The sequence below is a fragment of the Heptranchias perlo genome, unplaced genomic scaffold (assembly GCF_035084215.1).
Source record: "Heptranchias perlo isolate sHepPer1 unplaced genomic scaffold, sHepPer1.hap1 HAP1_SCAFFOLD_154, whole genome shotgun sequence".
NCBI classification, from domain to species: domain Eukaryota; kingdom Metazoa; phylum Chordata; class Chondrichthyes; order Hexanchiformes; family Hexanchidae; genus Heptranchias; species Heptranchias perlo.
The window spans coordinates 87,208-230,359 of NW_027138796.1; the positions used below are offsets into that span (position 1 = coordinate 87,208).

A 143,152-nucleotide genomic window follows, 5' to 3' on the forward strand; every position below is an offset into this window, starting at 1 on the left:
TTGGTTGATGGGGTCTGATTGATGGGGTCTGATTGATGAGGGGCTGATTGATGGGAGTCTGATTGATGGGGTCTGATTGATGGGAGTCTGATTGATGGGGTCTGATTGATGAGGTTCTGATTGATGGAAGTCTGATTGATGGGGTCTGATTGATGAGGGTCTGATTGATTGGGGTCTGATTGATGAGGGTCGGATTGATGGGGTCAGATTGATGGGCTCAGATTGATTGGCGTCTGATTGATGGGGGTCAGATTGATGAGGGTCTGATTGTGAGGGTCTGGTTGATTGGGGTCGGATTAATGAGGGTCTGATTGATGGGGGTCTGATTGATTGGGGTCTGATTGATTGGGGTCGGATTAATGAGGGTCTGATTGATGGGGGTCTGATTGATTGGGGTCTGATTGATGAGGGTCTGATTGATTGGGGTCGGATTGATGGGAGTCGGATTGATGGGGGTCAGATTGATGGCGGTCTGATGGATGGTGGTCTGATTGATGGGGTCTGATGGATGGGGGTCTGATTGATGGGGTCTGATTGATGGGGTCAGATTGATGGGGTCTGATTGATGAGGGACTGATTGATTGGGGTCGGATTGATGGGGTCTGATTGATGGGGTCTGATTGATGAGGGTCTGATTGATGAGGGTCTGATTGATTGGGGTCAGATTGATTGGGGTCGGATTGATGGGGTCTGATTGATGGGGTCGGATTAATGAGGGTCTGATTGATGGGGTCAGATTGATTGGGGTCGGATTGATGGGGTCTGATTAATGTGGGTTTGGTTGATGGGGTCTGATAGATGGGGTCTGATTGATGAGGGGCTGATTGATGGGGTATGATTGATGAGAGTCTGATTGATGGGGTCTGATAGATGGGGTCTGATTGATGAGGGGCTGATAGATGGGGGTCTGATTCATGGGGGTCTGATTGATTGGGTTCGGATTGATGGCGGTCTGATTGATGGCGGTCTGATTGATGGGGGTCTGATTGATTGGGGTCGGATTGATGGCGGTCTGATTGATGGGGGTCTGATTGTGAGGGTCTGATTGATTGGGTTCGGATTGATGAGGGTCTGATTGATGGGGGTCTGATTGTGAGGGTCTGATTGATTGGGGTCTGATTGATGAGGGTCTGATTGATGGGGGTCTGATTGATGGGGGTCAGATTGATGAGGGTCTGATTGATTGGGGTCTGATTGATGGGGTCTGATGGATGGTGGTGTGATTGATGGGGTCTGACGGATGAGGGTCTGATTGATGGGGTCTGATTGATGGGGTCTGATTGATGGGGTTAGATTGATTGGCGTCTGATTGATGGGGTCGGATTCATGAGGGTCTGATTGATGGGGTCAGATTGATTGGCGTCTGATTGATGGGGTCTGATTGATGGGGATCTGATTGATTGGGGTCTGATTGATGAGGGTCTGATTGATGCGGGTCTGATTGATGAGGGTCTGATTGATGGGGGTCTGATTGATGAGGGTCTGATTGATGAGGGTCTGATTGATTGGGGTCGGATTGATTGGGGTCGGATTGATGGGGTCTGATTAATGTGGGTTTGGTTGATGGGGTCTGATTGATGAAGGTCTGATTGATGGGAGGCTGATTAATGTGGGTTTGGTTGATGGGGTCAGATCGATGGGGTCTGATCGATGAGGGGCTGATTGATGGGGTATGATTGATGAGAGTCTGATTGATGGGGTCTGATAGATGGGGTCTGATTGATGAGGGGCTGATAGATGCGGTCTGACTGATGAGGGGCTGATTGATGGGGGTCTGATTGATTGGGGTCGGATTGATGGGGGTCTGATTGATGGGGGTCTGATTGATGGGGTCTGATTGATGGGGGTCTGATTGATGGGGGTCTGATTGATGGGGGTCTGATTGATGGGGGTCTGATTGATGGGGGTCTGATTGATGGGGGTCTGATTGATGGCGGTCTGATTGATGGGGGTCTGATTGATTGGGTTCGGATTGATGAGGGTCTGATTGATTGGGGTCGGATTGATGGGGGTCTGATTGATGGGGGTCTGATTGTGAGGGTCTGGTTGATTGGGGGCTGATTGATGGGGTATGATTGACGGGGTCTGATTGATGGGGGTCTGATTGACGGGGTCTGATTGATGGGGGTCTGATTGATGGGGTTCTGATGGATGGGGGTCTGATTGATGGGGTCTGATTGTTGGGGTCTGATTATTGGGGGTCTAATTGATGGGGGTCTGATTGTTGGGGTCTGATTGACGGGGTCTGATTGATGGGGGTTTGATTGATGGGGTCTGATTGTTGGGGTCTGATTATTGGGGGTCTAATTGATGGGGGTCTGATTGTTGGGGTCTGATTGACGGGGTCTGATTGATGGGGGTCTGATTGACGGGGTCTGATTGATGGGGGTCTGATTGATGGGGTTCTGATGGATGGGGGTCTGATTGATGGGGTCTGATTGTTGGGGTCTGATTAATGGGGGTCTAATTGATGGGGGTCTGATTGTTGGGGTCTGATTGACGGGGTCTGATTGATGGGGGTTTGATTGATGGGGGTCTGATTGATGGGGGTCTGATTGACGGGGTATGATTGATGGGGTCTGATTGATGGGGGTCTGATTGATGGGGGTCTGATTGACGGCGTCTGATTGATGGGGGTCTGATTGATGGGGGTCTGATTGATGGGGGTCTGATTGATGGGGGTCTGATTGACGGTGTCTGATTGATGGGGATCTGATTGACGGGGTCTGATTGATGGGGTCTGATTGATGGGGTCTGATTGATGAGGTTAGATTGATTGGCGTCTGATTGATGGGGTCGGATTGATGAGGGTCTGATTGAGGGGGTTAGATTGATTGGCGTCTGATTGATGGGGTCTGATTGATTGGGGTCTGATTGATTGGGGTCGTATTGATGAGGGTCTGATTGATGAGGGTCTGATTGATTGGGGTCTGATTGATGAGGGTCTGATTGATGAGGGTCTGATTGATTGGGGTCTGATTGATGAGGGTCTGATTGATGGGAGTCTGATTAATGTGGGTTTGGTTGATGGCGTCTGATAGATGGGGTCTGATTGATGAGGGGCTGATAGATGGGGTCTGATTGATGAAGGGCTGATAGATGGGGTCTGATTGATGGGGGTCTGATTGTGAGGGTCTGATGGATGGGGGTCTGGTTGATTGGGGTCGGATTGATGGCGGTCTGATTGATGGGGTTCTGATTGATGGGGGTCTGATTGATGAGGGTCGGATTGATGAGGGTCTGATTAATGTGGGTTTGGTTGATGGGGTCTGATTGATGAGGGGCTGATTGATGAGAGTCTGATTGATGGGGTCTGATTGATGGGAGTCTGATTGATGGGGGTCTGATTGATGGGAGTCTGATTGATGGGGGTCTGATTGACGAGGGTCTGATTGATTGGGGTCTGATTGATGGGGTATGATTAATGTGGGTTTGGTTGATGGGGTCTGATTGATGGGGTCTGATTGATGGGGGGCTGATTGATGGGAGTCTGATTGATGGGGTCTGATTGATGGGAGTCTGATTGATGGGGTCTGATTGATGAGGTTCTGATTGATGGGAGTCTGATTGATGGGGTCTGATTGATGAGGGTCTGATTGATTGGGGTCTGATTGATGAGGGTCGGATTGATGGGGTCAGATTGATGGGCTCAGATTGATTGGCGTCTGATTGATGGGGGTCAGATTGATGAGGGTCTGATTGTGAGGGTCTGGTTGATTGGGGTCGGATTGATGAGGGTCTGATTGATGGGGGTCTGATTGATTGGGGTCTGATTGATGAGGGTCTGATTGATTGGGGTCGGATTGATTGGGGTCGGATTGATGGGGGTCGGATTGATGGGGGTCAGATTGATGGCGGTCTGATGGATGGTGGTCTGATTGATGGGGTCTGATGGATGGGGGTCTGATTGATGGGGTCTGATTGATGGGGTTAGATTGATTGGCGTCTGATTGATGGGGTGGGATTGATGAGGGTCTGATTGATGGGGTCAGATTGATGGGGTCTGATTGATGAGGGTCTGATTGATTGGGGTCGGATTGATGGGGTCTGATTGATGGGGTCTGATTGATGAGGGTCTGATTGATTGGGGTCAGATTGATTGGGGTCGGATTGATGGGGTCTGATTGATGGGGTCGGATTAATGAGGGTCTGATTGATGGGGTCAGATTGATTGGGGTCGGATTGATGGGGTCTGATTAATGTGGGTTTGGTTGATGGGGTCTGATAGATGGGGTCTGATTGATGAGGGGCTGATTGATGGGGTATGATTGATGAGAGTCTGATTGATGGGGTCTGATAGATGGGGTCTGATTGATGAGGGGCTGATAGATGGGGGTCTGATTGATGGGGGTCTGATTGATTGGGGTCGGATTGATGGCGGTCTGATTGATGGCGGTCTGATTGATGGGGGTCTGATTGATTGGGGTCGGATTGATGGCGGTCTGATTGATGGGGGTCTGATTGTGAGGGTCTGATTGATTGGGTTCGGATTGATGAGGGTCTGATTGATGGGGGTCTGATTGTGAGGGTCTGATTGATTGGGGTCTGATTGATGAGGGTCTGATTGATTGGGGTCGGATTGATTGGGGTCGGATTGATTGGGGTCGGATTGATGGGGGTCAGATTGATGAGGGTCTGATTGATTGGGGTCTGATTGATGGGGGTCTGATTGATGGGGGTCTGATTGATGGCGGTCTGATGGATGGTGGTCTGATTGATGGGGTCTGTCGGATGAGGGTCTGATTGATGGGGTCTGATTGATGGGGTCTGATTGATGGGGTTAGATTGATTGGCGTCTGATTGATGGGGTCGGATTCATGAGGGTCTGATTGATGGGGTCAGATTGATTGGCGTCTGATTGATGGGGTCTGATTGATGGGGATCTGATTGATGAGGGTCTGATTGATGCGGGTCTGATTGATGAGGGTCTGATTGATGGGGGTCTGATTGATGAGGGTCTGATTGATGAGGGTCTGATTGATTGGGGTCGGATTGATTGGGGTCGGATTGATGGGGTCTGATTAATGTGGGTTTGGTTGATGGGGTCTGATTGATGAAGGTCTGATTGATGGGAGTCTGATTAATGTGGGTTTGGTTGATGGGGTCAGATGGATGGGGTCTGATTGATGAGGGGCTGATAGATGCGGTCTGACTGATGAGGGGCTGATTGATGGGGGTCTGATTGATTGGGGTCTGATTGATGGGGGTCTGATTGATGGGGTCTGATTGATGAGGGGCTGATAGATGCGGTCTGACTGATGAGGGGCTGATTGATGGGGGTCTGATTGATTGGGGTCTGATTGATGGGGGTCTGATTGATGGGGTCTGATTGATGGGGGTCTGATTGATGGGGGTCTGATTGATGGGGGTCTGATTGAAGGCGGTCTGATTGATGGGGGTCTGATTGATGGCGGTCTGATTGATGGGGGTCTGATTGATTGGGTTCGGATTGATGAGGGTCTGATTGATTGGGGTCGGATTGATGGGGGTCTGATTGATGGGGGTCTGATTGTGAGGGTCTGGTTGATTGGGGGCTGATTGATGGGGTATGATTGATGAGAGTCTGATTGATGGCGGTCTGATTGATGGGGGTCTGATTGATTGGGTTCGGATTGATGAGGGTCTGATTGATTGGGGTCGGATTGATGAGGGTCTGATTGATTGGGGTCGGATTGATGGGGGTCTGATTGATGGGGGTCTGATTGTGAGGGTCTGATTGATTGGGGTCGGATTGATGAGGGTCTGATTGATTGGGGTCGGATTGATGAGGGTCGGATTGATGAGGGTCTGATTGATTAGGGTCTGATTGATGGGGGTCTGATTGATGGCGGTCTGATGGATGGTGGTCTGATTGATGGGGTCTGATGGATGGAGGTCTGATTGATGGGGTCTGATTGATGGGGTCTGATTGATGGGGTTAGATTGATTGACGTCTGATTGATGGGGTCGGATTGATGAGGGTCTGATTGATGGGGTCAGATTTATTGGCGTCTGATTGGGGTCTGATTGATGGGGATCTGATTGATTGGGGTCTGATTGATGAGGGTCTGATTGATGAGGGTCTGATTGATGAGGGTCTGATTGATGAGGGTCTGATTGATGAGGGTCGGATTGATTGGGGTCGGATTGATGGGGTCTGATTAATGTGGGTTTGGTTGATGGGGTCTGATTGATGAAGGTCTGATTGATGGGAGTCTGATTAATGTGGGTTTGGTTGATGGGGTCTGATAGATGGGGTTTGATAGATGAGGGGCTGATAGATGCGGTCTGATTGATGAGGGTCTGATTGATGAGGGTCTGATTGATGGGAGTCTGATTGATGGGGTCTGATTGATGAGGGTCTGATTGATTGGGGTCTGATTGATGAGGGTCGGATGATGGGGTCAGATTGATGGGCTCAGATTGATTGGCGTCTGATTGATGGGGGTCAGATTGATGAGGGTCTGATTGTGAGGGTCTGGTTGATTGGGGTCGGATTGATGAGGGTCTGATTGATGGGGGTCTGATTGATTGGGGTCGAATTGATTGGGGTCGGATTGATGGGGGTCGGATTGATGGGGGTCTGATTGATGGCGGTCTGATGGATGGTGGTCTGATTGATGGGGTCTGATGGATGGGGGTCTGATTGATGGGGTCTGATTGATGGGGTTAGATTGATTGGCGTCTGATTGATTGGGGTCGGATTGATGAGGGTCTGATTGATGGGGTCAGATTGATTGGCGTCTGATTGATGGGGTCTGATTGATGGCGGTCTGATTGATGGTGGTCTGATTGATGAGGGTCTGATTGATTGGGGTCGGATTGATTGGGGTCGGATTGATGGGGGTCAGATTGATGAGGGTCTGATTGATGGGGGTCTGATTGATGGGGGTCTGATTGATGGCGGTCTGATGGATGGTGTTCTGATTGATGGGGTCTGATGGATGCGGGTCTGATTGATGGGGTCTGATTGATGGGGTCTGATTGATGGGGTTAGATTGATGGGGTTAGATTGATTGGCGTCTGATTGATGGGGTCGGATTGATGAGGGTCTGATTGATGGGGTCAGATTGATTGGCGTCTGATTGATGGGGTCTGATTGATGGCGGTCTGATTGATGAGGGTCTGATTGATTGGGGTCGGATTGATTGGGGTCTGATTGATGGGGTCAGATTGATTGGCGTCTGATTGATGGGGATCTGATTGATTGGGGTCTGATTGTGAGGGTCTGATTGTGAGGGTCTGATTGATGAGGGTCTGATTGATGAGGGTCTGATTGATGGGGATCTGATTGATTGGGGTATGATTGTGAGGGTCTGATTGTGAGGGTCTGATTGATGAGGGTCTGATTGATGAGGGTCTGATTGATGAGGGTCTGATTGATTGGGGTCGGATTGATTGGGGTCGGATTGCTGGGGTCTGATTAATGTGGGTTTGGTTGATGGGGTCTGATTGATGAAGGTCTGATTGATGGGAGTCTGATTAATGTGGGTTTGGTTGATGGGGTCTGATTGATGAAGGTCTGATTGATGGGAGTCTGATTAATGGGGTCGGATTGATGAGGGTCTGATTGATTGGGGTCTGATTGTGAGGGTCTGATTGATGAGGGTCTGATTGATGAGGGTCTGATTGATTGGGGTCGGATTGACTGGGGTCGGATTGATGGGGTCTGATTAATGTGGGTTTGGTTGATGGGGTCTGATTGATGAAGGTCTGATTGATGGGAGTCTGATTAATGTGGGTTTGGTTGATGGGGTCTGATTGATGTGGGTTTGGTTGATGGGGTCTGATAGATGGGGTCTGATTGATGGGGGTCTGATTGATGGGGTGTGATTGATGAGAGTCTGATTGATGGGGTCTGATAGATGGGGTCTGATAGATGAGGGGCTGATAGATGCGGTCTGATTGATGAGGGGCTGATTGATGAGAGTCTGATTGATGGGGTCTGATTGATGGGAGTCTGATTGATGGGGGTCTGATTGATGGCGGTCTGATGGATGGTGGTCTGATTGATGGGGTCTGATGGATGGGGTTAGATTGATTGGCGTCTGATTGATTGGGGTCGGATTGATGAGGGTCTGATTGATGGGGTCAGATTGATTGGCGTCTGATTGATGGGGTCTGATTGATGGCGGTCTGATTGATGAGGGTCTGATTGATTGGGGTCGGATTGATTGGGGTCGGATTGATGGGGGTCAGATTGATGAGGGTCTGATTGATGGGGGTCTGATTGATGGGGGTCTGATTGATGGCGGTCTGATGGATGGTGTTCTGATTGATGGGGTCTGATGGATGCGGGTCTGATTGATGGGGTCTGATTGATGGGGTTAGATTGATTGGCGTCTGATTGGGGTCTGATTGATGGGGATCTGATTGATTGGGGTCTGATTGTGAGGGTCTGATTGTGAGGGTCTGATTGATGAGGGTCTGATTGATGAGGGTCTGATTGATGGGGATCTGATTGATTGGGGTATGATTGTGAGGGTCTGATTGTGAGGGTCTGATTGATGAGGGTCTGATTGATGAGGGTCTGATTGATGAGGGTCTGATTGATTGGGGTCGGATTGATTGGGGTCGGATTGATGGGGTCTGATTAATGTGGGTTTGGTTGATGGGGTCTGATTGATGAAGGTCTGATTGATGGGAGTCTGATTAATGTGGGTTTGGTTGATGGGGTCAGATAGATGGGGTCTGATTGATGAGGGGCTGATTGATGGGGTATGATTGATGAGAGTCTGATTGATGGGGTCTGATAGATGGGGTCTGATTGATGAGGGGCTGATAGATGCGGTCTGACTGATGAGGGGCTGATTGATGGGGGTCTGATTGATTGGGGTCGGATTGATGGGGGTCTGATTGATGGGGGTCTGATTGATGGGGTCTGATTGATGGGGGTCTGATTGTGAGGGTCTGATTGATGGGGGTCTGATTGATGGGGGTCTGATTGATGGGGGTCTAATTGATGGCGGTCTGATTGATGGGGGTCTGATTGATGGCGGTCTGATTGATGGGGGTCTGATTGATTGGGTTCGGATTGATGAGGGTCTGATTGATTGGGGTCGGATTGATGAGGGTCGGATTGATGAGGGTCTGATTGATGTGGGTTTGGTTGATGGGGTCTTATTAATGTGGGTCTGGTTGATGGGGTCTGATTGATGGGGTCTGATTGATGAGGGGCTGATTGATGAGAGTCTGATTGATGGGGTCTGATTGATGGGGGTCTGATTGATGGGGGTCTGATTGATGGGGGTCTGATTGATGGGGGTCTGATTGATGGGGGTCTGATTGATTGGGGTCTGATTGATGAGGGTCGGATTGATGAGGGTCTGATTGATGTGGGTTTGGTTGATGGGGTCTGATTAATGTGGGTTTGGTTGATGGGGTCTGATTGATGGGGTCTGATTGATGAGGGGCTGATTGATGAGAGTCTGATTGATGGGGTCTGATTGATGGGAGTCTGATTGATGGGGGTCTGATTGATGGGAGTCTGATTGATGGGGGTCTGATTGATGAGGGTCTGATTGATTGGGGTCTGATTGATTGGGGTCTGATTGATGAGGGTCGGATTGATGGGGTCAGATTGATGGGGTCTGATAGATGAGGGGCTGATAGATGCGGTCTGATTGATGAGGGGCTGATTGATGGGGGTCTGATTGTGAGGGTCTGATTGATGGGGGTCTGATTGATGGGGGTCTGATTGATGGGGGTCTGATTGATGGCGGTCGGATTGATGGGGGTCTGATTGATGAGGGTCTGATTGATGGGGGTCGGATTGATGGCGGTCTGATTGATGGGGGTCTGATTGATGGGGGTCTGATTGATTGGGGTCTGATTGATGAGGGTCGGATTGATGAGGGTCTGATTGATGTGGGTTTGGTTGATGGGGTCTGATTGATGGGGTCTGATTGATGAGGGGCTGATTGATGAGAGTCTGATTGATGGGGTCTGATTGATGGGAGTCTGATTGATGGGGGTCTGATTGATGGGAGTCTGATTGATGGGGGTCTGATTGATTGGGGTCTGATTGATTGGGGTCGGATTGATGAGGGTCGGATTGATGGGGTCAGATTGATGGGGTCAGATTGATGTGGTCAGATTGATTGGCGTCTGATTGATGGGGGTCAGATTGATGAGGGTCTGATTGTGAGGGTCTGGTTGATTGGGGTCGGATTGATGAGGGTCTGATTGATGGGGGTCTGATTGATTGGAGTCTGATTGATGGTGGTCTGATTGATGGCGGTCTGATGGATGGTGGTCTGATTGATGGAGTCTGATTGATGGGGTTCTGATTGATGGCGGTCTGATGGATGGTGGTCTGATTGATGGAGTCTGATTGATGGGGTTCTGATGGATGGGGTTCTGATGGATGGGCGTCTGATTGATGGGGTCTGATTGTTGGGGTCTGATTATTGGGGGTCTAATTGATGGGGGTCTGATTGATGGGGGTCTGATTGACGGGGTCTGATTGATGGGAGTCTGATTGATGGTGGTCTGATTGATGGCGGTCTGATGGATGGTGGTCTGATTGATGGGAGTCTGATTGATGGTGGTCTGATTGATGGCGGTCTGATGGATGGTGGTCTGATTGATGGAGTCTGATTGATGGGGTTCTGATGGATGGGGTTCTGATGGATGGGCGTCTGATTGATGGGGTCTGATTGTTGGGGTCTGATTATTGGGGGTCTAATTGATGGGGGTCTGATTGATGGGGGTCTGATTGACGGGGTCTGATTGATGGGGGTTTGATTGATGGGGGTCTGATTGATGGGGGTTTGATTGATGGGGGTCTGATTGATGGGGGTCTGATTGATGGGGTCTGATTGATGGGGGTCTGATTGATGGGGGTCTGATTGATGGGGGTCTGATTGATGGGGGTCTGATTGACGGGGTCTGATTGATGGGGGTCTGATTGATGGGGGTCTGATTGACGGTGTCTGATTGATGGGGATCTGATTGACGGGGTCTCATTGATGGGGGTCTGATTGATGGGGGTCTGATTGACGGTGTCTGATTGATGGGGATCTGATTGACGGGGTCTGATTGATGGGATCTGATTGATGGGGTCTGATTGATGGGGTCAGATTGATTGGCGTCTGATTGATGGGGTCTGATTGATTGGGGTCTGATTGATTAGGGTCTGATTGATGAGGGTCTGATTGATGAGGGTCTGATTGATTGGGGTCGGATTGATGGGGTCTGATTGATGGGGGTCTGATTGATGGGGGTCTGAATGATGGGGGTCTGATTGATGGGGGTCTGATTGATGGGGGTCTGATTGACTGGGTCTGATTGATGGGGGTCTGATTGATGGGGGTCTGATTGACGGGGTCTGATTGATGGGGGTTTGATTGATGGGGGTCTGATTGATGGGGGTTTGATTGATGGGGGTCTGATTGATGGGGGTCTGATTGATGGGGTCTGATTGATGGGGGTCTGATTGATGGGGGTCTGATTGATGGGGGTCTGATTGATGGGGGTCTGATTGATGGGGGTTTGATTGATGGGGGTCTGATTGATGGGGGTCTGATTGATGGGGTCTGATTGATGGGGGTCTGATTGATGGGGGTCTGATTGACGGGGTCTGATTGATGGGGGTCTGATTGATGGGGGTCTGATTGACGGGGTCTGATTGATGGGGGTCTGATTGATGGGGGTCTGATTGACGGTGTCTGATTGATGGGGATCTGATTGACGGGGTCTGATTGATGGGGGTCTGATTGATGGGGGTCTGATTGATGGGGATCTGATTGACAGGGTCTGATTGATGGGATCTGATTGATGGTGTCTGATTGATGGGGTCAGATTGATTGGCGTCTGATTGATGGGGTCTGATTGATTGGGGTCTGATTGATTGGGGTCTGATTGATGAGGGTCTGATTGATGGGGGTCTGATTGATGGGGGTCTGATTGACGGTGTCTGATTGATGGGGATCTGATTGACGGGGTCTGATTGATGGGGTCTGATTGATGGGGTCTGATTGATGGGGTTAGATTGATTGGCGTCTGATTGATGGGGTCGGATTCATGAGGGTCTGATTGATGGGGTCAGATTGATTGGCGTCTGATTGATTGGGGTCGGATTGATGAGGGTCTGATTGATGAGGGTCTGATTGATGAGGGTCTTATTGATTGGGGTCTGATTGATTGGGGTCTGATTGATGAGGGTCTGATTGATGAGGGTCTGATTGATTGGGGTCGGATTGATGGGGTCTGATTAATGTGGGTTTGGTTGATGGGGTCTGATTGATGAAGGTCTGATTGATGGGAGTCTGATTAATGTGGGTTTGGTTGATGGGGTCTGATTGATGAAGGTCTGATTGATGGGAGTCTGATTAATGTGGGTTTGGTTGATGGGGTCTGATAGATGGGGTCTGATTGATGAGGGGCTGATAGATTGGGTCTGATTGATGAAGGGCTGATAGATGGGGTCTGATTGATGAGGGTCTGATTGATTGGGGTCGGATTGATGGGGGTCTGATTGATGGCGGTCTGATTGTGAGGGTCTGATTGATGAGGGTCGGATTGATGAGGGTCTGATTAATGTGGGTTTGGTTGATGGGGTCTGATTGATGGGGTCTGATTGATGGGAGTCTGATTGATGGGGGTCTGATTGATGGGAGTCTGATTGATGGGGGTCTGATTGATGAGGGTCTGATTGATTGGGGTCTGATTGATGGGGTATGATTAATGTGGGTTTGGTTGATGGGGTCTGATTGATGGGGTCTGATTGATGAGGGGCTGATTGATGGGAGTCTGATTGATGGGGTCTGATTGATGGGAGTCTGATTGATGGGGTCTGATTGATGAGGGTCTGATTGATGGGAGTCTGATTGATGGGGTCTGATTGATGAGGGTCTGATTGATTGGGGTCTGATTGATGAGGGTCGGATTGATGGGGTCAGATTGATGGGCTCAGATTGATTGGCGTCTGATTGATGGGGGTCAGATTGATGAGGGTCTGATTGTGAGGGTCTGGTTGATTGGGGTCGGATTGATGAGGGTCTGATTGATGGGGGTCTGATTGATTGGGGTCGGATTGATTGGGGTCGGATTGATGGGGGTCGGATTGATGAGGGTCTGATTGATGGGGGTCTGATTGATGGCGGTCTGATGGATGGTGGTCCGATTGATGGGGTCTGATGGATGGGGGTCTGATTGATGGGGTCTGATTGATGGGGTTAGATTGATTGGCGTCTGATTGATGGGGTCGGATTGATGAGGGTCTGATTGATGGGGTTAGATTGATTGGCGTCTGATTGATGGGGTCGGATTGATGAGGGTCTGATTGATGGGGTCAGATTGATTGGCGTCTGATTGATGGGGTCTGATTGATGGCGGTCTGATTGATGAGGGTCTGATTGATTGGGGTCGGATTGATTGGGGTCGGATTGATGGGGGTCAGATTGATGAGGGTCTGATTGATTGGGGTCTGATTGATGGGGGTATGATTGATGGCGGTCTGATGGATGGTGTTCTGATTGATGGGGTCTGATGGATGGGGGTCTGATTGATGGGGTCTGATTGATGGGGTCTGATTGATGGGGTTAGATTGATTGGCGTCTGATTGATGGGGTCGGATTGATGAGGGTCTGATTGATGGGGTCAGATTGATTGGCGTCTGATTGATGGGGATCTGATTGATTGGGGTCTGATTGTGAGGGTCTGATTGATGAGGGTCTGATTGATGAGGGTCTGATTGATTGGGGTCGGATTGATTGGGGTCGGATTGATGGGGTCTGATTAATGTGGGTTTGGTTGATGGGGTCTGATTGATGAAGGTCTGATTGATGGGAGTCTGATTAATGTGGGTTTGGTTGATGGGGTCAGATGGATGGGGTCTGATTGATGGGAGTCTGATTGATGGGAGTCTGATTAATGGGGTCGGATTGATGAGGGTCTGATTGATGGGGTCAGATTGATTGGCGTCTGATTGGGGTCTGATTGATGGGGATCTGATTGATTGGGGTCTGATTGTGAGGGTCTGATTGATGAGGGTCTGATTGATGAGGGTCTGATTGATTGGGGTCGGATTGATTGGGGTCGGATTGATGGGGTCTGATTAATGTGGGTTTGGTTGATGGGGTCTGATTGATGAAGGTCTGATTGATGGGAGTCTGATTAATGTGGGTTTGGTTGATGGGGTCTGATAGATGGGGTCTGATTGATGAGGGGCTGATTGATGGGGTATGATTGATGAGAGTCTGATTGATGGGGTCTGATAGATGGGGTCTGATTGATGAGGGTCTGATTGATGGGGTCTGATTGATGAGAGTCTGAATGATTGGGGTCGGATTGATGGGGGTCTGATTGTGAGGGTCTGATTGATGGGGGTCTGATTGTGAGGGTCTGATTGATGGGGGTCTGATTGATGGCGGTCTGATTGATGGGGGTCTGATTGATGAGGGTCTGATTGATGGGGGTCGGATTGATGGCGGTCTGATTGATGGGGGTCTGATTGATTGGGTTTGGATTGATGAGGGTCTGATTGATTGGGGTCGGATTGATGGGGGTCTGATTGATTGGGTTCGGATTGATGTGGGTCTGATTGATTGGGGTCGGATTGATGGGGGTCTGATCGATGGGGGTCTGATTGATGGGGGTCTGATTGATGGGGGTCTGATTGATGGGGGTCTGATTGATTGGGTTCGGATTGATGAGGGTCTGATTGATTGGGGTCGGATTGATGGCGGTCTGATTGATGAGGGTCTGATTGATTGGGGTCGGATTGATTGGGGTCGGATTGATGGGGGTCAGATTGATGAGGGTCTGATTGATTGGGGTCTGATTGATGGGGGTCTGATTGATGGCGGTCTGATGGATGGTGGTCTGATTGATGGGGTCTGATGGATGGGGGTCTGATTGATGGGGTCGGATTGATGAGGGTCTGATTGATGGGGTCAGATTGATTGGCGTCTGATTGGGGTCTGATTGATGGGGATCTGATTGATTAGGGTCTGATTGTGAGGGTCTGATTGATGAGGGTCTGATTGATGAGGGTCTGATTGATTGGGGTCGGATTGATTGGGGTCGGATTGATGGGGGTCTGATTGATGTGGGTTTGGTTGATGGGGTCTGATAGATGGGGTCTGATTGATGAGGGTCTGATTGATGAGGGTCTGATTGATGAGGGTCTGATTGATGAAGGTCTGATTGATGGGGTCTGATAGATGGGGTCTGATAGATGAGGGGCTGATTGATGGGGTATGATTGATGAGAGTCTGAATGATTGGGGTCGGATTGATGGGGGTCTGATTGTGAGGGTCTGATTGATGGGGGTCTGATTGTGAGGGTCTGATTGATGGGGGTCTGATTGATGGCGGTCTGATTGATGGCGGTCTGATTGATGGGGGTCAGATTGATGGGGGTCTGATTGATGGGGGTCGGATTGATGGCGGTCTGATTGATGGGGGTCTGATTGATTGGGTTCGGATTGATGAGGGTCTGATTGATTGGGGTCGGATTGATGGGGGTCTGATTGATTGGGTTCGGATTGATGTGGGTCTGATTGATTGGGGTCGGATTGATGGGGGTCTGATTGATGGGGGTCTGATTGATGGGGGTCGGATTGATGGCGGTCTGATTGATGGGGTCAGATTGATTGGCGTCTGATTGGGGTCTGATTGATGGGGATCTGATTGATTAGGGTCTGATTGTGAGGGTCTGATTGATGAGGGTCTGATTGATTGGGGTCGGATTGATTGGCGTCTGATTGGGGTCTGATTGATGGGGATCTGATTGATTAGGGTCTGATTGTGAGGGTCTGATTGATGAGGGTCTGATTGATTGGGGTCGGATTGATTGGGGTCGGATTGATGGGGGTCTGATTGATGTGGGTTTGGTTGATGGGGTCTGATAGATGGGGTCTGATTGATGAGGGTCTGATTGATGAGGTTCGGATTGATTGGGGTCGGATTGATGGGGGTGTGATTGATGTGGGTTTGGTTGATGGGGTCTGATTGATGAAGGTCTGATTGATGGGAGTCTGATTAATGTGGGTTTGGTTGATGGGGTCTGATAGATGGGGTCTGATTGATGAGGGGCTGATAGATGCGGTCTGATTGATGAGGGGCTGATTGATGGGGTATGATTGATGAGAGTCTGAATGATTGGGGTCGGATTGATGGGGGTCTGATTGTGAGGGTCTGATTGATGGGGGTCTGATTGTGAGGGTCTGATTGATGGTGGTCTGATTGATGGCGGTCGGATTGATGGCGGTCTGATTGATGGGGGTCTGATTGATGAGGGTCTGATTGATGGGGGTCGGATTGATGAGGGTCTGATTAATGTGGGTTTGGTTGATGGGGTCTGATTGATGGGGTCTGATTGATGGGAGTCTGATTGATGGGGGTCTGATTGATGGGAGTCTGATTGATGGGGGTCTGATTGATGAGGGTCTGATTGATTGGGGTCTGATTGATGGGGTATGATTAATGTGGGTTTGGTTGATGGGGTCTGATTGATGGGGTCTGATTGATGAGGGGCTGATTGATGGGAGTCTGATTGATGGGGTCTGATTGATGGGAGTCTGATTGATGGGAGTCTGATTGATGGGGTCTGATTGATGAGGGTCTGATTGATTGGGGTCTGATTGATGAGGGTCGGATTGATGGGGTCAGATTGATGGGCTCAGATTGATTGGCGTCTGATTGATGGGGGTCAGATTGATGAGGGTCTGATTGTGAGGGTCTGATTGATTGGGGTCGGATTGATGAGGGTCTGATTGATGGGGGTCTGATTGATTGGGGTCGGATTGATTGGGGTCGGATTGATGAGGGTCTGATTGATGGGGGTCTGATTGATTGGGGTCGGATTGATGGGGGTCGGATTGATGAGGGTCTGATTGATGGGGGTCTGATTGATGGGGGTCTGATTGATGGGGGTCTGATTGATGGGGGTCTGATTGATGGGGGTCTGATTGATGGCGGTCTGATGGATGGTGGTCCGATTGATGGGGTCTGATGGATGGGGGTCTGATTGATGGGGTCTGATTGATGGGGTTAGATTGATTGGCGTCTGATTGATGGGGTCGGATTGATGAGGGTCTGATTGATGGGGTCAGATTGATTGGCGTCTGATTGATGGGGATCTGATTGATGGGGTTAGATTGATTGGCGTCTGATTGATGGGGTCGGATTGATGAGGGTCTGATTGATGGGGTCAGATTGATTGGCGTCTGATTGATGAGGGTCTGATTGATGGGGTCGGATTGATGAGGGTCTGATTGATGGGGTCAGATTGATTGGCGTCTGATTGATGGGGTCTGATTGATGGGGGTCTGATTGATGAGGGTCTGATTGATTGGGGTCGGATTGATTGGGGTCGGATTGATGGGGGTCAGATTGATGAGGGTCTGATTGATTGGGGTCTGATTGATTGGGGTCGGATTGATGGGGGTCAGATTGATGAGGGTCTGATTGATGGCGGTCTGATGGATGGTGTTCTGATTGATGGGGTCTGATGGATGGGGGTCTGATTGATGGGGTCTGATTGATGGGGTTAGATTGATTGGCGTCTGATTGATGGGGTCGGATTGATGAGGGTCTGATTGATGGGGTCAGATTGATTGGCGTCTGATTGATGGGGATCTGATTGATTGGGGTCTGATTGTGAGGGTCTGATTGATGAGGGTCTGATTGATGAGGGTCTGATTGATTGGGGTCGGATTGATTGGGGTCGGATTGATGGGGTCTGATTAATGTGGGTTTGGTTGATGGGGTCTGATTGATGAAGGTCTGATTGATGGGAGTCTGATTAATGTGGGTTTGGTTGATGGGGTCTGATTGATGAAGGTCTGATTGATGGGAGTCTGATTAATGGGGGTTTGATTGATGGGGGTCTGATTGACGGGGTCTGATTGATGAGGGTCTGATTGATGGGGGTCGGATTGATGAGGGTCTGATTGATGGGGGTCTGATTGATGAGGGTCTGATTGATGGGGGTCGGATTGATGGGGGTCTGATCGATGGGGGTCTGATTGATGGGGGTCGGATTGATGGGGGTCTGATTGATGGGGGTCAGATTGATTGGGTTCGGATTGATGAGGGTCTGATTGATTGGGGTCGGATTGATGAGGGTCTGATTGATGGGGGTCGGATTGATGGGGGTCTGATCGATGGGGGTCTGATTGATGGGGGTCTGATTGATGGGGGTCAGATTGATGGGCTCAGATTGATTGGCGTCTGATTGATGGGGGTCAGATTGATGAGGGTCTGATTGTGAGGGTCTGGTTGATTGGGGTCGGATTGATGAGGGTCTGATTGATTGGGGTCTGATTGATGGGGGTCTGATTGATGGCGGTCTGATGGATGGTGGTCTGATTGATGGGGTCTGATGGATGGGGGTCTGATTGATGGGGTCTGATTGATGGGGTCTGATTGATGGGGTTAGATTGATTGGCGTCTGATTGATGGGGTCGGATTGATGAGGGTCTGATTGATGGGGTCAGATTGATTGGCGTCTGATTGGGGTCTGATTGATGGGGATCTGATTGATTAGGGTCTGATTGTGAGGGTCTGATTGATGAGGGTCTGATTGATTGGGGTCGGATTGATTGGGGTCGGATTGATGGGGGTCTGATTGATGTGGGTTTGGTTGATGGGGTCTGATAGATGGGGTCTGATTGATGAGGGTCTGATTGATGAGGGTCTGATTGATGAAGGTCTGATTGATGGGGTCTGATAGATGGGGTCTGATAGATGAGGGGCTGATTGATGGGGTATGATTGATGAGAGTCTGAATGATTGGGGTCGGATTGATGGGGGTCTGATTGTGAGGGTCTGATTGATGGGGGTCTGATTGTGAGGGTCTGATTGATGGGGGCCTGATTGATGGCGGTCTGATTGATGGGGGTCAGATTGATGAGGGTCTGATTGATGGGGGTCGGATTGATGGCGGTCTGATTGATGGGGGTCTGATTGATTGGGTTCGGATTGATGAGGGTCTGATTGATTGGGGTCGGATTGATGGGGGTCTGATTGATGAGGGTCTGATTGATTGGGGTCTGTTTGATGGCGGTCTGATGGATGGTGGTCTGATTGATGGGGTCTGATGGATGGGGGTCTGATTGATGGGGTCTGATTGATGGGGTTAGATTTATTGGCGTCTGATTGATGGGGTCGGATTGATGAGGGTCTGATTGATGGGGTCAGATTGATTGGCGTCTGATTGGGGTCTGATTGATGGGGATCTGATTGATTAGGGTCTGATTGTGAGGGTCTGATTGATGAGGGTCTGATTGATGAGGGTCTGATTGATGAGGGTCTGATTGATTGGGGTCGGATTGATTGGGGTCTGATTGATGTGGGTTTGGTTGATGGGGTCTGATTGATGAGGGTCTGATTGATGAGGGTCTGATTGATTGGGGTCGGATTGATTGGGGTCTGATAGATGGGGTCTGATTGATGAGGGTCTGATTGATGAGGTTCGGATTGATTGGGGTCGGATTGATGGGGGTGTGATTGATGTGGGTTTGGTTGATGGGGTCTGATTGATGAAGGTCTGATTGATGGGAGTCTGATTAATGTGGGTTTGGTTGATGGGGTCTGATAGATGGGGTCTGATTGATGAGGGGCTGATAGATGAGGGTCTGATAGATGGGGTCTGATTGATGGGGTCTGATTGATGAGGGTCTGATTGATGGGGGTCGGATTGATGGGGTCTGATCGATGGGGTTTGATAGATGAGGGGCTGATAGATGCGGTCTGATTGATGAGGGGCTGATTGATGGGGTATGATTGATGAGAGTCTGAATGATTGGGGTCGGATTGATGGGGGTCTGATTGTGAGGGTCTGATTGATGGGGTTCTGATTGTGAGGGTCTGATTGATGGTGGTCTGATTGATGGCGGTCGGATTGATGGCGGTCTGATTGATGGGGGTCTGATTGATGAGGGTCTGATTGATGGGGTCTGATTGTGAGGGTCTGGTTGATTGGGTTCGGATTGATGGGATTCTGATTGATGGGATTCTGATTGATGGGGGTCTGATTGATGGGGTCTGATTGATGAGGGTCTGATTGATGGGGGTCTGATTGATGAGGGTCGGATTGATGAGGGTCTGATTGATGTGGGTTTGGTTGATGGGGTCTGATTAATGTGGTTTGGTTGATGGGGTCTGATTGATGAGAGTCTGATTGATGAGAGTCTGATTGATGGGAGTCTGATTGATGGGGGTCTGATTGATGGTGGTCTGATTGATGGCGGTCGGATTGATGGCGGTCTGATTGATGGGGGTCTGATTGATGAGGGTCTGATTGATGAGGGTCTGATTGATTGGGGTCAGATTGATTGGGGTCGGATTGATGGGGTCTGATTAATGTGGGTTTGGTTGATGGGGTCTGATTGATGAAGGTCTGATTGATGGGGTCTGATTGATGAGAGTCTGATTGATGGGGTCTGATAGATGGGGTCTGATTGATGAGGGGCTGATCGATGGGGTCTGATTGATGAGGGTCTGATTGATGGGGTATGATTGATGAGTGTCTGATTGATTGGGGTCGGATTGATGGGGGTCTGATTGATTGGGGTCGGATTGATGGCGGTCTGATTGATTGGGGTCGGATTGATGGCGGTCTGATTGATGGGGGTCTGATTGATTGGGGTCGGATTGATGGCGGTCTGATTGATGGGGGTCTGATTGATTGGGTTCGGATTGATGAGGGTCTGATTGATTGGGGTCGGATTGATGGGGTTTGGTTGATGGGGTCTGATTAATGTGGGTTTGGTTGATGGGGTCTGATTGATGAGGGGCTGATTGATGAGAGTCTGAGTGATGGGGTCTGATTGATGTGAGTCTGATTGATGAGGGTCTGATTGATGGGGTCAGATTGATTGGCGTCTGATTGATGGGGGTCAGATTGATGGCGGTCTGATCGATGGGGTCTGATTGATGGGGTTCTGATGGATGGGCTTCTGATGGATGGGGGTCTGATTGTTGGGGTCTGATTATTGGGGGTCTAATTGATGCGGGTCTGATTGTTGGGATCTGATTGACGGGGTCTGATTGATGGGGGTTTGATTGACGGGGTCTGATTGATGGGGGTCTGATTGATGGGGTTCTGATGGATGGGGGTCTGATTGATAGGGTGTGATTGTTGGGGTCTGATTGATGGGGTCTGATTGATGGGGGTCTGATTGACGGGGGTCTGATTGATGGGGTTCTGATTGATGGGGTTCTGATTGATGGGGGTCTGATTGACGGGGTCTGATTGATGGAGGTCTGATTGATGGGGTCTGATTGTTGGGGTCTGATTATTGGGGGTCTAATTGTTGGGGTCTGATTGATGGGGGTCTGATTGATGAGGGTCTGATTGATTGGGTCAGATTGATTGGCGTCTGATTGATGGGGTCTGATTGATTGGGGTCTGATTGATTGGGGTCGGATTGATGAGGGTCTGATTGATGAGGGTCTGATTGATTGGGGTCTGATTGATGAGGGTCTGATTGATTGGGGTCGGATTGATGGGGTCTGATTAATGTGGGTTCGGTTGATGGGGTCTGATTGATGGGAGTCTGATTGATTGGGGTCGGATTGATGGGGTCTGATTAATGTGGGTTCGGTTGATGGGGTCTGATAGATGGGGTCTGATTGATGAGGGGCTGATTGATGGGGTCTGATTGATGAGAGTCTGATTGATGGGGTCTGATAGATGGGGTTTGATAGATGAGGGGCTGATAGATGCGGTCTGATTGATGAGAGTCTGAATGATTGGGGTCTGATTGATGGGGGTCTGATTGTGAGGGTCTGATTGATGGTGGTCTGATTGTGAGGGTCTGATTGATGGTGGTCTGATTGATGGCGGTCGGATTGATGGGGGTCGGATTGATGGCGGTCTGATTGATGGGGGTCTGATTGACGGGGGTCTGATTGATTGGGTTCGGATTGATGGGGGTCTGATTGATTGGGTTCGGATTGATGTGGGTCTGATTGATTGGGGTCGGATTGATGGGGGTCTGATTGTGAGGGTCTGATTGATGGGGGTCTGATTGATGGGGTCTGATTGATGGGAGTCTGATTGATGGGGGTCTGATTGATGAGGGTCTGATTGATTGGGGTCTGATTGATGGGGTCTGATTAATGTGGGTTCGGTTGATGGGGTCTGATTGATGGGAGTCTGATTAATGTGGGTTTGGTTGATGGGGTCTGATTGATGGGGTCTGATTGATGGGGTCTGATTGATGGGAGTCTGATTGATGGGGGTCTGATTGATGAGGGTCTGATTGATTGGGGTCAGATTGATGGGGTCTGATTAATGTGGGTTCGGTTGATGGGGTCTGATTGATGGGGTCTGATTAATGTGGGTTCGGTTGATGGGGTCTGATTGATGAGAGTCTGATTGATGGGGTCTGATAGATGGTGTCTGATTGATGAGGGGCTGATCGATGGGGTCTGATTGATGAGGGTCGGATTGATTGGGTTCGGATTGATGGCGGTCTGATTGATGGGGGTCTGATTGATTGGGTTCGGATTGATGGCGGTCTGATTGATGGGGGTCTGATTGATTGGGTTCGGATTGATGAGGGTCTGATTGATTGGGGTCGGATTGATGGGGGTCTGATTGTGAGGGTCTGGTTGATGTGGGTTTGGTTGATGGGGTCTGATTAATGTGGGTTTGGTTGATGGGGTCTGATTGATGAGGGGCTGATTGATGAGAGTCTGAGTGATGGGGTCTGATTGATGGGAGTCTGATTGATGGGGGTCTGATTGATGGGGTCAGATTGATTGGCGTCTGATTGATGGGGGTCAGATTGATGGCGGTCTGATGGATGGTGGTCTGATCGATGGGGTCTGATTGATGGGGTTCTGATGGATGGGGGTCTGATTGTTGGGGTCTGATTATCGGGGGTCTAATTGATGGGGGTCTGATTGATGGGGGTTTGATTGACGGGGTCTGATTGATGGGGGTCTGATGGATGGGGGTCTGATTGATGGGGGTCTGATTGATGGGGGTCTGATTGACGGGGTCTGATTGATGGGGGTCTGATTGACGGGGTCTGATTGATGGGGTTCTGATGGATGGGGTTCTGATGGATGGGGTTCTGATGGATGGGGTCTGATTGTTGGGGTCTGATTATTGGGGGTCTAATTGATGGGGGTCTGATTGTTGGGGTCTGATTGATGTGGGTTTGATTGATGGGGGTCTGATTGATGGGGGTCTGATTGATGGGGGTCTGATTGATGGGGGTTTGATTGATGGGGTCTGATTGATGGGGGTTTGATTGATGGGGGTCTGATTGATGGGGGTTTGATTGATGGGGGTCTGATTGATGGGGGTCTTTAGACAAAGGCTCTCCCTTGTTGCCTGGGGCTCCTCCCATAACCAATTGTTGCGAACACTTGGTCCCGCCTTTTATGCAAAGCAACCAATCAGCGCCGAGCGCCGTCGAGATTGTTTGTTAAAGTTCTCTGAGCAACAATAGGCCATTGTTCTCACAGACCAATCAGAGCCCGATTTGCTGAATAGGAGGGTTCTATCGGGCGGGGTATAAATAGCGGGAGCGGCAGCACGAGGCACATTCTCAAGAGCTGCGAGAATAGGAGGAGATTATGGTGAGAGCTCACTGGGCAATGCACAGAGCGAGGGTGTTCCACCGAGACAGAGGGATCCACAGGGAGAGGGGGATCCACTGGGAGAGAGGGATTCACAGGGAGAGTGGGATCTACTGGGAGAGAGGGATCCACAGGGAGAGTGGGATCTACTGGGAGAGAGGGATCCACAGGGAGAGGGGGATCCACTGGGAGAGAGGGAGTTACAGGGAGAGAGGGATCTACTGGGAGAGAGGGATTCACAGGGAGAGAGGGATTCACAGGGAGAGGGGGATCCACTGGGAGAGAGGGATTCACAGGGAGAGTGGGATCGACTGGGAGAGAGGGATTCACAGGGAGAGTGGGATCGACTGGGAGAGAGGGATTCACAGGGAGAGTGGGATCGACTGGGAGAGAGGGATTCACAGGGAGAGTGGGATCCACTGGGAGAGGGATTCACGGAGAGTGAGATCCACTGGGAGAGAGGGATTCACAGGGAGAGTGGGATCTACTGGGAGAGAGGAATCCACAAGGGGTGGGGCAATCCATTGGGAAAGGGGCAGGGTCCACAGGGAGAGGGAAATCCACATGGAGAGGAGGAATCCACAGGGGATTGGGTAATCCATCGGGAAATGGGCAGGAACCACCGGGTCGAGATTGGGAATCCTAGGGAGCGAGAACAGGAATCCATGGGATTTGAGGGATCCACAGGAAGAGAGAGAAGGGATCCCAGGGAGAGTGGGATTCCATTAGGGCATCCACACAGTGATGGATCCACGGGCAGAGTGGTATCCAGATGGAGAAGGGATTTGCCTTCACAAGGAGCAGGAAGATCCTCAAGGAGAGGGGGAAGCTGACGGGGTAGTGTGGGACGCTCAAGAAATAGGTGGAGTTCCTCAGGTAGTGAGCGACCCATAATAAGCAATGGAACCACAGGATGGGGGGAAAACCACTGGGAGAGGGGAATCCACCTGGAGATGGGAATCCACAGGGAGCACAGGGTCCACCGGGAGTGGGAAACCCACAGGAAATGGGGATCCACAGGGAGCGGGAAACCCACAGGGAGAGGGTAATCCACAGGGAGTTGGATACAGGGATCCACAGGGAGAACAGGGTCCACAGCGAGTGGGAAACAGGGATCCACAGGGAGTGGGAAACCCACAGGAAATGGGGATCCACAGGGAGTGGGAAACCCACAGGGAGAGGGAAACAGGGATCCACAGGGAGAATAGGGTCCACAGCGAGTGGGAAATCCACAGGAAATGGGGATCCTCAGGGAGAGGGTAATCCACAGGGAGAGGGAAACGGATCCACAGGGAGCATCGGGTCCACCGGGACTGGGAAACCCACAGGAAATGGGGATCCACAGGGAGAGGGGAATACACAGGGAAAAGGAATTCCATATGAGGTGGGGAATCCAAAGGGGGTGTTGACATCCACAGTGAGTGTACAGGAATCACAGTTGGGGGGGGGGGGAAGAGGTAGGGGGTTACAGGGTCCAGCGGTCTACAGAGGTTTTGGGATTCATACAGCACTGGGAGATCCGCAGAGATGGGAAATTCAGAGAGACTGGGGAGGGGGATCTGCAGGGAGAGGGGTTGTCCAGGTGGAATGGAGGATCCACAGGTTACTGTAATGGAACGTGTTGCTGCCCACACACCCTTCCCCTTCCCTCTCCACTAACTGTATAAAGCATTACCGTCCTACTTGTGTAAATAATCCTGTGTTCTCCACTCTTTAGCGTGAGTGTCTTTCAATCCACGTTGGCCAGGCCGGAGTGCAGATCGGCAATGCTTGCTGGGAACTGTATTGCCTGGAGCATGGGATCCAACCAAATGGGCAGATGCCCAGTGACAAGAGCATTGGAGGTGGGGACGACTCCTTCAACACCTTCTTCAGTGAGACGGGGGCGGGAAAGCACGTCCCCCGAGCCGTGTTTGTAGATCTGGAGCCCACTGTGATCGGTAAGGGGCGAGATTGTTGATGGTTTAGTCAGTCAGTGCTCTCACTACACACTATGTTTCAAAGTAGCTGGAATGGTTTGTGTTCAGGTTTTTAACTCTCCGTTCCCTGCCCCCAGATGAGGTCCGCACCGGCACCTACCGACAGCTCTTTCACCCCGAGCAACTCATCACCGGCAAGGAGGATGCGGCCAATAACTACGCACGGGGCCACTGCTCTGTTGGCAAGGAGATTGTGGATCTGGTCTTGGATCGCATACGGAAGCTGGTAGGTTCTGTTCCTTTGGTCTGCCAGGATTTCCTGCCTCACATTCCCCAGTAAAATCATTTGGGTGATTCCGTGGATCCTGTGCTTCAGAAGGAGCCGCACCCGCTGGGGTCACAGGTTGGAGACCTGGTCCTGTTATGTATGTATCTCCGCCCTGATGGCTCCCGCTGTCCTGTCTCACCACCTCCCGCTGCCCCTTCTCCCCATCTCCCTTCTCCCCATCTCCCACCTCCCCATCTCCCACTGTCCCTTCTCCCCAGCTCCCACTGCCCTTCTCACCATCTCCCACTCCCAAAGGGACGGTCAGTATCTTTGCTCCTGTCCTGTGTTCACTGTCCTTTGATGATAGATTCCATTTCCTACTCCCTTTTAATGTTTTGTACCTTCTTTGCCCACAGGCTGACCAATGCACGGGACTCCAGGGTTTCCTCATTTTCCACAGTTTCGGGGGTGGGACCGGCTCGGGTTTTACATCCCTCTTGATGGAGAAACTATCTGTAGACTACGGCAAGAAATCCAAACTGGAGTTTTCCGTTTACCCTGCGCCGCAGATTTCCACTGCGGTGGTCGAGCCGTACAACTCCGTGCTCGTCACCCACTGCACCCTCGAGCACTCTGACTGCGCCTTCATGGTCGACAACGAGGCCATTTATGACGTATGTCGGCGTAACCTTGACATTGAGCGTCCAACGTACACCAATCTCAACCGTCTTGTTGGACAGATAGTGTCGTCCATCACGGCGTCACTACGGTTCGACGGTGCCCTCAATGTGGACCTGACTGAGTTCCAAACCAACCTGGTCCCCTATCCCCGCATTCATTTCCCACTGGCGACCTATGCCCCCCTTATTTCGGCCGAGAAGGCTTACCACGAGCAAATAACTGTGGCAGAGATCACCAACGCCTGCTTTGAGCCAGCCAACCAGATGGTGAAGTGTGACCCCCGCCAGGGCAAGTACATGGCGTGTTGCATGCTGTACCGAGGAGACGTAGTGCCAAAGGATGTCAACGCTGCCATCGCCACCATCAAGAGCAAGCGCTCGATCCAGTTTGTTGATTGGTGCCCGACTGGGTTCAAGGTAAGTGTGGGTTTTGTGTTCAATCCATGGGGCTCTGGGGAACATGGATTCTGACAATCTGATATCCCACGTGAACAATACGTCTGTTCAGTCTGGGTCAAAAGCTGTCCCTCCTTTCAGGGTCAGTAATGGAACAGACCCTCCCCATTCCTGGCCCAAAGAGGAGCTCTCTCTGAGGCTGTAGGTGGAATTGTCTCAGCTCTAATCCTGGATTGCAGCCCTGAATGTCCCAGGAAAAGTCCTGCCCTGAAACAAGGAAAAGGCATCCTGAAAAATGAAGGGGTTCGTTGGAAAAGATGAACTGAAGAAAAGAATTGGCCCCTGAATCCAGCCTCATTTACAAAGCGACCTTTCTTCAGAACTTGAAACTGTAAAACTGGGTGAAGAGCCCAGTGAATAACCAGAGTCGGGTTTTTGTACGGTAAAAGACACAAATTGGTTCATAAAATTATCTTTCTGATAATTAACTGAGTCAATGACTGATTTTGAACCTCCTATTTTGTACAACTGAAATCTAAAGAATTTTCTTTTCCCACAGGTTGGCATCAACTACCAGCCACCGACAGTGGTGCCAGGGGGCGATCTGGCAAAGGTGCAACGTGCCCTCTGTATGCTCAGCAACACCACCGCCATTGCCTTGGCTTGGACCCGCCTCAACCTCAAATTCGATAAGATGTACGCCAAGCGGGCCTTTGTCCACTGGTACGTGGGGGAGGGGCTGGAGGAAGGGGAGTTCCAGGACGCACGGGAGGACCTGGCCTCACTCGAGAAGGATTACGAAGAGGTGGCTGTGGATTCGTCCTCGCTGGACAGAAAGGCGGAGGAGGAAGAATAAGATTTATTCATTTAGAAAGTATTAACGTTAATTAATATTTGTTATAAAATGACTTATTCATTTAGAAAGTTAAAAAATGGTTTGTTAATGACATGTTACTAATTATAATTAAGAAAATAAATGTATTTGAAATGATTCAGCAGTGTTGATTTGAAATACATGAACACATTTGGTACCAGTGGAAATCATCTTTCATTATTTATCCCCTCAAACCCTCACTTAATTTTGAACATTTTGATTAGGTTCTCCTTAACTTCCTGGCCTCCAGCCCTACTTCTGAAAATCTCTTTATTGCGACCATCCCAATGAATAAACATTGCACTTTTTCCATGGCTGCAATTTCTTTTCTATACTGGGCGTCCAAAACTATATGTAGCGGTCCAAATAAAGCCTAAACAATGTCTGGTACAGATTCCTCATCACCTGCTTGCCTTTATTTTCAGTGGCCCTCTATCAAATGGCTGCCGTCCATCTCCACAGACCATGGTGTAAGCGCTAAAGCAATCCAGTTACTTTGCTATGCTGCAACATGGTGAGTGACTGAAGAGTCCAGTTCTCGAGCCATAGATGGTGCAGGCGTCAATCACAGGGATGGGGTTTGAACAGTGGTCCCCGTCACTGTCTGCCGAATTCCAAAGATGCTTGGAACTTTTGTCCAGCAGGTCAGCCCCTTTAATGGTTGTAACAAACACAGGCAACCAAATGCATCTACTAGCAGAGTGACATGTTTGCCTATTGCCATTTGAGGAACCTGAGGAACTAATGGCTGTCTCCAGACAATGTTTGTGCATTGTCTCACATCCCTCACCACCACACACGTTCTACCGCAATCATTTTGCAGCTAACAGGACCCCAGTTTAAATTCACTGGAACATGGAAGCAAGAGGAGGCCCTTCAGCGCTTTGAGCCTGTTCCACCATTCATCCACCAGGTGAGGTGAGAGTGACTGCCCTTGACATCAAGGCAGCATTTGACAGAGCGTGGAATCAAGGAGCCCTAATAAAATTGAAGTCAATGGGAATCAAGGGGAAAACTCTCCAGTGGCTGGAGTCATACATTGCACAAAGGAAGATGGTAGTGGTTGTTGGAGGCCAATCATCTCAGCCCCAGGTTATCGCTGCAGGTGTTCCTCAGGGCAGTGTCCTAGGCCCAACCATCTTCAGCTGCTTCATCAATGACCTTCCCTCCATCAAAAGGTAAGAAGTGGGGACGTTCACTGATGATTGCACAGTGTTCAGTTCCATTCGCAACCCCTCAGATAATGAAGTAGTCCGTGCCCACATGCAGCAAGACTTGGACAACATCCAGGCAAGTAACATTCACGCCAGACAAGTGCAGGCAATGACCATCTCCAACAAGAGAGAGTCTAACCACCTCCCCATGACATTCAACGGCATTACCATCACCGAATCCCCCACCATCAACATCCTGGGGGTCACCATTGACCAGAAACTTAACTGGACCAGCCAGAAAAATACCGTGACTAGAAAAGGTCAGAGGCTGGGTATTCTGTGGCGAATGACTCACCTCCTGACTCCCCAAAGACTTTCCACCATCTACAAGGCACAAGTCAGGAGTGTGATGGAATACTCTCCACTTGCCTGGATGAGTGCAGGTCCAATAACACTCAAGAAGCGCGACACCATCCAGGACAAAGCAGCCCGCTTGATTGGCACCCCGTCCACCACCCTAAACATTCACTCCCTTCACCACCGGCGCACAGTGGCTGCAGTGTGTACCATCCACAGGATGCATTGCAGCAACTCATCAGCTTCTTCGACAGCACCTCCCAAACCTGCGGCCTCTACCACCTAGAAGGACAAGGGCAGCAGGCACACGGGAACAACACCACCTGCACGTTCCCCTCCGAGTCACACACCATCCCGACTTGGAAATATATCGGCCGTTCCTTCATCGTCGCTGGGTCAAAAACCTGGAACTCCCTTCCTAACAGCACTGTGGGAGAACCTTCACCACACGGACTGCAGCGGTTCAAGAAGGCGGCTCACCACCACCTTCTCAAGGGCAATTAGGGATGGGCAATAAATGCCGGCCTTACCAGCGATGCCCACGTCCCGTGAATGAATTTTTAAAAATTCAGATCATGGATAATCTGTGCCTCAAATCTTATTACCCACCTTTGATCCATAGTCCGTGATAGCCTTACCTAACAAAAATCTATTGATCTCAGACTTGAGAGCTCCAATTATCCCCCAGCATCCACAGCCTTTTGGGGGGGAAAAAAAAATCCAGATTTTTACTGTCCTTTATGTGAAAAACAGCTTCCTAATTTTCCTCCTAAATGGACTAGCTTTAATTTTAAGATTATGTTCCCTCGTCCTTGCTTCCCCTACCAGAGGAAATCATTTCTCTGTATCTACCCTATTGAATCCTTTTAAGATGATAAACATTCACATTCTCATGAAGATATAATAAATATTTTATGTGAGGCAGCTGTGCTTGAATCACAATAACCATTTCTCAGTAGGATCTGTGTAAGAAACCTGGCTGCAATCTATGGAGGAATCTACTTGTTCTGATTTGCACTCAGAAGCTATAAGAATTGATCTGACAGTGGGCATGTAGAGGTGGGTCATTGCCTCACGCTCATCACCCTGGAAAGGATGGGAACTTCCAATCCTCTCCCAAGAATCGCTCGACACCTCAGAGGGAGGCGCTCATGGTGAATAAGGCACCGATAGAGACCATTTCCATGCATCTAGTCTTAGATTCCCCTTCCCCCAGGGTGGGGAACAGGTACAAAGCCAAGAGCTTAGAGTTAGCAGCCTCTTGTGCTGCAAGGCAGCAGGACACTACATTTGGTTTCACATCGTATTTGTGTACCTCCATAACAGTGGGCCCCAAAGGGGGCCAGGTACCAATTGGACCTCAGGGATACCTCATTGGGTGTGACTGGAATCCTTTTATTGAGTGATCTCCGACTGACCTGACAAACACCTTTTACTGGGTGGGAGAGATTGGTTATGCCTTTCCAAAGGCTTGTTAAGACACTCACACCAACTGACACCAGAGACTCCTCAGTGATCAAATACCATCAGATTATCAATTCCTGCTGGAGGCTGGCCATCTCACCCAAATGGGAGTGGACAGGGACCCTCAGATCATCAACTCCCACCCAGGGTTGGTCACTTTATCTAACTGAGAATGGACAGGGACCCTCAGATTATCAACTCCCACCTAGAGTTGGTCACTTTATCTAACTGGGAGTGGACAGGGACCCTCAGATTATCAACTCCCACCCAGGGTTGGTCACTTTATCGAACTGGGAATGGACAGGGACCCTCAGATCATCAACTCCCACCCAGGGTTGGTCACTTTATCTAACTGGGAATGGACAGGGACCCTCAGATCATCAACTCCCACTCAGGGTTGGTCACTTTACCGAACGGTGAATGGACAGGGACCATCCAATTATTAACTGCTGCCCAGGATTGGTTGCAAGTTGAAATCCTGAGGCAAATGCATCAAATGGCAGTTCCCAGTTTATTCTGCACAGTATTTGAAAGCTGACAAGCAATGCTTGACACTCTGCCCCAACTGTGGGAGCACCTGTTCGTTTTGACTTAGACAGGTTGTTACAGGGGTCAGTGCTTACTGATGCAGCCAGCAAAAAATGGCAGCGCCCTGAGTGTTAAAATTCCAACTCGGCCCCTCCTATCAGTATGGTTGCATTTCCTATGGCTGCCTCGACAACATGTGATTGATCAACGGTTGGTTGAAAACCGTGGGGGAGTGGAGACAAAAACTCTGGAGTCATTCAAGAGGCAGGTAGATGCTGTGGTGAAAGGATCTGTGGAAGGATGGGCAACTCCCACCACTGCCAGCTGGGCCATCGTGAAGGACAAACAGGTGCACCGTCACCTCCAGGCTATACACCATCCTGCCATGGGCGTATACCGCCATTCCTTCCGGGTCCCAATCCTGATATTCCTACCAAACACCATCGTGGGATCACCATCACCACAAAGACTGCAGCAGGTCAAAGCAGCAACCCAACCCAGCTTCTCAGCAATAAATGTGGGCTCGCCAGCGACACCCACACCCCGTAAACAAAATGAATACTGTGTGTATGGGCTCCGGAAGGAGAGAGGATCAGGCTCAGCTGTGATGCTTTCCCCCATTGTCGAACAGGCAATATCTTAGTTCACAAAGAACAGCTGCTTGGGTGAGGTACCAGAGAGTGTCTGACACCCCTGGAACCTACACTCCAGCACAAGCTAGCACCTTCAGGAGTGGGCCGAGAACTCGGAAGGTTCAATGTGATCCTCCCAGGCTGCAGTGTTCATTATTGGCCACTTGCTTTGAGAGTCTGTCATGGGGCACAGTGCAGGCTGTCAAACAGGGAGTGGGCTGCTGGAGATATTTACAACACCCTCGTCTCACCCGCTTCCGGACGTTGTCACAGCCTGCATAGACTGGCTCAAAGTCTGTGGCTCAAACACTCCAGCACTGCTTGGAGCTCACCTCAGCAACTCACCCTAATGTTGTGTTCAGGGACTGGGAATCGCACTGAAGTACAGGGAGCTTCTGGTCGGCTCACATTTCATCCTCCATCAGTCGCAGGAACACTTTGGCTGCACTGCTGTGCAACACATTTTAATTCTGCAGCTCTGCAGTGACATTTTACTCCCCATCGACCTCTTGACTAGTCAGCCCGCCATCAACAGGCTGTGAAATCCACTGGTCTGATTGATTGATTGATTGATTCAGTGACTGGTCCAGATTACCTGGTTTATAATCAGTGACTGGTCCTGATTACCTGGTGTATAAACAGTGACTGGTCCTGGTTATCTGGTTTATTTGAAATTCCCAGGAAAGCTCTTCTGGTAAATAAAGAGTTTTGTAAATAATTGGACAAATCCTGATTGTCAAATCGAATCGTAGCCACAACAGTCCGAGAGTCAGAGTCTACTGTCCTGGGCTGTACACCCTCAAACATTAAATTCTCCCCTCCCCAGTGCTAACACAGGGGATGTGAGCTCAGCTCACTCTGTGCTCAGGTATCTCTTCTTCTTGGCGGTGTGCGTGTATGGATGCCAGCGCCATTCTGTGTCGGAGGTGGTCTCATTCTCCAGGGTCCCCAGTTTAATCTGGTACACTGCCAGAGGGATAGGAAAGAGAGAAAGAGAGAGTTCAGTTATTGGACTTACACAGTTCAAGTCAGAGGGACTGAGGCACGGATTGTGTGAAGAGCCACCAACCGCAGAAAAAAGGACAAGGAAACAATCACCGAATGTTCCACAGCACAAAAACAGGCCCATCAAATCTGCCCCGATGTTTTCTCCACGAGCCACTCTAATCCCGATCTACGCTCACTCTCCATACCCTTGATATCCCACCTAGTCTAATCCCATTCTCCTACTCACTCCCTGTAACCTTTAATATCCCATGTAGTCTAATTCCCACGTGGATACTACTTCAACAAGGGTTTATGGCAGAGAATTCCAATTAAATAATCCCCAAATGCACTGACCAGATCTGGTCAGCTCCCAAGTGCGAACATTAGGAAGATAGACTCCGCGTAACTGGAGAGGCACAGACAGACTTCGAGGAGATCTGATCCAGGTCTTCAAATTATTAAAGGCAGGGCCATTTTGGAAGTGGCTTGTGTGTCTATGGTGGTGGGGTCGGGTATAACCAGGGGCCTCAAATTTAAACTGAGAAAGGAGGGAGGAGCAAGGTTGGACGTTTGATTTTTCTCAAAGAGTGATTGAGCTGCACACCAGCAGAGGTAGTAAGGACCAACTCCTTCAAGGTGGTGTTAGAAAAACAAGGCAAAAAGGAGGCTGAGAGGAATTATTACAGGAAATAACCAAATGGTTTTGGGGCCAGCGAGAGCCTATCTGACTGCCTTTGAAGGGTCCGAGGGGAATTTTTCACAGAGGATTCCTAATGTATTCCCAACAGTATTTTGCCTTTCCTTGGGAGGATGATAGATGGGGATGAGATCCATTGAAATAGGGAGCAAGCGTGACGGCCTTTTCTCCTTCTGGGTACATGACATATTGTAGTGCATCATGTAAATTATTGATTCTGTTTAGATAACCCACATTTCATTATTGTAAAGCTGGCCTTTTTTTTAAAAAAAAAAGTTTCCCTTTCAATGATTCCCCCCACCGGGGGGAATGGCCCATTTCTTCATGTGCGATCCTAGGTGACGTGTGCCAGCGGATAATTTGAGTGCGAGGGACCTCACAACAGAGTATGGTTTTCCTGGAAAGAGGCAGGCCAAGTTAGACACAGCTCCGCCTTACCAGATGAACACAACTGTGTTCCAGACAATCAGCGAGCAATGCCATGGGATAGGCCACTTGTAGCTCTAAATGCTCAAACACCCTATCGGTGTAGACGATAATTCTACTCGTGGGGAGTATGCCAAGCGGTGGAGGTCAGTCTCGATGCCTGTTGAAAATCTTGTGCATGCATGCGTGCATGCACTTCCTGCCCAGCCTTCAGGGGAAGAGGCACTTATATTTTGGTACGTTTACCCGTCAACACTTAACATTGAAACTGCCTACGTAAACATTTAGACTGGAGACCCTGTATGTAAACAATTGTCTGTAACAATGTAGTTGCAAGTTCTGGCCAGTAGGTGTTGCTGCAGAGAGAGTTTCTAAAATCTCTCCCTCCTTCCCTCCCCCATTTTGTAGATAAAAGTAACCTCACCGATTGTGCGTGGGCAGTGCCACAGGCTGTTTACTGATCCCAGGGAAATTATGGACTCCTGTGGTTTTTGAAACACTGTTTTGGTTAGAGAGGGCCATGTGGAGGAGGCACTTACGTTTCATTTCAAACCTGGGCCCCACTTCAGACAGTTCGAGGTTCTTGTGATCCACCTTTTTGTACACGTGATGCCTGGGAAGCAACAGACAATGGGAAATGTTACAATCTATAGAGGTTCACCCCTCACCCCCTCCCCTGAAAGTGTCGACTCTCTGTTGGGGCAATCTCACAAGCACACTCTGCTACCGCTCCAACTGGCCACCCTTTATACGTGAGCATAGAAAGGTAATGTTGACAACCAGTGAGTGCCATTCGACCATGGGGGGAAATCACTGCCGAGGCCAAATCTGTCCTCAGCCGACAGACAGGTGAGCATTTCACACAGGAGGTGCTGCAGCAAAAATCCTGGCTGATTCTCTCCTCCCTAACCCGACGGCACGGAGGTCAAATGTGTCTTTACCGTCACTGTGGCTGAGAGCTAACTCTTGCCTACAAAGCAACAGTGATTAGATTTCAAAACAAGAAGCAATTCAATGGCCATGAAGTGCATTGGGATGTCCTGAGACCATGACAGGTGCTATGTAAATGCAAGTTCTTTCTTCTTCTTTCCAAAAATCCTAAAACTGGACAATCCTACACCCCCAAACTAGATACAGCAGGTTGATGAAAGGTGGAACAACATTTGAGGAGGGCCCCTTAATGGAAAAAGTGTTCTGCTAGGAGGGCTGGAGAAATCAGAGGAGGCAGGTCAGAAATTGCACAATGAGTTGAACAAAATATTTAAGTGGGCAGAATACAGGCAGGCAAAATTTAATTCCGACAAATGTAAAGTACTGCACACAGGAAAGAAAAACAGAAGACTCTCACTTCGTGAATGGTGTTGAAATAACCAAGGGTGAAGCTGAAAGAGGCTCAGGAGTCTCAGTAGACTCAACGCTCAACATGTCCAATCAGTGCAGAGAACCAAAGACAATCAAATGTTGAACGTTAGAGTCAGTAGCGAACAAGTCAGAGGAAGCGGTGCCCAAACTGTACAGGGCTCTGGTCAGACCACATCTGGAGCACTGTGTTCAATTCTGGTCACCGAGACACAAGAGACATATTCCAGAGCTCAAGGTAGTCCAGAGAGGAGTAACGAGATGAGGCGGATCCGAGTTATGAGGAAAGACTGGAGACATTTGGGCTGTTCAACCCGAAAAGGAGATGCCCAAGAGTTGACCTAATAGAGATAGTTCAGGGAATGAGAAGGTGAATCCAGATTATCACTCCAAGTTAAACAACGAGAGTAGGACAAGGAGACACAGGTTCAAACTAGTACAAGGTCAATTTAGGACAAAGATCAGGAAGTTCTTCACACATAGGGACTGGATTCCACAATAGAACAAGGGAGGGAAAACATGGCATCATTTAAGAACCAATCGGATGCTGCAATGGGAGCAGGGGGACTGTAGGCTCTCTCTGGGTCGATGGATGAATTAAGATGGGCTGAAGCACAGAGCTCATTGTGAAGAGAGTGGATCATGATTTTGATAAGGTCCCACACAAGAGGTTAGTGTGCAAAATTGAAGCACATGGGATTGGGGGGGAATATACTGGCATGGATTGAGAATTGGTTGACAGACAGGAAACAGAGAGTAGGAATCAACGGGTCTTTTTCGGGATGGCAGGCAGTGACTAGTGGGGTACCGCAGGGATCAGTGCTTGGGCCCCAGCTATTCACAATATATATCAATGATTTGGATGAGGGAACTAAACGTAACATTTCCAAGTTTGCAGACGACACAAAGCTGGGGTGGAATGTGAGCTGTGAGGAGGATGCAAAGAGGCTCCAATGTGATTTAGACAAGTTGGGTGAGTGGGCAAGAACATGGCAGATGCAGTATAACGTGGATAAATGTGAGCTTATCCACTTTGGTTGTAAAAACAGAAAGGCAGATTATTATCTGAATGGTGATAGATTGGGAAAAGGGGAGGTGCAACGAGACCTGGGTGTCCTTGTACACCAGTTGCTGAAAGTGAACATTCAGATGCAGCAAGCAGTTAGGAAGGCGAATGGTATGTTGGCCTTCATTGCAAGAGGATGTGAGTACAGGAGCAAGGATGTCTTACTGCAGTTATACAGGGCCTTGGTGAGACCACATCTGGCGTATTGTGTGCAGTTTTGTTCTCCTTATCTTTTTTTTTATTATTCGTTCATGGGATGTGGGCGTCGCTGGCGAGGCCGGCATTTATTGCCCACCCCTAATTGCCCTTGAGAAGGTGGTGGTGAGCCACCTTCTTGAACCGCTGCAGTCCATGTGGTGACGGTTCTCCCACAGTGCTGTTAGGAAGGGAGTTCCAGGATTTTGACCCAGCGACGATGAAGGAACGGCGATATATTTCCAAGTCGGGATGGTGTGTGACTTGGAGGGGAACGTGCAGGTGGTGTTGTTCCCATGTGCCTGCTGCTCTTGTCCTTCTAGGTGATAGAGGTCGCGGGTGTGGGAGGTGCTGTTAAAGAAGCCTTGGCAAGTTGATGCAGTGCATCCTGTGGATGGTACACACTGCAGCCACTGTGCACCGGTGGTGAAGGGAGTGAATGTTTAGGGTGGTATCTGAGGAAGGATGTCCTTGCCATGGAGGGAGTGCAACAAAGGTTTACCAGACTGATTCCTGGGATGGTAGGACTGACGTATGAGGAGAGATTGGGTCGACTAGGCCTATATTCACTAGAGTTTAGAAGAATGAGAGGTGATCTCATCGAAACACATAAAATTCTAACAGGACTAGACAGACTAGGTGCAGGGAGGATGTTCCCGATGGCTGGGGAGTCCAGAACCAGGGGTCACAGTCTCAGGATACGGGGTATGCCATTTAGAACCAAGATGAGGAGAAATTTCTTCACTCAGAGGGTGGTGAACCTGTGGAATTCTCTACCATAGAAGGCCAAGTCATTAAATATATTCAAGAAGGAGATAGATATATTTCTTTTTGCTAAAGGGATCAAGGGATATAGGGAAAAAGCAGGAACAGGGTACGGAGTTAGACGATCAGGCCCGAAGGACCAAATGGCCTACTCCTGCTCCTATTTTCTATGTTTCTATGAACAGAGTGGGAACTTGAGAATTTGGAGAGAGTGGGAATTAGCTGTAGAGGGGGAAGGAGATGCAATATTTTTTTAAAAAAGCAAAAATCCCAATACAGACTAAAAAGAAATTATCTATAAATAAATAGATAATTTAGTCGAGAGACGTGGCACTGAGCACCAGGGGAGGAGCCCCAGGTATCAGTACAAGAGCAGGAGCAGAGTTGAGAGACGTAGCACTGAGCACCAGGGGAGGAGCCCAGGAATCAGTACAAGAGCGGGAGCAGAGTCGAGAGAAGAGGTGCTGAGCACCAGGGGAAGAGCCCCAGGTATCAGTACAAGAGCAGGAGCAGAGTCGAGAGACGTAGCGCTGAGCACCAGGGGAGGAGCCCAGGTATCAGTACAAGAGCGGGAGCAGAGTCGAGAGAAGAGGTGCTGAGCACCAGGGGAAGAGCCCCAGGTATCAGTACAAGAGCGGGAGCCGAGTCGAGAGAAGAGGTGCTGAGCACCAGGGGAGGACCCCAGGTATCAGTACAAGAGCGGGAGCGGAGTCGAGAGAAGAGGTGCTGAGCACCAGGGGAGAAGCCCCAGGTATCAGTGCAAGAGTGGGAGCGGAGTAGAGAGATGTGGCACTGAGCACCAGGGGAGGAGCCCCAGGTATCAGTACAGGAGCGGGAGCGGAGTCGAGGCACTGAGCACCAGGGGAGGAGCCCCAGGTATCAGTACAGGAGCGGGAGCGGAGTCGAGGCACTGAGCACCAGGGGAGGAGCCCCAGGTATCAGTACAGGAGCGGGAGCGGAGTCGAGGCACTGAGCACCAGGGGAGGAGCCCCAGGTATCAGTACAGGAGCGGGAGCGGAGTCGAGGTGCTGAGCACCAGGGGAGGAGCCCCGGGTATCAGTACAGGAGCGGGAGCCGAGTCGAGGTGCTGAGCACCAGGGGAGGAGCCCCAGGTATCAGTACAGGAGCGGGAGCGGAGTCGAGGTGCTGAGCACCAGGGGAGGAGCCCCAGGTATCAGTACAGGAGCGGGAGCGGATTCGAGGCACTGAGCACCAGGGGAGGAGCCCCAGGTATCAGTACAGGAGCGGGAGTGGAGTCGAGGCACTGAGCACCAGGGGAGGAGCCCCAGGTATCAGTACAGGAGCAGGAGTGGAGTCGAGGCACTGAGCACCAGGGGAGGAGCCCCAGGTATCAGTACAGGAGCGGGAGCGGAGTCGAGGCACTGAGCACCAGGGGAGGAGCCCCAGGTATCAGTACAGGAGCAGGAGCGGAGTCGAGGCACTGAGCACCAGGGGAGGAGCCCCAGGTATCAGTACAGGAGCGGGAGCAGAGTCGAGAGAAGAGGTGCTGAGCACCAGGGGAGGAGCCCCAGGTATCAGTACAGGAGCGGGAGCAGAGTCGAGAGAAGAGGTGCTGAGCACCAGGGGAAGAGCCCCAGGTATCAGTACAAGAGCGGGAGCGGAGTCGAGAGAAGAGGTGCTGAGCACCAGGGGAGGAGCCCCGGGTATCAGTACAGGAACGGGAGCGGAGTCGAGGTGCTGAGCACCAGGGGAGGAGCCCCAGGTATCAGTACAGGAGCGGGAGCGGAGTCGAGGCACTGAGCACCAGGGGAGGAGCCCCGGGTATCAGTACAGGAGCGGGAGCGGAGTCGAGAGATGTGGCGCTGAGCACCAGGGGAGGAGCCCCAGGTATCAGTACAGGAGCGGGAGTGGAGTCGAGGCACTGAGCACCAGGGGAGGAGCCCCAGGTATCAGTACAGGAGCGGGAGCCGAGTCGAGGCACTGAGCACCAGGGGAGGAGCCCCGGGTATCAGTACAGGAGCGGGAGCGGAGTCGAGAGATGTGGCGCTGAGCACCAGGGGAGGAGCCCCAGGTATCAGTACAGGAGCGGGAGCCGAGTCGAGGCACTGAGCACTAGGGGAGGAGCCCCAGGTATCAGTACAGGAGCAGGAGCCGAGTCGAGGCACTGAGCACCAGGGGAGGAGCCCCAGGTATCAGTACAGGAGCGGGAGCGGAGTCGAGAGATGTGGTGCTGAGCACCAGGGGAGGAGCCCCAGGTATCAGTACAGGAGCAGGAGCCGAGTCGAGGTGCTGAGCACCAGGGGAGGAGCCCCAGGTATCAGTACAGGAGCGGGAGTGGAATCGAGGCACTGAGCACCAGGGGAGGAGCCCCAGGTATCAGTACAGGAGCAGGAGCCGAGTCGAGGCACTGAGCACCAGGGAGGAGCCCCAGGTATCAGTACAGGAGCGGGAGCCGAGTCGAGGCACTGAGCACCAGGGGAGGAGCCCCAGGTATCAGTACAGGAGCGGGAGTGGAGTCGAGAGATGTGGTGCTGAGCACCAGGGGTGAAGCCCCATTCACTAAGTACAGAGAGCGACATCGCGGTGAAGAGAGGAGGAGCTCTGAGAGAACTGAAATAAAAGGGTAGGTTAATCAGGGTAAGTGAACAGTAAATAAATTAATAGAGTATCCAAAAGGGAGTTTAGGAAAAAAAAGGTTTCTAAACATAATGGATGGGCGCTGAGGCCCATTGCCTACGCCATGTGGGAACTTCATGTGTCCTGGAGGGCCTCCAGTTGCTCGAGCTCAAGCTGAGGGTTTCTGAGCTTGAGGGGCGGCTGGAGTCATTGCAGAGCATAAGGGAGGCTAAAGGTTTCCTGGATCGTACGTTCCAGGAGGTGGTCACCCCACAGCCAAAAAAGGGCAGGATTGGGTACTAAAAATTCCTGGATACAAGATGGTCAGGAAAGATAGGGGAAGGAAAAAAAAAGGAAGTGGGGTGGGGGGGTATTGATTAAGGAGAGTATTGCAGTGCTGGAGAGAGAGGATGTCCTGGAAGGGTCAAGGACAGAATCTATTTGATTTGAGTTAAGAAACAATCGAGGTGCCATTACACTACTGGGTGTATTCTATAGACCACCAACTAGTGGGAAGGAAATAGAGGAACAAATTTGCAAGGAAATAATGGGGGACTCAACTATCCTAATATAGACTGGGATAGTAATAGTGTAACGGGCAGAGAGGGGGTGGAATTTCTGAAGTGTGTTCAGGAGAACTTTCTTAATCAGTATGTTTCTGGCCCAATGAGGAAGGAGGCATTGCTGGATCTGGTTCTGGGGAATGAGGCCGTCCAAGTGGAGCAAGTGTCAGTGGGGGAACAGCGATCATAGTGTCGTAAAGTTTAGATTAATTGTGGAAAAGGACCAGGAACAATCTAGAGTAAAAACTGGAGGAGGGCCAATTTCAGTGGGTTGAGAACGGATCTGGCCCGGGTAAATTGGAATCAGAGATTGGCAGGCAAAACTGTAATCGAACAGAGGGCGGCCTTTAAAGAGGAGATGGTTCGGATACAGTCTGGGTACATTCCCACGAGGGGGAAAGGGAGGGCAACTAAAGCCAGAGCTCCCTGGATGACAAAAGAAATAGTTAGATGAAGCAGTAAAAGGGGGCGAATGACAGATGTCAGGTTGATAACACAAGTGAGAATCAGGCAGAATATAGAAAGTTCAGAGGAGAAGTGAAAAAGGAAATAAGAGGGGCAAAGAGAGAGTATGAGAATAGACTGGCAGCCAACATAAAAGGGAATCCAAAAGTCTTCTATAGGCTTATAAATAGTAAACGGGTAGTAAGAGGAGGGGTGGGGCCGATTAGGGACCATAAAGAAGATATACGCATAGAGGCAGAGGACATGGATGAGGTACTGAATGAGTACTTTGCATCTGTCTTTACTAAGGAGATGCTGCCAAAATCACAGTAAAAGGAGGTAGTTGAGATATTGGATGGACTAAAAATTGATAAAGAGGAGGCACTAGAAAGGCTGGCTGTACTTAAAGTATATAAGTCACCCGGGATGCATCCTAGATGACTGAGGGAAGTAAGGGCGGAAATTGCAGAGGTGCTGGCTATAATCTGCCAATCATCCTTAGATACAGGGGTGGTGCCAGAGGACTGGAGAATTGCAAATGTTACACCCTTTTTCAAAAAAGGCTGTAAGGATAAACCCGGCAACTACAGGCCAGTTAGTTTAACCTCAGTGATTGGGAAGCTTTTAGAAATGATAATCCGGGACAAAATTAATAGTCACTTGGACAAGTGTGGATTAATAAAGGAAAGCCAGCATGGATTTGTTAAAGGCAAATCGTGTTTAACCAACTTGATTGAGTTTTTTGATGAGGTAACAGAGGGGGTCAATGAGGGCAATGTGGTTGATGTGGTGAATATGGACTTTCAAAAGGAGTTTGATAAAGTGATACATAATAGGCTTGTCAGCAAAATTGAAGCCCATGGAATTAAAGGGGCAGTGGCAGCATGGATACAAAATTGGCTAAGTGACAGGAAACAGAGAGTAGTGATGAACAGGCTGGTGGAATGGGCAGATACATGGCTGATGAAATTTAACACTGGTAAGTGTGAAGTGATATATTTTGGCAGGTAGAACGAGGAGAGGCAATATAAACTAAATGGTACAATTCTAAAAGGGGTAGAGGAACAGAGAGACCTGGGGGTATATGTGCACAAATCTTTAAAGGTGGCAGGACAGGTTGAGAAAGTGGTTAAAAAAGCCTACAGGATCCTGGGCTTTATAAATAGAGGCATAGAGTACAAAAGCAAGGAAGTTATGCTGAACCTTTATAAAACACTGGTTCGGCCACAACTGGAGTATTGTGTTCAATTCTGGCACTGCACTTTAGGAAGGATGTGAGGCCTTAGAGAGGGTGCAGAAGAGATTTACTAGAATGGTTCCAGGGATGAGGGACGGACTGGAGAAGCTGGAGTTGTTCTCCTTAGAGCAGAGAAGGTTAAGAGGAGATTTGATAGAAGTGTTCGAAATCATGAAGGGTTTAAATAAGGTAAATAAAGAGAAACTGTTCCCATTGGCAGAAGGGTCGAGAACCAGAGGCCACAGATTTAAGGTGATTGGCAAAAGAACCAAACGAGACATGAGGAAACACTTCTTTACGCAGCAAGTAATCGTAGCTCTCAAAAAGGAATTGGATAAATAGTTGAAGGGAAAAAATTTGCACGGCTACGGGGAAAGAGCGGGGGGGGGGGGGGGGGCGGTTAGAGGGAGTGTGGGATTAACTGGATTGCTCTTTCAAAGAGCTCAATGGGCCAAATGGCCTCCTTCAGTGCTGTAACCATTCTATGATTTTATGAATGGCCTTCCTCGTCTGTAACTATCCTGCGAGGTCCCACTATCGACAATGACAGAAGATAAAAAAGGATGGATCTGGGTGGGTTTTCTAGGATACCTCTCCGCACAGGAAGACAAGACCATGGATAACATATGGCAACATTCTTCACAAGCACAGATCACAGGCACAAACTGCGAAGATTGGAAAAGAAAGGCTGCAAGTGCATCAGAAGACAGTTAGGGCCTGAAACACTTTCTCCCTCGCTCCTCTCCTGAGGGTGCTAACTCGTGCTGAGATCTGTACCAGTATATCAGTTTCCAGCCCCCCCCGACAAGTGGCTATTTCTCCACCCCATCAGTCTTTACAGCTCAGGACATTGCCATTCGGCCCATCGCCCATCTGCCAGTTCCAGCTTTCCCATTGGAGCTCTGTGCTCTACTCTGCAATAGCAGCATGGTTTCAGAGACAGACATTTCAGTGCCACCCTCAGCAGGACACGCACTAAGCGAGGCATAAGAGGCAGAGAACGAAACACCACCATAGCCACAGCTTTTGCCAGATGCTGACAATGTCCGTGTCATAGTTTGGTAAAACTCCCGAGTGCAGCACTCACATGGCAGGCAGCCGTGGCACCAGCCAGCGGAGGAGCATGGCACAAAATATACCAAGCTAGCGGTTTATTTGAGCAGTGAGCAAGGTGTATCCAAGGGTAAGGCAGCAGAGGGGGTACAAAAGGGGTGTGGAAAACCTTCAGACACAACACAAACTCAAAGTCGCAGCTGAGGATCTGAAGATTCAAGGAGACTCCCTGTGATCACCGCACGCAGCCAGACCCTCACGTACCTGAAGGAGATGTAGTCATCCTGGTTTGCAAACGTGATCACCCTCCTGCTGTCATCTTTAGGGACTGGAAATAAATACTTTAGGATGCTGGATATCTGCGGGATGACAAGACAGCACTCAGGCAGGAGGTAAACGAGCAAGTGATGAGCAGCTGGAAACCGACAACCAGCATGGGATCGAAGATCTTCAACAATATAACTCAATACACAATGACTGCGTCCCATCAAACACTCCCAGGGCAGGTACAACACGGGTTAGATACAGAGTAAAGCTCCCTCGACACTGTCCCATCAAACACTCCCAGGGCAGGTACAGGGTTAGATACAGAGTAAAGCTCCCTCGACACTGTCCCATCAAACACTCCCAGGGCAGGTACAGGGTTAGATACAGAGTAAAGCTCCCTCGACACTGTCCCATCAAACACTCCCAGGGCAGGTACAGGGTTAGATACAGAGTAAAGCTCCCTCTGCACTGTCCCATCAAACACTCCCAGGGCAGGTACAGGGTTAGATACAGAGTAAAGCTCCCTCTACACTGTCCCATCAAACACTCCCAGGGCAGGTACAGGGTTAGATACAGAGTAAAGCTCCCTCGACACTGTCCCATCAAACACTCCCAGGGCAGGTACAGGGTTAGATACAGAGTAAAGCTCCCTTTACACTGTCCCATCAAACACTCCCAGGGCAGGTACAGGGTTAGATACAGAGTAAAGCTCCCTCGACACTGTCCCATCAAACACTCCCAGGGCAGGTACAGGGTTAGATACAGAGTAAAGCTCCCTCCACACTGTCCCATCAAACACTCCCAGGGCAGGTACAGGGTTCGATACAGAGTAAAGCTCCCTCTACACTGTCCCATCAAACACTCCCAGGGCAGGTACAGGGTTCGATACAGAGTAAAGCTCCCTCTACACTGTCCCATCAAACATTCCCAGGGGCAGGTACAGAGTAAGACTTCCTTCTACTTTACTGCAAAAATGTTACTCAACATCCAACCCGATAAGGCCGCACCCCCCACACTGCACCAGTGTAACAGAACCAGCTGTTCTGTGGCCCTTCTAAATGAGGCTAAAAAATTTATTTCAACTGGTCTGAAAGAAAAGGCGGTTCCCCCCCCCCACCAAAATTAGGAACTGACTGCGGAAGCCCTCACACTTTTGATGCAGGACCCTGACCAGCCAGCAGAGAGTTTCATCCCATCAATCTGAGCTGGTCCAGAGGTGAAAGGTTCTGTTAACTCACAACTTAAAAAATGCACAATCTGGACAGCGCTAAGAACTATTTAAATACATGTCTCCCGGATCTCCAAACACCTCCCAGGTCAATGTAGCAGATAAAGAAGGGAAGAAACTTGCGTTTCTATCCTGTCAGTCACGTCTTAAGGACGTCCCAAAACGCTTTGCAGACAATGAATCACTTTTGAAGTGCTGTCACTATTATGTAGGCAAATGTAACAGTCACATTGTACACAGCAAGATCCCACCAAATGTAACGTGATAAATGACCAGATAATCTGTTTTTTTGGTGATGTTGATTGAGGGAGGAATATTGGCCCAGGACTTTGGGAGAACTCCCCCTACTCTTCTTCCAATTGTGCCCCCACCTGAATAAGCCGAGTCATTTGCCCAATGTCTCATCCAAAAGATGGCACATCCGACAATGCAGCTCTCCCTCAGTACTGCACCGCGAGTGTCAGCCTGGATTATGGGGCTCAAGTCCTGAAGCAGGGCGCAAATCCACGACCTTCTGACTTAAGGGACGAGAGCGAGACCGACTGAGCCAAACTGACACCAAGCAGATATGGTAAATGAAGTGGTTTAAGTGACAGCGAGTGTGGGTTTTTAAATGTGTGCAGACTGTAGGAACGAGGAAAGATTGAGAGGGTGGCGAGGCGGCCCAGACCTCCTGCGCATCATACCTACCCTCTGGCCGAGCCGCGAGGTGAGGTTGTGGAAGATGAGGTGCGGGTATGCCTCCGACATGGTGCCAATGTCCGGAATGTCGTGTCGCATCACCACGTTGGACAGCGTGAAGTACGCAGTTGGGCCAAAGGGCAGGTGGCACACGATGAGCCCGTCTGGAAGAAGCCGGGGTTCGGGGGGTGAAAAGAGAGCGAAAAGAACGTTTAGCAGAGACTCAAGGACACAGCACCCGACGCTTTATCAACGTATGAGATTCTCAGGCACCCGAGACCCATAGAAGTATCCCCACAGGATTCCAATCTCTCTCTCACACACAGCACTGTATAACAATTGGCACTTAGATGGCAGCTTCAACGTAGCAAGACAACCCAAGGCAGTTGATGGAGGATTGGCCACAAACTAAGAGCTACAACACAGCGGAGGGGGTTGACGGTGACTGAAGATGTAGCCCTAGAGCCAAGGTTCGAGGGGTCTTCTAAAGATGGAGATCGACGCGGAGGGGACTGGAGCTTGGGGCTGTTATGGTGGAATTCTCCGATGGTGGGGGAAGAGAGAACGCACGAGAGCACGGTTGGAGGAGCAGAGGGTGTCAGCTGGGAAGGGGGGCTGGAGCAGGTTGCAGAGGTAGGGTGCACAACGCCGTGTGGCGATTGGTAGGCAAGGAAGAGGATTGTGAGATGAACGCCCTGGGATGATGGGAGGTGGTGCAGGAAGGAGAAAGTGGGTGGTGGGGTTGGCAAGGAGAAGAGTAGGGTGAGAACTGTCTATTTTTGGACTGGTCAGGGTTTGCACAGTGCAGAGTCAGGGAGAGTGTGGGAGGATCGGCCCACCTTCCCCTGTTCTGTGCAGCCCTGGGTGGGGGCGCACTGGCCCTGATCTCTTGGGGATGGGGTGCGCGCACGCTCATCCATGTCTCCAGGCGCGCACGTGCGTGTGAGATTTGCAAACAGAGACCCTCATCCCAGCACTCTTCGATGCAACAGGGTGCCTGGTTAACACTGTCTATACAGTTATAGCATCCTTCTGGGAGCAAAGGGGCCCACCACAGTAATTCACCAGCCTGAAGTGCACCTGAAATCCTCAGGGGATGCAGCTGCACAGATACAGACAGAGAGACAAAACCACTCAGGGACTCTCTCACATTGTCATGTCCATTCCCTCTCCCGAGCCTTGTGTTCCCTCATTCCAGCCACCGCATTCCCCCAGTGAACCCCACCTCTCCCACCGCATTCCCCCAGTGAATCCCACCTCTCCCACCGCATTCCCCCAGTGAACACCACCTCTCCCACCGCATTCCCCCAGTGAACCCCACCTCTCCCACCGCATTCCCCCAGTGAACCCCACCTCTCCCATCGCAGTCCCCCAGTGAACCCCACCTCTCCCACCGCAGTCCCCCAGTGAACCCCACCTCTCCCACCGCATTCCCCCAGTGAACCCGACCTCTCCCACCGCAGTCCCCCAGTGAACCCCACCTCTCCCACCGCAGTCGCCCAGTGAACCCCACCTCTCCCACCGCAGTCCCCCAGTGAACCCCACCTCTCCCACCGCAGTCCCCCAGTGAACCCCACCTCTCCCACCGCAGTCGCCCAGTGAACCCCACCTCTCCCACCGCAGTCCCCCAGTGAACCCCACCTCTCCCACCGCAGTCCCCCAGTGAACCCCACCTCTCCCACCGCAGTCCCCCAGTGAACCCCACCTCTCCCACCGCAGTCCCCCAGTGAACACCACCTCTCCCACCGCAGTCCCCCAGTGAACCCCAACCATCCCACCACATTCCCCCGTGAACCCCATCTATTCCACCACATTCCCCCAGTGAACCCCATCTACTCCACCGCTTTCCCCCAGTGAACCCCACCTCTCCCACCGCATTCCCCCAGTGAACCCCACCTCTCCCACCGCATTCCCCCAGTGAACCCCACCTCTCCCACCGCATTCCCCCAGTGAACCCCACCTCATTCCCCCAGTGAACCCCACCTCTCCCACCGCAGTCCCCCAGTGAACCCAACCTCTCCCACCGCAGTCCCCCAGTGAACCCCACCTCTCCCACCGCATTCCCCCAGTGAACCCCACCTCTCCCACCGTATTCCCCCAGTGAACCCCACCTCTCCCACCGCAGTCCCCCAGTGAACCCCACCTCTCCCACCGTATTCCCCCAGTGAACCCCACCTCTCCCACCGTATTCCCCCAGTGAACCCCACCTCTCCCACCTCATTCCCCCAGTGAACCCCACCTCATTCCCCCAGTGATCCCCATCCATCCCACCGCATTCCCCCAGTGAACCCCATCTACTCCACCGCTTTCCCCCAGTGAACCCCACCTCTCCCACTGCATTCCCCCAGTGAACCCCACCTCTCCCACCGCATTCCCCCAGTGAACCCCACCTCTCCCACCACATTCCCCCAGTGAACCCCACCTCATTCCCCCAGTGAACCCCACCTCATTCCCCCAGTGAACCCCACCTCATTCCCCCAGTGATCCCCATCCATCCCACCTCATTCCCCCAGTGAACCCCATCTACTCCACCTCATTCTCCCAGTGAACCCCACCTCTCCCACCGCATTCCCCCAGTGAACCCCACCTGTCCCACCGCATTCCCCCAGTGAACGCCATCTACTCCATCGCATTCCCCCAGTGAAACCCACCTCTCCCACCGCAGTCCCCCAGTGAACCCCACCTATCCCACCGCAGTCCCCGTGAACCCCACCTATCCCACCGCAGTCCCCCAGTGAACCCCACCTCTCCCACCGCAGTCCCCCAGTGAACCCCACCTCTCCCATCGCATTCCCCCAGTGAAACCCACCTCTCCCACCGCAGTCCCCCAGTGAACCCCACCTATCCCACCGCAGTCCCCGTGAACCCCACCTATCCCACCGCAGTCCCCCAGTGAACCCCACCTCTCCCACCGCAGTCCCCCAGTGAACCCCACCTCTCCCACCGCATTCCCCCAGTGAACCCCACCTCTCCCACCGCAGTCCCCCAGTGAACCCCACCTCTCCCACCGCATTCCCCCAGTGAACCCCACCTCTCCCACCGTATTCCCCCAGTGAACCCCACCTCTCCCACCGCAGTCCCCCAGTGAACCCCATCCATCCCACCACATTCCCCCATCTATTCCACCTCATTCCCCCAGTGAGCCCCACCTCTCCCACCACATTCCCCCAGTGAACCCCATCTACTCCACCGCATTCCCCCAGTGAACCCCACCTCTCCCACCGCATTCCACCAGTGAACCCCATCTACTCCATCGCATTCCCCCAGTGAACCCCACCTCTCCCACCGCAGTCCCCCAGTGAACCCCATCCATCCCACCACATTCCCCCAGTGAACCTCACCTCATTCCCCCAGTGAACCCCATCTATCCCACCGCATTCCCCCAGTGAACCCCACCTCTCCCACCGCATTCCCCCAGTGAACCCCACCTCTCCCACCGCATTCCCCCAGTGAACCCCATCTATCCCACCACATTCCCCCAGTGAACCCCATCTATCCCACCGCATTCCCCCAGTGAACCCCATCTATCCCACCGCATTCCCCCAGTGAACCCCATCTATCCCACCGCATTCCCCCAGTGAACCCCACCTATCCCACCGCATTCCCCCAGTGAACCCCACCTCTCCCACCGCATTCCCCCAGTGAACCCCACCTATCCCACCGCATTCCCCCAGTGAACCCCATCTGTCCCACAGCATTCCCCCAGTGAACCCCACCTATCCCACCGCATTCCCCCAGTGAACCCCATCTATCCCACCGCATTCCCCCAGTGAACCCCACCTATCCCACCGCATTCCCCCAGTGAACCCCATCTATCCCACCGCATTCCCCCAGTGAACCCCACCTCTCCCACCGCATTCCCCCAGTGAACCCCATCTATCCCACCGCATTCCCCCAGTGAACCCCATCTATCCCACCGCATTCCCCCAGTGAACCCCATCTATCCCACCGCATTCCCCCAGTGAACCCCACCTATCCCACCGCATTCCCCCAGTGAACCCCATCTATCCCACCGCATTCCCCCAGTGAACCCCATCTATCCCACCGCATTCCCCCAGTGAACCCCATCTATCCCACCGCATTCCCCCAGTGAACCCCATCTATCCCACCGCATTCCCCCAGTGAACCCCACCTATCCCACCGCATTCCCCCAGTGAACCCCATCTATCCCACCTCATTCCCCCAGTGAACCGCACCTATCCCACCGCATTCCCCCAGTGAACCCCATCTATCCCACCGCAGTCCCCCAGTGAACCCCACCTATCCCACCGCATTCCCCCAGTGAACCCCACCTCTCCCATCGCAGTCCCCCAGTGAACCCCACCTCTCCCACCGCATTCCCCCAGTGAACCCCATCTATCCCACCGCATTCCCCCAGTGAACCCCATCTATCCCACCGCATTCCCCCAGTGAACCCCATCTATCCCACCGCATTCCTCCAGTGAACCCCATCTATCCCACCGCATTCCCCCAGTGAACCCCATCTATCCCACCGCATTCCCCCAGTGAACCCCATCTGTCCCACAGCATTCCCCCAGTGAACCCCACCTATCCCACCGCATTCCCCCAGTGAACCCCATCTATCCCACCGCATTCCCCCAGTGAACCCCATCTATCCCACCGCATTCCTCCAGTGAACCCCATCTATCCCACCGCATTCCCCCAGTGAACCCCATCTATCCCACCGCATTCCCCCAGTGAACCCCATCTATCCCACCGCATTCCCCCAGTGAACCCCATCTATCCCACCGCATTCCCCCAGTGAACCCCATCTATCCCACCGCATTCCCCCAGTGAACCCCATCTATCCCACCGCATTCCCCCAGTGAACCCCATCTATCCCACCGCATTCCCCCAGTGAACCCCATCTATCCCACAGCATTCCCCCAGTGAACCCCATCTATCCCACAGCATTCCCCCAGTGAACCCCATCTATCCCACCACATTCCCTCTGCTATGTACTCTGCCATATCCCATCACATTTCCTCCCACCTCCTCACCCCGTGTACACTGCCGCCACCACCCGCACTCTCCCCTAACCCATCACACCACGTTATCTGTCCCGCCCCCTCCCAGTATATCCTGCTACGTCTCTCAAGGTTTCACACATTAACTGGCACTGGGCCCGGTGATATCTGACCTGGCACGCCCCGGTGCTCGTGCACAATGAGGAGGTCAGTCACGCTGTTTGCTTTGCATGCCTGAACGAGTGCACCCATCTCGTGCTTTCCTCGGTTCATGCGCTGAGCGTTCGGGAAAACCAACTTCACCTCCTGAAACAAAAACGGGAAATCCGGACATTCAGACCCACTAGGAGCCAGCAACTCAGAGCGAAAACAAACTGAAAATCACCTCTCATGAGATTGTTGGGATACCCAGCACACTCTGAACTGGGCACCGAAATCCAGACCGGGCACTGAACCCCAGGCCTTGCTGCCTTAGACAGCTCACTATCACAGTGATAAATCATTACTGCATTTACTACTGAGCCATTGGGGAAAAGAGTTAAATCATTATTTAAGACGTTAACAATTGTCACATGGTGCTGCAGATATATGAAACTTCAAGTCATTTAAAATCAGCTGATCAGGCCTCATCCCTGCCACCACCCCCTGCATCCCCTCACCCAAAGCTCCTGATGAGTGACGGCCATTAAGCCTCCTCCGGAGCTACAACTCTCACCTTGGCGAATTGCTTGAGCTTGGAGCTGGGGTCTCTGGAGGTCGTGATCATGATTTTCGGATCTTCCACCCCGGCCCACTTGTACTCATCGTCCATCTGACTTCTCACTCCTGCAAAGAACACGTTAGTGAACGAGAGAACGTCTGACCCATCACACCGTAAACTATCTCCCCGACACACTGAGATATCACACCGTAAACTATCCCCCCGACACACTGACCCATCACACCGTAAACTATCCCCCCGACACACTGACCCATCACACCGTAAACTATCCCCCCGACACACTGACCCATCACACCGTAAACTATCCGCCGACACACTGACCCATCACACCGTAAACTACCCCCCGACACACTGACCCATCACACCGTAAACTATCCCCCCGACACACTGACACATCACACCGTAAACTATCCCCCCGACACACTGACCCATCACACCGTAAACTATCCCCCGACACACTGACCCATCACACCGTAAACTATCCCCCGACACACTGACCCATCACACCGTAAACTACCCCCCGACACACTGACCCATCACACCGTAAACTATCCCCCCGACACACTGACCCATCACACCGTAAACTATCCCCCCGACACACTGACCCATCACACCGTAAACTATCCCCCCGACACACTGACCCATCACACCGTAAACTATCCCCCGACACACTGACCCATCACACCGTAAACTATCCCCCCGACACACTGACCCATCACACCGTAAACTATCCCCGACACACTGACCCATCACACCGTAAACTACCCCCCGACACACTGACCCATCACACCGTAAACTATCCCCCCGACACACTGACCCATCACACCGTAAACTACCCCCCGACACACTGACCCATCACACCGTAAACTATCCCCGACACACTGACCCATCACACCGTAAACTATCCCCGACACACTGACCTATCACACCGTAAACTATCCCCGACACACTGACCCATCACACCGTAAACTATCCCCGACACACTGACCCATCACACCGTAAACTATCCCCCCGACACACTGACCCATCACACCGTAAACTATCCCCGACACACTGACCCATCACACCGTAAACTACCCCCGACACACTGACCCATCACACCGTAAACTATCCCCGACACACTGACCCATCACACCGTAAACTACCCCCCGACACATTGACCCATCACACCGTAAACTATCCCCGACACACTGACCTATCACACCGTAAACTACCCCCGACACACTGACCCATCACACCGTAAACTACCCCCCGACACACTGACCCATCACACCGTAAACTATCCCCGACACACTGACCCATCACACCGTAAACTATCCCCCCGACACACTGACCCATCACACCGTAAACTACCCCCCGACACACTGACCCATCACACCGTAAACTATCCCCCCGACACACTGACCCATCACACCGTAAACTATCCCCGACACACTGACCCATCACACCGTAAACTATCCCCCCGACACACTGACCCATCACACCGTAAACTACCCCCCGACACACTGACCCATCACACCGTAAACTATCCCCCCGACACACTGACCCATCACACCGTAAACTATCCCCGACACACTGACCCATCACACCGTAAACTACCCCCCGACACACTGACCCATCACACCGTAAACTATCCCCGACACACTGACCCATCACACCGTAAACTACCCCCCGACACACTGACCCATCACACCGTAAACTATCCCCGACACACTGACCCATCACACCGTAAACTATCCCCCCGACACACTGACCCATCACACCGTAAACTATCCGCAGACACACTGACCCATCACACCGTAAACTACCCCCCGACACACTGACCCATCACACCGTAAACTATCCCCGACACACTGACCCATCACACCGTAAACTATCCCCGACACACTGACCCATCACACCGTAAACTATCCCCCGACACACTGACCCATCACACCGTAAACTACCCCCGACACACTGACCCATCACACCGTAAACTACCCCCGACACACTGACCCATCACACCGTAAACTACCCCCGACACACTGACCCATCACACCGTAAACTATCCCCCGACACACTGACCCATCACACCGTAAACTATCCCCCGACACACTGACCCATCACACCGTAAACTATCCCCCGACACACTGACCCATCACACCGTAAACTATCCCCCGACACACTGACCCATCACACCGTAAACTACCCCCGACACACTGACCCATCACACCGTAAACTATCCCCCGACACACTGACCCATCACACCGTAAACTATCCCCGACACACTGACCCATCACACCGTAAACTACCCCCCGACACACTGACCCATCACACCGTAAACTACCCCCGACACACTGACCCATCACACCGTAAACTATCCCCCCGACACACTGACCCATCACACCGTAAACTACCCCCCGACACACTGACCCATCACACCGTAAACTACCCCCCGACACACTGACCCATCACACCGTAAACTACCCCCGACACATTGACCCATCACACCGTAAACTACCCCCCGACACACTGACCCATCACACCGTAAACTATCCCCCGACACACTGACCCATCACACCGTAAACTATCCCCCGATACACTGACCCATCACACCGTAAACTACCCCCGACACACTGACCCATCACACCGTAAACTACCCCCGACACACTGACCCATCACACCGTAAACTACCCCCGACACACTGACCCATCACACCGTAAACTACCCCCGACACACTGACCCATCACACCGTAAACTACCCCCGACACACTGACCCATCACACCGTAAACTATCCCCGACACACTGACCCATCACACCGTAAACTACCCCCGACACACTGACCCATCACACCGTAAACTATCCCCGACACATTGACCCATCACACCGTAAACTACCCCCGACACACTGACCCATCACACCGTAAACTATCCCCCCCGACACACTGACCCATCACACCGTAAACTACCCCCGACACACTGACCCATCACACCGTAAACTATCCCCCCGACACACTGACCCATCACACCGTAAACTATCCCCCGACACACTGACCCATCACACCGTAAACTATCCCCCGACACACTGACCCATCACACCGTAAACTACCCCCGACACACTGACCCATCACACCGTAAACTATCCCCCGACACACTGACCCATCACACCGTAAACTACCCCCCGACACACTGACCCATCACACCGTAAACTATCCCCGACACACTGACCCATCACACCGTAAACTACCCCCCGACACACTGACCCATCACACCGTAAACTACCCCCGACACACTGACCTATCACACCGTAAACTACCCCCCCGACACACTGACCCATCACACCGTAAACTACCCCCGACACACTGACCCATCACACCGTAAACTATCCCCCGACACACTGACCCATCACACCGTAAACTACCCCCCGACACACTGACCCATCACACCGTAAACTACCCCCGACACACTGACCTATCACACCGTAAACTACCCCCCCACCTTCCAGACACTGACCTTTTACACCATAAACCCATTCCCCTGAACACTTACCCTTCACACCATAACCCATTCCCCTCAATACTGACCCACCACACCATAACCCACTCCCCTAACACTGGCTGTTCACACCAAAACCCACTCCTCGAACACTGGCTCTTCACACCATAACTCACTCCCCTGAACACTTACCCTTCACACCATAACCCACTTCCCTCAATACTGACCCTTCACACCATAACCCACCCTGCCAACACTAACTCATCACATCACAACCCACCCAACACTGATCTATCACACCACGCCCCATGAAATTGAACCATTAGAGCACAATCGCCTCCTGAGCTCCAAATTCCCTGCTCGACCCGCACTTGCGCCTCCCTGTTGAATTGAGACAGTCTCTTGCAGGATCTCTGACCGTGGAACGCCTCACCTCCCTCTGTCTTCCCTTCCTCCTACAATCCAAGCTTGGTGTTAACCCTACATCTTCCTCTTCTCTCCTACTCTTTTCAGCTCTGTCAGCGTCTGGTATAACTGGCCTTGCCCTTTCACCAAGGTTTTCACTGTCTGAAACAGAAGGGCACACGTGCTCACCTTCTCCTCCTTCGTCATCGTACTCCAGCACTTTCTGGAGCTCGAGCGCCTCCCGTCGTAACTCCGTGGGAATCAGCTTGTTTTCTGCAAGAGAGAGAAAAAGTAAATCTCGCATCACTGTCACAAACTGAAAAACTTCTGCCATTTACCTTGGTACATATATTAGTGGGGCTTTTGTGGCATTGGAGATTCTGTTTTCATCAATGGCTACCTTTGCCTCAACTTCCAACAGCAAAACAACATTTTCTGGGTCACCTAAACCCATGGATTAGATTAATTCCCTGTAACCTTAGCCCAATTAAAATTTGTTCGCCAATTTTATGCACAACAAAATGAAGAATATTAGTGCTGGATAATGGAATATATCCAAGGATGTCAGCAAACACTCCCAGGGCGGGTACAGGGTTAGATACAGAGTAAAGCTCCCTCTACACTGTCCAATCAAACACTCCCAGGGCAGGTACAGGGTTAGATACAGAGTAAAGCTTCCTCTGCACTGTCCCATCAAACACTCCCAGGGCAGGTACAGGGTTAGATACAGAGTAAAGCTGCCTCTGCACTGTCCCATCAAACACTCCCAGGGCAGGTACAGGGTTAGATGCAGAGTAAAGCTCCCTCTACACTGTCCCATCAAACACTCCCAGGGCAGGTACAGCATGGGTTAGATACAGAGTAAAGCTCCCTCTACACTGTCCCATCAAACACTCCCAGGGCAGGTACAGGGTTAGATACAGAGTAAAGCTCCCTCGACACTGTCCCATCAAACACTCCCAGGGCAGGTACAGCATGGGTTAGATACAGAGTAAAGCTCCCTCTACACTGTCCCGTCAAACACTCCCAGGGCAGGTACAGGGTTAGATACAGAGTAAAGCTCCCTCTACACTGTCCCATCAAACACTCCCAGGGCAGGTGCAGCATGGGTTAGATACAGAGTAAAGCTCCCTCTGCACTGTCCCATCAAACACTCCCAGGGCAGGTACAGGGTTAGATACAGAGTAAAGCTCCCTCTACACTGTCCCATCAAACACTCCCAGGGCAGGTACAGGGTTAGATACGGAGTAAAGCTCCCTCTACACTGTCCCATCAAACACTCCCAGGGCAGGTCCAGCATGGGTTAGATACAGAGTAAAGCTCCCTCTGCACTGTCCCATCAAACACTCCCAGGGCAGGTACAGGGTTAGATACAGAGTAAAGCTCCCTCTACACTGTCCATCAAACACTCCCAGGTAACACAGCCCTCACTAGTCCAAGGCTGGGACACAACATAAACTCACCATCCAGTGCACATTTCAGCTTCTGCTTCTTCTCCTCAATGCTCCGCAGTTTCTCCTCCTGTGCTTTACGATACAGATACTCCCTCCGCAGTCGGGCCTCCCGGCGCAGCTAAACAGGTCAACAGACCAGAGTGAGTGAATGTGGCATACAACTCATGCACCCAAAGCAGATAGGAAGTCCCCCCTTCATAAACCTGGAGACAGCCACCCTGCTATTTCTCTGTCAGTTTGGCTCAGTCAGTCTCACTCTCCCCTCTGGTCAGAAGGTAGTGGGGGTTAGAACCCCACTCTGGGACTTGAGTACACAATCTAGGTTGACACTTCAGCGCAGCATTGAGGGAGCGCTGCATTGTCGCAGGTGCCGTCTGTCAGATGACACGTTAAACCGAGGCCCCGTCTGCCTGTTCAGATGGATGTTAACGATCACACAGCCACCACTGGAAGAGCAGGGGAGTTCTTCTTGGTGTCCTGAGCCAATCTCTCAACCAACACCACCAAAAAAAACAGATTAACTAGTCATTTATCACACTGCAGCTTCTGGGATCATGCTGTGCGTAAAACGGCTGCTCTATTTCCCTACATTACAACAGTGACTACACTTCAAAAGTCATTCATGGGGTCCGTCCGTGAAGCCCATGCAACAGCCGGTCTGGACCCTGAATCCACGGCCTTTCCTTTCACTAAATCCCCGGTATGCTGGTGGGATTAATCCCCTCTCCAGCCAGAAAGAATCACAACCAGAACTTAATACAGACACAAATTATTTCTTCCTCACTCCTTCTCCCTGTCGAGCCCCCTCCGTTCCCCCCTCTCCCCGGCGAGCCCCCTCCGTTCCCCGGCGAGCCCCCTCCATCCCCTATCCACCCACCCCACCCCCCCTATGCCCGGCGAGCCCCCTCCACACCCCCCCCTCTCCCCGGCGAGCCCCCTCCACACCCCCCCCTCTCCCCGGCGAGCCCCCTCCATTCCCCCCTCTCCCCGTCGAGCCCCCTCCATCCCTCTCTCTCTGTTTATCCCCCATTCCCTCTCGCTCTGTTTATCCCTGATCCCCCTTTCTCTTTGTCTCTCCCTCTTTATCCTCATCCTCCTCCTCCTCCTCATTCATTCATTCAATTCTTTCTTCCTTCCTTCCTTCCTTTCTCTTTCCCTCCCTCTGTTTATCCCCCATCCCCTCTCGCTCTGTTTATCCCTGATCCCCCTTTCTCTTTGTCTCTCCCTCTTTATCCTCATCCTCCTCCTCCTCCTCCTCATTCATTCATTCAATTCTTTCTTCCTTCCTTCCTTCCTTTCTCTTTCCCTCCCTCTGTTTATCCCCCATCCCCTCTCGCTCTGTTTATCCCTGATCCCCCTTTCTCTTTGTCTCTCCCTCTTTATCCTCATCCTCCTCCTCCTCATTCATTCATTCAATTCTTTCTTCCTTCCTTCCTTCCTTTCTCTTTCCCTCCCTCTGTTTATCCCCCATCCCCTCTCGCTCTGTTTATCCCTGATCCCCCTTTCTCTTTGTCTCTCCCTCTCTATCCTCATCCTCCTCCTCCTCCTCCTCATTCATTCATTCAATTCTTTCTTCCTTCCTTCCTTCCTTTCTCTTTCCCTCCCTCTGTTTATCCCCCATCCCCTCTCGCTCTGTTTATCCCTGATCCCCCTTTCTCTTTGTCTCTCCCTCTCTATCCTCATCCTCCTCCTCCTCCCCCTCATTCATTCATTCATTCATTCATTCAATTCTTTCTTTCTTTCCTTCCTCTCTCTCTCTCTCTCACCCGCATCTCACCATGTTTCCAGCTCCAGCGCTTCCCTCACGATGATCCAGTGCCACACTCTCTCATTGGCTTAAAGCCCCGCAACCAATCACCGCCCGCGATACTCTCTTCAGCGCCGAAGTCTGCCCGCAGCGTCATCATTGGTCAATGTAGGAAGGCTGGGCAATGGGGATAGGCGGAGCGGGCCGTGTTCTATTGGCAGACGCAGTTGTCAGTCAGAGAGAGGGGGCGGAGCCAAGTTTGATTGGTGCAGCTGGCTGTCAGTCAGAGGGAGGGGGCGGGAGCCATATTTAATTGGTGCAGCTGGCTGTCAGTCACAGTGAGGGGCGGGGCCATGCTTGATTGGTGCAGGCAGCTGTCAGTCAGAGCGTGAGGGGGCGGAGCCATGTTTGATTGGTGCAGGCAGCTGTGTCAGAGAGTGGGGGCGGATCCATGTTTGATTGGTGCAGCTGGCTGTCAGTCAGAGGGAGGGGCGGAGCCATATTTAATTGGTGCAGGCAGCTGTCAGTCAGAGAGTGAAGGGGCGGAGCCATGCTTGATTGGTGCAGCTGGCTGTCAGTCAGAGTGAGGGGCGGAGCCATGCTTGATTGGTGCAGGCAGCTGTCAGTCAGTGCGTGAGGGGGCGGAGCCATGTTTGATTGGTGCAGGCAGCTGTCAGTCAGAGCGTGAGGCGGTCGGATTGGCGAAGCGAGTATAGCAGCCGCGTTCGATTGGACGAAGAAGCTGTCAATCGGAGAAAGGGGGGCGGGAGCAACCAGAGGAGAGCAGCGGGTCAGGCGGTCACTGCGCTTAGCTGCGGTTTAACCGTGGGACTGGCGCCGGGATGGGGCCTGAGGCGGAGCTGGGGCCGGTCTGCGAGGGGCTGGACGAGGAGCTGCTGCGCTACCTCCAGGAAATGGAGGATCTTAGCGACCGGCGGGGACGGCTGGAGAGGCTCATGGAGCAGGTGAGGTGGGGACGGAGCAACACCGGGCCAGGCCTGAGGGGGTCAGTGTCGAGGGAGCTTTACTCTGGATCCAACCCGTGCTGTACCCGCCCTGGGAGTGTTTAACGGGACAGTTTCAACCGGCCTGCAGACTTCCCCTTAAGAGGCGGACTGGCGGACGGGAATTTTTCACCGCTGCCTCCCTCCCTCCATTACCTTGACGGCTTGCATTCGGAGAAGTTTCTAAAGCCGGGGCTCCGAGGCGATTCTGGGGCTTCCTCGCCTCCCGCCCCACGTGCTGCGAGCTCCTCCCCGCCCCACGTGCTGCCTGTCCTCCAATCACCGCCTCGCCTTTTTCCCGCTCCTCCCGGCCGCTCGCGCCTTTGCCGTTGGGGGTCTGCGCTCGCGCGACATTCCCCACCCCCTCCTCCCCACGTGCTGCCTGTCCTCCAATCACCGCCTCAGTTTTTTTTTCCCGCTCTTCCTCCCGGCCGCTCGCGCCTTTGCCGTTGGGATCCTGGGCTCCTCGCGCTCCTCCCGCCCCGTTTTAAATGAGACGGTTAAAGGAACAAACGGCCGAGCGGGGCGATGGGAGGGAGGGGAGGGAGAGGGACAGGGAGGGAGAGGGAGGGGAGGGGAGGGAGAGGGACAGGGAGGGAGAGGGAGGGAGAGGGACAGGGAGGGAGAGGAGGAGGGAGGGGGAGGGAGAGGAGGAGGGAGGGATGGGAGAGGGACAGGGTGGGAGAGGAGGAGGGAGGGAAGGGAGAGGAGGAGGAGGGAGGGATGGATGGGAGAGGGACAGGGTGGGAGAGGAGGAGGGAGGGATGGGAGAGGGACAGGGTGGGAGAGGAGGAGGGGAGAGGGAAGGGAGAGGAGGAGGAGGGAGGGATGGGAGAGGGACAGGGAGGGAGAGGAGGAGGGAGGGATGGGAGAGGGAAGGGAGAGGAGGAGGGAAGGGAGAGGAGGAGGGAAGGGAGAGGAGGAGGGATGGGAGAGGAGGAGGGAGGGATGGGGTGGGAGAGGAGGAGGGAGGGAGGGATGGGGTAGGGGAGGGGGAGGGGAGAGGGACAGGGAGGGAGAGGAGGAGGGAGGGATGGGAGAGGGACAGGGTGGGAGAGGAGGAGGAGGGGATGGGAGAGGGACAGGGTGTGAGAGGAGGAGGGAGAGGAGGAGGAGGGAGGGATGGGAGAGGGACAGGGTGGGAGAGGAGGAGGGAGGGATGGGAGAGGGACAGGGTGGGAGGGGAGGAGGAGGGAGGGATGGGAGAGGGACAGGGAGGGAGGGATGGGAGAGGGAAGGGAGAGGAGGAGGGATGGGAGAGGGAAGGGAGAGGAGGAGGGATGGGAGAGGGAGGGGAGAGGAGGAGGGAGGGATGGGAGAGGGACAGGGTGGGAGAGGAGGAGGGAGGGAGGGATGGGAAGGGAGAGGAGGAGGGAGGGATGGGAGAGGAGGAGGGAGGGATGGGAGAGGAGGAGGGAGGGATGGAGGAGGAGGGAGGGATGGGAGAGGGAGGGACAGGAGGAGGGAGGGAGACGGAGGGACAGGGGGAGAGAGGGGAAAGGAAAAAAGAAGGAAGGGGAAAGGTCCCCAACTAAAAGCAGCAAGAGGAATGCTGGCCTTTATATCTGGAGGACTAGAGTACAAGGGGGCAGAAGTTATGCTGCAGCGATACAAAACCCTGGTTAGACCGCACCTGGAGTACTGTGAGCAGTTCTGGGCACCGCACCTTCGGAAGGACATATTGGCCTTGGAGGGAGTGCAGCGTAGGTTTACTAGAATGATACCCAGACTTCAAGGGTTAAGTTACGAGGAGAGATTACACAAATTGGGGTTGTATTCTCTGGAGTTTCGAAGGTTAAGGGGCGATCTGATCGAAGTTTATAAGATATTAAGGGGAACGGATAGGGTGGATAGAGAGAAACTATTTCCGCTGGTTGGGGATTCGAGGAGTAGGGGGCACAGTCTAAAAATTAGAGCCAGACCTTTCAGGAATGAGATTAGAAAACATTTCTACACACACATGCGTGAGGACTTCCGCGACTGGTGGCACTGCAAGGACTGGAGTGGGAAGTCAACACTAGGTATAATATTCAGTTTATAAGTTTCCTTTCTCCTTATGTTTAAGTTCCTTATTAGTTGTGCCCCATTTAAGGAGGCACTTTGACTTATAGTTGATGACACTGGGGCAACCCAGTGTCCCATTTATTGGTTTATTTAAAGAGAAGATTAAATCCAGGGACCACTTACACTATGAGACCACTTACACTCAGACTATAAAATGGGAATCAGAATGCCTCAGTATGGGGAATGGTCATAGCGGCGAAACCAGCTCCAGCGAAGACAAAAAGCGGGTAATGAGTGAAGAAATCGTGGTGGAATCAGATGGCAACCGTTGGGGGCTGGAGCCATGTTAATGTCGGACGCTGTTTGCAGGCGGGCCGATGATTGGATGTAACCAGAGCAACACCTAGATCCGCCTGTTCTTGTGCCAAAATGTAATGTCCGAGACGTCTTTTTCTGTGAGAAATGTAGAGATGTGAAAGAAGGGAGGAAATTAGGGCAGAAAGAAGGTTCCTTGAATGAACAATTCATTAGCATTTTTTGTGACTTGTCTGCGTGAGGTAAACAAACATGGAATGGAAAAGGACGCATCTAGTGACAATGGCTTTGTGGATAGTGGTTTCCAACCCCCTGCGCTCCCACTCCCCCGCGCTCCAATCCCTAACTCTGAATCATGCAGGGCCATGTTGTAATGTCAATATTGATTGTTATGTCACTGATATGATGCTGGTTGGCCACATTGTCAATAGTCACTCTGAACGGGGAAAAAAGGGCGGAAGACCGTCCATAGAAACCTTGAAATAAGCCAGGATTGAGTTACTTATTTGAATAGTGAAGGTCACAGAGTAAAGCACTTGTATTGCCATGGGAAGAAAGGACTTCTCTTTACCCCTCTTGCAGTTTTCCTCCCCACTGTGGAGGACCCAGAGATAGTGTGTTATGTGCTTGTGGTTTATCATTAATAATCACTAAGATAGCCAGTTGTGGTTGTATTACAGATTAGAGGTACAGCAAGTCAAATAAGACAAGTGCATTCCTGACCAGAATGGTAGGAAGCTCGGTCTCTGGTCCATTCTGACTTTGTGCCCTTTGTGTTATCATCCTTCTCGTATTCAACACATATTCTAGGTCGATATGATAGAAATGTTTAAAATGATGAACGATGGAATGGCGTAGATAAAAGCAGGCTCTTTCCAGTTGAGGAGTCAAGACGAGGAGCCATAGATACAAGGTTAAATGTAAGACATTTCGAACAGGGGGCAGGAAAAACTTCTTCACACACAGGATATCTGCTCAGGCCCACCATGGAAAATGAGTTTGACAGCCCTGATGTAGAGGGAGCTTTACTCTGTATCTAACCTGTGCTGTACCTGCCCTGGGAGTGTTTGATGGGACAGTGCAGAGCAGTGGTTTCAAACTCATTTTATAATCGTGGGCCGGTTCTGATATCCTGGCACTTGGCGTGAGCCACATTTTGCAAAAGTTATTAAAATAGACATAGATAATAAAACATATTTTGTGTTTATTTCCTATATTGCAACAGTGATTACACTTAGAATATTTCATCACCTGTGCTCTGGGATGTCCTTAGGTCATGAAAGGCGCTATATATAAAATGACAGTTCTATTTACTGCTACTGCCGCTCCCCAATAACTGGCTTGAACTGTTGCATCAACATTTGTAGCAAATGATGGAGCTGTAGCTATCTTCAATACTGAGTTCAGGCTTGTGTTACAAAGTTGAGAACGCAGCTTTCACAAATTGACATTCATCGTGGAAAGTACTTGTTCCCACATGTACGTGGTCCCAAACATGGAAAGAATTCTTGATGCAAAGGTCCTCAGGTTGGGATAATTTAGTGCCAGGTAATGGTAAAACTTGTGCTTGAACTGCAGTACGACATTCAGTTGAACAACTTCCATTTGGAGCTCCTCTGGTACGTTGACAGAAAATTGTTTGGTAAAAGTGCAAAATCTCCTTCGTGATTCCTGAAGTCAGAGAAACGTCCTTGAAATTCCAATTTCAGTTCAGCAATTTTGCTCACGTGCTGTTCCGTTGCTCCATCACATTGAGTCCCAATAGTGTTGCGTAGTGCTTTCAAGGTGGGAAAATGTGCCAAGTTACACTGGGGAAAGTTGCGTATCCTACAGCTGAAGCTTCATCTCATAGGCGTGACCATTGTCATAGTATTCAGTTACCACTTGGTCGCGCCCCTGCATTCTTCAGGTGCTCCGCAATGTCCACCAGGAAAGCAAGGTCTTGAAGCCATTACTTGTCTTGTATGTCAGCAATATTTTTCCCTTTCTGATCAAGACCCGTTGGATTTCACCACGCAATTCAAAGAAGTACTTCAACACGGTTCCCTGATTTTGCCACTGAGCTGCAGTGTGATATGGCAGTCCATGGTGAATTTCACATTCTTCCACCAGCCAGCTAAAATGCCAGTGCTTGAGAGCTATACTTCGAATAAAATTTACAATTCTTATAACCACACCCATGACTTGATTTATTTTCAAGAATTTACTACTCAACTTCTTGATGTACAATGCCAGCTTTCTTGCCCACCAATGCAGGTGCCGCCGTCTGTTGCCACACTCACAGCTCTTGTCCAGTCAATAATCCAATTTCTCCAGAGCTCCAACCAAACTGTTGTTGTGTCTCTCATCGGCACTAATTCCACAAACTTCTGTTATTCACATATTGTCATCAACCCCACAAATTAATACTGCTAACTGAGCCACATCAGTGTTTACATCAGTTGCAATTGAGAAAGCTGCAAAGGATTTTGCTTTGTCCCGGAGTTTGCTGTTCAATTTCTCAGCTAAATCATTGCTTCTCTCGACATGTTTCTTGAGAGGTCGATAGTTGCAAAAGCTTGCCGCTTATCTGGATGCTGTATTACTGCAGCTTTTTGCACGCAGGTCTTCAAAAATCTGCTCTCAAAAAAAAATGGTTTTGCAGCCGCAGCTATTTCATGGGCAATCACATAGCTCGCCCTAACACAACACCAGATTCCACATGTATGCTTACGTCACCCAGTTCGACCTCACCAACACCTCTCAGCCCCTCCACTGCCTCTTAGTTGCCATGCTGCTTGTCTGACACCCAGTATTGGATGAACACAAATTTCGTCCAATTAAATATTGGGAAGACCGAGGCCATTGACCTTGGTCCTTGCCACAAATTCTGTTTCTTAGCCACCCACTCCACACCCTTCCGTGGCTACTGTCTGAGGCTAAACCGGACTGTTCGCAACCTCGGCGTCCTATTTGACCCTGAGATGAGCTCCTGACCCCATATTCTCTCCATCACCAAGCCTGCCTACTTCCACCTCTAATATCAGCCGTCTCTGCCACTACATCAGCTCAAATGCTGCCTTTGTTACCTCTAGACTCAATTATTCCAATGTTCTCCTGGCTGGCCTTCCACCCTCCATAAACTTGAGCTCATCCAAAACTCTGCTGCTTGTATTCTAACTTGCGCCAAGTCCCATTCACCCATCAGCCCTGTGCTCGCTGATCTACATCGGCTCACGGTCCGGCAACGCCTGAATTTTTAAAATTCTCATCCTTGTGTTCAAATCCCTCCATGACCTCTCCCCTCCCTATCTCTGTAACCTCTTCCAGCCCTACAACCCTCCGAGATCTTTGCGCACCTCCAATTCTTGCGTCTTGCACATCCCCGATTTTCATCGCTCCAGCATTGGTGGCTGTGCCTTCAGTTTCCTAAAAATTGGAATTCCCTTCCTAAGCCTTTCTATCTCTCTCCTTTTAAGTCGCTCCTTAGAACCTATCGCTTTGACCATAAGAAATAGGAGCAGGAATAGGCCATTCGGCCCCTTGAGCCTGCTTCGCCATTCAATAAGATAATCTTCAACCTTAACTCCCCTTTCCCGCCTGTCCCCATATCCCTTGATTCCCTCAGAGTCCAAAAATCAATCAATCTCAGTCTTGAATATACTGAGCACCCACAGCACCCTGGGCTAGAGAATTCCAAATATTCACAACCCTCAGAAAAAAAATCCTTCTCATCTCAGTCCTAAATGGCTGACACCTTATCCTGAAACTATGCCCCCTAGTTCTAGACTCTCCAGCCACGTGAAACCGCCTCTCAGCATCTACCCCGTCAAGCCCTCTCAGAATCTTATATGTTTCAATGAGATCACCCCTCATTCTTCTAAACTCCGAAGAGCATAGGCCCATTCTAGTCAATCTCTCCTCATAGGATAACCCTCTCATCCCAGGAATCAATCTAGTGACCCTTAATTGCACCACCTCTAAGGCAAGTATACCCTTCCTTGGGTAAGGAGACCAAAACTCTACTCCAGGTGAGGTCTCACCAAAGCCCTGTACAATTGCAGCAAGACTTTCTTACTCTTGTACTCCAAACTCCTTGCAATAAAGGCCAACATGCCATTTGCCTTCCTAATTGCTTGCTGTACCTGCATGTTAACTTTCTGTGTTTCGTGTACAAGGATACCCAAATCTCTCTGAACACCAACATTTAATAGTTTCTCACCATTTAAAAAATATTCTGTTTTTCTATTCTTCCTATCAAAGTGAATAAGCTCATATTTCCCCACGTTATACTCCATCTGCCACCTTTTTGCCCACACACATAACCTGTCTATATTCCTTTGCAGACTCTTTGTGTCCTCCTCACAGCTTACTTTCCCACCAAGCTTTGTGGCGTCAGCAAAGTTGGATACATTACACTCGGTCCCTTCATCTAAGGCATTAATATAGATTGTAAATAGTTGAGGCCCAAGCATTGATCCTTGTGGAACTCCACTAGTTACAGTCTGCCAACCTGAAAATGACCTGTTTATTCCTACTCTCTGTTTTCTGTCCATTAACCAATTCTCTATCCATGCTAATATATTACCCCCAACCCCATGAGCCCTTATCTTGTGTAACAACTTTTTGTGTGGCACCATATCAAATGCCTTTTGAAAATCCAAATATGCTACATTCACTGGTTTCCCTTTATCTACCCTGCTAGTTACATTGTCTAAAAAACTCTAATAAATTTGTCAAACATGATTTCCCTTTCATAAAACCATGTTGACTCTGCCTAACCATAGTACAATTTTCTAAATGCTCCATTACCACGTCCTTAATAATAGATTCCAGGATTTTCCTGATGACTGATGTCAGGCTAACTGGCCTGTAGTTCCCTGTTTTCTCATTCCCTCCTTTCTTGAATAGCGGGGTTACATTTGCTACCTTCCAATCCACTATCTCTGCAGCCACCTCTTTTATAACCCTAGGACTTTTAGTCCCATTAATTTCTCCAGCACTTTTTCTTTACTAATTTTAATTACTGTCATTAGCCCCTTGGTTCTCTGCTATTTCTGGTATGTTTTTTGTCTTCTACTGTGAAGACAGATAAAAAATATTAGTTTAACATCTCTGCCATTTCCTTATTCCTCTTTTATAATTTCTCCTGTCTCAGCTGCTAAGGGACCCATGTTTACTTTCGCTACTCTCCCTTTTTACATACTTGTAGAAACTCTTACAATCTGTTTTTATATTTCTTGCTAGTTTACTCTCATATTCTATTTTCTCCCTCTTTATCAATTTTTTTGGTCATCCTTTGCTGGTTTCTAAAACTCTCCCAATCCTCAGGCTTACTACTCTTCTTGGCAACATTATAAGCCTCTTTTAATCTAATACTATCCTGAACTTGTTTAGTTAACCATGGATGGATCACTTTTTCCGTGGAGTTTTTATTTCTCAATGGAATGTATAGTTGTTGAGAATTATGAAATATTTCTTTCAATGTTTGCCATTTTTTACCCACTGCCATATCTTTTAATCTAATTTCCCAATCTACCTTAGTCAACTTGCCCATCATACCTATGTAATTGGCCTTGTTTAAGTTTAAGACCCTAGTTTCGGACTTAAGTATGTCACTCTTGAACTCAATGTGAAATTCTATCATATTACGATCACTCTGCCCCAGAGGATCCCTATTATGAGATTATTAATTAACCCTGTCTCATTACAAGATCTAAAATAGCCTGTTCCCTGGTTGGTTCCACGACATATTGTTCTAGGAAACCGTCTCGAATACATTCCATGAATTCGTCCTCCAGACTCCTTTTGCCAATTTGATTTGCCCAGTCTATGTGAAGATTGAAGTCCCCACGATTATTACATTATCTTTGTTACAAGCTCCTCTTATTTCTTAATTGATAAATTCTATGCTCAACAGTATAACTACTGTTAAGGGGCCTATAAACCACTCCCACCAGTGTTTTCTGCTTCTTGTTATTTCTTATCTCCACCCATACTGATTCTATTTTCTGATCTTCCGAGCCAAGACTCTTTCTCACTACTGTCTTTATGTCATCCTTTATTATCAGGGCACGCCCCCACCCCTGTCCTTTTCCATTTTGTCTGTCTTTTTGAAAAGTCAAGCTTTTGTTCACCTGTCCTAATATATCGTGATGTGGCTCGGTCACAAATTTTGTCTGATAATGCTCCTGTGAAGCTCACTGGGAAGTTATTACTACATTAAAGGTGCGAGTTGTTGTCAACAGCAACATCACTTACACGGAGAGCATTAGTAAACATTAATTGCTGCTTTTTCAGCTACAATTCTAATTCAGACAATGTATCGTCCCTTAACTTTCCTGTGTACTTATCATATTTCTCACCATGGTTTGCTTCATAGTGTCTTCGAATGTTGTATTCTTTCGCCCCAGCCACCTGTAGCTTACAGATTAAGCACGTGAGTTTCCTCATCATGTCCGTGAAGAGTACATAATTCTCCATTGCTCCTGAAAAATGGCATTCTTGATCTACCTATCTCTTCTTGGATGAAGACATGACAGCCACTTTTAACTCGAGAATTTAAAAACCAGGGACCATGTTACCAGAATTTGAATAAATAAAGAAATTAAGATTCATGGGGTAATAATCCTGGCACTTTTTCTTCATTAAGCATCAACAACACAACTTTATGGATCAGTATACGGTTATTTTCTTTTAGACTGGTAAGTCAATCTTCAGCCTTTAAAAAAACTACCCAGTTGGTTAGTAAAACACCCAGTTCTAAGGATAGGGTATAGAATTATATAATATTAGGCTAGAGTTGTTAGGTTATACACACACACCAAAAAGACACACAGCTGTACTAGAGAGGCTTTCAGCCCAGCAGTGTGAAATGTGAGTCGATAGCTGAATGGACTCCAGTGGGAAGCAAAAAAGATTGGAAGAGCAAGACATCGAAGGAATGCACAACAAATAGTAACAGCTAATAGCAGCTGTATCAACAATATACAAACAGGGAGGTAATGATGATGACATATGGTGCACACATCTGTCCTAAATAATTTAGCCGACAAAATACGACCACATTCTCAAGCTCCGGGGAGAGCTCTTCAATCTACTCTTCCTGAGCTGGAACTGCCCTAGGAGTTTGATGGGACAATCTAGAGGGAACTTTATCTAACCTGTGCTGTACCTGCCCTGGGAGTGTTTGATGGGACAGTGTAGAGGGAGCTTTACTCTGTATCTAACCCTGTACCTGCCCTGGGAGTGTTTGATGGGACAGTGTAGAGGGAGCTTTACTCTGTATCTAACCCGTGCTGTACGTGCCCTGGGAGTGTTTGATGGGACAGTGTCGAGGGAGCTTTACTCTGTATCTAACCCTGTACCTGCCCTGGGAGTGTTTGATGGGACAGTGTAGAGGGAGCTTTACTCTGTATCTAACCCGTGCTGTACGTGCCCTGGGAGTGTTTGATGGGACAGTGTAGAGGGAGCTTTACTCTGTATCTAACCCGTGCTGTACGTGCCCTGGGAGTGTTTGATGGGACAGTGTAGAGGGAGCTTTACTCTGTATCTAACCCTGTACCTGCCCTGGGAGTGTTTGATGGGACAGTGTAGAGGGAGTTTTGCTTTGTATTTATCCCATGATATAAAACCCCTCGCTCTGGTTTTGTGTACACGCCGCATTCATCCCTATCACGTTGAACCCAGAAGAACGGCCAAACTAGGAGCTTCTTCCCTGAGGTCTACCTGTTGCACTTGTTGAAAAACACCTCAATCCCAGTTTTGAACTTCAATAGTTTGAACAAATTTTATTAAATTGAAACCGTGGTTTCCCATTTGCAGAGGTTGCCCAGCACTTCATCTCAAACTTGGTAGTTTTCAGCACAAAACAGGCAAACCTGTGTTAAGTGGTTGCAAAGAACAAATGCCATTGAAGTGACACTTCGTATACCAGACAGCAATGTGTATCCTCTCCAGAGTGTTGATAAACAAATTAAAGCCACAAGCATCTAAGAGCATGCTGTTAAGATTTAACGGGACTAGTCACATGTTGTAAATATATAGACTTCATGTTTTGGTATTATTATAAAATCCATGTGTATAACCACCGCCAAGATTGAAAGAGTAGGAGGAAAGGCCAGGTAAATAAGGTGGTAGTGGACTGGTGTCATCAAGTTTGAATCCTCAAAGCTTGTAGATTGTAGGAAGAAGGGAAGATTGAAGCCTGATAAGTGCTGGTTTTAGTGCACTGAAGATGCTGCAATGAAGAAGAGAGCGTAGGATTGGGTATTGAGAGCTTTGTAGGCATGAGAGAGTGAGGTTCCGTGGGCAGAATATACTTGGGTGGTCTGAGAGAAGTAGGAAGCTGGAGGAGAAGGTTAATCTTCTGACAACCTATGCTAGGTCTGATTCTGCAGTAGTACAGCAGGAGACCACTTAGAAAGGCATAGACTAAACACAGGCAGTCAGCATGGATCTGTAAAAGGTCAGCCCTACTTGACAAACTTTCTTATGAGGAAATCTGCATAGATAAAATGAACCTGGTTGAGATATATATATATATATATATATATAAAATTGGATTTTCTGAAGGCATTTGATAGTGTCACATGAGAGACATGTTTTTAAAAAAAAGTTAAGGCAAATGCAATTAAAGGGAATGTAGTTGCATGGAGAGAGGGATGGCTGGGGGACAGAAAGTAAAGAGAAGGAGAATTTTATTTTGGATTGGCTGGATTTGGACACGGGTACAAGAGGTGTTATGTCAGCGTTTGCTGCTGATACTAAATTAGGGCCTGGTAAACTGTGAGGATAAATCCAGGAGGTTCATGAGCTGGGCACATAGGTGACGGATGCAGTTCAATACAGGAAATGTGAAGTAATACGGCTTAAGAAATGCAGTGAAGAATCTTACTATTCCTCCACTCCGTTCCTCCGCTCTGTTAAGAGTCTTAACATTTAAGAAGATTTCCTTCAGAGTGGAGGAACAGAAAGTTCTAGAGGTGCAGACACATAGATCTTTAAAGGTAGGAATGCAGGTAGAAAAGGCCGTTAAAAGGCAAATGGGATTCTGGGTTTTATACACAAGGGCGTTGAATATAAACACAAGGAGATGATGTTGTATTTGTCCATGGCATTGGTTCAGCTACAGTTGGATTATTGCATCTAGTTCTGGGCACCTTATTACAGGAAGGGTATTAGAGCCATAGAAAGGGGGCACTGAAGATTCACTAGAATGATACCAGGAGTGAGTGGGTATAGTTACGAAGAAAGGCTCAAAAAAATTGGGGCTTTCTTTGTTGGAACAGGGACGGTTGAGAGGGAATCCATTAGAGGTTTTCAAAGTGATCGGTTTTGAGAGGGTAAATGGTTAAAAAAAATTGTTCCCATTGGCTGGTGAATCGGGGCAGAGACTGAGGATCATCGCTGGAAGAATGAAGGGGGAAGTTGGAGGACATTTTTTTCCACACAGAGGGTTTTTGGAACAAGGAATGCTTGGAGAAGATTTGAAAAGGCAGAATATAAGAGGATACAGGGAAAGGGCAGGGATATAGGATTAGAGGAGACAGCTCCATTTGGAGAGTTGGCACAGGCGTAATGGGTCACCTTCTGTGCTGTAATTTCCATGATTCTCCGCTTGTCCAAGTGTGTGAGAAGGGTATAAGTGCCTAACTGGTCTGTGAAATGTAGAGGCGTACAGTTCTGGGGCAAGCTCATTGACTTTGCTGTATACCGTGTTTAACAATCTCGGTGCTCAAATCACTGGAGCTACTTTCTTGGAGGGAGGCTCCAGCTGATATCCCTCAACCCCTCAAGCCCTGTTGGGCTGAATCTGATTGTGGCTCCTGCTCTGGCTGAAGTCTGCTCATTCAGCGCAGGCCAGTCCACATGGCTCAGTACCACACCTGGAGGTGCATTCACCCACTGAGTCATTGGGTCAGTACCTGAGCGTTTATATTGTAGGTTGGGTGGGACGTTTGCCATTTCTCCTACACGCTCTTTCTTCCCCCCACCCCCCCCAACTCTAGATACACCAGGTGGCAGAGTGGGCTGACTCTGTGGTCTGTGGGTCTGCTCCAGGTGCCGTGTAGTTAGTTGAGTGTTTCTAACCCAAAGTACCTCTTTCCTAGGGCTGGTTCTCACTCTCCAAAGCTCGCTACTCCATGGGAAACAAGTGGGTTTCGTCACTCCAGTACGGACCGGAGATGGTGCCTTTGGCTCAAGTTGATGCAAGGTAGGTGTGGAGGCTCGTGCGTATCGAGTGATGGGTTGCTGTTGACAAGTGAATGCACTTCCTCCAGGTCAGGGATTTAAAAAGCAGGGTATAATGGGACAGACACTAACAAGATAGGTGGGGCTCCATCCAAATGTTGGTGGTAATGTTTCTGAAATTCATGGCGTTCTGTGTAAGTGGGAGTGTTAGTTTCTCTCTGTTTAGGAGTGTTGGTTGCTCTGGGTTTGAGGGTTCTTGTGTTATTGATTTTCTGAGTTTGGGGTTTTTTTTTATTCGTTCATGGGATGTGGGCGTCACTGGCAAGGCCGGCATTTATTGCCCATCCCTAATTGCCCTTGAGAAGGTGGTGGTGAGCCGCCTTCTTGAACCGCTGCAGTCCGTGTGGTGAAGGTTCTCCCACAGTGCTGTTAGGAAGGGCGTTCCAGGATTTTGACCCAGCGACGATGAAGGAATGGCCGATATATTTCCAAGTCGGGATGGTGTGTGACTTGTCCAGTTAAGTTTCTGGTCAATGGTGACCCCCAGGATGTTGATGGTGGGGGATTCGGCGATGGTAATGCCGTTGAATGTCAAGGGGGGGTGGTTAGACCCTCTCTTGTTGGAGATGGTCATTGCCTGGCACTTGTCTGGCGCGAATGTTACTTGCCACTTATCAGCCCAAGCCTGGATGTTGTCCAGGTCTTGCTGCATGCGGGCTCGGACTGCTTCATTATCTGAGGGGTTGCGAATGGAACTGAACACTGTGCAATCATCAGCGAACATCCCCATTTCTGACCTTATGGTGGAGGGAAGGTCATTGATGAAGCAGCTGAAGAAAGTTGGGCCTAGGACACTGCCCTGAGGAACTCTTGCAGCAATGCCCTGGGGCTGAGATGATTGGCCTTCAACAACCACTACCATCTTCCTTTGTGCTAGGTATGACTCCAGCCACTGGAGAGTTTTCCCCCTGATTCCCATTGACTTCAATTTTACTAGGGCTCCTTGGTGCCACACTCGGTCAAATGCTGCCTTGATGTCAAGGGCAGTCACTCTCACCTCACCTCTGGAATTCAGCTCTTTTGTCCATGTTTGGACCAAGGCTGTAATGAGGTCTGGCGCTGAGTGGTCCTGGCGGAACCCAAACTGAGCATCGGTGAGCAGGTTATTGGTGAGTAAGTGCCACTTGACAGCACTGTCGACGACACCTTCCATCACTTTGCTGATGATTGAGTAGACTGATGGGGCGGTAATTGGCCGGATTGGATTTGTCCTGCTTTTTGTGGACAGGACATTCCTGGGCAATTTTCCACATTCTTGGGTAGCTGCCAGTGTTATCGCTGTACTGGAACAGCTTGGCTAGAGGCGCAGCTAGTTCTGGAGCTAGTTTTGTGGGTTGTTTCCTCAGGGTTTCGGGGTCTTTATTGCGGATGTTGATTCTCTGGGTTTCGAGGCTCTTTCTCACTCTGGTGGTTTGTGGTTTGGCTCTTTTGGAGTGAAGCTGTGCTAGTGATGGGCAGGTTTTTGGGTTTCCACGTTAGAGTAGTCCTTAAAGTTCCTGTATACGTTTTAACATTGGCTCTCTGTTTTCCAGTTTGGCCTTTCACCGTTAAGCCTTGGTGGCCATACTTCCACTGTGCCATATTGGCACAGTGTTGTATTTCAGGTTTTTCCCAACAGTTTTGTCTTTATGTTCATGGACAGACAACAGGGTTCGTAAACAGATCGAGTCTCTGTGAACTTAATCCCATATGCGCCATTTAGAAGGTTAGTGTGCCCGGGGATAACAGTGATAATCATATAATCCTGGAATACTGCTCACCTGAGAATACGCATTCTGCTGTCATTTCAAAAGGTATAGACCAAAACCACCTGGTGAGATTTATTTATGGGTTAAAGATTACACAAAATCCAAAGGATACAACAATTACTCAACAGCACAATCCTTAAAATGCAATGAAATTATAATCAGTCCGCAAGAGGTAAATATACTGGGGGCGAAATTGGGCCGTGCAGCGCCCGTTGTGTAGGCGCTACGCGGACATTTAAGCCCTGAAAATGGTGTCCGAGATGCGCACACACACTTCCGACGTGGAGTGTGCAGGACACCACCTTGGTAAAGGCGTTTGCACACGCGCATCTAACGGCCGTCGGCAGCATGTAGAGTACGGAGATTATGATGTAAGTCAACGTGCAAAGCTGACTTGAAGCAGCCGGCAAAATTTTGGACCTCCACGCTCCAGCCAACGTACTGTCTTAACCTCGCACAGCTGAACAGGACTTAAAGAGCATGACGGGCCCCCCACCACTGCTATTTAAAGGAATCATGTAGGAGTTACAGGTTAGTTGCTGGATTAGTTATTCTGGCTGCTGCAACCACACGCAGCGCACCATGCAGGTCAATGCCCACCATCCTGGCAGCAGTCATGATTCCTTCATTCTGTGGCAGTCCAACGTGTTTGTGGAAGTTTCCAATACTTGGATAAAGTTGCAATATTCTATAGAGTGGTCTAGCTGGTCTTGCAGTACTGTTCATGGTATTTACATAAACATAGAAACATAGAAAATAGGAGCAAGAGTAGGCCATTCGGCCCTTCGGGCCTGCTCTGCTATTCAAAATGACCATGGCTGATCGTCTAACTCAGTACCCTGTTCCCGCTTTTTCCCCATATCCCTTGATCCCTTTAGCATTAAGAAATATATCTATCTCCTTCTTGAATACATCTAATGACTATTTAAAATAGTGTGCTAAACAAAGTTGCTTCCAGACATGGGTGGCCTGCTCGGGCTTCCTCTGGGAATTGAACATAACTGTGAGCATGCAGAGAGGCCACGCAGAGCAGGACAAGCTGCTAGAAGATGGAGGAGGAGGGACAGGGCACTCAGCAGGAGGCCATATCCAATGAAGGCCTTCAGGGACCAATTCTCTTACCTCAACTTCAGCGACAGCCAGTGCATCAGACCGCTGCGGTTCGCTAAAGAGGTTGTGACTGAAATTTGTCAACTGCTGCACCCTCAGAGCAGGGCAAGGACTGCATTGCCTGTGACTGTCAAGGTAACCATGGCGCTTAATTTTTACAGCTGTGGCTCCTTTCAGGCTGCTGCTGGAGATATAAGCAACATTTCGCAGTTTGCAGTGCACTGCTGTATGAGGGAGGTCACTGAGGCTCTGTACGCACTCCGAAACAGATTAATCTCATTCCCTCTTGCCAGAGACAAGCAGCGGGAGCGAGCATGAGGGTTTGCTCGCATTGCAGGCTTCCCCATGCCAGGGTGCAGGGTACCATTGACTGCATGCATATTGCCATGCTTGCTCCACATTAGAACTCGGCCATATTCATGAACAGATAGGAATTTCACTCCCTCAGTGTGCAGCTGGTGTGCGACCACACGCAGCGCACCATGCAGGTCAATGCCCGCTATCCTGGCAGCAGTCATGATTCCTTCATTCTGTGGCAGTCCAACGTGCCACCTATATTTCAACCAGCATAGCAAGTCAAAGGCTGGCAACTGGGCGACAAGGGTTACCCCCTCATGAAATGGCTCATGACTCTGGTCAGGAATCCACGCACACGTGCACAGCAGGCGTACAACGAGAGCCATGCTGCAACATGGAACATCATAGAACACATCATAGGCGTCCTCAAGCAATGCTTCCGCTGCCTGGATTGCTCTGGAGGAACCCTGCAGTACTCAGCTGAGCGGGTTTGTCATTGTGTGCTGCATGCTGCACAACCTTGCCATTGTGAGGGAGCAGCCCGTGCCACCACCTATCAGGCGAGAACCTGAGCAACAGGCGGAGGAGGAGAAAGTGGAGGAAGAGGCAGGGAGGCATCAAGGTTGACAGGCCCTGTCGGCCAGGGCTCTGCATGATCAGATTATTAATGAGTGATACCAGTTAACTCAACGACACCTCCCATTCACCAACAGTCCCACACTCATTACCTTTCCTTTCCCACATGACCATCAAATCATCCCCTTATGATTACACATATCTTCCTCCCACAGCCCATCGCAGAAATTAAAACCACTACCAAATACAAATTCAAAATCACATTTATAGATTTACACATGGAATGATTCAAACAAACTGATACTATTCACAGGTGTGCATTCCCTTAGTGCCTGTTGTTCATTTGCCTTTACCTTTCCTAGTGTTCCTACGAGATGCTTCCCCAGTGTCTGGAGCATGGATAGTGGAAGGCTGCTGACCTTTAATTGAGGAGCATGCAGATGGCCTTGGAGGACGACCTCGAGCAACTCTGGGCCAGAAGGGCCCGGCTTCAGACTGCACCATCTCGGCCTAGGCTGCAGCAGTCTGGCCTGGCTGGTTGACATGCAACAGCAAGGGCACTGGCAGAGTGGCAGGGGTGGGTGCAGGAATACTGTCATCCTGAGAGGGTACAGCAGGTTGGTCTTCCATGGCGTCGCTGTCACTCTCCTGGGGCGGTGCCTCAGCACTCCTGGTGATCTGCTGGAGAACAGGTTGCTGGCCTGCTGTGATGTCCTGGACGCCCCTTTCCACAGCAGTCCCCAGAGCCACGATAGCAGCAGTCTGAGCTTCCAAGGCAGCGTTCTGAGCTCGAAATGCAGCAGTCAGACCGTGGATGGCAGCTATTTGTGCTGCAATGGAAGCTGTGACATCGGTCATCAGACGCTGCAACATGGTGGGTTCCACAGGTGTGCTGATGGAGGTGACCACCCATTCCATGTGGGAAAGGAGGGCTCCAAGCTCTGTGCAAAGACCTGTGCCCAGTTGGAGCTGGACTCCTTCATGCCCCTTGACGTTGGGCGCAGACTTTCTGGCAGATTTTCCAATATTTCCAAGCATTTGGTCGTGTATGCCCATCAGCCTTCTTCTGTAGCTTGGCCCATTGAAGTCATCATTTGACTCCTCTGCAGCAGAACTAGTGTGCGACCTTGCCCTCTGGCGAGCTGGCACCTGCGGTATCCGTTCCCCATGCCCTGGCTCCTGCGCACTTGTGCCCAGTGTCCCACCGTATGCAGATCCCTCCTCTATCCTAGCATCTAAACTACCTGCAGTGTCGGTATCTGAGCTGGTTGCTGCGAGTGTCAGATGGAGTGACATTGTGTCTTCATCATCATCACTGTTGTCTGCCTCTGCCTCCCCTGACTATGCAGGTTCCAGTTCTTGAGTATCTGAAATGACAAAAGGACACGGGTTGAGTTGTGATGCGGCGAGAGAAGAAAGTAAGACGTGCGTGCTCACACCATCGGCAGCACATGAGTCAGAAGAGGTGGGAAGGGAGAAGGAGGATTAGGTATGCAGAGACCCTCATCATTGATACCTCCAGTGGCCATGGCCTCAGTGATTGCCCCTTCAATGATGGACAGCACTGTCTCCTCCATGGGGGTGAGGGCGTGTAGGCATGCCTGTCCTCCTCCAGTTCTTTCCTGCTGCCTCCTGTTGTGCACCATCTTCTCCTGCACTAATGTAAGGAATCTTACAACACCAGGTTATAGTCCAACAGTTTTATTTGAAAATCATAAGCTTTCAGAGCTTACCTCCTTCGTCAGCATCTCCACATCACGTTCTCCTGCACTAAGAGGGAAGTGTGTCAGTGAGTGTCCTGCAAAACGTCTGGGAGATGTGGCTGTCCTGTTTGCAGAGCTGCCAGAGTGCGTGACCTGTGAGTTGTGGGTGTGAGGCTTATAACAGTGGTAATGTGTGAGGGTGAGATGATGCCTATGCTTTGAAGAGTTGAGTATGGATTGAAAGAGTTTGTTGGTAGGTGGGTGACGGGGTGGGTGTTGTGCGTGGAGCAGCGGATGAGGCCAGTGGTGCAGTTGGTAGGACATGCCACTTAACAGTTGAACTCACTCATCTTGACCACTCGTGTCAAATCATTGAACTTCTTCCTGCACTGCATTCACGTTTGTGGTGCTATGCTCCTGGCATTGACCTTGTCCGCCACTTCTTACCACTGCCTCTTGAGCATATGTCTGGTGGGCCTCCTTCCCCCCTGCAGATATAGAATGCCCCTCTTTCTATCCACCTGCTCCACTAAAGCCTCTAGTGCATCATCCAAGAACCTTAGTCCATGCTTTCTCGCAGGCCCAGCCATGCAAGAAGACATTAATAAACTTGCAGAATGGGTGTATGATTGGCAAATTAATTTCAATATCGATAAATGTGAGGTGGTGCATTTTGGTAGGAAGAATAAGGAGGCCTCATATTGCTTGGATAATAGTCTAAACGGGGTAGAGGAAAAAAGGGATACGCACGTACGGATTAAGAGCAGGAGTTGGCCGTTCGGCCCTTTGAGTCTGCTCTGCCATTTGATAAGACCATGGCTGATCTGATTGTGACCTCAACCCTACTTTCCCGTCTACCTACTATAACCTTTGACTCCCTTGTTAATCAGGAATCTGTCTAACTCAGCCTTAAAAATATTCAACGACCCTGCCTCCACCGCTCTCTGGGGAAGGGAGTTCCACAGACTCACGACCCTCTGAGAGAAAAAATTTCTCCTCATCTCTATCTTAAATGAGAGACCCCTTATTTTTAAACTGTGGCCCCTAGTTCTAGTCTCTTCCACAAGGGGAGACATCTACCCCTTCTGGTCCCCTCAGGATCTTATATGTTTCAATAAGTTCACCATAGGATCTCGGGGTACAGACCACCAATCACTAAAAGTAGTGACACAGGTTAATAAGGCCACAAAAAGGGCAAACCAAGCACTGGGGTTCATCACTGGAGGGCTGGAATTGAAAAGCAGAGAAGTTATGTTAAACTTGTGTAGCATCTTGGTTAGACCACACTTGGAGTACTGTGCACAGTTCTGGTCTCCATATTATAAAAAGGATATAGAGGCATTGGAGAAGGTGCAAAAAAGATTTACAAGGATGATACCAGAACTGAGAGGATATACTTATCAGGAAAGACTAAACAGGCTGGGGCTTTTTTCTCTAGAAAATAGAAAGCTGAGGGGTGACCTGATAGAGGTCTTTAAGATAATGAAAGGGTTTAATTGGGTAGATGTAGAGAAAGTGTTTCCACTTGTGGGGGAGACCAGAACTAGAGGTCATCAATATAAGATCGTCACTAATAAATCCAATAGGGAATTCAGGAAAAACTTCTTTACCCAAAGAGTGGTGAGAATTTGGAATGCGCTACCACAGGAGTAGTTGAGGCAAATAACATGGAGGCATTTAAGGGGAAGCTAAATAAGCACATGAAGCGGAAGGGAATAGAAGGGTATGCTGATAGGGTGAGATGAAGTAGGGAGGGAGGAGACCGGTATGGAGCATAAACGCTGGCATAGACCAGTTGGGCCGAATGGCCTGTTTCTGTGCTGTAGACTCAATATATAACTCATTGTAACTCTTCCTGCTCCTGCACCATTACCTCTGGAGCCCCCCGAGGATCTATCCTTGGCCCCCTCCTATTTCTCATCTACATGCTGCCGCTCGACAACATCAAGTTCCACATGTACGCTGACGACACCCAACTCTACTTCACCGCCACCTCTCTTGACCCCTCTGCTGCCTCTGCTTTGTCTGACATCCAATACTGAATGAGCAAAAATTTCCTCCAACTACATGTTGGGAAGACCGAAGCCATTGTCTTCGGTCCCTGCCACAATCTCCGTTCCCTAGCCACTGACTCCATCCCTCTCCCTGACCACTGTCTGAGGCTGAACCAGACCGTTTGCAGCCTTAGTGTCCTATTTGACCCTGAGATTAGCTTCTGACCACATACCTGCTCCATCACCAAGACAGCCGACTTCCACCTCCGTAGTATCGCCCATCCCCGCCCCTGCCTCAGCTCATCCGCTGCTGAAACCCACATCCATGCCTCTGTTACCTCCAAATTTGACTCTTCCAATTGTCTCCTGGCTGACCACCCATCTTCCGCCCTCATAAACTTGAGCTGATCCAAAACGCTGCTGCCCGTATCCTAATTCACACCAAGTCCCGTTCACCCACCTCCCTTGTGCTCGCTGACCTACATTGACTCCCGGTCCAGCAACACCTCGATTTTAAAATTCTTATTCTGTTTTCAAATTCCTCCATGGCCCTCGTCCCTCCCTACCTCTGTAACCTTCTCCAGCCCTACAACCCTCAGATCTCTGCGCTCCTCCAATTCTTGCATCTTGCGAATTCCCTCCCGAAACCTCTCCACCTCTGTCTCCTCCTTTAAGATGTTCCTTAAAACCTACCTCTTTAATCAAGCTTTTGGTCACCTGTCCTAATATCTCCTTATGTGGCTTGGTGTCAAATTTTGTTTCATAACGCTCCTGTGAAGCGCCTTGGGATGTTTTATTATGTTAAAGTTGCTGTATAAATGCAGGTGGTTGCTGTTATTATTGGATAAAGCATTAGGATGGGCAGTGGTTCTCACAAATACACGTGTGGTGGTATAGACATGAGTGCAAAAGACAAGGCTGAAGCGTTTGCAACCATCTTCAGCCAGAAGTGCCGAGTGGATGATCCATCTCGGCCTCCTCCCGATATCCCCACCATCACAGAAGCCAGTCTTCAGCCAATTCGATTCACTCCATGTGATATCAAGAAACGGCTGAGTGCACTGGATACAACAAAGGCTATGGGCCCCAACAACATCCCGGCTGTCGTGCTGAAGGCTTGTGCTCCAGAACTAGCCGCGCCTCTAGCCAAGCTGTTCCAGCACAGCTACAACACTGGCATCTACCCGACAATGTGGAAAATTGCCCAGGAATGTCCTGTCCACAAAAAGCAGGACAAATCCAATCCGGCCAGTTACCGCCCCATCAGTCTACTCAATCATCAGCAAAGTGATGGAAGGTGTCATCGACAGTGCTGTCAAGCGGCACTTACTCACCAATAACCTGCTCACCGATGCTCAGTTTGGGTTCCGCCAGGACCACTCGGCTCCAGACCTCATTACAGCCTTGGTCCAAACATGGACAAAAGAGCTGAATTCCAGAGGTAAGGTGAGAGTGACTGCCCTTGACATCAAGGCAGCATTTGACCGAGTGTGGCATCAAGGAGCCCTCGTAAAATTGAAGTCAATGGGAATCAGGGGGAAAACTCTCCAGTGGCTGGAGTCATACTTAGCACAAAGGAAGATGGTAGTGGTTGTTGGAGGCCAATCATCTCAGCCCCAGGACATTGCTGCAGGAGTTCCTCAGGGCAGTGTCCTAGGCCCAACCATCTTCAGCTGCTTCATCAATGACCTTCCCTCCATCATAAGGTCAGAAATGGGGATGTTCGCTGATGACTGCACAGTGTTCAGTTCCATTCGCAACCCCTCAGATAATGAAGCAGTCCGAGCCCGCATGCAGCAAGACCTGGACAACATCCAGGTTTGGGCTCATAAGTGGCAAGTAACATTCGTGCCAGACAAGTGCCAGGCAATGACCATCTCCAACAAGAGAGAGTCCAACCACCTCCCCTTGACATTCAACAGCATTACCATCACCGAATCCCCCACCATCAACATCTTGGGGGTCACCATTGATAAGAAACTTAACTGGACCAGCCATATAAATACTGTGGCTACAAGAGCAGGTCAGAGGCTGGGTATTCTGCGACGAGTGACTCAGCTCCTGGCTCCCCAAAGCCCTTTCACCATCTACAAGGCACGAATCAGAAGTGTGATGGAATACTCTCCATTTGTCTGGATGAGTGCAGCTCCAACAACACTCAAGAAGCTCGACACCATCCAGGACAAAGCAGCCTGCTTGATTGGCACCATTCACCACCCGAAACATTCACTCCCTTCACCACCGACGCACCGTGGCTGCAGTGTGTACCATCCACAAGATGCACTGCAGCAACTCGCCAAGGCTTCTTCGACAGCATCTCCCAAACCTGCGACCTCTACCACCTAGAAGGACAAGGGCAGCAGGCACATGGGAACAACACCACCTGCACGTTTCCCTCCAAGTCACACACCATCCCGACTTGGAAATATATCGGCCGTTCCTTCATCGTCGCTGGGTCAAAATCCTGGAACTCCCTTCCTAACAGCACTGTGGGAGAACCTTCACCACACGGACTGCAGCGATTCAAGGAGGCGGCTCACCACCACCTTCTCAAGGGCAATTAGGGATGGGCAATAAAGGCTGGCCTCGCCAGCAACGCTCACATCGCATGAAAGGATAAAAAAAATAGGAAGGTAGGAACAGGACTGGGCCATTCTACCCCTTGGGCCATTCTACCCCTCAAGCCATTCAATCAGATCAAGGCTGATGTATATCTCAGCTTCATTTATCCGCCTTTGTTCCAATATCCTTTGATACTCTTACCCAACAAAAATCTATCGATCTCAGTCTTGAAAATTTCCATTTAACCCCAGCATCCCCAGCCTTTTGGGGAGGGAGTTCCAGATTTCCACTGCCCATTTGATGAAAAGTGCTTCCTGATTTAACTTCCGTATCAACTAGCTCTAATTTTAAAATTATTTCCCCTTGTTCTAGATTATCTACCCTATTGACTCCTTTTAACATTTTAAATACCTGAATTAGATCACCCCTCAACCTTCTACACTGGAGGGAATGCAAGCCAAGTTGATGCAACCTGGCCTCATAATTTAACCTTTTAAGCCCTGGTACCATTCTGGTGAATCTACGTTGTCGCCCCTCCAGAACTCTCATAGAGTAGTGGGACAGGTCAGTGAACCCCACCATCGAGCATGACATGAGATGGAGCAGTAGAACTGGGCAGTGAGCCCTAGCAATGCACATGTTGTGGGATAGAGTAGGACAGGGCGGTGGGCCCGAGCAATGCACATGTTGTGGGATAGAGTAGGACAGGGCGGTGGGCCTGAGCAATGCACATGTTGTGGGATAGAGTAGGACAGGGCGGTGGGCCTGAGCAATGCACGTGTTGTGGGATAGAGTAGGACAGGGCGGTGGGCCCGAGCAATGCACGTGTTGTGGGATAGAGTAGGACAGGGCGGTGGGCCCGAGCAATGCACGTGTTGTGGGATAGAGTAGGACAGGGCGGTGGGCCTGAGCAATGCACGTGTTGTGGGATAGAGTAGGACAGGGCGGTGGGCCTGAGCAATGCACATGTTGTGGGATAGAGTAGGACAGGGCGGTGGGCCCGAGCAATGCACATGTTGTGGGATAGAGTAGGACAGGGCGGTGGGCCTGAGCAATGCACATGTTGTGGGATAGAGTAGGACAGGGCGGTGGGCCTGAGCAATGCACATGTTGTGGGATAGAGTAGGACAGGGCGGTGGGCCCGAGCAATGCACATGTTGTGGGATAGAGTAGGACAGGGCGGTGGGCCTGAGCAATGCACATGTTGTGGGATAGAGTAGGACAGGGCGGTGGGCCTGAGCAATGCACGTGTTGTGGGATAGAGTAGGACAGGGCGGTGGGCCCGAGCAATGCACATGTTGTGGGATAGAGTAGGACAGGGCGGTGGGCCTGAGCAATGCACGTGTTGTGGGATAGAGTAGGACAGGGCGGTGGGCCCGAGCAATGCACGTGTTGTGGGATAGAGTAGGACAGGGCGGTGGGCCTGAGCAATGCACGTGTTGTGGGATAGAGTAGGACAGGGCGGTGGGCCTGAGCAATGCACGTGTTGTGGGATAGAGTAGGACAGGGCGGTGGGCCCGAGCAATGCACATGTTGTGGGATAGAGTAGGACAGGGCGGTGGGCCCGAGCAATGCACATGTTGTGGGATAGAGTAGGACAGGGTGGTGGGCCCTACCATCATGCATATTATGGGTTACAGGAGTAGAACAGGGCAATGAGCCCAATCATTGCACATATTGTGAGTTAGAGAGTGGGACTGGGCTTTGGGCCCCACCAATGAGCACGTTGTTACTTAGAGTAGTGGGAGAGGGCAGTGGGTCCCACCAGCGAGCACGTCATTTGGTGGGTCTCGCCAGCGGGAATATCATGGATTAGAGCAGTGGGACATGGCTGTGAGTCCCATCAGCAACAATGTCATGGATTAGAGCAATGGGATGGAGTGGTGGGCCCCATCAGTGATCATGCTATGGGTTAGAGCAATGGGATGGGACGGTGGGCCCCACCAGCAATCATGTCATGGGCTAGAGCAGTGGGACAAGTCAATGGGCCCCACCAGCAATCATGTCATGGGCTAGAGCAGTGGGACAAGTCAATGGGCCCCACCAGCAATCGTGTCAAGGGTTAGAGCAGTGGGACAGGGCTGTGTGTTACAAATTGGATAGCTCGGTGGTGAAGGATAGAATATTAGAGCCTGGTCCTCAGTTGCTTCCAAGCCTTTATTCACACAGCTGCAACATTACACACCCTATAAATCGATACGAGAGTCCCCAATTGATACCCACCACCGGAATTCAATTAACATTAATTGATATTAATCACATAGATACAATTAACACTGTGGACCCCACCAGCAATCATGTCATGGGTTAGAGCAGTGGGTTGGGACAGTGGACCCCACCAGCAAGCAGATTGTAAGTTAGAGCAGTGGGATGGGGCGATGGGCCCCATCAGTGCGAATGGGACAGGATGGTGGGAGCTAGCAGCGAGCGTGTCGTGGGTTCGAGCAGTGGGCTGGGTTGGTGGGCCCCACAATCAACCTTATCATGGAATAGAGTAGCACAAGAGGGCAATGAGCCCCACAGGCGATCATGTCGTGGGATACAGTTGAGAAACAGGTTTGTTTGCCCCACCAGCTAGCACATTGTGTGTTAGGGCAGGGAGGTGTACATCCCTCTCGTCTGAAAAACAATTGTTCACCACTACTCTCTGTTTTCTGTCCCTTAGCCAATTTCGTATGCACGTTGCCACTGCCCCTTTAATCCCATGGGTTTCAATTTTGCTAACAATCTTTTATGTGGTACTTCATCAAACGCCTTTTGAAAGTCCATAGACACAACATCAATCGCACTACCCTCATCAACCCTCTCCCTTACTTCATCAAAGAACTCAATCAAGTTAGACAAACATGATTTGCCTTTAACAAATCCGTGCTGGCTGTCATTTATTAACCCATATTTTTCCAAGTAACTATGCTTATGGGTTGGACCAGTGGTACAAGGCGGTGGGGCCCATCAGCATGATTGTTGTGGGTCAGAGCAGTGGTACGAGGGGGTGGGTCCCACCAATGTGAATATTGTTTGTTAGACCAGTGGGATGGGGCGGTGGGTCCCACCAATGTGAATATTGTTTGTTAGACCAGTGGGATGGGGCGGTGGGTCCCACCAATGTGAATCTTGTTTGTTAGACCAGTGGGATAGGGCGGTGGGTCCCACCAATGTGAATCTTGTTTGTTAGACCAGTGGGATAGGGCGGTGGGTCCCACCAATGTGAACATTGTTTGTTAGACCAGTGGGATGGGGCGGTGGGTCCCACCAATGTGAATCTTGTTTGTTAGACCAGTGGGATGGGGCGGTGGGTCCCACCAATGTGAATATTGTTTGTTAGACCAGTGGGACGGGGCGGTGGGTCCCTCCAATGTGAACATTGTTTGTTAGACCAGTGGGATGGGGCGGTGGGTCCCACCAATGTGAATATTGTTTGTTAGACCAGTGGGATGGGGCGGTGGGTCCCACCAATGTGAATATTGTTTGTTAGACCAGTGGGATGGGGCGGTGGGTCCCACCAATGTGAATATTGTTTGTTAGACCAGTGGGATGGGGCGGTGGGTCCCACCAATGTGAATATTGTTTGTTAGACCAGTGGGATGGGGCGGTGGGTCCCACCAATGTGAATATTGTTTGTTAGACCAGTGGGATGGGGCGGTGGGTCCCTCCAATGTGAATATTGTTTGTTAGACCAGTGGGATGGGGCGGTGGGTCCTACCAATGTGAATATTGTTTGTTAGACCAGTGGGACGGGGCGGTGGGTCCCACCAATGTGAATATTGTTTGTTAGACCAGTGGGACGGGGCGGTGGGTCCCACCAATGTGAATATTGTTTGTTAGACCAGTGGGACGGGGCGGTGGGTCCCACCAATGTGAATATTGTTTGTTAGACCAGTGGGATGGGGCGGTGGGTCCCACCAATGTGAATATTGTTTGTTAGACCAGTGGGACGGGGCGGTGGGTCCCACCAATGTGAATATTGTTTGTTAGACCAGTGGGACGGGGCGGTGGGTCCCACCAATGTGAATATTGTTTGTTAGACCAGTGGGATGGGGCGGTGGGTCCCACCAATGTGAATATTGTTTGTTCGACCAGTGGGATAGGGTGGTGGGCCCCTCCATTAAGTGCTCGGACTATCGGGCGGTGTAACTCTGCTGATGAAAACCATATCTGTTGCAGTCTGAAGGAAGATGGCCGCTACAGCTTCAGAGTAAAGAGAGTGGACACTGACGAAGCGCAAAGGACAGGAGCTGTGCTGGAAGAACAAAAAGAGATAGAGGAAATTGGAGCCAAAGAGCAGGGTGAGTGCTTAGCTCAGTAAGACAGCGACTCATCAGCAGTGTGCTCCTTGTGTTGGATTATATTCTTCTTTTAAAAAATATAACCTTCTTTCACTCCCACAATCCCTCCAACTCGGAGCCAGCATGGCATTAATTGGCCTAGGTGTCTCCTGGGTTAGAGATGTTGGAGGGGGAGGAGGAGGGATCAGCTAGGGTTCCTGCTCTTGATGACTATCCAGTGAGAACTGGATAGTGTGTGAGGGGGAGGGGGGTGGAAGGACAGGATCGGGCTCAGCTGTGATGCCCCATCAGTCGAATATCCTGCTGACACTCATGGTATCCACTTGCACTTGAAAAATGGTGTTGTGTGGAACTGGCATCCGAGTGAGAGTCAGTAGCTTCAGGAGGTGGGGTTAGCATTTAAGGGAGGAGACGAGGGCTTTATTCCCCCCTCCCCCCCGCCCCCGACCTTTCACAGGGAGGGACGGGAGGGAAGGGTGTAATGCGACTTAGCTACATGAACGAAAACAACTTGACCTTTGGCTTCTTGTCCTGTGCAGTGAGGAGGAGAAAAGCCAGGTGGAGAGGAGAGGAGGAGCGGATGCTGCTGTCTGAGGATAAGTTGGCCCAGGGGTCGCAGGCTGTGAAAGGAAACCCCGGTGAGAAAAGCAAGCCTGTGGGGCGGGGAGACGGACCGCAGTCCAGTCAGGACCCCCTGAAGTGGTTCGGAATCCTGGTGCCGCAGAGTTTGAGACTCGCTCAGAACTCATTCAAAGAGGGTATGGATGTCACTGCCTTAACCCTAAGAAAGTAGCTGGAATGGGGGAAGCGAGAGGGAATGGGGAGGCTGGAGCAGCAAGGCTTTGAGAATGCATGGAGATATAGAACGGGGTGTCTGTGAGAGAGTAGAGGGACAGACAGTGCAAGGAGTTGGTGAGATGGAGAGAGAGAGAGAGAGCAGGGTGTCTGTGACAGAGGAGAAGGACAGAACAGGGAGTCAGAGAGGAGAGGGAGAGTTAGCACGGAGTCTGTGAGGAGAAGGACGGAGCAGGGAGTCTGTGAGAGAGGGGAGGGAGAGAACAGGGAGTCTGAACGAAAGGGACAGACAGCATAAGAACATAAGAACATAAGAAATTGGAGCAGGAGTAGGCCAATCGGCCCCTCGAGCCTGCTCCGCCATTCAATAAGATCATGGCTGATCTGATCCCAACCACAAATCTAAACAGGGTGGCTGTTTGAGGAGAGGGACAGACGGCAGGGCGTCTGTGAGAGGAGAGGGACAGATAGCGGGGCGTCTGTGAGAGGAGAGGGACAGATAGTGGGGCGTCTGAGAGGAGAGGGACAGATAGCGGGGCGTCTGAGAGGAGAGGGACAGATAGCGGGGCGTCTGTGAGAGGAGAGGGACAGATAGCGGGGCGTCTGTGAGAGGAGAGGGACAGATAGCGGGGCGTCTGTGAGAGGAGAGGGACAGATAGCGGAGCGTCTGTGAGAGGAGAGGGACAGATAGTAGTGGGGCGTCTGAGAGGAGAGGGACAGATAGCGGGGCGTCTGAGAGGAGAGGGACAGATAGCGGGGCGTCTGTGAGAGGAGAGGGACAGATAGCGGGGCGTCTGTGAGAGGAGAGGGACAGATAGCGGGGCGTCTGTGAGAGGAGAGGGACAGATAGCGGGGCGTCTGTGAGAGGAGGGGGTCAGATAGCGGGGCGTCTGTGAGAGGAGAGGGACAGATAGCGGGGCGTCTGAGAGGAGAGGGACAGATAGCGGGGCGTCTGTGAGAGGAGAGGGACAGATAGCGGGGCGTCTGAGAGGAGAGGGACAGATAGCGGGGCGTCTGTGAGAGGAGAGGGACAGATAGCGGGGCGTCTGTGAGAGGAGAGGGACAGATAGCGGGGCGTCTGAGAGGAGAGGGACAGATAGCGGGGCATCTGAGAGGAGAGGGACAGATAGCGGGACGTCTGAGAGGAGAGGGACAGATAGCGGGGCGTCTGTGAGAGGAGAGGGACAGATAGCGGGGCGTCTGAGAGGAGAGGGACAGATAGCGGGGCGTCTGTGAGAGGAGAGGGACAGATAGCGGGGCGTCTGTGAGAGGAGGGGGTCAGATAGCCGGGCGTCTGTGAGAGGAGAGGGACAGATAGCGGGGCGTCTGTGAGAGGAGAGGGACAGATAGCGGGGCGTCTGTGAGAGGAGAGGGACAGATAGCGGGGCGTCTGTGAGAGGAGAGGGACAGATAGCGGGGCGACTGTGAGAGGAGAGGGACAGATAGCGGGGCGTCTGTGAGAGGAGAGGGACAGATAGCGGGGCGTCTGTGAGAGGAGAGGGACAGATAGCGGGGCGTCTGTGAGAGGAGAGGGACAGATAGCGGGGCGTCTGTGAGAGGAGGGGGTCAGATAGCGGGGCGTCTGTGAGAGGAGAGGGACAGATAGCGGGGCGTCTGTGAGAGGAGAGGGACAGATAGCGGGGCGTCTGTGAGAGGAGAGGGACAGATAGCGGGGCGTCTGTGAGAGGAGAGGGACAGATAGCGGGGCGTCTGAGAGGAGAGGGACAGATAGCGGGGCGTCTGAGAGGAGAGGGACAGATAGCGGGGCGTCTGAGAGGAGAGGACAGATAGCGGGGCGTCTGTGAGAGGAGAGGGACAGATAGCGGGGCGTCTGAGAGGAGAGGGACAGATAGCGGGGCGTCTGTGAGAGGAGAGGGACAGATAGTGGGGAGAAGGAGCGACAGAGTTGGAAGGCTGCTGAGAGAGAGAGAGTTGGGAGGCTAAGTGAGAGGAGAGGGAGGGACAAAACTGGGAGGATGTGAGTGTTGTTGGGGGGTGGAAGAGACATGGCAGAGAGACTGTGAGATGAGAGGGAGAGACAAAGCTGTGAGGTACTTGTATGTTTTTGCTCCTACTACTGTACCTACATCACAAACGTGTTTTTGCTCTCCATTCTGCTTCTTTCTGACTGATTTTGCTCTTCGTGCTGTCTCTGCGTGACATGGGTGATTTTGCAGTCACTACTGTCTGTGTGACATCCGTTTATGTTCTTGCTATCACTGCATGACATCCATGTTTTTTTCTCCCTCGTTAATGTCTGACAGGAGTGTCTTCACGCTTACTACTGCCTGCGTGACATGCGTTTTGCTCCTGCTGTCTGCATGACACACTCCAGGTTTTTGCTCTTTGTTGCTCATTGTGTCTTTTTTTCCCTTTTTTTCCCCAGTTATGGAGCTTGCAGCTGAGATAGCAACTCTCCAGAATAGCCTTGTGAGCACCAAGGCACAGTACCAGGCTCTACTGCGGCAGAAACGGCAGCTTATCGGACAACAGAGCAAGTGACGAGGGGAGCCTGAGGTCAGCGTCTCACAGAACATCGTCCTCCTCACCCGCACTGACGGTTGAATGATTCCCCCTTCAGCCATCATGGTGAAAATCTCCATGTAGTTGAGTTTTAGATTATGTTAAAGTATTTTGTAGATATCACAATCGTTATATAGAAAACGTCTTCGGCATTGAAGGACCTGGGACTTTGAATCAAAGACATGGGGAGAGTTAGTGACACTCTGCCAGCTTGGTGCCCAGGGTGCCACAGTAGGTTTGCATTCAATCTTTTTACGTCTGGGAGCTGGGTTCCAACACAGCCCTCACTGACATGTTGAAAGTGTTTTCTGTCTGCTGTGAGGGTCGGACTCGTAATTCAGTTCAATCAGTTCTCTGGTTGTGTGGGGACACGGCATAAAAGTGCCCACGATTGGCAGCGTCACTCAGAGAGACTGCAGGACGTCCCATCAAACACTCCCAGGGCAGGTACAGGGTGAGATACAGAGTAAAGCTCCCTCTACACTGTCCCATCAAACACTCCCAGGGCAGGTACAGCACGGGTTAGATACAGAGTAAAGCTCCCTCTACACTGCCCCAGAAGTGTGCTTTCTCTTCAGCAGTGTGACACTTTCCCATTTCCCACACCAGCACTCAACACTGAACTGGCATTGCTAATTTTAGCAGATAATTTAATTCCATCAGTCTGGACTGGATTTGATCCCAGCCCCCAGCCGTTAAGGACCGTTTAATCCGCTGTGGACCGCAGTCTCTCTGAGACCGTTGATTGGGCCTGTAGTCTTTCTGTGGGATACAAAGATTCACCTTCAGTTCAGAGGGTATGAACTTTAAACTTTATTGACAGCATGGTTGTGTGATTACACCGTAACATGGGATAATGCTGAGATGGTATTCAAAGCTGTGGGAGCTGCTGGCTGTTGGCTTCGATCATTTCAATTTTTTCATTGGATTTGTGAAAGGTTTTCAGTTGTTTGAGAAAATAAATCCGAGAGCCCAGATGGTTTTATGTGTCCTGCCTAGTATGGTTCTGAGCCATCCAGAACAGGAATGGCCCATGTTCTGTGCTGAATTAGCTGATCTCAGCCAGGGTGGCAGTAAAGGATGCTGCAATTGGCCTCAGTGCTGCCTAGGTTGGGGAGGGTGCTAAAAATAAGCCAGGTATCCTGCTTCTGATCGCTATCCATTGACAGCTGCTGGCAAGCGTGTGTGGCGTGGGGTTGGGTGGTTCGGGTCAGCAAAGGATTGGGCTCGGTAATATTACCTCCTGTGGTCGAATAACCTAAACCCACATATAAAGAATGGGCCATCGGGTGAAGTCTGAGGGGTGGTAGGTAACTGGAACCTGCTAACCACCCCCCCGAGAGAGTTGGTGCTTTCAGAAGTAAAGGAATTGTAGAGGAGTGGAGAGAGGGTGGTATGTGAGAGCGGTGTACATGGGCAGTGAGAGGCTGTAGTATGTGGGTGGATGAGGGGGTTTCACATTTTCTGGGGGCATTTATAATATTACAGAAGCACTTGTCCATTTTGTCAGTCTTTGGGTATGTTTTTCTTTTAACATGGAGATTTAAGACTAAGTGTAGCCTTCAGATGAACATAGAACAGGAGGAGGCCATTTAGCCCCTTGAGCCTGTTCTGCCATTCAGTGAGATCATGGCTGATCTGTGACCTAACTCCATATACTTTCCTTAGCCCCATAATCCCTTAATACCTCTGGTTAACAAAAATCTATTAATCTCAGATTTAAAATTAACAATTGAACTAGCATCAACTGCCATTCGGTACGGTGCCCAGAACTGCTCACAGTACTCCAGGTGTGGTCTAACCAGGTCTTTGTATAGCTGTAGCATAACTTCTACCCCCTTGTATTCTAGTCCTCTAGATATAAAGGCCAGCATTCCATTAGCCTTTTAGATTATTTTCTGTACCTGTCCATGACATTTTAATGATCTATGTACATGGACCCCTAAGTCTCTTTGGACCTCCACTGTTTTGGGCTTTTCACCATTTGGAAAGTACTCTGATCTAATTCTATCCTTTTTAGGTCCAAAGTGGATGACCTCACACTTGCCTACAATGAAATCCATTTGCCACAGTTTTGCCCACTCACTTAATCTATTAATATCTCTCTGTAATTTTATGCTTCCATCTACACTGCTTACTATGCTGCCAATTTGTGTCATCGGCAAACTTGGATATATGGCTTGCTATCCCATCATCTAAGTTGTTAATAAATACAGTGAATAGTTGAGACCCCAACACAGATCTCTGTGGGACACTACTCGTCACATCCTGCCAATTTGAGTACCTGCCCAATATCCCTACTCTATGTCTTCTGTCGCGCAGCAAATTTCCTAACCAGGTCAATAATTTGTCCTCAATTCCATGAGCTTCAACTTTAGTTAACAGTCTCTTACGAGGGACTTTATCGAATGCCTTCTGGAAGTCCATATAAACAACATCCATAGACATAGTCGACTACTTTAGTCACCTCTTTAAAAAATTCAGTCAGGTTCGTCAGGCATGACCTACCCTTTACAATTCCATGCTGGCTCTCTCTGATCAGCTGAAAATTTTCAAGGTGTTCAGTCACTCTATCCTTTATTATAGACCCTAGTAATTTCCCAACAACAGATGTTAGGCTAACTGGTCTATAATTCCCTGGTTTCCCCCTCTCACCTTAAGTAGTGACGTGATATGTGCAATTTTCCAATCTAAAGGAACGGTTCCTGAATCGAGTGGGGATAAATGGATGGGGTTATTTGATCAGGTTGTGCAGACTATATTCTGTCCCCAATTTAAAATAATACATTCTGTCCTTATTTTGTATAATACTGTGGCAAAACGTGGGCAATTTGGGAAGCAGACGAGTAGAGTTCATTGGATCATAGAAATTTCTCATTAGTACAGGCTGAGGGACAGTCACAGCACCACCACTGGCAGGGGAATGTAATTATAGCAGGACAGATTTAGATAGGGAGTCTCCATTAGAAACTGTTCCAGTGGCGGGGTGGGGGGTGGGTATATCAGAGTGTTACGGCGAGGGGTGTGGGGCTATCAGAATGTTACAGTGAGCGGGGTGTGGGATATATCAGAGTTACAGTGAGGGGTGTGGGGTATATCAGAATGTTAGTGAGGGGTGGGGTATATCAGAGTGTTACAGTGAGGGGTGTGGGGTATATCAGAGTGTTACAGTGAGGGGTTTGGGGTATATCCCAGTGTTACAGTGAGGGGTTTGGGGTATATCAGTGTTACAGTGAGGGGTGTGGGGTATATCAGAGTGTTACAGTGAGGGGTGTGGGGTATATCAGAGTGTTACAGTGAGGGGTGTGGGGTATATCAGTGTTACAATGAGGGGTGTGGGGTATATCAGAGTGTTACAGTGAGGGGTGTGGGGTATATCAGAGTGTTACAGTGAGGGGTGTGGGGTATATCAGAGTGTTACAGTGAGGGGTGTGGGGTATATCAGTGTTACAGTGAGGGGTGTGGGGTATATCAGAATGTTAGTGAGGGGTGTGGGGTATATCAGAGTGCTACAGTGAGGGGTGTGGGGTATATCAGAGTGTTACAGTGAGGGGTGTGGGGTATATCAGTGTTACAGTGAGGGGTGTGGGGTATATCAGTGTTACAGTGAGGGGTGTGGGGTATATCAGAATGTTAGTGAGGGGTGTGGGGATATCAGAGTGTTACAGTGAGGGGTGTGGGGTATATCAGTGTTACAGTGAGGGGTGTGGGGTATATCAGAATGTTAGTGAGGGGTTTGGGGTATTACTAGTCCAGTACTTGTAGTTTAATTGCATTGAGATGGTTTCTTCGGTAGAACTTCACGAGCTGTCGGTTCAGGCGCACACGGTGACGTACCGTCCCTCCGTCCCGCCGAAGTAGGAGCGCTCCCATTCGCTCATCAGCTCAAAATGCAGGGGTCGGTGGCAGAAGCTGCAGGCTGTCGAGGACAGGCGCTGGATGGGGAGCCCCAGCTCCTTCCATGCATCGACCAGGCGATCTGAAAAGAGAGGTTGTAGTTATGAGGAGAGGCGAGAGAAAGTGGGGCTATTTTCATTAGAACAGAGAAAGTGAAGAGGAGATCGGCTCAAAATTAGGAGGGATTTCGATATGGTAAATCAGGACAAACTATTTCTACTTGTGAGTCGGTAACTAGATGGCATCAGTTTAAGATCATCACCAGGAATGAAGGGAGAGGGTAGGAGAAGATTTTTTGCTGCAGAGTTTTTTGGACGTGGAATGACTGACCTGAAATAGTGGGGGTAGCAGAATCCAGGATAGATTTCAAAAGAAATATTTGAAAAACAGAAGAATTTGCATTTGTACAGCGCCTTTCACAACCGTAGGACATCCCAAAGTGCTTTTGAAGTGCAGTCACTTGTCGGAAAACCTGGCAGCCAATTTGCACACAGCAAGATCCCACTGGTGGACAATAAATGACCAGTCAGTCTGTCTTTTTGGTGGTGTTAGTTGAGGGAGGAATGTCGGCCCTAGCACACCAGGAGAACTCATGGCTCTTCTTCCAATAGTGCTGTGTGATCTTTCACATCCACCTGAACAAGCAGACAGGGCCTTCTCTCATCTGAACACCTCCGATAGTGCAGCACTCTCACATGACTGCACTGAAGTGAGAGCCTGGATTATGGGGCTCAAGTCCTCGAGTGGGACTCGAACTCATGACCTCCTGAAGTTCATACTGGTGATATCAATGGAGAAATATTTAATGTGTCGAATTATATTCCCCTGTTGACCTGGCAGATGATGGGATCTTACACAATTGCATTAGGCTAGCAGCCATGAAACTTCCAACACTGATTTCTTGGTGACACCGAGTGCTGGGGTCCGGTTCTTTCTTCCCTCCAGACCTCTTCCCCCTGTTCCCTGATTCTTGCTCTGGCTGTGCAAGAATCAGGGAACGGGGGCGGAGGGATGCTAAGGGCTGCAGCCAGATACAATCCTCTCCCCTCCTCACAAATAGGACAGCCCCTAGACAGTGTCCAGGAACGGGATCCCAAGCCAGATTCCGAGCCCAAGGCCTCTGCAGCCAATTGAAGCGCTACTTACTGACGTTCCCGCTAAGATCAACGGCTTATCAGACACTAGAAAGTGACCCCGGGGTCTCCTGTCCCTATTGCGCCCTACCTCATTTCATCGCACTTCCCCTTAACTCACCCACAAAGTTGCCCATCATCTGGGGTTCATGATGTGGGGAGGGGGCAAGTCGGAGGAGCTCCTCTCCCCTGGGGACAGTCGGGTAATTGATGGCCTGTACGTAGATGTCATGTCGATTCATCATGATGTTGCAGATATCCGTGTTCCTCGCAGCATCGCATACCTTCAGGAAAAGCAGCAGCCAGTTAAAACCGACAGATTCCACCTCTCTCAGATCTCATCCTTCCAAAATACAGCCCTCTCACTACCCACACCCCTCACTATTTCTTCGAAGGCTACAGTGTCCAAGTCTTAGCCACCCTTCCTGGTAACCTTTCCACTTTCTGGGTTACAAAATTCTTCCGGGCATCAGTCCTAAACTTGCCGTTCGCACCCTGACCTTTTTGCCCTTGCTGCTGTGGATTATCTGAGATTATTATTCTGGGCTTACTTGATCCTCTTTAGTATATTTTACCTTTCTGTAAATTTCTCCCTCTGAGACGTCTCTTTGCGAGGCTGAAGAGCCCTTGTGTATTGAGTTCTCCTGTTCTTTCCTCCAATGCTGGGGTTCTTCTGACTTATTTCTCTGCATTATGTTGCGGTGACTGGAATTGTCCCCGATATTCTAGGTGTGATCTGACCAGGGCACTGTACAGTGTCAGTGACTTCTGGAGGATTGAACTCAGGTGTTTTGTAATGTGCTCCAGGATCGTGCACACTTACTTTCACACCACCTCATCCTGTTTGGAAATGGTGAGCGACAACTTAACTAACGCCCTGAACACCCTGCGTGTCTTTCAGTTCCCACCCCTCCCCCGATAGTTCCAAATGTGCCTCCTGCTCTTACTCCCACTACGCAGCAGGTTGCATTTATCTGTACTGAACTTCATTTACTGCCGATCAGCCCAAGCAAACTCTGTCAAGCTCCCTTTTTAGGACCTTGGTTGCTTCTGTTGGGTCCACATTTCACCCCTCACTGCTCCCCCCCACCCCCCAAACATTGGTATATAATCAAGCTTTCATTATGATTACACCAGGAAGAGGAGGGGTTCCCAGCATGGACTCCTGGGGTAGCCCTTGCAGTATATGTCCTCCCATTGTGACTTAGCTCCCCTTACCCAGTTAATAATCCGTGTCGAGTTTCTAACCTTGATACTCATCTACTTTAGTTTGTGAAGGAGTCTCTTGTGAGGTATATTATCAAGGGCCTTATCTTTACCCTATCAACCTGGTATGTCATTTCATAGGCATCTGAGGTCAGTCAGACAGGGTCTATTCAAGGCCAGGTTAATAGGTACAGTTACCAGGTATGACGCTGCTAATGGGGGTGTAGTGAGGCACAGCCCGGTGTCGCTCATTATACAGTGACATTAATCCGGCGCAGCCCTGTGTCGCTGGTCACACAGTGAGATTATCCCGGCACAGCCCTGTGCCGCTGGTCACACAGTGAGATTATCCCGGCACAGCCCTGTGCCGCTGGTCACACAGTGAGATTATCCCGGCACAGCCCTGTGCCGCTGGTCACACAGTGAGATTATCCCGGCACAGCCCTGTGCCGCTGGTTACACAGTGAGATCACCCCGGCACAGCCCTGCGCCACTGGTTACACAGTAAAATTACCCCGGCACAGCCCTGCGCCACTGGTTACACAGTGAAATTATCCCGGCACAGCCAGGTATCCCTGGTTATGTGGTGAGATTACCCCGGCACAGTCCTGAGTCACTGGTCATACAATGAGATTACCCTGGCCCGGTGCCACTGATTATATGGTGAGATGGTGCTGCTAAGGACACCGATCACGTACCCGTATGGGGATGATGTGGCTGGGGCAGTTGATGACCGGCAGACCTGCGTCCATCAGCAGCTGCCGCATGTACTTGACGTTGCGCTGGTGAGATCGTCGCAGTGCCTGACCTTCCTCGCTCTTTAAGATGCGCACGGACTCCAAGGCACCTGCTAGTACCATCGGCGGCAGTGCTGTGGTGAAAATGAAGCCTGCAGCGTAGGATCGAACTGTATCGATAAGCGAGGCTGTGCTGGCAACGTAGCCACCCACACAGCCAAAGGCTTTACCTGGAAAGGATGAAGCATTTTACATTAAATTTCAGCCCGTGACTCGGAGTAAATTTCCTGCCTTGTGTAGCACTCGGCCACACCCACCAAGAAAGTCCCAGGATCTTTCTCCAGGGCCGATCCATCCCTCTTGAGGTTGCTAGACTGCTTCTGTCCTCTCCCAACATCCATGTAGCAGGAGTCACCTGAGAGGGATTAGGGGAAGGAACCCTTCTGTCCTCCCACTTCCAGGATGCTGAGGCCGATTTCAGTTCTGCCTTCCCCCAACCCCAGCTGAGATGAGTGAAATCAGCAGGTATCGAAGCTATGACCTCCTGGCATTTAGGGCTAAATGTCACACGGGCTGGCTTGTTTACCCACTGAGCCACCAAAGCTGAGATAATGGCGTGAGGAACTAATAAACGAGCTCTGGCGCTCAACGACGGGCAAAACACAACTGTGCTGCCAACTCACCGAGCGTTCCCGATATGATGTCTAGTTTGTGCATGATACCATCCCGCTCTCCGATCCCTGCTCCGTGAGTTCCGTAAAGTCCCACAGCATGCACCTCATCTACAAAAGTGATGGCTCCATACTTGTGAGCGACATCGCACATCTTCGCCAATGGACAGATACCACCTGGGTGACAGGAAATGGACAGTATAACGACCAGTTTCAAGCAGTGACACAACGAATGCCCTTACCCTGAATAAACAGTGACTCTGTAAAGTTACACAGTGAGTGACCCTCACCTTGAATAAACAGTAACTCTGTACAGTTACACTGTGAGTGACCCTTACCCTGCTGCATAAATCAGTAAAGGGCAGGGGGCCTTCATCATGTCTGTGAAATATTAGTGTTGTCCTCAACCCTCCCCCAACCAAACACCACAACCTCCTCCCTCATTTCTGTACACGTTAGAGCGTGAAGTTACCAGATTAGGAGAGTGCTCCCACCCACTTCTTACTCAGGGATGCTGAGGCCAATTTTAGTGCTGCCCTCCAATGCACTTCCCTCCCCATTCTTCAGACAGCGAGGGTTGACCGCCGCCCAGGTGCATCGGCACATGCTCTCCAACAGGAGTTACTCAACTGTACCCAACAGCAGGAACCCTGGTCCTCAGTGAGAGGGAGAGGAGACCATCGCCTTACAATCTAGGCCGATACTCCCAGTGCAGCATCAACATCACTTTAAAACTGATTATCTGGTCTTCCATCTCATTGTTGTTTATGGGATTGTGATGAGCGCAAATTGGCTGCTGCCTTTGCCCATATTACATCAGTGACTTCACTTCACAAGTTATTCATTGGCTGTGAAGCGCTTTGGGACATCCTGAGGTCATGAAAGGCGCTATAGGAATGCAAGTTCTTTCTTTCAATGTGACTTGGACTCTCAAGGTGCCAATTATATGAGTCTCAGGACCCTCCCCACCTTGCAGTGCATACAGGAAATTCGGCACAGTTTTCTGAGCAGAATAATGGTGAGCAAAGTGCCCAAAGCTCCAATTTTTGCCACCAATGAGCAAGGCCCTCTCCTCAGAAAGGAGGTCTTGTAAAATTTCACCCCCTCCAAAATGGCATCTCAAGAGGAAAGGTTAGTTCTATCGCATAGCAACATAGGAATTGCTAGACGAATAAAAGACCAAGGTCCATCTAGCTGGCCCTCTACCACAATGACTACAGTAATCAATCTCTATCAATTAATGAAAAGCTGCTGTTCCATATTTAACTGATTGAAGCTGACATTGTGCTCCCTCCTTCACCCCTTCCACTGTAATCTCTGGGGCTGGGACATTAACATTGTGTCTTACTCCTTACCGTCCATCGAATGTACCGTTTCAAACGCCACGATTTTAGGGGTCTCCGGGTTCGACTCCCTCAGGAGCTGCTCCAGGTGTTCGACGTCATTGTGCCGGAAGACAAACTTTGGAACTCCGCTGTTCCTGATCCCCTGGATCATGGACGCATGATTCCCAGCATCAGAGTAAATCTCACAGCCTGCGGGATTCAAACAATCTCTTACCCATGTGCTTGTTGTGAAATTAGGCGTAACACTTCAAACAAACAAAAAATCAAGACTTATCGGTAACTCTCTCTCTGTTTCTGTCTCTGTCGGTCTCTCTCTCCCTCTCCCTCTCTTGCTCTGTCTCTACCTCACTTAATGTCTTGTCTCTTTATCTCTTTCCCTACTATCCTCACTGTCTCTCCCTCTCTATCTCTCACCCTCTCACTCTCTGACACTCTCTTCCTTCCCCTCCCTTTCTCTCTCTCTCTCTCTGTCTCTCCCTTCCTATGAAGTAGTTAATTCCTGTGTTCCCTGTCCTATACCTGGTAGCAGTTTGGCCAGAGTGAAGAGAGTCGAGTCGTTAGCCACGTAACACGATGAGAAGAGAAGTGCGGCATCCTTTTGGTGCAGACCAGCCAGCTCCGATTCCAGGTCCACGTGGAACTTGCTGGTTCCGGAAATGTTGCGAGTCCCACCAGCTCCCGCACCGAACTCCTGCACTGTCTCCCTGTGGACAGCAGAATGAGCAGTGTTTACATATCATTAAGAAGCTGCATTTATACGTTACCCTATCAGGTCCTCAGAGTGCCCTAAAGAGCTTCACAACCAATGAAGAGCAGTCACTGTTATGTAGGCAAATGCAGCAGGCAGTCAGTGCACAGCAAGATCCCACAAACAGCAACGAGATCAATGAGCAGTTTATCAGTTTGTTTGGTGATATTAGTTGAGGGAGGGACGTTGGCCCTAGAACGCCAGGACAACCTTCTTCTGATAGTTGGCTGGGAGGTTATATGTATGCAGGGCTTGTAGTTACCTGGGTCATGTATTTTAAACTTCTCAAATATAGAAGTTGATTTCCTGTGGTGTTTCATAGGGGTTCTAAGACCATGTGCAGTCTTCAGGTGAAGCAGAGTGAGAGGGCGGGGGACAATCGGAGCAGGGCCTGCAGACATAATTCAGTCCCCATTTTAAAGCTGTATATTCTGTCCTTATTTTAGTATAATACTTTGATTTGATATTATTTACGGATAAATAGCAAAATATGAAGCATTATGGGAAGCAGAGAGGTAGAGTTAGTCAGAGCATATGAATTGCTCAGAATGATACCGGGGCTTAAAGGGTTAAACTATGAAGACTGGTTGCATAAACTTGGCTTGTATTCCCTTGAGCATAGAAGATTGAGGGTTGATCTGATCAAGGTGTTTAAAATGTTAAAAAGATTCTATAAGGTGGATACAGAGAAACTATTTCCGTTGGTGGGGAATCATGAACGAGGGGACATAATCTTAAAATTAGAGCTAGGCCGTTCAGGAGGGAAATCAGGAAACACCTTTTCACACAAAGGGTAGTAGAAATCTGGAATTCTGTTCCCCAAAAGGCTATGGATGCTGGTACAAATGAAGCTTTCAAGACTGAGATCGATAGAACCATTAGGTTACGTTGTCAAGGAATATGGAGCTACGGCAAGTAAATGGAGTTGAAATACAGTTCAGCCGTGATCTAATTGAATGAGCCACAAGCTCGAGGGGCTGAATGGCCTCCTGTTCCGATGTTTCTATGCTCTGCAATACTGGCAAAACTGTGGAGAGCTAAAACTGAGGTCCTACAGCACTACCACTGGTAGGAGGGTGTAATTACAGCCTGACATGTTTACATAGGCAGTTTCCATTACAAATGTGGACATAGCAATTTATAATGGTAAGAAGTTGACATAAAAGTCTGACAAGTGGAAGTAAGATTTTGTAGACAGGAAGCGTATGCAGAGTTTCCGAGTTCGTGATACAGGTGGGGAAACTCCCCCGTTTACAGCTCGGCCACAATTTCCCAATATCTCCTACTGACTCGGTGGGGCTATCCGCTATGGCACGAACTCAGAACATTGCCCCTATGTTTGCCTGTTTCCAGTCCTGTGGAATCGTACCAGTACCTGGTGATTTCTTTGTGACAAGTTCACGTGACTCACCCTAGATTCACGACTAATTATGTGTATGTGTATCGGTGTGTGTGCGTATGTGTTTGTGTGTGCGCGCGCGAGTGCGCGTGGTGTTCTTGATCTACTTACACGATGGCTTCCAGTACACGGGGGTGGCTGCTCATCCCCAGATAGTCGTTGCTGCACCACACCGAGACGTCCTTCTTTTCAGCCAGTGGGTCGGAGTAATGCTCTGCAAATGGATACTCCTCTGCCTTTCTGTTCACGGTTTTAAACACACGATAAGTGTGGTCTCTCTTCTTTTCCTCAATCTTGTGCTCAAAGAATTCATCGTAACCAAAGATGGGCAGCTCTGTCAACAAGAAATGGGAAACATTTGTTTTCAAACAAACCAGGAAAAAAATGAACCAAATAACTAACCAGTTAATCAAATTAACCAGTAATAAACTGAAACTAACTAAATTAACCAACCAAACAGCTAACCAGCTTGCAAACCAAATTACCCAACCAAACTAACTGAACTGACCAATCAGCCAACCAAACTCTTCAAGCAGCTAACTAAACCAACCAACCAAAGTAACCAATCAACAAATGAAATAAACAAACAGCTATCCTAATTAGCAAGCAAATATCCAACCAGGCAGCCTGCTACCCAACCAACCATAAAGTGACGCAACCAAACTAACCTTACAACCAAAGTCGCCATACCACCAAATAGCCAACAAGCCAATCATGCAACCAAATAACCAACCAGTTAACCAATCCAACTAAGAAACCAAACAGACACCCATAATAACCAAACAGCCAACAAAATCACATGGAGGGTAAACGCCGACATGAACTGGTTGGGCCGAATGTTTTTGTGTTGCAACTTCTGTGTATTTCTATCTACAAAATCACCAATCATGCAATCAAACTAAGCAATCAACCAGACTAGCGAAACATTTATCCTTGCAATCAGCCAACCAAACAATCAGCCAACTATATAACCAAATGACCAGCCCGAAAAGAAACGGCCAACCAAACTAACCAACATTCTGCTCTGGAATATGAAATCGAGTGCGACTCAACTTATAAAACCCACCGAGCCCCACACGTACCCCTGGTCATGTTGTCCTGGAGGAGGTGGGTAACAGCCAAATTGTTGTCGCAAACTGAAGGCAAAGATTCTTGGAACCTCTTAACCAGGCCAAACTGCCAGCCAAACATTGTTGGGCTGTTGGAAAACTCTGGGAAAGGAGAAGAGTTAAATGGTAAGATTGCACAATGTAACCGGTTGCTTCTGCTGAATGTGCCCTTTCATCAGGACCGGCCCGTTGGCTCTCAGTGGCCACATCAACTCCTATTCATTCCTGTGTTCCTATCACTGACAGATTATTTTACCTTCTAATATTTCTCACTCCTCTACTTCTGACTCATTGCCTGGGTACAATTCAATGGGAACTTGCTGCCCTCGGCATCTCACCCAACTCGCCATTCTTCATTTGTGAGCCTAGATAATGACTGTCGGCCATGGGGGAGGGCAAGTGGAGGTAACAGCTGAGTATGAATTCCACGTTCTACGTAAAGAAAATTTTTTCTAAGCGCCACATTAATTTTTGTGATTCTCTTTGCCCTCTCAATACCAGACCCAGTGGAAACGATCTATCATCATTTTAAAAAATTCATTCTTTGGATATGGGTGACACTAGCAAGGTCAGCATTTGTTGCCCATCCCCAGTTGCCCTTGTGAAGGTGGTGGTGAGCAGCCTTCTTGAACCACTGCAGTCCGTGTAGAGAAAGTAGTACTCCCACAGTGCTGTTAGGTAGGGAGTTCCAGGATTTTGACCCAATGATGATAAAGGAATGGTGATACATGTCTAAGTCAGGATGGTGTGTGACTTGGAGGTAGGGGTGTTCCCATGCACCTGCTGATCTTATCCATCTAGGTGGTAGAGGTCATAGACGTCGCGGGTTTGTGAGGTGCTGTCGAAGAAGCCTTGGCGAGTTGCTGCAATGCATCTTGTGGATGGTACACACTGCAGCTACAGTGAGCTGGTGGTGAAGGGAGTGAATGTTTAGGGTGGTGGATGGGCTGCTGATCAAATGGACTGCTTTGTCCTGGATGGTGTCGAGCTTCTTGAGTGTTGTTGGAGCTGCACTCATCCAGGCAAGTGAAGTGTATTCCATCACACTCCTGACTTGTGCCTTGTAGGTGGTGGAGAGGCTTTGGGGACTCACCGCAGAATACCCAGCCTCTGACCAGCTGTGGCTGGTCCAGTTGGGTTTCTGGTCAATGGTGACCACCAGGATATTGGTGGTGGGGGATTCGGCGATGGTAATGCCATTGAATGTCAAGGGGAGGTGGTTAGTCTCTCTCTTTTGGAGATGGTCATTGCCTGGCACTTGTCTGGCGCGAATATTACTTGCCACTTATCAGCCTAAGCCTGGATGTTGACCAGGTCTTGCTGCACGCAGCACGGATTGCTTCATTAACTCAGGAATTGAGAATGGAATTGTGTACCATCAGCAAATAACCCCACTTCTGACCTTTGCCTTAACCCTTCGGATCTTGAAGATCTCTATCAGGCTACCTCTTAATCGTCCGAGCTGTAGTGAAAAAAAAGCTGTGATTTCCAGTTTCTCCTCAACTGTAACCCCCCCACCCCCACCACCATCTCTGGTACTCTGGAATATTACTTTTATATTGTTCTTATAATGAGGTATCCCAAGGCTGCATGCAATACTCCAACTACGGATTAAATCAACAACAACTTGCGTTTGTATTGCGCTTTTACCATCGAAAATGGCACTTCCCAGAGACATAATCAGACAAAATTGAATGCCAAGGCAAAGGAGATATTAGGAGGGGTGATCAAAGGTCACAGATTTGGGTTTTAAGGAAGACATTAAAGGAGGAGAGGGAGGGGGAGGGGTTTAGGGATGGAATTCCAGAGCATGGGGCCTGGCAGTTGAAGGCACGGACACAAATGGTGGGGAAAGGAGAGGAAGGGATTCACAAGAGACCAGAATTAGAGGAATGGAGAGTTCAGGTGGAGGGGGTTGTAGGACTGGAAGAGGTTACACATATAGGGAGGGGCAAGGCCTCAAAGTGATTTAAACACAAGGATGAGAATGTTAAATTTGAGGTGTTTGGTGTCAGCGAGGACAGGGGTGATGGATGAGCTGGACTTGGTGCAGGATAGGATACGGGCAGCAGAGATTTCGATGAATGGAAGAAGGGAGACTGGCCAGGAGAACATTGGAATAGTCAATTCTGGAGGTGACAAAGGCATAGATTAGGCGTTAACTGCTAGCTTTTGTATTCTATGCACTGACACCTTTAGTGACCTGTGTATGTGCACACTGAGGTCCCTCTGCTCCATTACTCCGTTTCAAATCTTGCCATTTTTCCTCTAACTTACTCCCGGGTATCTGTTATTCTATATATTACCCATGCGAACCCTTGATTAAATTCCAGCCTGTAACTCACTCATGGGTATCTGTTATTCTATATATTACGCATGCGAAACTCTCGATAAGATTCCAGCCTCTAACTCACTCCTGGGTATCTGTTACTCTATATATAAACCCCTCGATTAGATTCATGTAACTCATTCCCGGGTACCTGTTATTCTCGCCTCTGAGTCAGAAGATTGTGGGTTCACGTCCTACTCCAGAGATTTGAGCACAAAATTCAGGCTGACACTCCAGTGCAGTACTGAGGGAGTGCTGCACTGTCAGAGGTGCCGTCTTTCAGACGAGACGTTAAACTGGACCCCGTCTGCCCTCTCAGGTGGACGTAATAGATCCCATGGCATTATTTGAAGAAGAGCAGGGCAGTTCTCCCTGGTATCCTGACCAATATTTATCCCTTGACCAACATCAGTAAAACCAATTATCTGATCATTATCACATTGCTGTTTGTGGGAGCTTGCTGTGCGCAAATTGGCTGCCGCATTTCCTACACTAAAATAGTGACTCCTTTAAAAGTACAGTGAAACCTGTACAATCGGACACCCCCAAAAGACTGACACCTGCAAAAAACGGACACTTATCGACAGAGCCTGATAACTTACATTGTAATAGATACAAGCTGCACCTTGAAACCATGGACACTTGCAAATTACGAACTATGGACAGCCTTCAACGCACCATGTCCGTTTACAACTTAAAACACGGGACGCGCAGGTGAGCGCAAGGAGGCAACGGGTGCAAGGAACTGCTTTTGTGGAATGGAGATCTCTTTATTCAGCATCCATAGCAGCAGAGAAACCGTTCTGTCTGGAATTGAATGCTTGCATGGCTCTATCCTAGGGATGGAGCGATGCCTCTGCCGCTATGGTGCTTGGTAAAGAGCTCCACAAATGCTGGAGCTGCACCGGGCATCATCACATCTCACTCCACCAGCACGTCAGGTACTGATGAGCTGCTAATGGCCCCATGCCCATCCCCCAGCACTTCAAACGCTAGCAGCTGCAGCACGCGGATGGAGGGGGTCCCGGACAGGGGGTCTGCAGGACATTAATTCTCCCAGTTTGGCTGGGATTTCCCAGGCACTCTGGCCCTACTGTGCCAACGTAGCAGATCCCAGGATCAGGACATCCCTCCCTCAATGGAAAAGGACCCCGGGATGACAATGAACTGGAAAACCCAACAAAGAGAAAATGAACTGAAATCACATCCCGCTGGCTGGGCTCCAGAATTAGGCACGATCCCAGGTGAGGGTGAAAAAAAGGAAGGAACGCTGCAGGAGATGTAGCCTATCTTGGGATATTTGGCTCATCCGGTTTACTGTACCTATAATGACCATTTTGAAAATAAGGACACCCGCAAATAAAGAACACACGTTGCAAGTCCTTTAGGCGTCCCTAATTTACAGATTTCATTGTACTTCATTGATTCTAAAGTGCTTTGGGATGTTCTGTGGTTGTGAAAGGTGCTATAGAAATGCAAGACTTTCTTTTTACCCCTCTACACTCTCACCTTGCGGAGGACTCGTATCTGTCACATCCTCTTGCACCGCCAGGCTTGCTTCGCGAATGACTTTGCCGGTGCCTCTTTTGATCTCGGACTCCACGAAAGGGCAATTGACGATGATGCTGGCAGTAGTGGGGGCAACAACCTGGCTGGTGTGCTGAACCACTGCCTTAATAGGGGACAGCAGTGCTGGGGTAAAGGCACCGGGACCTGAAAGACAAACACAAATGGACATCCAGCTCTCATCTGAGTTAAACTCCACAATTCATCATAGCTTCTGTAGCACAGATTTTAACAACATTTGTCAGATTTTACCCAATATAACATTGTACCCACCCTCATCACCAGTTCAACGACCTTGGTTATAACAGTTGTAGGGTTGCACAAAGATACAGGGACCACTTATAGTTAGATAGGGCACCTGGAGATTTCCCTGTTTTACCCGCCCTGGGAGTGTTAGATGGCGCAGTGTAGAGGGAGCTTTATTCTATCTAACCCATGTTGTACCTGCTCTGGGAGTGTTTGATGGGACAGTGTAGAGGGAGCTTTACTCTGTATTTAACCCGTGCTGTACCGCCCTGGGAGTGTTTGGTGGGGCAGTGCAAAGGGAACTTTGCTCTGTATCTAACTCGTGCTGTACCTGCCCTGGGAGTGTTTGATGGGACATTGTAGAGGGAGCTTTACTTTGAATCATAGAATCATAGAAAGGTTACAACATGGAAGGAGGCCATTTGGCCTGTCGAGTCTGTGCCGGCTCAATGCAAGAGCAATCCAGCTAGTCCCACTCCCCCTCCCTATCCGCGTAGCCCTGCAATTTCTTTCCTTTCAAGTACTTATCCAATTCCCTTTTGAAAGCCACGATTGAATCTACCTCCACCACCCCCTCAGGCAGTGCATTCCAGATCCTAATCACTCCCTGTGTAAAAAAGATTTTCCTCATGTCACCTTTGGTTCTTTTGCTAGTCACCTTAAATCTGTGTCCTCTGGTTCTTGACCCTTCCGCCAATGGGAACAGTTTCTCTCTATCCACTCTGTCTAGACCCTTCATGATTTTGAACACCTCGATCAAATCTTCTCTCAACCTTCATAGAATCATAGAACGTTATGGCATAGAAGGAGGCCATTCGGCCCATCGTGTCAGTGCCGGCCAAAAAAGAGCTATCCAGCTTAATCCCACTTTCCAGCACTTGGTCCGTAACCCTGTAGGTTATGGCACTTCAAGTGCACATCCAAGTACTTTTTAAATGAGTTGAGGGTTTCTGTCTCTACCACCCTCTCAGGCACTGAATTCCGGACCCCCACCACCCTCTGGGTAAAATAATTTCTCCTCAGCTCCCCTCTAATCCTTCTACCAATTACTTTAAATCTATGCCTTCTCTGTTCCAAGGAGAACAACCCCAGCTTCTCCAGTCTATCCACATAACTAAAGTCTCTCATCCCTGGAATTATTCTAGTAAATCTCTTCAGCACCCCCTCTAAGGCCTTCACAGCTTTCCTAAAGTGTGGTGCCCAGAACTGGACACAATACTCCAATTGTGGACGAACCATTGTTTTATAAAGGTTCATCATAACGTCCATACTTTTGTAATCTATGGCTCTATTTATAAAGCCCAGGATCCCGTATGCTTTTTTAACCGCTTTTTAAACCTGCCCTGCCACCTTCAACGATTTGTGTACATATACTCCCAGATCTCTCTGTTCCTGTACCCCTTTTAGAATTGTGCCCTTTAGTTTATATTGCCTCTCCTCATTCTTCCGACTGAAATGTATCACTTCGCATTTTTCTGCGTTAAATTTAATCTGCTACGTGTCCACCCATGCCACCAGCCGGTCTATATCCTCTTGAAATCTATCACTATCCTCCTCACTGTTCACTACTCTATCAAGTCTTGTGTCATCTGCAAATTTGGAAATTGTACCCTGTGCACCCAAGTCATCTGTATCGAACCCGTCCTGTACCTGCCCTGGGAGTGTTTGGCAGGACAGTGTAGAGGGAGCTTTACTCTGTATCTAACCCCATGCTGTACCTGCCCTGGGAGTGTTTGATGGGACAGTGTAGAGGGAGCTTTACTCTGTATCTAACCCTGTACCTGCCCTGGGCGTGTTTGATGGGACAGTGTAGAGGGAGCTTTACTCTGTATCTAACCCTGTACCTGCCCTGGGAGTGTTTGATGGGACAGTGTAGAGGGAGCTTTACTTTGTATCTAACCCTGTACCTGCCCTGGGAGTGTTTGATGGGACAGTGTAGAGGGAGCTTTACTCTGTATCTAACCCCGTGCTGTACCTGCCCTGGGAGTGTTTGATGGGACAGTGTAGAGGGAGCTTTACTCTGTATCTAACCCGTGCCGTGTCTACCCTGGGAGCGTTTGTAGTTAAATCAATTTGCAGAAATCAATCAGGTTAAGAAGGGATTGGGTGGAAAAAAGGCACCACATCCCAGAACAACAATGTCCTTTTCGTCCGCTTCCTACCGGATGGTTCCGTCTCCTTTACCCACTGCAAGTTGACGGCAGCAGACACCACACTGCGGGACATCATGGGGCAGCGCTGAGCATAGATGGCCAGAGATGCGCCTGCTTTCTGGAGGAAGACCCGAGGGACTCGCATCAGAAACGGGCAGCTGTGCATGAAGAATCCCATTTTCAACTTAACTCTGCAAAAGGAAACCAAGAAAACAGTGTTATGTATATTCTGAGCCATTTTAATACTGAGATAACCAGGAACAGGGCTAAGGTCCAGAACGCAGGACCACAGGCTCAGGGCCGAAGCCCACGGTACAGGAACCCAGGTACAGGGCTGGGGACTAGGGTGTAGGATCCCAGGTGAAGCACAAAGGTTGGATAGAGTAGGAGAGAGGTGAGGAAAATCTAGCAGTAAAGGTTTGCCTAAGTTCAGTTAGTCTAACTCCAGCCCATCAAACTCCAGCCCATCAAACTCCAGTTAGTCTAACTCCAGCCCATCAAACTCCAGTTAGTCTAACTCCAGCCCATCAAACTCCAGCCTCTCTTACTGCAGTTAATTTAACTCCAGTTAATCAAACGCCAGTTTGTCTAACAGAAGCCCATTTAACTCAAGCCCATTCAGTTCCAGTTAATCAAACTCCAGATTGTCTAACTCCAGCCCATCTAACTCAAGCGTATCTCACTCCAGTGTGCCTAACTGCAGTTAACCTAGCTCCAATTAATCCTAGTATCGTAGTATAAAGCACAGGAGGAGTCCATTTGCGCATCGTGCCTGTGCTGGCTCTTTGAAAGAGCCGGTACAGGCACAGGGACAATTAGTCCCACTGCCTTGCTCTTTCCCCATAGCTCTCTAATTTTTTTCCCTTCAAGTATTTCTCCAATTCCCTTTTGAAAGTTATTATTGAATCTGCTTCCTGCACCCTTTCAGGCAGCGCATTCCAAATCAGAACAACTCGCTACGTAAAAAAAAGTGTTTCCTCATGCTGCCTCTGGTTCTTTTGCCAATCACCTTAAATCTGTGTCCTCTGGTTACCGATCATTCCGCCAAGAGAAACAGTTTCTTCTTATTTACTCTATCAAAACTGTTGGCCAGAGGCTGCAGAAGACTGCTGAGCTGAATTCGGTGACTTCCGGTCAACAAAACTGTTCATGATTTTGAACACCTCTATCAGATCTCCTCTTAACCTTCTCTGCTCTGAGGAGAACAACCCCAGTTTCTCCACATAACTGAAGTCCCTCATCCCTGGAACCATTCTGGTAAATCTCCTCTGCACCCTCTCTAAGGCCTTGACATCCTTCCTAAAGTGCGGTGCCCAGAATTGGACACAATACTCCAGCTGGGGCCTGACCAGTGTTTTATAAAGGTTCAGCATAACTTCCTTGCTTTTGTACTCTATGCTTCTATTAATAAAGTCAAGGACCCCAAATGCTTTTTTAACAGCCTTCTCAACTTGTCCTGCCACATTCAAAAAATTGTGTACATAAAGCCCCATGTCTGTCTGTTCCTGCATTCCCTTTAAAATTGTACCATTTAGTTTATTTTGTCTCTCCTCATTCTTTCTACCAAAATGTATCATTTCACACTTCTCTGTGTTAAATTTCAATCTGCCATATGTCTGCCCATTTCACCAGTCTGTGTGCTCCTGAAGTCTGTTACTATCCTCATTGTTTACTACATTCCCGAGTTTCGTGTCATCTGAAAACATTGAAATTATACCCTGCATACCCAAGTCCAGGTCATTAATATATATCAAAAAGAGCAGTGGTCCTAATACTGACCCCTGGGGTACACCACTGATTACTTCCCTCCAGTCTGAAAAACAACCGTTCACCACTACTCTCTGCTTTCTGTCCCTTAGACAATTTTGTATCCACACTGCCACTGTCACTTTAATGCCATGAGCTTTAATTTTGCTAACAAGTCTATTATATGACACTTTACCAAATGCCTTTTGAAAGTCCATATACACATCAACTGCACTACCCTCATCAACCCTCTCCCTTACTTCATCAAAGAACTCAATCAAGTTAGTCAAACACGATTTTCCTTAACAAATCTGTGCTGACTTTCATTTATTAGCCCAGACTTTTCCAAGTGCCAATTAATTTTGTCTCGGATTATTGTCTCTAAAAGTTTCCTACCACCGACATTAGGCTGACTGGCCTGTAATTACCGGGTTTATCCCTCTCTCCTTTTTTGAACAGGAGTGTGGCATTTGCAATCCTCCAGTCCTTCGGCACCGTCCCCATATCTAAGGATGATTGGAAGATTGTGGCCAGAGTGTCCGCAATTTCCACCCTTACTTCCCTCAGTAACTTAGGATGCATCTCATCTGGACCGGGTGACTTTTCTTCTTTGAGTACTGCCAATCTTTTAAGTTCCTCCTCTTGATCTATTTTAATCCTATCGAATATTATTACTACCTTTTCCTTTACTGCTACAATGGCAGCATCTTCTTCTCGAGTGAAGCTGGATACAAAGTATTCATTTAGTACCTCAGCCATACTCTCTGCCTCCACATGAAGATCTTTATTGTTCCTAATCGGCCCCACCCTTCCTTTGACTACCCGTTTGCTATTTATATGTTTATAAAAGACTTTTGGGTTCCCTTTTATGTTAACTGCTAATCTATTTTCATACTCTCTCTTTGCCCCTTTTATTTCTTTTTTTTGATCTCCTCTGCACTTGGTTCTTTACTGTAAAGGGCAAAAGGGTAACTAGGGAGAGAGTAGGGCCTCTTAAGGATCAACAAGGTCATCTATGTGCGGAACCACAAGAAACGGGTGAGATCCTGAATGAATATTTCACATCGGTATTTACGGTTGAGAAAGGCATGGATGTTAGGGAACTTGGGGAAATAAATAGTGATGTCTTGAGGAGTGTACATATTACAGAGAGGGAGGTGCTGGAAGTCTTAACGCGCATCAAGGTAGATAAATCTCCGGGACCTGATGAAATGTATCCCAGGACGTTATGGGAGGTTAGGGAGGAAATTGTGGGTCCCCTAGCAGAGATATTTGAATCATCCACCGCTACAGGTGAGGTGCCTGAAGATTGGAGGGTAGCAAATGTTGTGCCTTTGTTTAAGAAGGGCGGCAGGGAAAAGCCTGGGAACTACAGACCAGTGAGCCTGACATCTGTAGTGGGTAAGTTGTTAGAGGGTATTCTGAGGGACAGGATCTACAGGCATTTGGAGAGGCAGGGACTAATTAGGAACAGTCAGCATGGTTTTGTGAGAGGAAAATCATGTCTCACGAATTTGATTGAGTTTTTTGAAGGGGTAACCAAGAAGATAGATGAGGGCTGTGCAGTAGACGTGGTCTACATGGACTTCAGCAAAGCATTTGACAAGGTACCGCATGGTAGGTTGTTACATAAGGTTAAATCTCATGGGATCCAAGGTGAGGTAGCCAATTGGATACAAAATTGGCTTGACGACAGAAGACAGAGGGTGGTTGTAGAGGGTTGTTTTTCAAACTGGATGCCTGTGTCCAGCGGTGTGCCTCAGGGATCGGTGCTGGGTCCGCTGTTATTTGTTATTTATATTAATGATTTGGATGAGAATTTAGGAGGCATGGTTAGTAAGTTTGCAGATGACACCAAGATTGGTGGCATTGTGGACAGTGAAGAAGGTTATCTGGGATTGCAACGGGATCTTGATCAATTGGGCCAGTGGGCCGATGAATGGCAGATGGAGTTTAATTTAGATAAATGTGAGGTGATGCATTTTGGTAGATCGAATCGGGCCAGGACCTACTCCGTTAATGGTAGGGCGTTGGGGAGAGTTACAGAACAAAGAGATCTAGGAGTACAGATTCATAGCTCCTTGAAAGTGGAGTCACAGGTGGATAGGGTGGTGAAGAAGGCATTCGGCATGCTTGGTTTCATTGGTCAGAACATTGAATGCAGGAGTTGGGATGTCTTGTTGAAGTTGTACAGGGCATTGGTGAGGCCACACTTGGAGTACTGTGTACAGTTCTGGTCACCCTATTATAGAAAGGATATTATTAAACTAGAAAGAGTGCAGAAAAGATTTACTAGGATGCTACCGGGACTTGATGGTTTGACTTACAGGGAGAGGTTAGACAGACTGGGACTTTTTTCCCTGGAGAGTAGGAGGTTAAGGGGTGATCTTATAGAAGTCTATAAAATAATGAGGGGCATAGATAAGGTCGATAGTCAAAATCTTTTCCCAAAGGTAGGGGAGTCTATAACGAGGGGGCATAGATTTAAGGTGAGAGGGGAGAGATACAAAAGGGTCCAGAGGGGCAATTTTTTCACTCAAAGGGTGGTGAGTGTCTGGAACGAGCTGCCAGAGGCAGTAGTAGAGGCGGGTACAATTTTGTCTTTTAAAAAGCATTTGGACAGTTACATGGGTAAGATGGGTATAGAGGGATATGGGCCAAGTGCAGGCAATTGGGACTAGCTTAGTGGTATAAACTGGGCGACATGGACATGTTGGGCCGAAGGGCCTGTTTCCATGTTGTAACTTCTATGATTCTATGATTCTATGATTTATCATAAGCCTCCTTTTTCTGTTTCATTTTAATCTCTAGATCTTTCGTCAAGTAGGGAGCTCTAGCTTTGGATGCCCTTCCTTTCCCCCTTGTGAGACTGTGTCTACTCTGTACTGGAGCCAGCTCTTCATTGAAGGCCTCCCATTGTTCAATTACTGTTTCATAGAATCATAGAAGTTTACAACATGGAAACAGGCCCTTCGGCCCAACATGTCCATGTCGCCCAGTTTATACCACTAAGCTAGTCCCAATTGCCTGCACTTGGCCCATATCCCTCTATACCCATGTAACTGTCCAAATGCTTTTTAAAAGACAAAATTGTACCCGCCTCTACTACTGCCTATCAATTTTGGATTACGATCCACCTGGGCAAGATCCCCTTTTTAACTCTTTGAAATTAGCCCTCCTCTAGTTAAGTATTTTTTACACTTGATTGTTCCTTGTCCTTTTCCATAACCATTCTAAACCTGATAATACTATGATCACTGTTCCCCAAATGCCCCTCAGTGAAACATGCTCCACTAGCCCCACTTCATTCCCCAGAACTAGATCCAGCACTGCTTCCTTCCTCATTGGGCTGGAAACACACTGATTGAGAAAGTTCCCTTGAACACATTTCTGGATTTCTACTCCTTTTCCTTTTACACTGTTACTGTACCAGTCTATTTTGGGATAATTGATGTCCCCCATTATCACTACTCTATACTTCTTGCATCTTTCTGTAATTTCCCTGCAAATGTTCTCCTCTTATCTGCTTCCCACTATTTGATGGCCTACAGTATACACCCAGTAGCATAATAGCTCCTCTATTGCTCCGTAATTCTAAACAAATAGATTCTGTCTTTGACCCCACAACTACATCATCCCTTTCCAGTGCTATAATATTTTCTTTGATCAATACAGCCATCCCCCCTCCCACCTTTCCTTCCCTATCTTTCCTGAATACCTTGTAGCCAGGAATATTAAGACCCCAGTTCTCCCCTCTTTGAGCCAGATCTCTGTTATTGTCACTATATCGTAGTCCCATGTGGTGACTTGTGCCCGCAGATCACTAACCTTATTTACCACACTAAGTGCATTTACGCACATGCAATCGAGACTCATCTTAGACTGCCTCGCACTTGCCCCCTGTCTGATCCCTCCTATTTCTGATCTATTCTTTACTCTAGTACCCTTTATGTCTCCCAGTCCTCTATGCACCTTGTTTCTCCTCTCTAATGTTTCATCCTGGTGCCCGTTCCCCTGCAAATTAGTTTAAACCTAATTTAATCTAATCCAGTTCACGCAAATCCAATTGATCTAATTCCAGCTTTTCTAACTCCAGCTTGCCTAACTCCAGTTAGTCTAAATACAGCTCATCGAACTCCAGTTGATCTGGCTCCAGTTAGTCTCACTCTAACCTCAATTGTTCTCACTCTGATCCAGTTAATCTGGCTCAAATTATTCTCACTCCAATCCAGTTAATCTGGCTCCAATTAGTCTCACTCAAACTCCAGTTGGTTTCATTCTAACTAACTAGAGTTGGTCTCACACTAACATCAGATGGTCTCACTGGTGAGGCCATGGAGGGATTTGAAAAGGACGAGAGTTTTAAAATCAAGGCGTTGCCAGACTGGGAGCCAGTGTAGGTCAGCGAGCACAGGGGGTGATGGGAGAACGGGACTTGGTGCGAGTTAGGATACGGGAAGCAGAGTTTTGGATGAGCTCAAGTTTACAGCGGGTGGAAGATGGGGGTCCAGCCAGGAGAGCATTGGAATAGTCGAGTCGAGAAATAACAAAGACATGGACGAGGGTTTCAGCAGCAGATGAGCTGAGGCAGGAGCGGAGACCGCGATATTACGGAGGTGGAAGTAACTAACTCCAGTTGATCTGGCTCCAATTAGTCCCTCGCTAACCAGGCTCTCGTTAGTCTCACTCTAACAGCGATTGATCTGGCTCTCGTTAGTCTCACTCTAATGGCGGTTGATCTAGCTCTCATTAGTCTCAGTCTATCTCTGGTTGATCTGGCTCTCGTTAGTCTCAGTCTATCTCTGGTTGATCTGGCTCTCGTTAGTCTCACTCTAACTCCAGTTGGTCTGGCTCTCGTTAGTCTCTATCTCTGGTTGATCTGGCTCTCGTTAGTCTCTATCTCTGGTTGATCTGGCTCTCGTTAGTCTCTATCTCTGGTTGATCTGGCTCTCTTTAGTCTCACTCTAACTGCAGTTGATCTGGTTCTCGTTAGTCTCTATCTCTGGTTGATCTGGCTCTCGTTAGTCTCACTCTAACTGCAGTTGATCTGGCTCTCGTTAGTCTCACTCTAACTGCAGTTGATCTGGCTCTCGTTAGTCTCCCTCTAACTCCAGTTGATCTGGCTCTCGTTAGTCTCACTCTAACTCCAGTTGATCTGGCTCTCGTTCGTCTCAGTCTATCTCTGGTTGATCTGGCTTTCGTTAGTCTCACTCTATCTCTGGTTGATCTGGCTCTCGTTAGTCTCAGTCTATCTCTGGTTGATCTGGCTCTCGTTAGTCTCACTCTAACTCTGGTTGATCTGGCCCTCGTTAGTCTCACTCTATCTCTGGTTGATCTAGCTCTCGTTAGTCTCACTCTATCTCTGGTTGATCTGAATCTCGTTAGTCTCACTCTAACTCCAGTTGATCTGGCTCTCGTTAGTCTCACTCTATCTCTGGTTGATCTGGCTCTCGTTAGTCTCACTCTAACTCCAGTTGATCTGGCTCTCTTTAGTCTCACACTATCTCTGGTTGATCTGGCTCTCGTTAGTCTCTCTCTCCGGTTGATCTGGCTCTCGTTAGTCTCTGTCTATCTCTGGTTGATCTAGCTCTCATTAGTCTCACTCTAACTCCAGTTGATCTGGCTCTCGTTAGTCTCACTCTAACTCCAGTTGATCTGGCTCTCGTTCGTCTCAGTCTATCTCTGGTTGATCTGGCTCTCGTTAGTCTCACTCTATCTCTGGTTGATCTGGCTCTCGTTAGTCTCAGTCAATCTCTGGTTGATCTGGCTCTCGTTAGTCTCATTCTAACTCCAGTTGATCTGGCTCTCGTTAGTCTCACTCTAACTCCAGTTGATCTGGCTCTCGTTAGTCTCACTCTAACTCCAGTTGATCTGGCTCTCGTTCGTCTCAGTCTATCTCTGGTTGATCTGGCTCTCGTTCGTCTCAGTCTATCTCTGGTTGATCTGGCTCTCGTTAGTCTCACACTATCTCTGGTTGATCTGGCTCTCGTTAGTCTCACTCTATCTCTGGTTGATCTGGCTGTCGTTAGTCTCACTCTATCTCTGGTTGATCTGGCTCTCGTTAGTCTCACTCTAACTCCAGTTGATCTGGCTCTCGTTAGTCTCTGTCTAACTCTGGTTGATCTGTCTCTCATTCGTCTCATTCTAACTCCAGTTGATCTGGCTCTCGTTAGTCTCACTCTATCTCTGGTTGATCTGGCTCTCGTTAGTCTCAGTCTATCTCTGGTTGATCTGTCTCTCGTTAGTCTCATTCTAACTCCAGTTGATCTGGCTCTCGTTCGTCTCAGTCTATCTCTGGTTGATCTGGCTCTCGTTAGTCTCAGTCCATCTCTGGTTGATCTGGCTCTCGTTAGTCTTATTCTAACTCCAGTTGATCTGGCTCTCGTTAGTCTCACTCTATCTCTGGTTGATCTGGCTCTCGTTAGTCTCAGTCCATCTCTGGTTGATCTGGCTCTCGTTAGTCTCACTCTAACTGCAGTTAGTCTCATTCTAACTCCAGTTGACCTGGCTCTAGTTAGTCTCAGTCTGACAGGATGAATCACCTGCTCCAAGCACTGTGGATAACTGACAGTGAAAAGGCCTTGGTCCCTGCCTATCCTTCCTTTAACACTGCACGTGGCTGATAGAGATAAGCAGCTGATATTCTGCAACGCCCAGAGCAGCAGTTTGTGCACACCCAATGTTCACTGAAGGTTTGCGTCAGTGGTAGAAAACTACCTTGAATTCATCCTGTGAGTGGCTGAACTACAAGGTTCACAGGGATCCCAGGATCAACCCCGGTTTGTTAGTGGTAGTCGATCCCAGTGATTGTGGTGATCTGGGGGGCTATAGGTGTCCTCAGTGCCCCTGAAGAAGGGAGAGGAGAATTTCCCCTGCCGGCATTCAGTGTGCGGGCACACATATGTGGACTGGGCATTTGAGTGAGGTAGCTGAGTGGAACTGAGGGGATAGGAAGGGGAGAGGTGTAGAAAGAAAACTGGCAACTGAAGGGAAAGGAGTTGTGATTATTTACTGTCTCTATGGTGCCCGCTTCTTCTGGAGCTTGTTCCTCAGATAGCTCGGCTATTGGGGTCTCCCTCAGCACCCCCCTCCTCGAGATATTCTCAACCTGACACTCCCTCGCGCTCCCCCCCCACCCCAGCTTGGACAGGAAAGCCCACTTTACTTTGGAGCTCAAAGCCTCTGTGTAGCCGTGTGGCACCCCCTCGCGAGGGATTTTCCCGCTCAGGGTCTGTGCGACATGAAGTTCCATTCCGCCCTCCTCTCCTCCAGACTTGCCACGCACTCCATGATAAACTGCAGTTTGTGAAGAGCCTGTGCAGAGGTAGCTAAGACTGGCTTCTCCACACTCTGCCCCAGAACCAGGAGGCTGTTGTAGACGGACTCAATCACTGAAGTATGTCATTGTTCTCACACAGTAAGAACCTGCACTAGTGAGAGTGCAGTGAGGGGGCACAGAGTAAATATACGAGTGAGAGGGCAACAAGTACTAGTGAGAGGGCACAAATAATAGTGAGTGTAATGAGAAGGCACTAGTTATTGGTGAGAGTGCAGTTAGGGGCACTAGTTCTAGTATGAGGGCATGAGTACCAGTGAGAGCGCAACACGGGAACACTAGTATTAGTGAGAGTGCAACGAGGGGACACACGTAGAGAGAATGCAATAAGGGAGCACCAGCAAGGGACACAGTCACAAAGTACTAGTGAGAGTGAACTAGTGCTAGTGTACTAGTGAGAGTATCAGAGGGCAGTAGTACTAGTGCATACTAGTGAGCGAGGACTACTGCCAGTGCGTGAGGACTAGTACGAGTGAATAGACTAGTGCCAGTGCATACTAGTGAGAGAGGACTAGTACTATTGCATACTAGTGACAGCAGACTAGTCCTAGTGCGTACTAGTGAGGGGACTAGTCCTAGTGCATACTAGTGAGGGGACTAGTCCTAGTGCGTACTAGTGACAGCGGACTAGTCCTAGTGTGTACTAGTGAGGGGACTAGTAGTGAGAGCGGACTAGTCCTAGTGCGGAGAGCAGACTCATCCTAGTGAGTATGAGTGAGAGTGCAGTGAGAGGCACAATCATTTGATGTTAAAAGCCCGGCTGCCCGACATCCCACCAATATCCTGCAACAATATTTCAAGTGCCACGACGTACGAGCACCCAGAGGCCATCTGTTTCCGAGCTGTGTGCTCCCGCGGTTTACTGACCGCTGGCCCAGCACAACCTCCTCCCCCCACTGGACTTCATCAGTCAGTGAGGGGTGTTTGGCCCCTGTCAGCATTGAGAAAGCTTTAATACAACCATGGCCATCCAGCCGAGGGCAACCTCCTCCCTTCCACCCGCTCCCCTGCCCAGGACGTCGTCAGTCGATGTGGGGGGTCCGGCCCCTGTCAGCACTGAGAAAGCTTTAATATAAGCATGGCCATTCAGCCCAGGGCAACCTCCTCCCTCCCCCCCCACCACCAGACTTCGTCAGTCAGTGAGGGGAGTCCGGCCTCTGTCAGCACTGAGAAAGCTTTAATAAAACCATGGCCATCCAGCCCAGGACGACCTGGGAGGCATTTATTGCATTTGTGAATAATTAATAGTTGAAATCTCACAATTTCCTAGTACCTTTTGAAATGTTAAGGTCCTTATAAGGGATTAGATGACCCTCTGATCTAATTAACAATAACTTGATTCGCCATTGTGACAGTAATTATACAGGAGCCTCAAATGATTTAGTCTCGTACCTGTCAGAAGAGTCACAGATTCAGTTCCCGATCACTTCCAGTTAGTCACCTGTTGTCCTGCACTGAGGACGAACATTGAACAGCCAGAAAAGTTGGAACAAAACTATTTAAGCTCCGACAAGCTGTTCCTTGGGTGTGGGGTGCGGTTTCTCTCTCGGTCAGGGATTGGCTCCCTGTGTAGTGCTGGGGGAGCCCAGATAAGGAGCTGGGAGCGGGCACAGGGTGTCTGATAGAAGCACACAGAGACCTGCTTGAGGGAGGATAAGGTTGCAGAGGGGGTGCTTGTTGGGGGTGGCGCTGGTATGAGCAGTAGGTTGAACTGTCCCAGAATGGTGTCCCAGAAAACAACATCACAGTAGAATTACTGATGAGAAAGGCCATTTGGCCCATCTTAGTCCTTCCATTCCGAATGACCCTACACTCCCCCCATTGCAGCATCCGATTGGTTCCTGATATCAGTCCTCAATTTACCCTTTTCCTAGTTTGACCCTGTGTCCCATTTTCTGACTCTCCCAATTTAGTTTAAAGTAATATTCCAAATTTACCTTTTCCGTCCTCTTAACTATCTTCTATCTCTCCATACAATCACCTCTCAGACGGTTAAATGGAGTTTAGGTACAGATCAGCCATGATTTGATTTAATGGCGGAGCAGGATCGAGGGACTGAATGGCCTCTTCCTGTTCTTGTGTTCCTGAACTAGCAGTGAAAATATTGAGAGATTTGTAGAATGAGTGGGATTCCTTGATCAGGATACATCGAGTATTTCGACAGCACGTCCTCAGGACATCTCAAAGTGCTTAATAGCCAATGAATTACGGTTGAAGTGCAGGCAAACATGGCAGCCAATTTGCACACAGCAAGATCCCACAGGCAGTAATGAGATGAATGATCAGTTAACCTGTTTTTTTTGGGGTACCTCTGACAGTACAGAACCCCCTCAGTAGGGGTGATGGGAGATTTTATATTTACATACTGATTTTGATGAATTTAAAAAATGCTTTTAGTGCATTGGGCCAAATCTTGCTGAAGTGGGTCCTCTCATGGCATGCGCCATTAGTTAGACGTTTCTCCTGCACCCTAAAGCTCGAAAAAAATTGCGCCATAACTTGCTGGAAGTGCGAGCTGATAACGGTACAGTGAGGACATTGGGGCATCTGGGACCTCAGTGAACGAATCTCCTTAACCAACGAGATGTAAAGATTGAGAAAGAAACAGGAACAACAGAGAAGGAGGGTGAATTAGAGTCAAATCAGGTACAGAAAGAGAAATAAAGAGAAGGAAAAAAAGATTGGATTCAGAGAGAGAGAAAGAAAAAAAAGACAGAAAGGAAAACTAAGAAAAATATTTAAATATTTAAAATTTGACATTTTAAAAATCTCTAACAAGAATTTACTACATGCAAATGTAAGGAATCTTACAACACCAGGTTATAGTCCAACAGTTTTATTTGAAAATCACAAGCTTTCGGAGGCTTTCTCCTTCGTCAGGTGAGTGTGGAATTCCTTGAAGGTTACCGCATATATAGTCAGAGAACAATGCCTGGTGATTACAGATAATCTTTCCAACTGCCCGTTGTCAAGGCAATCAGACAGAGAGACAGTACATACAGGACTACTGAATATACAAACGATCCGAACCCAAAGACAGAGAGAGAGAGAGAGAAAGAGAAACATCCGAAAGGAAGAGAAAGAGAGAGAATGACCAGTTGTATTAAATGTACTACATGCAGGAAAGAGACTCCACATTGTTCCCTTTCTTGGCCGAAGAGAATGATTGGCTTTGTATTAACAATTATCATGTCGTTGAAAAGGTACTGACACTATTAATTACGAGCCCTAACTTTCTGCGGTGAGCTCAGTGGGTAATTAATGTGCAAATCCAGCAAGTTCTTAAGAATAACGGGGAGGCGAAGGGCGAGATACTGTTTGTGTGAAGCAAAGGGTGAAGTGGCGTAAACCGACCAGCAAGTTCTGGATATTCGCAACTCACGTGTCTCTTCATCCCCTAAACTTGCTGGCTGATTTGCGCATTAATAATGGCCTGCCTTGGGAAATTGCGCCCAAATGCGCTGGTTAGGTTACACTTCACGTTTCTGCTAAAATTCATTTGCATAATCACAAACGTAAAATCTTCCATGAACCAATGCATAATAGAACGTAATCATTTCTTTTTTTTCTTTTCCAATAAAAAATATTCCTTGATGTATTAATACAGCTGAAAATAGATTTATCACCAAAAATAAGCATTTTTTGTAGGGGTGTCCAGTCCTCCACCTGTGAGTATCCTGATTTAAAATCACTGAAAATGACTTTAAAACTATAACTGAACCATTTAATAGTTTCATTGATGTACACCAGTCAGTTTCTTAGTAAATTAAATATTTTTTGATATGACAAGCCTTTGAAAACGTGCCTACTAGTGCCCAGCACCTAAGAAAATGAGCGCAATTTGAAGAGCCTTCCCCAACCAGCGCAATCAATGGAATCTTGCTACTTCGACCTGGGGCCCTGGCCAGTTTTCTGGGCAGGGCCTGATCCAAGCAAATTGAATCTTGCAGCAGCGTAAAAGATCGCAGAAAACACGAACGTGAGTGGTTTTAGGCGTAACTCACTTATGTTTAAAATTCCCTGATCTTTTGCGCTGGTTTGGCCGATCCCACCCGGATTGTGCTGATAGAACCAATGGAAACAAGCGGAAACTCCATCCATTATATTTGAATTTGATATAAGCCCTGATTTTGAGCTAACCCGCCAGTCAGGAATGGGGCAGGTTTGGGTTGGATGCCTTGAATGACTTCATTGGAGAGTAAAATCGGACAGGGTGTAAAACAGGCATCCGACACAAACACACCCCCACATTCCAGCCGGTCAGTTATAGGGGAGAAACTACCTCTATTATGTCAGTTTGGCTCAGTCAGTCCCATTCTTCCTTCTGAGTCAGAAGGTTGTAGGCCCCATTCCAGAGACTTGAGCCCAAAGTCTAGGCCGACAATCCCAGTGCAGTACTGAGGGAGTGCTGAACTGTCGGAGGTGCTGCGTTTCAGGTGAGATGTTAAAGATCCTACAGCACTATTGGAAGAAGAGCAGAGGAGTTCTCCCAGTGTCCTGGGTCTAACGTTCCTCCCTCAATTCGATTGTCTGGTCATTTATCTCATTGCTGTTTGTGGGATCTTGCTGTGCGTAAATTGGCTGCTGCATTTCCTGCCTTACAAAATTGAGTACACTTCAAAAGTATTTCATTGGTTGTAAAGCGTTTTTGGATGTCCTGAGGATGTGAAAGGTGTTGCAGTTTCTTTGTTATTCAATATTGCGATTGTACTTTCGGGGAATTCCCTTTGTCTTCACTCTACCTGTGCCACTATTGTTTAACTAACAGGTCAAAAGAAATTATTACAACTTGGAGGAGGGCAGTGGGCCCCTAGAAAGACTGGACAAGGTTTTAATGACTGAAATTCTCTGTGACACCAGGACTGCAGCTCATGGAGTTTGATCAACCCCCGTTCTGGGTCCATTGATCCTCTTCTAACTTCAAACAGCTTCTTTTACACGTGTTTCTCAATCCCTTGTCATGTATTTGTGGCTTTTAAATCGACACAATTTCAAAATAATTAAAAAATATATTTATTTGCTTAATTATAATTTGTAACATCAATCTGAATTAAAGTTAAACTCTTTTTACTTTCTAAATTAATAAATCTTATTCCTTCTCCGCCTTTCTGTCCAGCGAGGAAGAATCCACGGCCACCTCTTCGTAATCCTTCTCGAGTGAGGCCAGGTCCTCCCATGCGTCTTGGAACTCCCCTTCCTCCAGCCCCTCCCCCACGTACCAGTGGACAAAGGCCCGCTTGGCGTACATCTTAGAATCATAGAATTATAGAATTGTTACAGCACAGAAGGAGGCCATTTGGCCCATCCAGTCCATGCAGTAAGCGCAATCCAGTTTGTCCCATTCCCCCGCTCTTTCCCCATAGCCCTGCAAATTTTTTCCCATCAACTATTTATCCAATTCCTTTTTGAAAGCCACGATTGAATCTGCTTCCACCATCCTTTCAGGCAGCTCATTCCAGATCGTAACTACTCGCTGCTTAAAAAAGTTTTCCTCATGTCGCCTTTGGGTTCTTTTGCCAATCACCTTAAATCTGTGTCCTCTGGTTCTTGACTCTTCCACCGGTGGGAACAGTTTCTCTTTATTTACTTTATTTACTTTATCATGATTTTGAACACTTCTATCAAATCTCCTCTCAATTTTTTCTGCTCCATGGAGAACAATCCCAGCTTCTCCAGTCTATCCACATAACTGAAGTCCCTCATCCCTGGAACCATTCTAGTAAATCTCCTCTGCATCCTCTCTAAGGCCTTCATGTCCGTCCTAAAGTTCAGTGCCCAGAACTGGACACAATACTTCAGTTGTGGCTGAACCAGTGTTTTATAAAGGTTCAACATAACTTCCTTGCTTTTGTACTCTATGCCTCTATTTATAAAGCCCAGAATCCCATATGCTTTTTTAACCACTTTCTCAACCTGCCCTGCACCATCAAAGATTTGTGCACATATACCCCCAGGTCTCTCTGTTCCTGCACCCCTTTAGAATTGTACCATTTAGTTTATATTGCCTCTCCTCGTTTTTCCTGCCAAAATGTATCACTTTGCACTTCTCTGCATTAAATTTCATCTGCCACGTGTCCGCCCATTCCACCAGCCTGTCTGTGTCCTTTTGAAGTCTATCACTATCCCCCTCACTGTTTACTACACTTCCAAGTTTTGTGTCATCTGCAAATTTTGCAATTGTGCCCTGTACACCCAAGTCCAAGTCATTAATATATATCAAGAAAATCCTGCGGATCAGCACTGTTTACCTTCCTCCAGTCCGAGAAACAACCGTTCACCACTACTTTCTGTTTCCTGTTACTTAGCCAATTTTGTATCCATGCTGCCACTGCCCCTTTAATTTCATGGGCTTCAATTTTGCTGACAAGCCTATTATGTGGCACTTCATCAAACGCCTTTTGGAAGTCCATGTTCACAACATCAATCGTATTGCCCTCATCGACCCCCTCTGTTATCTCATCAAAAAACTCCATCAAGTTAGTTAAACACGATTTGCCTTTAACAAATCCGTGCTGGCTTTCCTTAATGAATCCACACTTGTCCAAGTGACAATTAATTTTGGCTCGACTTGTCATTTCGAAAAGCTTCCCGACCACCGAGGTTAAACTTACTGGCCTGTCGTTCCCGGGTTTATCCTTACACCCTTTTTTGAACAAGGGTTTTACATTTGCAATTCTCCATTCCTCTGGCAAACCCCTTACTTCCCTCAGCAACCTAGGAAGCATCCCATCCAGACCGGGTGACTTATCTACTTTAAGCACGGCCAGTCTTTCCAGTACCTCCTTTTTATCAATTTTTACCCCATCACAACTACTTCCCCTTTTACCATGACTTTGGGAGCATCTTATCGAATTTGAGGTTGAGTTGGGCCCAAGCCAAGACAATGGCGGCGATGTTATTCAACAAACAGAGGGCACGCTGCACCTTTGCCAGAGCGCCCCCTTGGCACCACTGTTCGGGCTGGGAGTTGATGCCATCCTGCGGAAAGGAGAAAATTCTTTAGATTTCAGTTGCACAGAAAGGAGATTCAAAATCAGAGCTGTTGGGCATCACTTCATTATCAGAAAGATAAATTTATGAACCAGTTTGTGTCTTTCACTGTACAAAAACCCGACTCTGGTTATTCACTGGGCTCTTTCCCTAGTTTTACAGTTTCAGTTTCTGATGGAGGGTCCCTGTGTAATGAGGCTGCATTCATGAGCCATTTCAATTCTTTATTTCATCTCTCCCAATGAGTCCTTCATTTTTCAGGAAGCCGTTCCCTTATTTCAAAGCAGGACTTCTCCTGGGGCATTCAGGACGACAATCCAGAATTAGAGCTGAGACAATTCCACCTACAGCCTCAGAGGGAGCTCCTCTTTGGGCCAGGAATGGGGAGGGTCTGTTCCCTGAAAGGAGGGGCAACTTTTGACCCAGACTGAACAGACGTATTGTTCACGTGGGATATGAGATTGTCAGAATCCATGTTTCCCCAGAGCTCCATGGATTGAACACAAAACCCACACTTACCTTGAACCCAGTCGGGCACCAATCAGGAAACTGGATCGAGCGCTTGCTCTTGATGGTGGCGATGGAGGCGTTGACATCCTTTGGCACGACGTCTCCTCGGTACAGCATGCAGCACGCCATGTACTTGCCCTGGCGGGGGTCGCACTTCACCATCTGGTTGGCTGGCTCAAAGCAAGAGTTGGTGATCTTCGCCACAGATAGTTGGTCATGGTAAGCCTTCTCGGCCAAAATAAGGGGGGCATAGGTTGCCAGTGGGAAGTGAATGCGGAGATAGGGGACCTGGTTGGTTTGGAACTCAGTCAGGTCCACATTGAGGGCACTGTCGAACCGTAGTGACGCCGTGATGGACGACACTATCTGTCCAATGAGACGGTTGAGGTTGGTGTACGTTGGACGCTCAATGTCAAGGTTACGCCGACATGGTTATGTCATAAATGGCCTTGTTGTCGACCATGAAGGCGCAGTCAGAGTGCTCGAGGGTGCAGTGTGTGACGAGCACGGAGTTGTATATCGCAACCACCACAGTGGAAATCTGTGGCGCAGGATGAACAGAAAACTCCAGTTTGGATTTCTTGCCGTAGTCTACAGATAGTTTCTACATCAGGAGGGATGTAAAACCCGAGCCGGTCCCACTCCCGAAACTGTGAAAAATGAGGAAACCCTGGAGTCCTGTGCACTGGTCAGCCTGTGGGCAAAGAACGTACAAAACATTAAAAGGGAGCAGGAAATGGAATCTATCATCAAAGGACAGTGAACACAGGACAGGAGCAAAGATACTGACGGTCACTGGTGGGACAGGGCAGTGGGAGCTGGTGAGAAGGGGCAGTGGGAGATGGGGAGAAGGGAGAGTGGGAGAGGGGAGAAGGGGCAGTGGGAGATGGCACAGGGGGAACTGGGAAAGTAGTTGAGGTTGGGGGGTGGGAAGAGGGAGCAGGGTCAGGGTCAGGGGAGGGACCGTCAGGGACCGAATATTGCAGGATGCATGGGAAACTAATATGGCCACTCGGAGGTCTTGGAATTTCCTCCAAGTTCTTCTGATCGGCCACCGTAACTTTGGCGGAAAACATGGGTAGATTTTTGTGATCACCGCCTGGATGGTAATCTGATGGAGTGGATCGCCCACCTGTTAGAGAACCCATCCGATTTTCATCAGGTGGCTTGTACAAAGGTCGGGAAATCCGAACAGCCAGATTGCCGCCCAGACGGTGAGCATGAAATTCTAACCCGCCTCACATGAACGGCGTTTCCACCGAACTTCTGATGCAGCTGGAGCGGCCAATCAAAAGAACTTCGAAGGAAATCCCCAGCCACTTTTCAGGGATCTTATTTGTCCTATTTTTTGTGAATGGGAATGTTCGAGTGACTTCAATAAGTGATACTGGAGTGAACGAGGATTTGTTTACATGGGACACATCGTCAGATGCAAGACTTCTAATTCTACAAGTAAGAGTGGGCACTGGGAGACTGTGGGATGGAGCAGTAGGAGATGGTGGGACAGGGCAGTGGGAGATGGTGGGACAGGGCAGTGGGAGATGGTGGGACAGGGCAGTGGGAAGCTGTGGGATGGGGCAGTGGGAGACTGTGGGATGGGGCAGTGGGAGATGGTGGGACAGGACAGTGGGAGATGGTGGGAGAGCGCAGTGGGAGATGGTGGGAGAGGGCAGTGGGAGACTGTGGGTTGGGGCAGTGGCAGGTGGTGGGACAGGACAGTGGGAGATAGTGGGACAGAGCAGTGGGAGACTGTGGGATGGGGCAGTGGGAGATAGTGGGACAGGGCAGTGGGAGTTTGTGGGATGGGGCAATGGGAGATGGTGGGACGGGGTAGTGGGACACTCTGGGATGGGGCAGCGGGAGATGGTAGGACAGGGCAGTGGGAGAGTGCGACAGGGCAGTGGGACATGGTGTGACAGGACAGTGGGAGATGGCGGGACAGGGCAGTGGGAGACTGTGGGTTGGGGCAGTGGCAGATGGTGGGACAGGGCAGTGGGAGATAGTGGGACAGGGCAGTGGGAGACTGTGGGATGGGGCAGTGGGAGATGGTCGGATGGGGCAGTGGGAGATAGTCGGGCGGGGCAGTGGGAGATGATGGGACAGGGCAGTGGGAGACTGTGGAACGCGGCAGTGCGAGATGGTGGGACAGGGCAGTGGGAGGCTGTGGGACAGGGCAGTGGGAGATAGTGGGACAGGGCAGTGGGAGATGGTGGGACCGGGCAGAGGGAGACTGTGTGACAGGGCAGTGGGAGACTGTGGGACAGGGCAGTGGGAGACAGAGGGACAGGGCAGTGGGAGATGGTGGGACAGCACAGCGGGAGATGGTGGGACGAGGCAGTGGGAGACTGTGGGACAGGGCAGTGGGAGATGGTGGGACAGAGCAGTGGGAGATGGTGGGACAGGGCAGTGGGCGATGGTGGGACGGGGCAGTGGGAGACTCTGGGACAGGGCAGTGGGAGACTGTGGGACAGGGCAGTGGGAGATGGTGGGACAGGGCAGTGGGAGATGGTTGGACAGGGCAGTGGGAGATGGTGGGACGGGGTAGTGGGTGATGGTGTGATGGCGCAGTGGAAGATGGTGGGACAGGCAGTGGGAGATGGTGGGACAGGGCAGCGGGAGAATGGGACAGGACAGTGGGAGAACGTGGGACAGGGCAGTGGGAGATGGTGGGATAGGACAGTGGGAGACTGTGGGACGGGGCAGTGGGAGATGGTCGAATGGGGCAGTGGGAGATGGTGGGATGGGACATTGGGAGATGATGGGACAGCGCAGTGGGATATGGCGGGACGGGGCAGTGTGAGATGGTGGGACGGGGCAGCAGGACACTGGGATGGTGCAGTGGAAGATCGTGGGACAGGGCAGTGGGAGATGGTGGGACAGGGCAGTGGGAGACTGGGACAGGGCAGCGGGAGATGGCGGGACAGGGCAATGGGAGATGGTGGGACAGGGCAGTAGGAGATAGTGGGACAGCGCAGTGGGACAGGGCAGTGGGAGATAGTGGGACAGGGCAGTGGGAGATAGTGGGATGGGGCAGTGGGAGATAGTGGGACAGGGCAGTGGGAGACTGGGGCAGGGCAGTGGGAGATGGTGGGACGGGGCAGTAGGACACTGAGGGATGGTGCAGTGGAAGATCGTGGGACAGGGCAGTGGGAGATGGTGGGACGGGGCAGCAGGACACTGGGATGGTGCAGTGGAAGATCGTGGGACAGGGCAGTGGGAGATGGTGGGACAGGGCAGTGGGCGATGGCGGGACAGGGCAGGGGGAGATGGTGGGACAGGGCAGTTGGAGATAGTGGGACAGGGCAGTGGGATATAGTGGGACGGGGCTGGAGGAGATGGTGGGACAGTGGGACAGGGCAGTGGGAGATAGTGGGACTGGGCAGTGGGAGATAGTGGGACGGGGCTGGAGGAGATGGTGGGACAGTGGGACAGGGCAGTGGGAGATAGTGGGACAGGGCAGTGGGAGTCTGGGACAGGGCAGTGGGAGATAGTGGGACAGGGCAGTGGGAGATGATGGGACAGCGCAGTGGGATATGGCGGGACGGGGCAGTGTGAGATGGTGGGACGGGGCAGCAGGACACTGGGATGGTGCAGTGGAAGATCGTGGGACAGGGCAGTGGGAGATGGTGGGACAGGGCAGTGGGAGACTGGGACAGGGCAGCGGGAGATGGCGGGACAGGGCAATGGGAGATGGTGGGACAGGGCAGTGGGAGATAGTGGGACAGCGCAGTGGGACAGGGCAGTGCGAGATAGTGGGACGGGGCAGTGGGAGATAGTGGGACAGGGCAGTGGGAGACTGGGACAGGGCAGTGGGAGATGGTGGGACGGGGCAGTAGGACACTGAGGGATGGTGCAGTGGAAGATCGTGGGACAGGGCAGTGGGAGATGGTGGGACAGGGCAGTGGGAGACTGGGACAGGGCAGTGGGAGATGGCGGGACAGGGCAGGGGGAGATGGTGGGACAGGGCAGTTGGAGATAGTGGGACGGGGCTGGAGGAGATGGTGGGTCAGTGGGACAGGGCAGTGGGAGATAGTGGGACAGGGCAGTGGGAGATAGTGGGACGGGGCTGGAGGAGATGGTGGGACAGTGGGACAGGGCAGTGGGAGTCTGGGACAGGGCAGTGGGAGATAGTGGGACAGGGCAGTGGGAGATGGTGGGACAGGGCAGTGGGAGATGGTGGGACAGGGAAGTGGGAGATGGTGGGACGGGGCAGTGGGAGACTGTGAACAGGGCAGTGGGAGACTGTGTTAGGGCAGCGGGAGATTGCGGGACAGGGCATTGGAAGATGGTGGGACAGGGCAATAGGACATGGTGGGTCAGGGCAGTGGGAGATAATGGGACAGGGCAGTGGGAGACTGGGACAGGGCAGTGGGAGATAGTGGGACAGGACAGTGGGAGATGGTGGGACAGGGCAGTGGGAGATAGTGGGATAGGTTAGTGGGACAGGGCAGTGAAGATAGAGGGACAGGGCAGTGGGAGATAGTGGGACGGGGCAGGAGGAGATGGTGTGATGGGGCAGTGGGTGATGGTGGGACGGGGCAGTGGGAGATGGTGGTACTGGGCAGTGGGAGAAGGTGGCATATGTCAGTGGGAGATGGTGGGATGGGGCAGTGAGAAATGGTGGGACAGGGCAGTGGGAGATAGTGGGACAGGGCAGTGGGAGATGGTGGGACAGGGCAGTGGGAGATGGTGGGACGGCAGTGGGAGAGGGCAGTGGGAGACTGTGGGACATGGCAGTGGGAGATTGTGGGACAGGGCAGTGGGAGATGGTGGGACAGGGCAGTGGGAGATGGTGGGACAGGGCAGTGGGAGACGGGGACAGGGCAGTGGGAGATGGTGGGACGGGGCAGTAGGACACTGAGGGATGGTGCAGTGGAAGATGGTGGGACAGGGCAGTGGGAGATGGTGGGACAGGGCAGTGGGAGACTGGGACAGGGCAGTGGGAGATGGCGGGACAGGGCAGGGGGAGATGGTGGGACAGGGCAGTTGGAGATAGTGGGACAGGGCAGTGGGATATAGTGGGACGGGGCTGGAGGAGATGGTGGGACAGTGGGACAGGGCAGTGGGAGATAGTGGGACTGGGCAGTGGGAGATAGTGGGACGGGGCTGGAGGAGATGGTGGGACAGTGGGACAGGGCAGTGGGAGATAGTGGGACAGGGCAGTGGGAGTCTGGGACTGGGCAGTGGGAGATAGTGGGACAGGGCAGTGGGAGATGGTGGGACAGAGCATTGGGAGATAGTCGGGCGGGGCAGTGGTAGGTGGTGGGATGGGGCAGTGGGAGAAAGTGGCATGGGGCAGTGGGAGATGGTGGGATGGGGCTGTGAGAGATGGTGGGACCGGGCAGTGGAAGATGGTGGGACAGGGCAGTGGGAGACAGGGACAGGGCACTGGGAGATGGTGGGACAGGACAGTGGGAGATGTTGGGACGGGGCAGTGGGAGATGGTGGGACGGGGTAGCGGGACACTCTGGGATGGGACAGTGGGAGATGGTGGGATCAGGCAGCGGGAGATGGTAGGACAGGGCAGTGGGAGAGTGGGACAGGGCAGTGGGAGATAGTGGGACAGGGCAGTGGGAGATGGTGGGACAGGGCAGTGGGAGATGGTGGGACAGGGAAGTGGGAGATGGTGGGACGGGGCAGTGGGAGACTGTGAACAGGGCAGTGGGAGACTGTGTTAGGGCAGCGGGAGATTGCGGGACAGGGCATTGGAAGATGGTGGGACAGGGCAATAGGACATGGTGGGTCAGGGCAGTGGGAGATAATGGGACAGGGCAGTGGGAGACTGGGACAGGGCAGTGGGAGATAGTGGGACAGGACAGTGGGAGATGGTGGGACAGGGCAGTGGGAGATAGTGGGATAGGTTAGTGGGACAGGGCAGTGAAGATAGAGGGACAGGGCAGTGGGAGATAGTGGGACGGGGCAGGAGGAGATGGTGTGATGGGGCAGTGGGTGATGGTGGGACGGGGCAGTGGGAGATGGTGGTACTGGGCAGTGGGAGAAGGTGGCATATGTCAGTGGGAGATGGTGGGATGGGGCAGTGAGAAATGGTGGGACAGGGCAGTGGGAGATAGTGGGACAGGGCAGTGGGAGATGGTGGGACAGGGCAGTGGGAGATGGTGGGACGGCAGTGGGAGAGGGCAGTGGGAGATGGTGGGACAGGGCAGTGGGAGACTGTGGGACATGGCAGTGGGAGATTGTGGGACAGGGCAGTGGGAGATGGTGGGACAGGGCAGTGGGAGATGGTGGGACAGGGCAGTGGGAGACGGGGACAGGGCAGTGGGAGATGGTGGGACGGGGCAGTAGGACACTGAGGGATGGTGCAGTGGAAGATGGTGGGACAGGGCAGTGGGAGATGGTGGGACAGGGCAGTGGGAGACTGGGACAGGGCAGTGGGAGATGGCGGGACAGGGCAGGGGGAGATGGTGGGACAGGGCAGTTGGAGATAGTGGGACAGGGCAGTGGGATATAGTGGGACGGGGCTGGAGGAGATGGTGGGACAGTGGGACAGGGCAGTGGGAGATAGTGGGACTGGGCAGTGGGAGATAGTGGGACGGGGCTGGAGGAGATGGTGGGACAGTGGGACAGGGCAGTGGGAGATAGTGGGACAGGGCAGTGGGAGTCTGGGACTGGGCAGTGGGAGATAGTGGGACAGGGCAGTGGGAGATGGTGGGACAGAGCATTGGGAGATAGTCGGGCGGGGCAGTGGTAGGTGGTGGGATGGGGCAGTGGGAGAAAGTGGCATGGGGCAGTGGGAGATGGTGGGATGGGGCTGTGAGAGATGGTGGGACCGGGCAGTGGAAGATGGTGGGACAGGGCAGTGGGAGACAGGGACAGGGCACTGGGAGATGGTGGGACAGGACAGTGGGAGATGTTGGGACGGGGCAGTGGGAGATGGTGGGACGGGGTAGCGGGACACTCTGGGATGGGACAGTGGGAGATGGTGGGATCAGGCAGCGGGAGATGGTAGGACAGGGCAGTGGGAGAGTGGGACAGGGCAGTGGGAGATAGTGGGACAGGGCAGTGGGAGATGGTGGGACAGGGCAGTGGGAGATGGTGGGACAGGGAAGTGGGAGATGGTGGGACGGGGCAGTGGGAGACTGTGAACAGGGCAGTGGGAGACTGTGTTAGGGCAGCGGGAGATTGCGGGACAGGGCATTGGAAGATGGTGGGACAGGGCAATAGGACATGGTGGGTCAGGGCAGTGGGAGATAATGGGACAGGGCAGTGGGAGACTGGGACAGGGCAGTGGGAGATAGTGGGACAGGACAGTGGGAGATGGTGGGACAGGGCAGTGGGAGATAGTGGGATAGGTTAGTGGGACAGGGCAGTGAAGATAGAGGGACAGGGCAGTGGGAGATAGTGGGACGGGGCAGGAGGAGATGGTGTGATGGGGCAGTGGGTGATGGTGGGACGGGGCAGTGGGAGATGGTGGTACTGGGCAGTGGGAGAAGGTGGCATATGTCAGTGGGAGATGGTGGGATGGGGCAGTGAGAAATGGTGGGACAGGGCAGTGGGAGATAGTGGGACAGGGCAGTGGGAGATGGTGGGACAGGGCAGTGGGAGATGGTGGGACGGCAGTGGGAGAGGGCAGTGGGAGATGGTGGGACACGGCAGTGGGAGACTGTGGGACATGGCAGTGGGAGATTGTGGGACAGGGCAGTGGGAGATGGTGGGACAGGGCAGTGGGAGATGGTGGGACAGGGCAGTGGGAGACGGGGACAGGGCAGTGGGAGATGGTGGGACGGGGCAGTAGGACACTGAGGGATGGTGCAGTGGAAGATGGTGGGACAGGGCAGTGGGAGATGGTGGGACAGGGCAGTGGGAGACTGGGACAGGGCAGTGGGAGATGGCGGGACAGGGCAGGGGGAGATGGTGGGACAGGGCAGTTGGAGATAGTGGGACAGGGCAGTGGGATATAGTGGGACGGGGCTGGAGGAGATGGTGGGACAGTGGGACAGGGCAGTGGGAGATAGTGGGACTGGGCAGTGGGAGATAGTGGGACGGGGCTGGAGGAGATGGTGGGACAGGGCAGTGGGAGATAGTGGGACAGGGCAGTGGGAGTCTGGGACTGGGCAGTGGGAGATAGTGGGACAGGGCAGTGGGAGATGGTGGGACAGAGCATTGGGAGATAGTCGGGCGGGGCAGTGGTAGGTGGTGGGATGGGGCAGTGGGAGAAAGTGGCATGGGGCAGTGGGAGATGGTGGGATGGGGCTGTGAGAGATGGTGGGACCGGGCAGTGGAAGATGGTGGGACAGGGCAGTGGGAGACAGGGACAGGGCAGTGGGAGATGGTGGGACGGGGCAGTAGGACACTGAGGGATGGTGCAGTGGAAGATGGTGGGACAGGGCAGTGGGAGATGGTGGGACAGGGCAGTGGGAGACTGGGACAGGGCAGTGGGAGATGGCGGGACAGGGCAGGGGGAGATGGTGGGACAGGGCAGTTGGAGATAGTGGGACAGGGCAGTGGGATATAGTGGGACGGGGCTGGAGGAGATGGTGGGACAGTGGGACAGGGCAGTGGGAGATAGTGGGACTGGGCAGTGGGAGATAGTGGGACGGGGCTGGAGGAGATGGTGGGACAGTGGGACAGGGCAGTGGGAGATAGTGGGACAGGGCAGTGGGAGTCTGGGACTGGGCAGTGGGAGATAGTGGGACAGGGCAGTGGGAGATGGTGGGACAGAGCATTGGGAGACAGTCGGGCGGGGCAGTGGTAGGTGGTGGGATGGGGCAGTGGGAGAAAGTGGCATGGGGCAGTGGGAGATGGTGGGATGGGGCTGTGAGAGATGGTGGGACCGGGCAGTGGAAGATGGTGGGACAGGGCAGTGGGAGACAGGGACAGGGCACTGGGAGATGGTGGGACAGGACAGTGGGAGATGTTGGGACGGGGCAGTGGGAGATGGTGGGACGGGGTAGCGGGACACTCTGGGATGGGACAGTGGGAGATGGTGGGATCAGGCAGCGGGAGATGGTAGGACAGGGCAGTGGGAGAGTGGGACAGGGCAGTGGGAGATAGTGGGACAGGGCAGTGGGAGATGGTGGGACAGGGCAGTGGGAGATGGTGGGACAGGGAAGTGGGAGATGGTGGGACGGGGCAGTGGGAGACTGTGAACAGGGCAGTGGGAGACTGTGTTAGGGCAGCGGGAGATTGCGGGACAGGGCATTGGAAGATGGTGGGACAGGGCAATAGGACATGGTGGGTCAGGGCAGTGGGAGATAATGGGACAGGGCAGTGGGAGACTGGGACAGGGCAGTGGGAGATAGTGGGACAGGACAGTGGGAGATGGTGGGACAGGGCAGTGGGAGATAGTGGGATAGGTTAGTGGGACAGGGCAGTGAAGATAGAGGGACAGGGCAGTGGGAGATAGTGGGACGGGGCAGGAGGAGATGGTGTGATGGGGCAGTGGGTGATGGTGGGACGGGGCAGTGGGAGATGGTGGTACTGGGCAGTGGGAGAAGGTGGCATATGTCAGTGGGAGATGGTGGGATGGGGCAGTGAGAAATGGTGGGACAGGGCAGTGGGAGATAGTGGGACAGGGCAGTGGGAGATGGTGGGACAGGGCAGTGGGAGATGGTGGGACGGCAGTGGGAGAGGGCAGTGGGAGATGGTGGGACACGGCAGTGGGAGACTGTGGGACATGGCAGTGGGAGATTGTGGGACAGGGCAGTGGGAGATGGTGGGACAGGGCAGTGGGAGATGGTGGGACAGGGCAGTGGGAGACGGGGACAGGGCAGTGGGAGATGGTGGGACGGGGCAGTAGGACACTGAGGGATGGTGCAGTGGAAGATGGTGGGACAGGGCAGTGGGAGATGGTGGGACAGGGCAGTGGGAGACTGGGACAGGGCAGTGGGAGATGGCGGGACAGGGCAGGGGGAGATGGTGGGACAGGGCAGTTGGAGATAGTGGGACAGGGCAGTGGGATATAGTGGGACGGGGCTGGAGGAGATGGTGGGACAGTGGGACAGGGCAGTGGGAGATAGTGGGACTGGGCAGTGGGAGATAGTGGGACGGGGCTGGAGGAGATGGTGGGACAGTGGGACAGGGCAGTGGGAGATAGTGGGACAGGGCAGTGGGAGTCTGGGACTGGGCAGTGGGAGATAGTGGGACAGGGCAGTGGGAGATGGTGGGACAGAGCATTGGGAGATAGTCGGGCGGGGCAGTGGTAGGTGGTGGGATGGGGCAGTGGGAGAAAGTGGCATGGGGCAGTGGGAGATGGTGGGATGGGGCTGTGAGAGATGGTGGGACCGGGCAGTGGAAGATGGTGGGACAGGGCAGTGGGAGACAGGGACAGGGCACTGGGAGATGGTGGGACAGGACAGTGGGAGATGTTGGGACGGGGCAGTGGGAGATGGTGGGACGGGGTAGCGGGACACTCTGGGATGGGACAGTGGGAGATGGTGGGATCAGGCAGCGGGAGATGGTAGGACAGGGCAGTGGGAGAGTGGGACAGGGCAGTGGGAGATAGTGGGACAGGGCAGTGGGAGATGGTGGGACAGGGCAGTGGGAGATGGTGGGACAGGGAAGTGGGAGATGGTGGGACGGGGCAGTGGGAGACTGTGAACAGGGCAGTGGGAGACTGTGTTAGGGCAGCGGGAGATTGCGGGACAGGGCATTGGAAGATGGTGGGACAGGGCAATAGGACATGGTGGGTCAGGGCAGTGGGAGATAATGGGACAGGGCAGTGGGAGACTGGGACAGGGCAGTGGGAGATAGTGGGACAGGACAGTGGGAGATGGTGGGACAGGGCAGTGGGAGATAGTGGGATAGGTTAGTGGGACAGGGCAGTGAAGATAGAGGGACAGGGCAGTGGGAGATAGTGGGACGGGGCAGGAGGAGATGGTGGTACTGGGCAGTGGGAGAAGGTGGCATATGTCAGTGGGAGATGGTGGGATGGGGCAGTGAGAAATGGTGGGACAGGGCAGTGGGAGATAGTGGGACAGGGCAGTGGGAGATGGTGGGACAGGGCAGTGGGAGATGGTGGGACGGCAGTGGGAGAGGGCAGTGGGAGATGGTGGGACAGGGCAGTGGGAGACTGTGGGACATGGCAGTGGGAGATTGTGGGACAGGGCAGTGGGAGATGGTGGGACAGGGCAGTGGGAGATGGTGGGACAGGGCAGTGGGAGATGGTGGGACGGCAGTGGGAGAGGGCAGTGGGAGATGGTGGTACAGGGCAGTGGGAGACTGTGGGACATGGCAGTGGGAGATTGTGGGACAGGGCAGTTGGAGATGGTGGGACAGGGCAGTGGGAAATGGTGGGACAGGGCAGTGGGAGACGGGGACAGGGCAGTGGGAGATGGTGGGACGGGGCAGTAGGACACTGAGGGATGGTGCAGTGGAAGATGGTGGGACAGGGCAGTGGGAGATGGTGGGACAGGGCAGTGGGAGACTGGGACAGGGCAGTGGGAGATGGCGGGACAGGGCAGGGGGAGATGGTGGGACAGGGCATTGGGATATAGTGGGACGGGGCTGGAGGAGATGGTGGGACAGTGGGACAGGGCAGTTGGAGATAGTGGGACAGGGCAGTGGGATATAGTGGGACGGGGCTGGAGGAGATGGTGGGACAGTGGGACAGGGCAGTGGGAGATAGTGGGACAGGGCAGTGGGAGATAGTGGGACGGGGCTGGAGGAGATGGTGGGACAGTGGGACAGGGCAGTGGGAGTCTGGGACTGGGCAGTGGGAGATAGTGGGACAGGGCAGTGGGAGATGGTGGGACAGGGCAGTGGGAGATGGTGGGACAGGGAAGTGGGAGCTGGTGGGACGGGGCAGTGGCAGACTGTGGGACAGGGCAGTGGGAGACTGGGTTAGGGCAGCGGGAGATTGCGGGACAGGGCATTGGAAGATGGTGGGACAGGGCAATAGGACATGGTGGGACAGGGCAGTGGGAGATAATGGGACAGGGCAGTGGGAGACTGGGACAGGGCAGTGGGAGATAGTGGGACAGGACAGTGGGAGATGGTGGGACAGGGCAGTGGGAGATAGTGGGATAGGTTCGTGGGACAGGGCAGTGAAGATAGAGGGACAGGGCAGTGGGAGATAGTGGGACAGGGCAGGAGGAGATGGTGTGATGGGGCAGTGGGTGATGGTGGGACGGGGCAGTGGGAGATGGTGGTACTGGGCAGTGGGAGAAGGTGGCATATGTCAGTGGGAGATGGTGGGATGGGGCAGTGAGAGATGGTGGGACAGGGCAGTGGGAGATAGTGGGACAGGGCAGTGGGAGATGGTGACAGGGCAGTGGGAGATGGTGGGATGGGGCAGGAGGAGATGGTGTGATGGGGCAGTGGGTGATGGTGGGACGGGGCACTGGGAGATAGTGGGACAGGTTCGTGGGACAGGGCAGTGAAGATAGAGGGACAGGGCAGTGTGACATAGTGGGACGGGGCAGGAGGAGATGGTGTGATGGGGCAGTGGGTGATGGTGGGACGGGGCAGTGGGAGATGGTGGGACAGGGCAGTCGGAGATGATGGGACAGGGCAGTGGGAGATAGTGGGACAGGGCAGTGGGAGACTGGGTTAGGGCAGCGGGAGATTGCGGGACAGGGCATTGGAAGATGGTGGGACAGGGCAATGGGAGATGGTGGGACAGGGCAATGGGAGATGGTGGGTCAGGGCAGTGGGAGATAATGGGACAGGGCAGTGGGAGACTGGGACAGGGCAGTGGGAGATAGTGGGACAGGACAGTGGGAGATGGTGGGACAGGGCAGTGGGAGATAGTGGGACAGGTTAGTGGGTCAGGGCAGTGAAGATAGAGGGACAGGGCAGTGGGAGATAGTGGGACGGGGCAGGAGGAGATGGTGTGATGGGGTGGTGGGTGATGGTGGGACGGGGCAGTGGGAGATGGTGGTACTGGGCAGTGGGAGAAGGTGGCATATGTCAGTGGGAGATGGTGGGATGGGGCAGTGAGAGATGGTGGGACAGGGCAGTGGGAGATAGTGGGACAGGGCAGTGGGAGATGGTGGGACAGGGCAGTGGGAGATGGTAGGACGGCAGTGGGAGAGGGCAGTGGGAGATGGTGGGACAGGGCAGTGGGAGATGGTAGGACGGCAGTGGGAGAGGGCAGTGGGAGACTGTGGGACAGGGCAGTGGGAGATTGTGGGACAGGGCAGTGGGAGATGGTGGGACAGGGCAGTGGGTGATGGTGGGACAGGGCAATGGGAGACTGGGACAGGTGAGCGGGAGATTGCGGGACAGGGCAGCGGGAGATGGTGGGACAGGTCAGTGGAAGATGGTGGGACAGGGCAGTGGGAGACTGGGACAGGGCACTGGGAGATAGTGGGATAGGACAGTGCGAGATGGTGGGACGGAGCAGTGGGACACTCTGGGATGGGGCAGTGGGAGATGGTGGGATAAGGCAGCAGGAGATGGTAGGACAGGGCAGTGGGAGAGTGGGACAGGGCAGTGGGAGACTGTGGGACGGGGCAGTGGGAGACTGTGGGACTGGGCAGTGGGAGATGGTGGGACAGGGCAGTGGGAGATGGTGGGAAAGGGCAGTGGGAGATGGTGGGACAGGGCTGTGGGAGATGGTGGGACGGGGCAGTGGGAGACTGTGGGACAGGGCAGCGGGAGATGGTGGGACAGGGCAGTGGGAGATGGTGGGACAGGGCAGTGGGAGATGGTGGGACAGGGCAGTGGGAGACTGTGGGGCATGGCAGTGGGAGATTGTAGGACAGGGCAGTGGGAGATGGTGGGACAGGGCAGTGGAAGCCTGGGACAGGGCAGCGGGAGATCGCGGCACAGGGCAGCGGCAGATGGTGGGACAGGGCAGTGGGAGATAGTGGGGCAGTGGGAGATAGTGGGACAGGGCAGTGGGAGATAGTGGGAGTGGGCAGTGGGACATAGTGGGACAGTGGAACATGGCAGTGGGAGATAGTGGGACAGGGTAGTGGGAGATAGTGGGACGGGGCAGGAGGAGATGGCTGTGATGGGGCAGTGGGTGATGGTGGGACGGGGCAGTGGGAGATTGTGGGACAGGGCAGTGGGAGATAGTGGGACATGGCAGTGGGAGATGGTGGGACAGCGCAGTGGGACAGGGCAGTGGGAGATAGTGGGACAGGGCAGTGGGATATAGTGGGACGGGGCAGTGGGAGATAGTGGGACAGGGCAGTGGGAGACTGGGACAGGGCAGTGGGAGATGGTGGGACGGGGCAGTAGGACACTGAGGGTTGGTGCAGTGGAAGATCGTGGGACAGGGCAGTGGGAGATGGTGGGACAGGGCAGTGGGAGACTGGGACAGGGCAGTGGGAGATGGCGGGACAGGGCAGGGGGAGATGGTGGGACAGGGCAGTTGGAGATAGTGGGACAGGGCAGTGGGATATAGTGGGACGGGGCTGGAGGAGATGGTGGGACAGTGGGACAGGGCAGTGGGAGATAGTGGGACAGGGCAGTGGGAGATAGTGTGACAGGGCAGTGGGAGATGGTGGGACAGAGCATTGGGAGATAGTGGGACAGGGCAGTGGGAGACTGGGACAGGGCAGCGGAAGATTGCGGGACAGGGCAGTGGGAGATAGTCGGGCGGGGCAGTGGGAGGTGGTGGGATGGGGCAGTGGGAGAAAGTGGCATGGGGCAGTGGGAGATGGTGGGATGGGGCTGTGAGAGATGGTGGGACCGGGCAGTGGAAGATGGTGGGACAGGGCAGTGGGAGACAGGGACAGGACACTGGGAGATGGTGGGACAGGACAGTGGGAGATGGTGGGACGGGGCAGTGGGAGATGGTGGGACGGGGTAGCGGGACACTCTGGGATGGGACAGTGGGAGATGGTGGGATCAGGCAGCGGGAGATGGTAGGACAGGGCAGTGGGAGAGTGGGACAGGGCAGTGGGAGATAGTGGGACAGGGCAGTGGGAGATGGTGGGTCAGGGCAGTGGGAGATGGTGGGACAGGGAAGTGGGAGATGGTGGGACGGGGCAGTGGGAGATGGTGGGACAGGACAGTGGGAGATGGTGGGACGGGGCAGTGGGAGATGGTGGGACGGGGTAGCGGGACACTCTGGGATGGGACAGTGGGAGATGGTGGGATCAGGCAGCGGGAGATGGTAGGACAGGGCAGTGGGAGACTGGGACAGGGCAGTGGGAGATAGTGGGACAGGACAGTGGGAGATGGTGGGACAGGGCAGTGGGAGATAGTGGGACAGGTTAGTGGGACAGGGCAGTGAAGATAGAGGGACAGGGCAGTGGGAGATAGTGGGACAGGGCAGGAGGAGATGGTGTGATGGGGCAGTGGGTGATGGTGGGACGGGGCAGTGGGAGATGGTGGGACAGGGCAGTGGGAGATGATGGGACAGGGCAGTGGGAGATAGTGGGACAGGGCAGTGGGAGACTGGGTTAGAGCAGCGGGAGATTGCGGGACAGGGCATTGGAAGATGGTGGGACAGGGCAATGGGAGATGGTGGGACAGGGCAGTGGGAGATAATGGGACAGGGCAGTGGGAGACTGGGACAGGGCAGTGGGAGATAGTGGGACAGGACAGTGGGAGATGGTGGGACAGGGCAGTGTGAGATAGTGGGACAGGTTAGTGGGACAGGGCAGTGAAGATAGAGGGACAGGGCAGTGGGAGATAGTGGGACGGGGCAGGAGGAGATGGTGTGATGGGGCAGTGGGTTATGGTGGGACGGGGCAGTGGGAGATGGTGGTACTGGGCAGTGGGAGAAGGTGGCATATGTCAGTGGGAGATGGTGGGATGGGGCAGTGAGAGATGGTGGGACAGGGCAGTGGGAGATAGTGGGACAGGGCAGTGGGAGATGGTGGGACAGGGCAGTGGGAGATGGTGGGACGGCAGTGGGAGAGGGCAGTGGGAGATGGTGGGACAGGGCAGTGGGAGACTGTGGGACATGGCAGTGGGAGAAAGTGGCATGGGGCAGTGGGAGATGGTGGGACAGGTAAGTGGGAGATGGTGGGACAGGGCAATGGGAGACTGGGACAGGGCAGCGGGAGATTGCGGGTCAGGGCAGCGGGAGATGATGGGACAGGTCAGTGGAAGATGGTGGGACCGGGCAGTGGGAGATAGTGGGACGGGGCTGGAGGAGATGGTGGGACAGTGGGACAGGGCAGTGGGAGATAGTGGGACAGGGCAGTGGGAGTCTGGGACAGGGCAGTGGGAGATAGTGGGACAGGGCAGTGGGAGATGGTGGGACAGAGCATTGGGAGATAGTGGGACAGGGCAGTGGGAGACTGGGACAGGGCAGCGGAAGATTGCTGGACAGGGCAGTGGGAGATAGTCGGGCGGGGCAGTGGGAGGTGGTGGGATGGGGCAGTGGGAGAAAGTGGCATGGGGCAGTGGGAGATGGTGGGATGGGGCTGTGAGAGATGGTGGGACCGGGCAGTGGAAGATGGTGGGACAGGGCAGTGGGAGACAGGGACAGGGCACTGGGAGATGGTGGGACAGGACAGTGGGAGAGTGGGACAGGGCAGTGGGAGATAGTGGGACAGGGTAGCGGGACACTCTGGGATGGGACAGTGGGAGATGGTGGGATCAGGCAGCGGGAGATGGTGGGACAGGGAAGTGGGAGATGGTGGGACAGGGCAGTGGGAGATGGTGGGACAGGGAAGTGGGAGATGGTGGGACGGGGCAGTGGGAGACTGTGGGACAGGGCAGTGGGAGACTGGGTTAGGGCAGCGGGAGATTGCGGGACAGGGCATTGGAAGATGGTGGGACAGAGCAATAGGACATGGTGGGACAGGGCAGTGGGAGATAATGGGACAGGGTAGTGGGAGACTGGGACAGGGCAGTGAGAGATAGTGGGACAGGACAGTGGGAGATGGTGGGACAGGGCAGTTGGAGATAGTGGGACAGGGCAGTGAAGATAGAGGGACAGGGCAGTGGGAGATAGTGGGACGGGGCAGGAGGAGATGGTGTGATGGGGCAGTGGGTGATGGTGGGACGGGGCAGTGGGAGATGGTGGGACAGGGCAGTGGGAGACTGTGGGACAGGGCAGTGGGAGACTGGGTTCGGGCAGCGGGAGATTGCGGGACAGGGCATTGGAAGATGGTGGGACAGGGCAATGGGAGATGGTGGGACAGGGCAGTGGGAGATAGTGGGACAGGGCAGTGGGAGATAGTGGGACAGGGCAGTGGGAGACTGGGACAGGGCAGCGGAAGATTGCTGGACAGGGCAGTGGGAGATAGTCGGGCGGGGCAGTGGGAGGTGGTGGGATGGGGCAGTGGGAGAAAGTGGCATGGGGCAGTGGGAGATGGTGGGATGGGGCTGTGAGAGATGGTGGGACCGGGCAGTGGAAGATGGTGGGACAGGGCAGTGGGAGACAGGGACAGGGCACTGGGAGATGGTGGGACAGGACAGTGGGAGAGTGGGACAGGGCAGTGGGAGATAGTGGGACAGGGTAGCGGGACACTCTGGGATGGGACAGTGGGAGATGGTGGGATCAGGCAGCGGGAGATGGTAGGACAGGGCAGTGGGAGAGTGGGACAGGGCAGTGGGAGATAGTGGGACAGGGCAGTGGGAGATGGTGGGACAGGGCAGTGGGAGATGGTGGGACAGGGAAGTGGGAGATGGTGGGACGGGGCAGTGGGAGATAATGGGACAGGGTAGTGGGAGACTGGGACAGGGCAGTGGGAGATAGTGGGACAGGACAGTGGGAGATGGTGGGACAGGGCAGTGGGAGATAATGGGACAGGGTAGTGGGAGACTGGGACAGGGCAGTGGGAGATAGTGGGACAGGACAGTGGGAGATGGTGGGACAGGGCAGTGGGAGATAGTGGGACAGGTTAGTGGGACAGGGCAGTGAAGATAGAGGGACAGGGCAGTGGGAGATAGTGGGACGGGGCAGGAGGAGATGGTGTGATGGGGCAGTGGGTGATGGTGGGACAGGGCAGTGGGAGACTGTGGGACAGGGCAGTGGGAGACTGGGTTCGGGCAGCGGGAGATTGCGGGACAGGGCATTGGAAGATGGTGGGACAGGGCAATGGGAGATGGTGGGACAGGGCAGTGGGAGATAATGGGACAGGGCAGTGGGAGATAGTGGGACAGGGCAGTGGGAGATAGTGGGACAGGGCAGTGGGAGATAGTGGGACGGGGCAGTGGGAGATAGTGGGACAGGGCAGTGGGAGACTGGGACAGGGCAGTGGGAGATGGTGGGACGGGGCAGTAGGACACTGAGGGTTGGTGCAGTGGAAGATCGTGGGACAGGGCAGTGGGAGATGGTGGGACAGGGCAGTGGGAGACTGGGACAGGGCAGTGGGAGATGGCGGGACAGGGCAGGGGGAGATGGTGGGACAGGGCAGTAGGAGATAGTGGGACAGGGCAGTGGGATATAGTGGGACTGGGCTGGAGGAGATGGTGGGACAGTGGGACAGGGCAGTGGGAGATAGTGGGACAGGGCAGTGGGAGATAGTGAGACGGGGCTGGAGGAGATGGTGGGACAGTGGGACAGGGCAGTGGGAGATGGTGGGACAGGGCAGTGGGAGATAGTGGGACAGGGCAGTGGGAGATGGTGGGACAGAGCATTGGGAGATAGTGGGACAGGGCAGTGGGAGACTGGGACAGGGCAGCGGAAGATTGCGGGACAGGGCAGTGGGAGATAGTCGGGCGGGGCAGTGGGAGGTGGTGGGATGGGGCAGTGGGAGAAAGTGGCATGGGGCAGTGGGAGATGGTGGGATGGGGCTGTGAGAGATGGTGGGATAAGGCAGCAGGAGATGGTAGGACAGGGCAGTGGGAGAGTGGGACAGGGCAGTGGGAGATAGTAGGACAGGGCAATGGGAGACTGTGGGACGGGGCAGTGGGAGACTGTGGGACTGGGCAGTGGGAGATGGTGGGACAGGGCAGTG

At 51.1% G+C, this 143,152-nt stretch overlaps 5 protein-coding genes and 1 pseudogene across 8 annotated transcripts; 2 read left to right on the plus strand and 4 right to left on the minus strand.

Annotated features, from left to right (window-relative positions):
* The first annotated feature begins 25,298 nt into the window (after nucleotides 1-25,298).
* LOC137309215 (tubulin alpha-1 chain-like) lies at nucleotides 25,299-27,779 on the plus strand. The gene is made up of 4 exons (XM_067977475.1): nucleotides 25,299-25,465; nucleotides 25,582-25,730; nucleotides 26,129-26,809; nucleotides 27,348-27,779. Exons 1-4 carry the CDS (start codon nucleotides 25,345-25,347, stop codon nucleotides 27,642-27,644), a joined length of 1,248 nt encoding a protein of 415 aa, XP_067833576.1. The 5' UTR covers nucleotides 25,299-25,344; the 3' UTR covers nucleotides 27,645-27,779.
* A 2,287-nt stretch (nucleotides 27,780-30,066) lies between these two features.
* Nucleotides 30,067-59,372, minus strand: imp4 (IMP U3 small nucleolar ribonucleoprotein 4). 3 transcript variants are annotated; one of them, XM_067977470.1, is made up of 9 exons: nucleotides 59,271-59,372; nucleotides 56,373-56,481; nucleotides 55,099-55,182; nucleotides 51,025-51,134; nucleotides 50,483-50,615; nucleotides 45,352-45,506; nucleotides 43,431-43,525; nucleotides 34,447-34,520; nucleotides 30,067-32,763 (listed from the first exon to the last, which is right to left on the minus strand). In XM_067977470.1, exons 1-9 carry the CDS (start codon nucleotides 59,283-59,285, stop codon nucleotides 32,651-32,653), a joined length of 888 nt encoding a protein of 295 aa, XP_067833571.1. In that variant the 5' UTR covers nucleotides 59,286-59,372; the 3' UTR covers nucleotides 30,067-32,650. The 3 variants fall into 3 exon arrangements, with proteins under 3 accessions (XP_067833571.1, XP_067833573.1, XP_067833572.1); XM_067977472.1 differs by lacking the exon at nucleotides 59,271-59,372 and adding an exon at nucleotides 58,141-58,200; XM_067977471.1 differs by lacking the exon at nucleotides 59,271-59,372 and adding an exon at nucleotides 58,130-58,177.
* On the plus strand, nucleotides 58,866-90,235 carry ccdc115 (coiled-coil domain containing 115). Its single transcript, XM_067977477.1, has 5 exons — nucleotides 58,866-59,075; nucleotides 71,525-71,628; nucleotides 85,821-85,942; nucleotides 86,482-86,700; nucleotides 89,124-90,235. Exons 1-5 carry the CDS (start codon nucleotides 58,953-58,955, stop codon nucleotides 89,237-89,239), a joined length of 684 nt encoding a protein of 227 aa, XP_067833578.1. The 5' UTR covers nucleotides 58,866-58,952; the 3' UTR covers nucleotides 89,240-90,235.
* Nucleotides 73,480-79,549, minus strand: LOC137309214 (uncharacterized). 2 transcript variants are annotated; one of them, XM_067977474.1, is made up of 2 exons: nucleotides 77,131-79,549; nucleotides 73,480-76,764 (listed from the first exon to the last, which is right to left on the minus strand). In XM_067977474.1, the coding sequence occupies exon 2, from the start codon at nucleotides 76,691-76,693 to the stop codon at nucleotides 75,908-75,910; it is 786 nt and encodes a 261-aa protein (XP_067833575.1). In that variant the 5' UTR covers nucleotides 76,694-76,764; nucleotides 77,131-79,549; the 3' UTR covers nucleotides 73,480-75,907. The 2 variants fall into 2 exon arrangements, with proteins under 2 accessions (XP_067833575.1, XP_067833574.1); XM_067977473.1 differs by having other exon boundaries at nucleotides 76,914-79,549.
* Nucleotides 90,050-118,381, minus strand: LOC137309211 (5-aminolevulinate synthase, erythroid-specific, mitochondrial-like). Its single transcript, XM_067977469.1, has 11 exons — nucleotides 118,275-118,381; nucleotides 107,810-107,991; nucleotides 105,345-105,548; nucleotides 101,480-101,608; nucleotides 100,509-100,731; nucleotides 98,770-98,954; nucleotides 98,260-98,439; nucleotides 96,917-97,081; nucleotides 96,195-96,463; nucleotides 94,412-94,574; nucleotides 90,050-93,239 (listed from the first exon to the last, which is right to left on the minus strand). The coding sequence occupies exons 2-11, from the start codon at nucleotides 107,976-107,978 to the stop codon at nucleotides 93,076-93,078; spliced, it is 1,851 nt and encodes a 616-aa protein (XP_067833570.1). The 5' UTR covers nucleotides 107,979-107,991; nucleotides 118,275-118,381; the 3' UTR covers nucleotides 90,050-93,075.
* A 3,590-nt stretch (nucleotides 118,382-121,971) lies between these two features.
* LOC137309213 (tubulin alpha-3 chain-like) lies at nucleotides 121,972-124,992 on the minus strand (annotated as a pseudogene).
* Between the last annotated feature and the right edge of the window lie 18,160 nt (nucleotides 124,993-143,152).

Coding starts and splice junctions, on each gene's coding strand:
- LOC137309215 (XM_067977475.1), top strand. CDS start 25,345: ATGCCCAGTGACAAGAGCATTGGAGGTGGGGACGACTCCTTCAACACC. Junction 25,731..26,128: donor TGGATCGCATACGGAAGCTG/GTAGGTTCTGTT, acceptor CTTTGCCCACAG/GCTGACCAATGCACGGGACT. Junction 26,810..27,347: donor GGTGCCCGACTGGGTTCAAG/GTAAGTGTGGGT, acceptor CTTTTCCCACAG/GTTGGCATCAACTACCAGCC.
- ccdc115 (XM_067977477.1), top strand. CDS start 58,953: ATGGGGCCTGAGGCGGAGCTGGGGCCGGTCTGCGAGGGGCTGGACGAG. Junction 85,943..86,481: donor AATTGGAGCCAAAGAGCAGG/GTGAGTGCTTAG, acceptor TGTCCTGTGCAG/TGAGGAGGAGAAAAGCCAGG. Junction 86,701..89,123: donor TCAGAACTCATTCAAAGAGG/GTATGGATGTCA, acceptor TTTTTTCCCCAG/TTATGGAGCTTGCAGCTGAG.
- imp4 (XM_067977470.1), bottom strand. Junction 43,526..45,351: donor CCTCGCGGCTCGGCCAGAGG/GTAGGTATGATG, acceptor GTCATCCCGCAG/ATATCCAGCATCCTAAAGTA. Junction 34,521..43,430: donor GATGACTACATCTCCTTCAG/GTACGTGAGGGT, acceptor GTTGCTTCCCAG/GCATCACGTGTACAAAAAGG.
- LOC137309214 (XM_067977474.1), bottom strand. CDS start 76,693: ATGTCACTCCATCTGACACTCGCAGCAACCAGCTCAGATACCGACACT.
- LOC137309211 (XM_067977469.1), bottom strand. CDS start 107,978: ATGGGATTCTTCATGCACAGCTGCCCGTTTCTGATGCGAGTCCCTCGG. Junction 101,609..105,344: donor AGATACGAGTCCTCCGCAAG/GTGAGAGTGTAG, acceptor CTCCTTTCCCAG/AGTTTTCCAACAGCCCAACA. Junction 94,575..96,194: donor GCCACATCATCCCCATACGG/GTACGTGATCGG, acceptor CTTTTCCTGAAG/GTATGCGATGCTGCGAGGAA.